The 144,179-nt window shown below is 40.7% G+C and overlaps 1 long non-coding RNA gene, 1 other non-coding gene and 3 pseudogenes across 2 annotated transcripts; 3 read left to right on the top strand and 2 right to left on the bottom strand.

Annotated features, from left to right (window-relative positions):
- Positions 1-4,406: 4,406 nt before the first annotated feature.
- On the bottom strand, positions 4,407-5,421 carry LOC107969415 (uncharacterized). The gene is made up of 3 exons (XR_001711177.4): positions 5,296-5,421; positions 4,732-4,854; positions 4,407-4,482 (listed from the first exon to the last, which is right to left on the bottom strand). It is a non-coding gene; the product is annotated as an uncharacterized LOC107969415 (long non-coding RNA).
- Positions 5,422-42,292: 36,871 nt separating this feature from the next.
- On the top strand, positions 42,293-90,810 carry LOC104004280 (putative ankyrin repeat domain-containing protein 20A2; annotated as a pseudogene).
- Positions 55,121-55,223, top strand: LOC112206359 (U6 spliceosomal RNA). Its single transcript, XR_002940580.1, has one exon. It is a non-coding gene; the product is annotated as a U6 spliceosomal RNA (small nuclear RNA).
- On the bottom strand, positions 86,648-89,575 carry LOC134808685 (collagen, type I, alpha 1a-like; annotated as a pseudogene).
- Positions 90,811-97,146: 6,336 nt separating the features above from the next.
- Positions 97,147-115,052, top strand: LOC101057753 (ankyrin repeat domain-containing protein 18B-like; annotated as a pseudogene).
- Positions 115,053-144,179: the final 29,127 nt, after the last annotated feature.

Genomic DNA, 144,179 nt, shown 5'->3' with positions numbered 1-144,179 from the left:
TAAACACAGCCACGCCCATTCATTCACATATTGTCTGTGGCCACTTTCATGCTTCAGAGGCAGAACTGAATGGTTATGACAGAAACTGTATGACCCGCAAAGCCTAAAATATTTACTATCTGGCCTTAAGAGAAAAGTTTCCTGATCCCTACTCTAGAGCTGCAGTGTCTAACATGGTAGCCACTGGGCAGCCACACATGGCTATTGAGGACTTTAAGTGTGGCTTGTTCAAATTGAGATGTGCTGCAAGTATAAAAGACACACCAAAATTTGAAGACTTTATTTAAAAAAGACAATGAAATATGTCATTAATAACTTTTATATTGATTACATGTTGAAATTATATTACAGATAATATACACTGGGTTAAATAAAATATTAATACAATTAACTTTACCTGCTTCTTTTTACTCTTTAAGGTAGGAAACTTTAACATATGGGGTTCTAATTATATTACTATTGGAGAGCATTGCTCTAGAGTAAGGTTTAATTCAGCTGCCACGTAACTTAGCACACCCATTCCTATAAGATAATGGCAAACTTGAGGTTTACACATTTCCATTTTCCTCAGTGTGGTGACTTTATGCTCATGAAAATGTAATGACTTATATAATCTAGGAAGTAGACCACAAAACTCTGTATATATTTTTGTCTTCTAAGCAGTTGTCCCTGATTAATTCATTCATCAAAAGCATTCGTATTACAGAAAGTTTGTGAAAGATCACACAGCTTAAAAAACTGAAAAAACAATATTTTTAGAAAATTTTATCATTCTAGGCTTAAAACTGTGAAAATCTATTAAAATCACAGTAGTAACCACACTGAAATCTGAAAAAGGGAATATACCAAACAACAGTACTTATGTTTGGGTGACAAAATTTGGCACTATTCTTAAAACTTATTTTCTAAATTGCTGTGACACTTTTTTTATAGTTAAAACAAGAAATTCTAATAATTTGAAGTCAGAAAAATACAAAATCATAAAACCTTTGGAAGTATAAGTTTTACAATATACTAAATACTATAGAGTTAATATTTCAAGACAAAAAATACAAAATAAAATTTAAAAGTTGAATTAAAAAAATAAAAGTACATATACCTAATCTCCCAAAATGTTTCTCCAGGAGCATCAGGATTCCACAAATCAATGCTATCTAACTGACGAAGAACCAGCAGAGCCGGAATTTTTTTTAAAAAGAGAAAGGCAAAGAGAAGACTCACTCAAACATGTTTGGTAAACATAACGCTGGAGTACTTATTGTATAAATGCTAAGAAATTGAGCTATTTCATTTGTAGTTTCAATACATAGTAAAAGGTAAAAAGAGATAAACTCTGGTGAACACAAACCTCTAGGGAATAATATAGACAGAATGATATCATTTTATTCCCATCATTCTTACTCTAACTGGCATAACCATATAAACCTAAATGATGAATTCAGAACAATATACAACTGTAAAAATTCCTTTAAGAAACAAACAAAATAATTTCAACAGATATTAAAGAACTCTGTGAAACAAAAAGTTAATCCCCAAGTAAGAAGGGCTTGCCAAAATTAATACACACAGTAAAAGATAAGTAAAAATTGTCTCACTTGCCACAAAGTCTCTTGTAACAGAAAAGAGCAACTATTTTTCAAAATCAAGAGAGAGGAAGCAAAATGGATTTTGTATTTCATAACAGATTATCCATTCTAAAGTATTTCAATGGACCATAGAACTGAAATTGGAATTTGGTTCAGAGAACATTAACAGGAATTAAATAATTCACTTACAATATATAACATATAGATTATTACATAAATTAAAACCATCAAAGATATAAAGAATAAAAGGTAAACTCTTCCTTCAAACTTATCCTATCTTAACTCCAATTCTACAATCCCAACTCACACTCCTCCCACCCCCCCTCCACCCCCAACCCAGCAGACACTGTGAAGCTCTGGACATTCCTTTCAGTCCTTGGTCAACTTATCAACGTATAAAGGCCAGACCCATATTATCTCATTTCAAACATTGTTATTGTAATTACTTTGAGATATTTAATGAAAATTGCAATTAATTGTGAGAATCTCAAAAAACTATTAATTTAAAGCTCTCCTATAAAAAAAAAAACAACACAAATTAAAAATCAAATTTGCTACTATTGTACCAAAACTTGGTACAATTTACTGGCAGTAGCTTTTTCAAGTGACAAATTCTCTATATTTTTGTTTGATAAAACTTTAAAAATATATATTGAAAGAAAACGTGTTAGCCTTTTCCCTGCTTTGATTTTTTCATGTTCCCTTTTTTTTTGTATTTTCCACGTTTTAACAAAGCCATAAACACAGTATACTCACTTGACGTATCATGTTTTTCCATATTGCTATGTGATCTATATAGGTTTTTGTTGTTGTTGTTGTTGCTATTGTTTTTTGAGACAGACTCTTGCTCTGTCACCCAGGATAGAGTGCAGTGGCGCGATCTCGGCTCACTGCAACTTCCGCCTCCCGGGTTCACGCCATTCTCCTGCCTCAGCCTCCCGAGTAGCTGGGACTACAGGCGCCCGCCACCGCGCCCGCCATCACGCCCAGCTAATTTTTTGTATTTTTAGTAGAGACGGGGTTTCACCATGTTAGCCAGGATAGTCTTGATCTCCTGACCTCGTGATTAGCCCGCCTTGGCCTCCCAAAGTACTGGGATTACAGGCATGAGCCACCATGCCCCGCAGATCTATATAGGGTTTTTTTTGTTTTTTTTTTTTCTTTGAGACGTGGCTTCGTTCTGTGGCCCAGGCTGGAGTGCAGTGATGTGATCTCGGGTCACTGCATCCTCCGCCCCCCAGGTTTAAGCAATTCTCTGCCTCAGCCTCCCAAGTAGCTGGGATTACAGGGGTCCACCGCCACACCCAGCTAATTTTTTTTTTGTATTTTTAGTAGAGACGGGTTTCACCATCTTGGCCAGGCTGATCTTGAACTTCTGACCTTATGATCCACCCACCTCAGCCTCCCAAAGTGCTGGGATTACAGGCGAGACCCACTGCGCCCGGCCCTATATAGGTTTTAATGAATGTTTATCAGCTCACCAAGTTAAAATACCATTCTCATTATTGAATATTAACCCATTCTCCTCCTAGTAAAGTTCTAATATTCTCCTGTTGTAATCAAGAGTAATAAGTACCTATGTGTGCAGCTTTTTCCTTTTGAGTTATATTCATAACATTTTTAAAGTCATAGAAATTGAATTATTTGTACAAAAAAAAAAAATGAAATGTTTGTATAGCTCCTGCCAAATAGCGTTCCAAAAAGCCTGCAAGAAATGTATCAGTTTATGGGACCGATAGCAATGTACACAAATATGGAAGCAATGACTAAGTAATAAGTGCTAAACCATTTCTTTTTTTTTTTTTGAGATGAAGTCACACTCTTGTCTCCCAGGCTGGAGTGCAATGGCGTTATATCAGCTCACTGCAACCTCCGCCTCCCAGGTTCAGGTAATTCTCCTGCCTCAGCCTCCCGAGTAGCTGGGATTACAGGCGCCTGCCACCGCACCCGGCTAATTTTTTGTATTTTTAGTAGAAATGGGGTTTCACCATCTTGGCCAGGCTTGAACTCCTGACCTCGTGATCTACCCACCTTGGCCTCCCAAAGTGCTGGGATTACAGGCATCAGCCACTGCGCCTGGCCAACACCTGAGAACTTTCAAAACTGGGTTGTTCATAATTAGAGTTTAAAAAATCCACAGTCCAAATCTGATAAAGTTTTGCTCTCTATTTAATGTCACCATATCAGAGTTGAAGGTTTCCCAAGTACCTTTTAATGATTTCACTTATTTTGTTTGATATGCTTTTGTATCTTGTGAATACCTCTTTTAAAGTATGTTAATATTTTATTTTAAGAAAAATGAAATTTTACAATATGAATAAATTTAAGATCAAAAGGTTTTAAAGTACCATCAAATATAGTCCCATCATTTTGTCAGTGTGCTTTACTGGACTACAACATAAATACTACTACTTTTAACTTAAATGGTAAGGTGGCAAGTCAACGTATCAAATGCTGTGAAAGGGCTAAGAGTATTCAAATAATATGTTTGAAAAGCTTTGGGATGAAAATTTTATATTATATTTTCAGTGCCATTTTTCTCTAGGGCTTTTGATCTGAATAAAATGCTTTAGATTTATCTTTCCAAAGCATCTTATTAACTCCATCTTCCTTAATATGGGCCCTTCGGTCAAGGCTTACTATGAAAAATACAAGTATTTATCAATTATCAAATATAATCACCGTGGAGAAATTTTCCTATTCCGTACATCTAAATTCAGAACCTTTTTGAAAACCAAGAGTGCGTTTCGTAAAAAGAAATATGCAAAGAAAATAATGAAATTTTTTTTTTTAGTAGTTTAGCAATGCCTATTGGACTTACATTGGTGATGATTTGATGGAGTGAATTTACCAGCACATAGTGAAATGTAGAATGTGAATTCTGCACCAGGCAGATCTATAGAAAAAGAAAAAAAAAAGCAGATTATTTCTATGAGAAAAATACTCAGTAATACAAATGAAGTCAAAAAGAACAGCAAATAGAAAGTTTTTTTAAAAACACTACGTTTTTAAGGTCTTGAAATGAGCATCAATACGTAATAGTGAGAAATGCCGATAGAGGTGAACCTGTTATCCCTCTAGTCTTTCCGTTTATAAAGGATAACGGCATCAGTAAACATAGTTAGATAAAAACCAATGCCCTCACCTTAAACTGTTGGTTGTTGTGAGGGCTTACACGAAGGCAAGAAACAAGGCAGTCAATCATAAGATCCACATCTGCAGGCTGACTGCCCCTTGAGACTGGCTTACTTGGATTAAAAAGCAGGTTCTATAAAAACCCCAACAGAAAACAAAAGCCTTTAAATAACCATGCAGTATTTCTTTACTAATATGTAATAACATCAACACATTATCCACATAGATGGCAGTAAAATTCAGTTGCCAGAAGCAGCACAAAGCACCAATACTGTGGTTCATCCATCTGATACAATTCTTCCCGTACCATATATAGGTTCCTTTCAGGCCCTGATTGCCACATTATTTTAAACCCAAGTCAGTATATTTATGCTCATTTAAGAAAACAGTGTTTTCTTCATATTCTCAGTCCATTTATACTGATGAACGCAGTAACAACAAAAGCAAGTCCTATGAACTTATCAAAGAAGAATCAGAACTTTAATGTTAGCAATTCTCTTTGACATAATACTTATGCTAGAAAATTAATTTAATTTTCTTAAACTTTGTAGTAGAGAAAGAATAAGCATATTACCTTAAGATCAACCACCATGGACTGAACAAGTAGGAAAATGACAGCGTTATCTTCCCAATTGATGTAAGTACTTGCTTTACACAGTTTGGCACAGGCAATTGCAGAACTTTCTGTCAGCTGCCTACTTCCTCCGTGGCCAGCAAGAGCTTTCCATAGACTGTCCAGAAACAACTTCTACAGAATTCAAATATAGCGATAAGATAATATATGAAGTTTCTTCTATTCCAGATTTACCTAATATGATAGCAAATTAACAACCTCTAAAACTCATACTATAAAGAGTGCATAATTTATATTTCTGGTTTTCAATTTCATAATTTAAGTAGTGGTCATCATTTAAATGTTCCTCAAATTAAAAAAAACATCTTTTTTCTATTTTCTTTATTGAATTTTTAAGGCTATATCAAAAACAGTCCTTCCCAAACAAGGGAGCTGTTTTCTGAACTTTTTTTTTTTTTTTTTTCTGAGATGGAGTCTTCCTCTGTCACCCAGGCTGGAGTGCAGAGGCACCATCTCAGCTCTTTGCAACCTCTGCCTCCTGGGGTCAAGCGATTCTCCCGCCTCAGCCTCCAGAGTAGCTGGGATCGCAGGCACCTGCCACCAGGCCTGGCTAATTTTTGTATTTTTAGTAGAGACAGGGTTTCGCCATGTTAGCCAGCCTGGTCTTGAACCCCTGGGCTCAAGTGATCCTTCTGCCTCACCCTCCCAAAGTGCTGGGATTACAGGCATGAGCCACCATGCCTAGGCTTCAACTTTGAATTCAGCTGATCATAACTTCTTTTTGATATTTAAAATCTAAATATTATACTCTCTTGGCTCTGGTCTATGATAAACTGTTCCATCCTTTTCTAACACTCCAGGCTATATTCAAACTTCAGCCTTCTAAATAAGAATATATTCAAGGCTGTTCTGTCACTCTAAATTTGTTTCTCAAAAAAAAAATTACATATTCTTGTGAATGTCAACCCCTCTTTACAGTTCATTAACAAATTTCTTCCCTTGGCTTTTCTCCTAAATGAATATCTCACATCTCCACCTACATGTATGCTCAAATGTAACATGTCAACACCTAAACTCACCCAACATCAGCACAATATATTCTTCTCAAGTGTACATGGAACATTCTCCAAAACAGACCATATATTAGGCTACAAAGTAAGTCTTAATACATTTAAAGAAATTGAGATCTTACAAAGTATGTTTTCTGATCATAATGGAAATGAAAAACCAACAGCAGATGAAAAACTAACAAATTCACAAATATGGGAAAATTTGTGAATCATAACCAATAGATCAAAGGAAAAAATCATGAAGGAAATTAGAAACCGTCTTGAGACAAATGAAAATGAAAACACAATACACTAAAACTTACAGGATGCAGTGAATGCAGGGCTAAAAGAAAAAATTAAAGCTGTAAACCTTTACATTAAAAAAACAAGAAAATTCTCAACTCAATAACCTAACCATACACCTCAAAGAACCAGAAAAAGAGTAAACTACACCAAAGCTAGCAGAAGGAAGAAAATAGTAAAGATTAGAGTGAGAACAAACAGAGAACAGAAAAACATGGAGACAAATTACAAAACCAGAAGCTGATTCTTTGAAAAAGTTGAGAAAACTCTAGCTAGTTTGATTAACCAAAAAATAAATAAAGAGAGACAGAGAGAAAGAACACCAAATTAGTAAATATAGGAAAGTGGTGACACAGCCAGGTGCAGTGGCTCATGCCTGTAATCCACCACTTTGGGAAGCTGAGGCAGGTGAATTTCTTGAGGTCAGGATTTTAAGACCAGCCTGACCAATGTGGTAAAGCCCCTGTCTCTACCAAGAAGACAAAAATTACACAGGCATGGTGGTGCACGCCTGTAGTCCCAGCTACTAGGGAGGCTGAGGCAGGAGTATTGCTTGAACCCAGGAGGTGGAGGGTGCAGTAAGCCAAGATGGTGTCACTGCACTCCAGCCTGGATGAAAGAACAAGACTCCATAAAAAAAAAAAAAAAGTGGTGACACTACTTATTTACAAAACTAAAAAGGATGATGAGATGATACCATGTAAAACTGTATGCCAACAATTTGAATAATCTGGACAAAATGGACAAATCCCTACAAACACACAATCTATCAAAACTAACTCATAAGGAAATAGAAAATCTAAATAGAACTATAACTAGTAAAGGGATCAAATCAGTAATCAAAAAGCTCCCAAAGGAAAGGTCAGGACCAGATAGCTTTCACGGGTTGATTCTACCCAAAATTTAAAGAAGAAAGTTTCTCAAACACTTCCAAAATATTAAGGAGAAGGGAACACTTCTCCCCCTTAGTTCTATGAGTCCAACATTACTCTGATACCAAAGCCAGACAAAAATACTACAAGAAAACTACAGGCCAATATACCTTAGGAATAATGATGAAAAACTCAACAAAATCAGCAGCCTATTAAAAGGATGACACACCATGACCAAGTGAAACTTACTCCAGGAGCACAAGATGCTTCAACAACAACAAAAAATCAATGTAATACACCACATTAATAGAATGAAGAAGAAACTCCACATGATCATCTGAATCGATACAGAAAAACCACTTGACAAATTTCAACACATTTCATGATTAAAAAAAAAACCTCAAGCTAGGAATAGAAGGAAATTTCCTCAACATAATAAAAGCCATATATTAAAAACCAATAGCTAGCAACATACTCAATAGTGAAAGACTGAAAGTTCTCCCCCTAATATCAGGAACAGGATGAGGATACCCACTTTTTCTACTTCTATTTGGCATAATACTAGAAATTCTAGACAGGGCAATTAGGCAAGAAAAAGATGGAAAAGTCATCCAAGTTGGACAGAAAGAAGCAAAATTATGTCTATTCACAGATGATATATATGTAGAAATCCCTAAAGATAACACATACACACCAAAAACAAACTGATAGAGCTAATAAATTCAAAGTCATAGAATACAAAGTCAGCACACAAAAATCAGGTGGATTTCTATACATTCACAACGAAAAATACAAAAAGGAAATTAAGAAAACAATTCCACTTATGATAGCATCAAAAAGAAAATATTTAGGAATTAATCAATGAGGTGAAAAACTTATACAATAAAAAACTACAAACATTGTTGAAAGAAATTAAACATAAATAAATGGAAAGATATCCCATGTTCCTAGATTGTTAAAGTAACAATATTACCCAAAGCAATATACAGATTCAATGCAACCCCTTTCAAAATCCCAATGGTCTTTTTTGCAAAAAGAAAGAGAAAAATCCATCCTAAAATTCATATGAATCTCAAAGAACCACATAATAGTCAGAAGTATCTTGAGAAAGAATAAAGTTGGAGAACTCACACTTTCTTATTTGAAAACTTACTACAAAGCTACAGTAATCAAAACAATGTGGTACTAGCATAAGCACAGTCATATAGACCAATGGAATAGAGAGCCTAGAAAGAAACCTCACACATATGACCAAACAATTTTTGAAAAAAGTAGTAAGACCATTCAATGGAGAAAGAACAGTCTTTTCAACAAATGATGCTAGGAAAACTGATTATCCAGATGCAAAAGAATGAAGATGGACCCTTCCCTTACATCATATACAAAAATTAAATCAAAATAGATCAAAGACCAAAACTTAACAGTAAAGCTATAAAACTCCTAGGAGAAAACATAGGAAAGAAATGTTTCCAGCATTGGATTTGGCAAAGATGTCTGGTATATGATGCCAAAAGAGCACAGACAACAAAAGAAAAAACAGATAAAGTGGACTTCATCAAAATAAAAACTTGTGTCTATCAAGGACACTATCAAGAAGATGAAACAGCAATCCACAGAGTGGGAGAAAATACTTGCAAATAATATATCTCATAAGGGATTAATAACCAGAATATATTAAAAATTCCTGTAATTAAAAAAATAAAATTTAGAGCCTTACACTATACAGCTTTTTTTAAAAAAAACTGAAAATAGATGAACCAAGCCATTGCCTGAAGAAATAACAATATAAATAAAATGAAAGCTAAAATTAATGAAACAGAAAAATTTAAATGCTAGGAAACGGCCAGGCGTGGTGGCTCATGCCTGTAATCCCAGCACTTTGGGAGGCTGAGGTGGGTGGATCACAAGGTCAGGAGTTTGAGACCAGCCTGACCAACGTAGCGAAACCCCATCTCTATTAAAAATACAAAAATTAGCTGCGCATGGTGTCCGGCACCTGTAATCCCAGCTACTCAGGATGCTGAGGCAGGAGAATTACTTGAACCTGGGAGGCAGAGGTTGCAGTGAGCTGAGATCACACCACTCCACTCCAGCCTGGGTGATAGAGCAAGACTCTGTCTCAAAAACAACAACAACAAAAAAAAGCAAAGTCTAGGTTTTAAAGACCAATAAAATAGTAAACATGAAAGAGGAAAAAGAGAAATGAGGAAACAGTTACAAACGTGGATACTGAAGATAATTATATGAGAATATAGAAATATAATACAACTTTTATATAATTGTACAAGTAAAATATATAAATATTATATACAACTCTGCACTGATAAAATTGAAAATATATTTTCTGGCAAAGAACAAACCATCAAAAGTGACTTAAAAAAAGAAATTATTCAAAAAATTAAAAATAGAATAAAGATATGATCCAGCAATTCCACTTCTGGATATATATTCAGAATAATTAAAAGCAGGGCTTTGAAGTTATTTGTACTCCCATGTTCACAGTAGCATTATTTATAATAGCCAAAAGGTGGAAACTGAAAAATCCATTGGCAGATAAATTTAGATAAATAGAATGTTGGTATATACATACAATGGAATATCATTCAGCCTTAAAGAGGAAGAGAATCTGACATGCTACAACATGGATGAATACTATTTCAGCCATAAAGAAATAATGAAATCCTGTCTTTCAAGGCAATGTGAATGGAACTGGAGGACATTATGCTAAGTAAAATAAGCCCATGTCAAAAAGGCAAATACTGTATGATTCCACTTATGTGAGGTATTCAAATTCAGACAGACAGAAAGTAGAAGGATGGTTGCAGGAGTTGCGGGTAGGGAAGAATTGAGAGCTGTTGAATAGATACAGAATTTGTTTTGCACGATGAAAAGGTTTTGGAGATTGGTTGCACAACAATGTGAAAGATGGTGCTACTAAACTGTACACTGAAAAATGGTTAAGATGGTAAATTTTATGTTATGTGTATTCTACCACATAAAAAATTTTAAAAAGAGACAGAAAAACTACATAGATCCATAAGGCAGCTCAAATAAAAGGTGAATAATGAGTTATTTTAAATAGACAACAGATAGATAGGCTAGTTCTAGAAATAGCATAAGAAACCAGTAGTAGTACTTGACTTAGGAAGAAAAGTATAAACTGAAGGTCAAGAGGGAATAGGAAGCTTACTTTTCCACTGAATTCCCTTCCTGAGGTATAGTGAAAATTTCCATTATGTCAATTTTTTTTTCTTTAAAACTAATGATAAGTGGTAAAGTGGAAGATGGCCAAATAGGAACAGCTCCAGTCTACAGCTCCCAGCATGAGTAACGCAGAAGATGGGTGATTTCTGCATTTCCAACTGAGGTATTGGGTTCATCTCGCTGGGGCTTGTTGGACAGTGGGTGCAGGACAGTGGGTGCAGCGCATCGAGCATGAGCCGAAGCAGGTCAAGGCATCACCTCACCCCGGAAGTGCAAGGGGTCAGGGAATTCCCTTTCATAGCCAAGCAAAGCTGTGACAGAAGGCACCTGGAAAATTGGGTCACTCCCACCCTAATACTGCGCTTTTCCAGTGGTCTTAGCAAATGGCACAATTATATCCCGTGCCTGGCTTGGAGGGTCCCATGCCCATGGATCCTTACTCATTGCTAGCACAGCAGTCTGAGATCGAACTGCAAGGTGGCAGCGAGGCTGGGGGAGGGGTGCCCGCCTTTGCTGAGGCTTGAGTAGGTAAACAAAGTGGCCGGGAAGCTCGAGCTGGGTGGAGCCCACCGCAGCTCAAGGAGGGCTGCCTGCCTCTGTAGACTCCACCTCTGGGGGCAGGACCTAGCTGAACAAAAGGCAGAAGAAACCTCTGCAGACTTAAATGTCCCTGTCTAACAGCTTTGAAGAGAGTAGTGGTTCTCCCAGCACAGAGTTTGAGATCTGAGAACGGACAGACTGTCTCCTCAAGTGGGTCCCTGAACCCGAGTAGCCTAACTGGGAGGCACCCCTGAGTAGGGGCAGACTGACACCTCACACGGCCGGGTACCCCTCTGTGATGAAACTTCCAGAGGAACGATCAGGCAGCAACATTTGCTGTTCAGCAATATTCGCTGTTCTGCAGCCTCTGCTTCTGATACCCAGGCAAACAGCGTCTGGAGTGGACCTCCAGCAAACTCCAACAGACCTGCAGTTGAGGGTCCTGACTGTTAGAAGGAAAACTGACAAACAGAAAGGACATCCACACCAAAACCCCGTCTGTACATCACCATGATCAAAGACCAAAGGCAGATAAAGCCACAAAGATGAGGAGAAACCGGAGCAGAAAAGCTGAAAATTCTGAAAATCAGAGTGCCTCTTCTCCTCCAAAGGAACACAGCTCCTCACCAGCAACAGAACAAAGCTGGACGGAGAATGACTTTGATGAGTTGAGAGAAGAAGGCTTCAGACGATCAGTAATAACAAACTTCTCTGAGCTAAAGGAGGATGTTCGAACCCATCGCAAAGAAGCTAAAAACCTCGATAAAAGATTAGACGAATTTCTAACTGAATAACCAGTGTAGAGAAGTCCTTAAATGACCTGATGGAGCTGAAAACCATGGCACAAGAACTATGTGACACATGCACAAGCTTCGGTAGCTGATTTGATCAAGTGGAAGAAAGGGTATCAGTGATTGAAGACCAAATGAATGAAATGAAGTGAGAAGAGAAGCTTAGAGAAAAAAGAGTAAAAAGAAATGAACAAAGCCTCCAAGAAATATGGGACTATGTGAAAAGACCAAATCTATGTCTGATTGGTGTACTGGAAAGTGATGGGGAGAATGGAACCAAGTTGGAAAACACTCTGCAGGATATTATCCAGGAGAACTTCCCCAACTTAGGGAGGCAAGTTAACATTCAAATTGAGGAAATACAGAGAATGCCACAAAGATACTCCTCAAGAAGAGCAACTCCAAGACATGTAATTGTCAGATTCACCAAAGCTGAAATGAAAGAAAAAAATGTTAAGGGCAGCTAGAGAGAAAGGTCGGGTTACCCACAAAGGGAAGCCCATCGGACTAACAGCAGATCTCTCAGCAGAAACTCTACAAGCCAGAAGAGAGTGGGGGCCAATATTCAACATTCTTAAAGAAAAGAATTTGCAACCCAGAATTTCATATCCAGCCAAACTAAGCTTCATAAGTGAAGGAGAAATAAAATACTTTACAGACAAACAAATGCTGAGAGATTTTGTCACCACCAGACCTGCCCTACAAGAGTTCCTGAAGGAAGCACTAAATATGGAAAGGAACAACCACCGGTAGCAGCCACTGCAAAAACATCCCAAATTGTAAAGACCATCGAGGCTAGGAAGAAACTGCATCAACTAATGAGCAAAATAACCAGCTAACATCATAATGACAGGATCAAATTCACACATAACAATATTAACCTTAAATGTAAATGGGCTAAATGCTCCAATTAAAAGACACAGACTGGAAATTGGATAAAGAGTCAAGACCCATCAGTGCACTGTATTCAGGAGACCCATCTCATGTGCAGAGACACACATGGGCTCAAAATAAAGGGATGGAGAAAGATCTACCAAGCAAATGGAAAACAAAAAAATGCAGGGATTGCAATCCTAGTCTCTGATAAAACAGACTTTAAACCAACAAAGGTCAGAAGAGACAAAGAAGGCCATTACATAATGGTAAAGGGATCAATTCAACAAGAAGAGCTAACTATCCTAAATATATATGCACCCAATACAGGAGCACCCAGATTCATAAAGCAAGTCCTTAGAGACCTACAAAGAGACTCAGACTCCCACATAATAATAATGGGAGACTTTAACACCCCACTGTCAACATTAGACAGATCCACGAGACAGAAAGCTAACAAGGATATCCAGGAATTGAACTCAGCTCTGCACCAAGTGGACCTAATAGACATCTACAGAACTCTCCACCCCAAATCAACAGAATATACATTTTTTTCAGCACCACACCACGCCTATTCCAAAATTGACCACATAGTTGGAAGTAAAGCACTCCTCAGCAAATGTAAAAGAACAGAAATTATAACAAACTATCTCTCAGACCACAGTGCAACCAAACTAGAACTCAGGATTAAGAAACTCACTCAAAACCACTCAACTACATGGAAACTGAACAACCTGCTCCTGAATGACTACTGGCTACATAAGGAAATGAATACAGAAATAAAGATGTTCTTTGAAACCAATGAGAACAAATACACAACATACCAGAATCTGTGGGACACATTTAAAGCAGTGTGTAGAGGGAAATTTATAGCACTAAATGCCCACAACAGAAAGCAGGAAAGATCGAAAACTGACACCCTAACAACACAATTAAAAGAACTAGAGAAGCAAGAGCAAACACATTCAAAAGCTAGCAGAAGGCAAGAAATAACTAAGATCAGAGCAGAACTGAAGGAGACAGAGACACAAAAAACCCTTCAAAAAATCAATGAATCCAGGAGATGGTTTTGGAAAAGATCAACAAAATTGATAGACTGCTAGCAAGACTAATAAAGAAGAGAGAAGAATCAAATAGATGCAATAAAAAATGATAAAGGGGATATCACCACCAATCCCACAGAAATACAAACTACCATCAGAGAATAGTATAAACACCTCTATGCAAATAAACTAGAAAATCTCGAAGAAATGGATAAATTCCTGGACACATAACACCCTGCCAAGACAAAACCAGGAAGAAGTTGAATCCCTGAATAGACCATAATAGGTTCTGAAATTGAGGCAATAATTAATAGCCTACCAACCAAAAAGAGTCCAGGACCAGATGGATTCACAGCCAAATTCTACCAGAGGTACAAAGAGGAGCTGGTACCATTCCTTCTGAAACTATTCCAATCAATAGAAAAAGAGGAAATCCTCCCTAATTCATTTTATGAGGCCAACATCATCCTGATACCAAAGCCTGGCACAGACACAACAAAAAGAGAATTTTAGACCAATATCCCTGATGAACATCAATGCCAAAATCCTCAATAAAATCCTGGCAAACCAAATCCAGCAGCATATCAAAAAGCTTATCCACCACGATCAATTTGGCTTTGTCCCTGGGATGCAAGGCTGGTTCAACATACACAAATCAATAAATGTAATCCAGCATATAAACAGAACAAATGACAAAAACCACATGATTATCTCAATAGATGCAGAAAAGGCCTTTGACAAAATTCAACAACGCTTCATGCTAAAAACTCTCAATAAACTAAGTATTGATGGGATGTATCTCAAAATAATAAGAGCTATTTATGACAAACCCACAACTAATATCATTCTGAATGGGCAAAAACTGGAAGCATTCCCTTTGAAAACTGGCACAAGACAGGGATGCCCTCTCTCACCACTCCTATTCAACATAGTGTTGGAAGTTCTGGCCAGGGCAATCAGGCAAGTGAAAGAAATAAATGGTATTCAACTAGGGAAAGAGGAAGTCAAATTGTCCCTGTTTGCAGATGACATGATTGTATATTTAGAAAATCCCATCATCTCAGTCCAAAATCTCCTTTAGCTGATAAGCAACTTCAGCAAAATCTCAGGATACAACATCAATGTGCAAAAATCACAAGCATTCCTATACACCAATAACAGACAAACAGAGAGCCAAATCTTGAGTGAACTCCCATTCACAATTGCTTCAAAGAAAATAAAATACCTAGGAATCCAACTTACAAGGGATGTGAAGGACCTCTTCAAGGAGAACTACAAACCACTGCTCAATGAAATAAAAGAGGATACAAACAAATGGAAGAACATTCCGTGCTCATGGATAGGAAGAATCAATATTGTGAAAATGGCCATACTGCCCAAGGTAATTTATAGATTCAGTGCTATCCCCATCAAGCTACCAATGACTTTCTTCGCAGAATTGGAAAAAACTACTTTAAAGATCATATAGAACCACAAAAGAGCCTGCATTGCCAAGACTATCCTAAGCCAAAAGAACAAAGCTGGAGGCATCACACTACCTGACTTCAAACTATACTACAACTCTGCAGTAACCAAAACAGCATGGTACTGGTACCAAAACAGAGATACCGACCAATGGAACAGAATAGAGTCCTAGGAAATAATACCACACATCTACAACCATCTGATCTTTGACAAACCTGACAAAAACAAGAAATGAGGAAAGGATTCCCTATTTAATAAATGGTGCTGGGAAACCTACCTAGCCATATGTAGAAAGCTGATACTGGATCCCTTCCTTACACCTTATATAAAAATTAATTCAAGATGGATTAAAGACTTAAATGTTAGGCCTAAAACCATAAAAACCCTAGAAGAAAACCTAGGCAATACTATTCAGGACATAGGCATGGGCAAGGACTTCATGACTAAAACACCCAAAGCAATGGCAACAAAAGCCAAAATTGACAAACGGGATCTAATTAAACTAAAGAGCTTCTGCACAGCAAAAGAAACTACCATCGGAGTGAACAGGCAACCTACAGGGTGGGAGAGAATTTTTACAATCTACCCATCTGACAAAGGGCTAATATCCAGAATTTACAAAGAACTGAAACAAATTTACAAGAAAAAATCAAACAACGCCATCCAAAAGTGGGCAAAGGATATGAACAGACACATTTATGCAGGCAAAAGACACATGAAAAAATGCTCATCATCACTGGCCATCAGAGAAATGCAAATCAAAACCACAAGGAGATTAAATATGAATTATTAGCTTTAAGGTATAATTAACATATAATGAGCATCAGCAATTTGAAGTGTACAACTTAACGAACTTTCAGAATAGTCATGTAACCACAACCATGATCATGACATAGAACATTTCAAACGTCACCACAATCAGTCACCTACTGTTCCTTTGCAATAAATTTCCTCCCTTAACTCCTACTCCTGGCATCCACTGATCTGCTTTCTGTCCTGAATTTTGTCTTCTCTAGAAATTTTAAAAGAAATCACATAGTATGTCATCTCTCTTTCACTTAGCATAATATTTTTGAGATTGACGAATATTGCCGAGTCAGTAGTTAGTTCCTTTTTATTGCTGAATAGTATTCCATTCTTTCAAGGTATCACTGTTGGTTTATTCATTCACAAGTTAATGGACATTTGGGGCTGTTTACAAATTTAGGTTATTATAAATAATATGTACACTCGAGTATGCATCCTTGAGTGAAGGTATATGCCTTTGTGTGATTTTTTATTTTCATATTATAGGTACACAACATAATTTTCATTTTCTTCACAATTGTAACTTGCCTTCAAGATCTGTGTATATTGATTAATATTCACAGATATAAATGTTAAAATCTATACACACGTATTCTTGTTCCTAATCTTATGTTATCATTCTATGCTTGAAAATTTATAACATATTTTTAATGCTAGTATCTACTGTTTGATTCCTTTCTGAATGACTTTTTTTCAGGTTTATTGAGGTATGATTGAAAAATAAAAATTGTATATATTTAAGGTGTACAAAACATGATGTTCTGATAAACTTATACATTCTAAAATGAGTACCACAATCAAGGTAATTAACATATCCATTACATCATACAGTTTACCTCTGAAAGAGAAGGTAAGAATACTTGAGATAAGATACTTTCTTACCTTATTAGTGGGGCAAAAAATTGTAAAGATTGCAAAACAGCTAATCCTGATAAAAATGCAGGAAAATAGGCATTTCAGTGGGGATGAAGCTGTGACCTGCTGCAACTACTGGGGAACATAAATCTAGTAATAACTATTACAAATTTTAAATGCAAATGTTCGTGACACAGAAACCCCAGATTTGGGATTCTAGTCTGTAGAATTAACAGCATCAGTTAAGAAGAATGCATGAACAAGATATTTATTAAGACTTAGCTATGGTGTCAAAAAACTGAAAACATCTGAATATCCACCCATTCAGTGAAATGGTCGAGTAAATGAGGCTCATTAGTGTAACAGAATGTTACCTAATATTGAAAGGTATGTGTTAGATCTCTATCAACTATTTTAAGGAGCAGCTAAAATATTTTCTTAAATAAAGCAAGATGCAAAGTAATGAGCATAAAATAATTTCATTTTAAAATACAACCACCGCCATCCTATGTATGTATGTGTATTTTGCATTTGAATGTACGAGTAAGTAAATGTGAGTGGAAGGATACACACCAGCCAATAGCACTAATTAGCTCAGAGGGAATGTGAGTAGAAAAGGGTGAGAATACTATTTTATTTTATTATTTTATTTTTTGTTTTTTGAGATGGACTCTCGCTCTGTCGCCCAGGCTGGAGTGCAGTGGCATGATCTCAGCTCACTGCAACCTCTACCTCCCAGGTTCAAGCAATTCTCCCTGCCTCAGCCTCCTGAGTAGCTGGGATCACAGGCACCTGCCACTACATCCAGTTAATTTTTTTTTGTAATACACTTTTAAAAATACATTTTTTTAGCCAGGCGCGGTGGCTCACACTTGTAATCCCAGCACTTTCAGAGGCTGAGGCAGGTGGATCACCTGAGGGTGGGAGTTTGAGACCAGCTTGACCAACATGGAGAAATCCCATCTCTACTATAAATACAAAATTAGCCGGGCATGGTGGCACATGCCTGTAATCCCAGCTACTTGGGAGGCTGAGGCAGGAGAATTGCTTGAACCCGGAAGGCAGTGGTTGCAGTCAGCCAAGATTGTGCCATTGCACTCCAACCTGGGCAACAAGAGCAAAACTCCATCTCAAAAAAAAAAAAAAATTAAATCCAGAAAGATTTAAAAATCTAAACTTTAAAATATAGAAAATATCAGAGAAAAATTAAAAAGTACACTTCAAAAATCTTGGCACATGCCAGACAAAAAGGTCACATGCTGAATGATTCCATTTATATCAAATGTCTAGTTTAGAATAAGTAAATCCATAGAGACAAAAAACTAGAATAGTGGTTGCCAAGGGCCATGAGGGGAGAGGGACAGGGAGTGATTACTGATGGGTTTCTTTCTGGGAAGATGAAAATGTTCTGCACTGAAACAGTGGTGATTGATGACTGTACAACTTTGTTAATCCAGGGCCTGTGCCAGGGAAGGGCCAATGCAAGGGCAGGGCAGGGACAGGGTGGAACGGGGCCAAGACAGGGCCAGGGTGGGGCCAGGGCAGGGCAGGGCCGGGACAGGCCAGGTAATGGTAGGGCAGGTCCAGGGCAGGGGCAGGGCAGGGCCAGGTCAAATGCTAAGGCCATGCCCAGAGCAGGGCCAAGGCAGAGGCAGGGCCACAATACGGCAGGGCCAGGGTAGCACAGGGCCAGGGTAGCACAGGGCCGAGGAAAGGCCAGGGCAGGTAGGAGCCAGGGCAGGGCCAAGGCCAAGGCAGTGCCAGGGCCAGGACAGGGCCAGAAGCAGGGCAGAGCCACAGCTAGGTCAGGACCAGGGCCAAGTCAGGGTCAGGGCTATCGTAGGACCAGTGGCAGGGTAAGGGCCACGACAGGACCAGGGGCAGGGCCATGGGCATGGCCAAGGCAGGGCTCCAGCCTGGGCAGTGTTGGGCTGGGCAGGGCCAGGGTAGTACAGTGCCCAGTCAGGGCTGGTCCAGGGCAGGACCAGAACCAGGGCAGGGCCAGAGCCAGGGTAGAACCGGGCAGGGTCACAGCCAGGGACATGACAGGACCAAGGCCAGGGCCAGAAGCAGGGCAGAACCAGGGCCAGGGCAGGGACATGGCAGGGCCAGGGCTTAAGACAGGGCCAGGTCAGGGCCAGGGCCATGGCAGGACCAGGGCCAGTGGAAGGCCAGGGCAGGGTGAGGGTAGCACAGAGCCAAGGCAGGGCAGGGTCAGTGTAGAGCAAGGACCAGGCCAGGGTATGGCAGGGCACAGCCAGGGAAGTCTAGGGCCAGAGCCAGGTCCGGGGCATGGACAGGGCAGGGCCAGAAACATGGCAGGACCAGAAAGGGGCCAGGGCAAGGGCAGGCCAGGGAAGGACCAGGGAAAAAGCATGGCCAGGGAGGGGCCAGGGCAAGGGGAGGGCCAGGGCAGAACCAGGGCCAGGGCAGGCCAAATGCAGGGCCAGGGTAGGGTGAGGGTAGGGCCAGGGCGAGGTCAGGGCCAGGGCAGGACTAAGATAGCACAGGGCCAAGGCCAAAGCCAGGGCAGGGGCAGGAGCAGGCCTGCATGAGGGCAGGACCAGGGCCAGGGATATGGCAGGACCAGGGGCAGGGCCAGGGCCAGGGCTGTGCCAGGACAGAACAAGAGCAGAGCAGGGCAGTACCAGAGCCAGGCCATAGAGAGGGTAGGGCAAATGCCAAGGCAAGGCCAGGGTAGTGCCAGGGCTGAGGCAAGGTCAGGGAAGGTCCAGGGCTGAGTCAGGGCTAGACCCAAGACAGGGGCAAAGGCCGGGGCAGATCTAGGGCACAAGCAGGGCAGGCTAGGGCAGGGCAATAGCAAGACCAGGCCATGGCAGGGCCAGCCCAGGATAGAACAGGGCACAGGCAGGGCGGGGCCAGGGACATGGCTGGGACAGGACAAGGACCAGGGCAAGGGTATGGCCAGGGCAGAGGTAGGGCCAGAGCCAGGGTCTGGGCAGGGACCAAGGCAGGTCCATTGCAGGGCCAGAGTTCAGACCAGGGCCAGAGCAGGGCCGGGGCAGGGCCAGGGCCAGGACCAGGAAAGGGCAATGTCAGGACCAGGGCCATGGCAGGACCAGCAACAGGACTAGGGCAAGGACAGGGACAGGGACAGGGACAGGGACAGGGTCAGGGCTAGGGCCAGAATAGCATGCCAGGGTAGGGCCAGGGCAAATCAGGGCCAGGACAGGGTCAGGCCCAGGGCTAGGCCAGGTATGGCCTTAAGCAGCGAAGGCCAGGGCCAAGGTCCCTGCCAGGGCCAGGGCAGAGCCAAGACAGTGGCAGCTCCAGGGCAGGGCCAGGGTTAGGACCATGGACATGTCCAAGGCCAGTGCCAGGGAAAGGGCAAGGGTAGGGGGCAGGGTCAGGGTCATCTAAAAATGAGGGACAAAGCTAGGCCCAGAGCAGGGCCAGGACAGGTACCTGGCAGGGCCAGGGTCAGGGACAGGGCCATGGCAGGGACAGGGCCACAGCCAGGTCTGTGCTATAGCCAGGTACAAGACAGGGCTCAGGCAAGGCTAGGGTGAAGGCCAAGGTAGGGCCAGGGCAGGGTCAAAGCCAGGCTAGGGCCAAGGCAGGGCCAGGGCAGGCAGGACAGGTCCAGGAAAGCATAGGGCCAAGGCAGGGCAGGGCCAGGCCAGTGCCAAGACCAGGGCAGGGACAGGGCCATGGCCATGGCCTGGGCAGGACCAGGTTCGGGGCAGGAGCAAAAGAAGGGCAAGGACAGTTCAGGTTCTTGGCACAGCCGGGGTCCAGGACAGGGTCAGGGTAGGGCCAAGGCAGGGTCTGGGCCATCGTAAGACCAGCGACAGGGCTGGGGCTAGGATAGTGACAGGGCCAGAGTCAGGGCAAGGACCAGAGCAGTGCAAGGCCAGGGTAGGGCCAGTATTTCAGGGTCAGGACAGGGTCAGGGCCAGGGCAGAACCAGGGTAAGTTCTCAAGCCAGGAAGGGCCAGGGCCAGGAGAGGTCCAGGGTCTGTGTTAGGGCATGAGCAGGGCCAGACCAGGGTAAGGGTCAGGGCCAGGGCCAGGGTAGGGACAGGGCAAGAAACACGGCAGGACCAGGGGCAACACCAGGGCCAGAGCTGAGCCAGGGCTGAGTCAGGGCTGAGTCAGGGCAAGGCATGGTATGGCCAGTGTAGGACAGGACCAGAGCCGGTCCATAGAGAGAGCAGGGCCGATGCCAAGGCAGAGCCAGGCTGGTGCCAAAGCTGAGGCATTGTCAGGGCATGTCCAGGGCGGGGCCAGGGCCAGGGCCAGAACCGAGCCAGGGCACGGCCAAGGCAGGGTAAGGCAGAGCAATGGCATGGCCAGGTCAGTGCCAGGACAAGGCAGAACAGGACAAGGCAATGGTAGGGGCAGAGCAGGGACAGGCCAAAAGAGGGTCAAGTCACTTCAGGGCCAGGGCACGGCCAGGGCCAGGGATATGGCAGGACAAAGACCAGGGTCAGGGTCAGGGCCAGGTCTGGGCTAGGGCCAGGTCCAGAGCAGGCCCTAGCCAAGACTAGGGTGAGAGCCAAGGTAGGGCCAGGGCAGGGTCAAAGCCAGAGTAGGGTGAGGGCAGGGCCAGGGCAGGGTGATGACACAGCCAGAGCACGGCAGGGCAAGGTGGTGGCAAGACCAGGGCAGACTACTGCCAGCTCAGGGCTAGGGAAAGGCCAGGGCCAGGACAGAACCAGGAAAGGGTCTGGGTCAGGGCCAGGAGCAAGGCAAAGCAGGGCCAGGGCCATGGCAGAGTCAGCAGGTCCTTGGCAGGATCAGGTTCCAGGCCAGGGCCAGGGCACAGGCAGGGGCAGGGCCTGGATAAGGGCAGAGCCAGGGATATGGCAGGACCAGGGTCAGGGCCAGGGCCAGGGCCCAGGCTGGGCCAGGACAGGGCCAGAGCCAGGCCATAGTGAGGGCAGGGCAAAAGCCACGGCAAGGTCAGGGCAGGTCCAGGGAGCAGCCAGCGTCAGGCAGGTCCAGGGCACAACCAGGGCAGGGTAAGGCAGGGCAATGGCACCACTGGGCCATGACAGGGCAAGGTCAGTGCCAGGAGAGGGCAGAACAGGCAGGGCCATGGTGGGGCCAGGGCAGGGACAGGCCAAGGCAGGGCTGGGACAAATCAGGGCCAGGACATGTCCAAGGCCAGGTCAGGGCCAGAACAGGACCAGGACCATGACCATTGGCAGGGCCAGGGTCAGGACAGGGGGCAGGGCCAGAGCCAAAGCTGGGTCAGCACAGATTCAGGGACGGTCCATGGCAGAGGTGGGGCCAGGGCCTGAGCCAGGGAAGGGCCAGTGCAAGGGCAGGACCAGAGCAGGGACAGGGCAGCACAGGGCCAAGACAGGGCCAGGGTGGGACCAGAGCAGGGCAGGGCTGAGACAGTCCAGGTAATGGTAGGGCAGGTCCAGGGCAAGGCAGGGCAGGGCAGTACAGGGCCAGGTCCACAGCATGGGCAGGGCATAGCCAGGCCCATTGTGAATGCATCGGCCCTCCCTACAAGGCTCCTACCACCTGGCCACTGCCGCAGCCTGGCCACTGCTGTAGGCCTGCTCCCACCCTGGCCGCAGCCGCCTGCCCTCCTACTGCTCCAGCATGCTGCAGTCTGCATTGCCACCACCAGCCCACAGAGAAGCGAGCTGTGGTGTTGCAGGCTCCAGGTGTCTCCTCCTCCTCCTGGCACGGAGCAGCTGGGAGGGCAAAGCCAGAAAATCCTAGAGGAAGATGCAAGGGGTGGTAGCGTCAGAGCCTCACTTTGTCATGCCAGCCACTGGGTGGCAGGGGCCAGTTTCAGTGAAGGCACTCACACCCACCCTTCAAAGTCCTTTTGGCCCAAGCTGGCCAGAAACTGGGGCCTGGGGTGGGTGCTGGAGACACCATAGTGCCTGGCTCCCAACTCCACAGGAACTGCTGGGCCCACTTGGGCTGCACTCCTCAGGGAGCAGGAGCAGCAGAAACTCAGACCCAGCCAACCCTCTGCACCCAGGTGCCACTTCCTGTTCCGGATGCCTCCATGTACAGGCCCCTGTCCCCAGTGGTGTCTGCTACTCCATACTGGGGGGTGCCAGGCAGTCTCTGTGGCACAGACCCAGAGTGCATGGGCCCAGGAACTACGGTGGGTGTAGGGGCTCTGCCATGCTCAGGATTTCCACAGAAACACTGTGTCTGCCGCGCTCCAGTATGAGCAAGAGTAGGTTGCCCTCTGGAGTGTGGGGTCCAGGGAGAGGAGAACCGCTCCTTCCTTGGATGCCACCACTGTCGCTGCCAACTCTGCTGACCGTCGCCAGCAGTGCAGCCCCCAACAGTACCCAACTTGCCCCCCTCCATGGCTAGTCCTGCCCTCAATAGCGCCCCCCACCTCCACCCCCCAAAACGCCACCAGCAGCGTATACCCGCTGCCCTCAATAGCGCCCCCCACCTCCACCCCCCAAAATGCCACCAGCAGCGTATACAACCAAAAGAAATGAATTTTTGCAACAACGTCAATAAGTTTGTAACTGGATTTCTCTCTGGAGCCAGTGGATGAGGACTTAACTTGGCCAATATCTTGATTTTAGTCTTCTCTTACTTTGAGCAGAGAACTCAGCCATGCCATGCCAGACTTCTGACCTCCAGAACTGTGAACTAATAAATGAGTATTGTTTCAAGCTGTTAAATTTGTAGACATTTATATGCAGCAATAGGAAACTAATATAACTTGAATGAATATGGCAGCTGGAATATGGAATTTGAGTATTTGGAGTTACATGAGATCTAATCATTTGGAATGAACAAAATAGTTGATGTAGGAGAGAGAGGAGAGAGCCTTTGGAGGAATATTCAGCTCAGTGAAGAAGAAAAAGTTCATTGTTGAATTTTATCAAAGGCCTTTTCTATGTATATTAAAATAATCATGTGGTTTTTGTCTTTAGTTCTGTTTATGTAATGAATCACATTTATTGATTTTTGTAGCTTGAATCAACCTTGCCTCCCAAGGATGAGGCCAACTTGATCATGGATAAGCTTTTTGATGTGCTACTGGATTCGGTTTGCCAGTAGTTTATTGAGGATTTTGGCATTGATGTTCATCAGGGATATTGGCCTGAAGTTTACTTTTTTTGTTGTATCTCTGCCATGTTTTGGTATCAGGATGATGCTGGCCTCATAAAACAAGTTAGGGAAGAGTCCCTTCTATTCATTTTTTTTGAATAGTTTCAGTAGAAATAGAACCAGCTGTTCTTTGTACATCTGGTAGAATTCAGCTGTAAATCTGTCTGGTTCTGGGCTCTTTTTGGTTGGTAGGCTACCTATTACTGCCTCAATTTCAGAACTTGTTATTGGTTTATTCAAGAATTCAATTTCTTACTGGTTCACCTTTAATCTGTTCTCCATTTTTAAACCTTCTTTTTGGCTGCTTTGTGTGTGTGTGTGACGCTACCCCAGCAGTAGAAGGGGGCACTGCCTTGTGACTAACAGATGGGGTAAAGGTCAGCCTCCTCTGACACCAAGGTAGGGTGCTCTGTATCTCTACTGTGTGGGGGTGAGAGTTCCAGCACCCCACTAGGCCTCCACTGACACCGCCACGCTCAGCTAAATTTTGAATTTTTAGTAGAAATGGGGTTTTGTCATGTTACCCAGGCTGGTCTCAAACTCCAGGGCTCAGGTGATCTACTGACCTTGGCATCCCATAGTGCTGGGACTATAGGCATGAGCCACAGTATCAATATCCTGACTGTGATATTGTACTATATATAGTTTTACAATACAATATTGTATTATTATATTATATTGCATTATATTATAAAATGGTATTGTAATAATATAATGTAATATAATATAATATAATATAATTAATATAGTATTTCATGCCCAGCCGAGAACCCAGAAATATTTTTTTAACTTCATTTACATATATGTACATTTTTTATAGAGACAAGGTCTCACTATATTGCCCAGACTGGTCATGAACTCATGGGCTCAAGGTATCTTCTCGTCTCAGCCTGCCAAAGTGCTAGGATTACAAGTGTGAGCCACCGCGTCTTGCTGAGAACCCAAAAATAGAGCCACACAAATATCCCCAACACATATTTTACAAAAGTGCAAAAACAATTCAATGAAGGAAAGCTAGCCTTTTGAACAAATGGTCCTGGAATATTTGGACACCCATAGGCACAAACACTAACAATAATAAACTTGGACCTAAATCTCACACCTTATAAAGAATTAACCCGGACTGGTGCAGTGGCTCACGCCTGTAATCCCAACACTTTGGGAGGCCGAGGCGGGTGGATCACTTGAGTTCAGGAGTTCAAGACCAGCCTGACCAATATGATGTAACTCCGTCTCTACTAAAAATACAAACATTAGCCAGGTGTGGTGGCATGTGCCTGTAATTAAAATATCATATTTTCTTTAAAATTGGCAACTCAATAAAGAAAGTATTATTTGGAATCTAAGTCAATTCTAAGAAAAATTCACTTAGATTCCAAATAATTCTTTATTGAGTTGCCAATTTTAAAGAAAATATGATATTTTAATTCTATACATAATTTTTAACATATGTAACATGATATAAAGAATATGATATTGGGTAGATATAAATGATTCCATGTAACATTTTGTTGTTGCTGTTGGATAAATCAATATGGCTAATTTCAAAGAGGCAAAGATGTTTCATCCTGGCTACTCCAGTTAAAGAACAGTGACCTTGGTCACGCTGTATTCTTTCTCTGTGTTATTTTTGATATCTCTGAAATAATAACATACATGTGACAATATATAAATTACTACAATAAAAGAGTCTTTCTTTTATCCACCAAAAATTATTCTGGCTGGAATCATTTTAAGTATTTCTCCTCCCCTGATCTTTAATTTTCATTAACTAGAAAACCATTTCTTCTGTACTTGCGAAGCTTAATCAAACTAAAAGGGGAGTGAAAAGATTGAGAAAAAAAAAAGAGCTGGACAGCCCTTTCAGAGATAGGCAAGGGTGTAACTTGAAAAGAGATGTTTCGGGGGAAGCACATAGATGATTTAAGAAAGAAAACAGTAAGATTTTAAAAAGTATTACTTGCAGATTACGTATTTCCTTCATAATTTCCAAGAGCTGAAAGTAAACAATTAGAATATTTTAACATTTCTCTGTGATTTAAACACGTGGGTCACAGTTTTACACACTTCATTTACCCCTTGGTTAAAATGTGATGAGGAAGAGAGGAAACAATGTGTGAAAGCCTTCAGCACTTTGTCCTGCACAAAGCCCAAGTTAAAAACAACGCTGTCTATTACATTTTATTTTTCTTTGATTTTTTTTCTCTCTTATAATCTTGTTTCAAGTATAGGCCTCCTACATTTTTCCCACAACATTAAAATAATAGGAGTTTTGTTGCTGTTTTATTTTACAATTTATTGGTTTCACTTCAATGAGCATAACTGGCAACCTAAAACTATGTGTGATTATCTTCTTTCAGCCAGTGTTTGTGAATATTTTCTCGGGAATCGTTCACCTATGACAGCCCACCCTGCCTCCCTCTAATCCCCTGTTCATGCTGCCGCTTAAGCACTTGTGTAGAGGCACAGACCTGAAATTTAATTTTGACATTTCTTTGTGCACCTACACTGAGAGGTGTTGCAGTGCAATTTTGCCAATATTAATTATTCTGAACTTATCCTTGTAATTTGTATTTTTACATCTGCTATATCCTTTTGATTTATTGCTTTGATCTTATTTTAGGTTCAGCAATAAATTTTGGTTGAGGTCCTGATCACTCCAGTTAATTTAGTGAACTACAAGATATAAAATTATTTTAAGTAAAATCTCCTCACATTTTCACCGTGGTAGGAGTCAGGGAGAGTTCTTACATGAAATATTTAAGAAACATCTGACTATAACCCAACCAGCATGTGGGGAAATTACATTATTTCTTAGACTATTTTAACATCAAAGCTCTGAAGTGAAGGATAGTCATTAAAAGCCGAATTACTGAAAGTATATCTGGTTAGTGCACTTAAACACATTTCGGCAGACTAAAATAATTTAAAATCTGGAGTGACGTGTGATCCAGAATCACATATGTCAATTACTATGTTGTCTGTGGTATTAAAAATGCATGCAGCTGGAAGCTTCAATTATATGAGATTTCTGACTTAGAGATGCTTTGGCTTTTACTTTTTGAAAAAGTCACCTTTTCAGAAATCCAAGGGAAAACATTTGTAAAATGCATAGTGCCTTTTCCAATTACCTCTTATTGAAAGACAGAACAACACTAGAGAGTTATAAAAGTGAACTGAAAATATGATTTTGTATGAAATTTGATTAGTGTTTGTTGAAACCTTATCTAGGAAAAGTAAATCTTTGTGCCAGACTTTTCTTCCTCAAGTCCCGATCTCATTAAAACAAATGTGATCCAGTATTTTTTGTATTCTCTCATTATAATAAATTTAGAGTTTAAAATTATATTTTTCAAGTAAATTTTGGACTTATATCTCACAAATAGGTAATATTTATTTTCTTCCCATTAAAACAAAGGCACGCAAAATTAAAATATGATATATATCATATATAAATATAAATATTATAGGCTTTTTATTGTGCATTTCCTGTATGTCACCAGATCCTTTTTTTTAAATTATCTTATATAAAGCTACATGAGTTGCTTCTAAATATGTGACTAATAGTTACATTATTAGAGGGATGGCACTAAAACATGGACTGCTATGGTTTAAATATGTCCCTAAATTCAGATGTTGAATCTTAGTGGACAGCTGGGTATGGTGGCTCATGCCTCCAAGATGGAGAGAAGAATATTTGCCTCCTAGAGTTACTGTGACCGTTAGATGAGATAACATGTATCAGACAATTGACACAGTGTCTGGCACAGAGCAAGGATTAATAAATTTACATTTCCAGTTCCCTATGTTGAAGGCAAAGCGTAATCTCCATGAATACTTTGCTTTGGCTATCATAGCATTTGAATGAAAGGGTTTTATCAAGAGCTCAATCACACCCTTTGAAGGCAGTGAAAAGCATGACTGAGTTGTAGATAATAGGCAAAATGGAGAAATAATGCATCTTTGTTTGATGCTGTTAGTCACAGTCCAGGTACCTTCCAATTTCCAACAGATTGTGTTCCAAAACTTAATGTGTGAGTCACTTTCTGGAAACAATTTTATAGATGGTGGTTAGATTCTCAAGCCACCTCGGAAGAGTACATTCAACCCATAATAGGGTTGACTGAAGCATTTTAACTCTGGGTTCCAGAAGCAGAGCCTCATGTGGTAGAAGAGACAGGCAAATGAAGACCAGGAGAAGAGGTGTTGTGGAAAAAAGACAAAAACAGAACTGGATGAGTACAACAATCCAACAGCTATGGTGCATTCTTTAGGGTCCAGGCATTGAACTATGTGCATAATTGTTTTATTATACAATTCTTACAGCATCTCTGAAACAGGCATTTCCTTCATTTTCCCAATGAAAACAAACAATAACAATAACAACCTAGAAGCTCTAAAAGGTTAATTAATTGGTCCAAAGTCACATAACAAGCAATACCAAAAGTAGAAGAGGATTTTGAATTAAATAAGTCAGTGACCCAATCAAGAAGTGCTCAGAAAACAAAATTTCCACTAATATAGACTTCAAAGTGATACCTTCCTTATAGTGGAGAGGAGCCCTTCAGGTTATTTAGCTAAGGGATACTTTATAAAAGTGTGTGTGTGTGTGTGTATATGTGTGTACATGCAAGCAGAAAGCAGGGGTGTGTGTGTATATGCATGTATTTGTGTGTATGTGTATATACAAACATATACACATACGCACGACATATTTAAATATATATTTTTTAATATATTTAACTTTAATTAAGTGAAATCCAGGAAAATGGCATAACATTTTTCAAATAGTATAGGAAGGTGTAAAATGAAAGCTAAACATCTCACACTGCCTATAATTTTGTCTGTATTTTTTAGTAAAATACATATGACTATTACATATACTCCCAGAGGATTACACACACACACACACACACACACACACACCCGTGCACGCGTGGTTTGTATTTCACTTAATACATCTTAGAACTCTTTCTACATCAGCACCAACAGCTAACCCATTCTTTTCACAGATGCAGAGTATTTTGTTCAATACATTAAAACTTAATTTCCCTACAGTTTCCTGTTGAAAGGAACTGTTTTGTTTTCCAGTTGTTTGCTATTACAAGGTATACCTGGTTCAAATATCTTAGAAAACTTTTGCAAGTGTGTTACTGGGGTAAATCCTGAGCTGTGAGGTTGTTGGGTTAGGCAAAGAAGTCAATCTTAACAAGCAAAAAACATTTTTGGGGCCAGGTGAAGGGAAGAATAGGTTGACAGGTGAACTATTAGAGGGTCTTCCCTCCAAGTTCAAGTTCAATGTTAACTGGGTTGGAAGGTATAGGGACTACGAAATCATGAGAGGCTCAAATGGCTGAACTGGGAGCTTTAAAGGAATCAAGAACACTTGGATTATTACAGTTTGTGGGGAGCATGGTTAAGAATCAACAAGAAGGGACACCACAGCTTCTTTTACAGTGAAAACTGCATCTCCCAGGTTTGCAAACTGTTCACTGGAATGAAGTCTCTTTCCTCCAAATTCCTTTTCAGGGAACTTTCTATTTTCTTTTTTTCACTCTATCGCCAGGCTGGAGTGCAGTGGCGCGATCTCGGCTCACTTCAACCTCCGCCTCCCGGGTTCAAGTGATTCTCCTGCCTCAGCCTCCCGAGTAGCTGGGACTACAGGCGCACGTCACCACACCCAGCTAATTTTTGTATTTTTAGTAGAGACAGGGTTTCACCATGTTGGCCAGGATGGTCTCGATCTCTTGACCTTGTGATCTGCCCGCCTCGGCCTCCCAAAGTGCTGGGATTGCAGGCGTGAGCCACCGTGCCTGGCCTGAAAACTTTCTTTCACAATAGCAATGAGCAAAACTGACAAAGTCTGCACCTTTGGTGCTTACATGCTAATGGAGAAGAAAGATGATACCAAAATATATATATAGGCATTTTACAAAATAGCTGACCAGTACTCCTCAAAAAAAACCCATAAAACAAAACAAAATCCAAAAAACAGTATGCTGCATACCATCCACAGCCTTTTAGCTCAATTTATAGTACTTGCTTTGCACAAGTTATGCAGCACATTTAATTGGGAATGTGGATGAGACTTTTTTTTTCTATTAATAACATGGAAATAACAATGACAACTTTAATTAGGAGAATACATGCTTTAATTGATTTGTTATTTTCATGGGAATTTCTGTATCTTGTACCCTAACAAAAGAAATCTTGCAATGCTGTCAAAGCTTATATGGGTTTTGGGATTTTTTAAAATTTGGTTTAGATGGCCCTGAGAAATGTTTCTTTATTTTATGTCTCTCTCCTCTTTTAAGTAAAATTGTTGGTTCATGGGAAAGAGCTATTCTCTAGAGTTAAAGCAGCTGGTGTATCAATATCCATATTTTTAAGCTGAAATAGCATAGTGAGATCATTGTGGATAGAAAAGAAGGAAATAAATCAGCTTGTGAGATATTATCATTCACTTTACATCATGAAAAACAAATACAGCTGTCATAGTCTAACATTCACCAAAGATAAATTGAAAATGTATATCATTATTTAACATAGTGAAAAAAGAGAGAGTTTCTATGACTAAAAGATGTACAATATTTTGGTAATATGTTTTATTAAAGCAAAGTAAATTGGCTACTAGGTGGTAAAATTGCAGAGAGCTTATGTGCTGAATCAGAGACTCAATATATAGAAAAAATCATAACCATTTAGGAGCAAACCATACATTGGGGTTTATTAATCTCTAGAATAACCTATAACATTGTGTGGCATTTGCAAAATATAATAAAATATTGAAGTACCTTTTTGTTTTCTCTGCACCTCTCATCTCTTTTGGGAAAAGGACTCGGTTTCCCCCATGCTACTGTTCTTGCATTGGTGAGGGAGTTCTCACGAGATCTGATGGTTTAAAAATGACAGTTTCCACTGTGTGCACTCTCTCTCCCGCCACCTTGTAAAGAAGGTGCCTGCTTCCTCTTTGCCTATGGCCATGATTGTAAGTTTCCTGAGGCCTCCCTAGCCATGCGGAACTGTGGGTCAATTAAACCTTCTTTGTTTATAAATTTCCCAATAAAATTTACAGAACATTTTATTCCTAAAATTAATTAATTGTTTAATGAGTCAGAACAGCAGATATCTATTATGTTTCCTCTATATAATTGTTTGACTTCTTATCTGTCTACTAAACATTTATTATGCTTTTACTTTGAGCCCATTCAGCTTCTATGGGCTATCTGAAGTAAATTTAAGAGAGTATACATTTTCTGTGCCTAAGCATCTTTCCAAATTTTTTGGAGAGGTAAGAGGCATGTAAAATTCAGGCCATATGCAAGAAAATTTGACTGTAAGTCGATGTAGTTGAGAAAAATCTGCTGTAGTTTTGCTGAAATCTTATTCTGTTCTAATAATTTATAGGCTTTAAGAGTTTGTACTGTATTAATAAGAAACTCTTGCTTAACATTCAACTAAACTGAAATATTGTCTCTTGGGCTCACAGTGTTTTCAAGTTAATTGAATATTATCACTTAAATAATTCGTTACATTTGCATGTTTCATTGCTATCATTCTAATTCAAAGAAAATATACCCATCTATCAAAAGTAGCTCGTTAGTTAAACAGATGCTTGAAGGCAGCATACTCGTTAAGAGTCATCACCACTCCCTAATCTCAAGTACCCAGGGACACAAACACAGCGGAAGGCGGCAGGGCCCTCTGCCTAGGAAAACCAGAGACCTTTGTTCACATGTTTATCTGCTGACCTTCCTGCCACTATTGTGCTATGACCCTGCCAAATCCCCCTCTCCGAGAAACACCCAAGAATGATCAATAAATACTAAAAAAATTATAAAAAAAGTAGCTCATTAAACATTAAAAGAAGTGATAAAAATGGCAATATAAATACTGTGACCCAAAATAAAGCTGGAAGTATGAATAGGGAGAAGTGCTCTAGTGTGAATGTAAAATGCAGATCTGTATGTGCAAAAGCAAATAAATCTAAACATGTAATGATTTTGCACAAGCAGCCAAAAAAGAAAAGCGTGATTAAGTCCAATGATGAATATATGATAAACAAACTTTATTGGAAAATTGATCCACTGCCACCAGCCCCAGTACATTATCTGTTAGAATACTTGTCTATAGCAACATACAGCTCTAGAGGACTTCAGGCATAGTGACTGTTCGTGTAAAATCAATCAGTTTTTACGAAACTGTGCAGAATTATGGTATTCAATAAATGATTGGTTTTTTTCTGATGACATATAAATGACCAAACTACCAACTGATATTTAATCAAATTTATATACCTATTACACTTTATTGCTATGAAGGTTTTTAAAACCATAAAAAAGTAAACGCCTTTTGTTATACTGGGGAGAAAGCAGAATACTTTTGAAGAATAATATGTCCAAACAACATGTCGTAGAATATATCAACGTACTTACCTTTCCACTTAATATTACACCATGACCATTTCATACACACTGGTCTTCAAAACCATGAATTTTAATGGCAGTAGTTTAATTGTTAGATACACACTCATTTAACCATTCTCCTCTGGTTAACATTCAAGTTGTTTCTAATTTCTTAATCATATAATAATAAGTATATTTGCATATCAAATATTTATTTTCATTTGTGTTTTCTCAGAATAAATTCCTGGAAATAAAATGACTGGTTTCATATTTCCAGGCTCTTCAGATACTGAATTGCCTTGGGAAATACTGTGTCCAGTTAGAGTCTAACCCACAACTGATGAGAATTATCTGACAATTTCCACAAAACCAACAAAACAAACTAAAAAAATCTCATACTTACTGTCTTCAAGTAAATCTGTTATATTTAATTCCAGAGAAGGAAAAAATTTTTTAAATAGTTTAAAGTCTTTTCCAAATCGAGGCATCTGAATAATCAGACATGATGGTGCCTATAAAAAAGACAGATATTTTTAGAATCAAAGTGTTAAAAAAAAAAACTTTTCCCTATGAAACCAAAATAGTCATGGCTGTCAAACAAAACAGTGAGTTCTGCCTTAATATTGGTGTCCTATGAAACAGGATCCACACGTGACCATGGGCTGTGGACAGAGGACACCAACAAGCCACAAGTCTTCAAGTGGCTCATGATCGCAGGGGCACACCAGCACCTAGAGGTCACGGAGTTCAATAATCTTGAGTCTCAAATAAAATCATAAAGAACATGCCTCAACATAATAAAAGCCATATACGACAGACCCACAGCTGGTATCAAACTGAATGTGAAAAATCTGAAAGCCTTTACTCTAAGATCTGGAACATGACAAAGATGCCCACTGTCACTACTTTTACTCAACATAGTACTAGAAGTCCTAGCTAGAGTAATCAGACAAGAGAAAGATGTAAAGGGCATCCAAATGGAAAAGAAAAAGTCAAATTACATGTATTAGCAAATGACATGATCTTATACTTGTCAATACCTAAAGACTCTGTGAAATAAACTATTAGAACTGACAAACAAATTTAGTAAAGTCACAGAATACAAAATCAACATACAAAAATCAATAGCATTTCTATATGCCAACCGTGAAACATCTGGAGAAGAAATAAAAACATAATCCCAGTTACAATAGCCACACATAAAACTAAACACCTAGAAATTAACCAAAGAGGTGAAAGATCTCTATAATGCAAACTATAAAGCACTGATAGAAGAAATTGATGTAACACCAAAAAATGAAAAAATATTTCATGTTCATGAGTTGGAAGAATCAATGTCATTAATATATCCATACTACCCAAAGCAATCTACAGATTCAACGCAATCCCTATTAAAATACCAATGACGTTCTTAACAGAAATAGAAAAAAAATCCTAAAATTAATATAAAACCACAAAAGACTCAGAATAGCCAAAGTTATCCAGAGCAAAAAGAACAAAACCAGAGGAATCACTTTACTTAATTTCAAATTTACAAAGCTATAGTAACAAAACAGCATGTTATTAACATAAAAACAGACACATAGACCAATGGAACAGAATAAAGAAACTAAAAGCAAATTTGTACACCTACAGTGAACTCATATTTGACAAAGGTGTCAAGAACATACACTGGGGAAAGGACAGTCTTTATGAAGTAAATGTCTTTTCATTTTTAAAAAGAGATAAATATCAGTTTTTTAATATTTGAAAGAGGCTTTAAAATACTCTTTAGAAGATTTCAAACAGGTCAAAGCAATTATTGCAATTTGTTAATATTTTCTTTAATAAAGTGCTTTGAAGCTTTAAGCTCTTATGTCTTTATGCTCTTTATGTCTTTATGATCTTTAAGTTCTTATGTCTCCATATTTTGATTATTTATTTACATATCTTTTCCTATTAAACTATGAGTTCTTTGAGTGCAAGAAATGGGCCTTAAATGTACCTTTCTGTCTTCTGTGTAAGCTCTCAATAATAGCTGGCTAAGTGAGAAAAGAAGAACATGATTCCTGATCTCAAGTAGAATTTAGTCTGATAGGGAACGTGAGTCAGGCACCTTGAAAAGTTAAATAATATTAAAGAAGTTAATACAATGTCAAAATATGAGTTGTCTACAGTGGTGTTGTCCAACAGAAACATAACTGAAAGTTTACATGTGGTTTTTTTAAGTTCCTTACTTATGGTTTACTAGGCTTTTAAATCTATGGATTAACACCTTTCACAATTTTGGGATATCCTCAGCTAGAATCTCTTCAAATCATTATTCTGCTCCTTTCTCTTTGTTTTCTACTTCTGGGACCTCAGTTAAATTTTCTTACTGCATTAGACTTTCCCACTGCATCAACTCTGCTTCTATTTCTATTCTTTTTTTTCCATGATTTTGTTTCTATCTGCTTCATTCTGAATATTTTCTTCTGGTCTATGATGCAGTTTCCATGTTTTGTCTTCAGCTATGTTTAATCCTGCTATTAAGCCTGTATTTTGAGTTCTTGATTTCTGTTAATGTATTTTTTATTTTAGATTTTTATATAGAAATTATCTGTTGAAGTTTTAATATTGCCTCTATCCCCTGAACATAGTAAGCTGACTTATTTTAATGTCTGTGTCTGATAATTCTTATATCCCTAGACGGTCCTTGTTTAATTCTATTGTTTATTATTTCTACTGGCTTCTCTTGATGTTGTACCTGGTTTTGTGTATGTGTGTGTGTGTGTGTGTGTGTGTGTTTGCGTGCCACATGTTGCATTTCATAATTAGTTCTGGAGAATGATTTGTGGCCTAGGAGGATGCTACCTTCCTCCAGAAAGTAGAAAGTAGTACCTGGTACCTGTGGATGCTAACAATCCACAAAATCCACAATCATTTTGAATCAATTTCAAAAAATTTACATTTTTTTTCTGGAATTCCAGATGACCCAAATATAGAATGTAGCTTTTGTGAGAATTAATGTACTGTATCTTTATTATTAGTCTGACGTTCTTCTGGGTCCCAGTCCAAAGAGCAGGGCAGTTGCTGGTATCCTTACTCCTGGCAGTCCCTAGTCTCCAACTGTTGCCCTTCTCCCTGGGAAGCTATAAAAAGCATAACTTTGCCTCTCGGTGGTCTCTTTAAAAAGGGTTAATTCTCTCAAGGAAAAAGTAGCCCCAAATGCAATGCTCACTTTCCTGAATTTCTATCTTCTCCTGGATCTCAGGCCAGTCATCCTTCACTAACCTGTTAGCTCTTTGAAGCTCTCAGATATTTTCTTTTATTTTTTTTGTCTTTTTTCTTTTTTTTTTATTATTATACTTTAAGTTTAAGGGTACATGTGCACAATGTGCAGGTTAGTTACATATGTATACATGTGCCATGCTGGTGCGCTGCACCCACTAACTCGTCATCTCGCATTAGGTATATCTTCCAATGCCATCCCTCCCCCCTCCCTCCACGCCACAACAGTCCCCAGAGTGTGATGTTCCCCTTCCTGTGTCCATGTGATCTCATTGTTCAATTCCCACCTATGAGTGAGAATATGCAGTGTTTGGTTTTTTGTTCTTGCGATAGTTTACTGAGAATGATGATTTCCAATTTCATCCATGTCCCTACAAAGGACATGAACTCATCATTTTTTATGGCTGCATAGTATTCCATGGTGTATATGTGCCACATTTTCTTAATCCAGTCTATCATTGTTGGACATTTGGGTTGGTTCCAAATCTTTGCTATGGTGAATAGTGCTGCAATAAACATACGTGTGCATGTGTCTTTATAGCAGCATGATTTATAGTCCTTTGGGTATATACCCAGTAATGGGATGGCTGGGTCAAATGGTATTTCTAGTTCTAGATCCATCTACTAGCTTTGGAGTTTGTTTGTTCTTCTTTCTCTAGCTCCTCTGAGTGTGATATTAGCTTGTTAATTTGAGATCTTTCTAACTTTTTGATGTGGGCATTTAACACTATAACATTTCTTCTTAACATTACTTCAGCTATGTCCCAGAGATTCTGGTATATTGTATCTTTGTTCCCATTAGTTTCAAAGAGTTTCTTAATTTCTGCCTTAATTTTATTTTATTGTTTACCCAGAAGTCATTCAGGAGCACATTGTTTAATTTCCATGTTGTGTGATTTTGAGCAATTTTATTAGTATTGATTTCTATTTTTATTGTGTTTTGGTCCAAGAGTGTGTTTGGTATGATTTTAATTTTCTGAATTTGCTGAGCATTGTTTTATGGTTAATTTTGTGATTGATTTTAGAATATGTGCCATGTGAAGATTAGAAGAATGCATATTCTGTTCTTTTGGGGTGGAGAGTTCTGTAGATGTCTCTTAGGTCCATTGGTCAAGTGTCAAGTTCAGGTCCTGAATATCTTTGTTAGTTTTTTGCCAAGGAAAATAGTACAGTTTTTGTGTGTTTCTTCATAAAAAGTTTGAACGACAAGAGATCAAATAATTACATTGTGGTAGATATTAAGTAGGTCTAACAACACAAATTTTGGGGTTTCTACTTTGTGCATTTTACCTTATAATGAGCAACCTGATATGTTCTTGAGGTGTATAAGCCAGAGGGAAAACAGAAAAGCTCATATAAAATAGAAAAGAAATAATTAGGAGAAAAACAGGAAGGGGAAGAGAAATTATACATGGAAAAAGTTAAAGAAAGGATGCATTTTGAAAATCTATTCTCTGAAGCATCTAAAAGTGCAATAAAATCATCAAAACTGAGACTAAAAAGAAATATGAGGCCAGGCACGGTGGGTCAGGCCTGTAATCCCAGCACTTTGGGAGGCCGAGGCAGGCAGATTGCGAGGTCAGGTGATCAAGACCATCCTGGCTAACACAGTGAAACCCTGTCTCTACTAACAATACAAAAAAAATTAGCCAGGCATGATGGCACGTGCCCGTAGTCCCAGCTACTCGGGAGGCTGAGGCAGGAGAATCGCTTGAATCTGGGAGGCAGAGGTTGCAGCGAGCTGAGATCGCACCACTGCACACCAGCCTGGGTGACAGAGTGAGACTCCATCTCAAAAAAAAAAAAAAAAAAAAAAAAAGAAATGTGGGATGTTTGAAGTCTGCACAATCAAAATGAGAATTAAGATTCATTGAACATATATGCATAATGCCAAGTGAATCTTGTATTATCACTTTCTATGTGCCATGTAATATGCTAGGAACATTCAAATACATACTTAACTAGCACTTAGAACCCCAAGAAATATGAATTATAACTGTGTCTCAGAGAATTTACACGAATTTCTCAAGTACTCAGGTGGTAAGGAGTAGAAGCAAGGTAGAAGAGCAGATCTCTTTATCTCTAGAGTTGATGCTTCTTCTGCTATATCCTGTTGTCTTTTAGTGATATACCCCTCATGCCAAGTACAACCCAAGCCAATTTGAACTGTCAGTCAGTTCCTAAGCTTTAACTTGTGCCAGACCCAGTGGTCATCAGGTAAACTGATAAATTTGACCACACAGTCAGTATCTCTGTACACCCCTCATCTAAAATATTCACCTAAAAGTCATATACACTCCCATCAACCAGTGCCTCTGGATAAGGAAACTTCAAAGGGGTGGTAGCAGGGTGAAGGTAAGAGGAATAACCTAAGCTAATGTAATACATATTCTGAGCAAATTATTCAAGAAGAAAAAAACATACTAATAAGTGATTATAAAAAACATGTTGGCTTAAATGATTACATGAGTTTTAGTCCCTCTAAATCCTTAATATGGTTAGTGCCCTAACCTGTCCTCCTCTATGGGCACTGCAGTCCCAGAGAGCACCCATAACACGCCCCCCACCATGGGCAGTGCAGCCCCATATAATGCTACCAACCAGTACCCCCAGTGCAGGCAGTGACACCCTAGATAGTGCCCCCAACCCACCCCACACTGTGAAAAGTGCAGCCCTGATGGCCCCTATACTATCACTCTGGTCATGCTGCAGTCTCTGTCACCACCACCACCAACCACAGTGAGGCAAGCCACTGGGCCATAGGCTCTAGCCTCCAGCAGCCGGGCACGGAGCAGCTCTTGCTGATGGCTGCCTGCTACCACTCCGACCACACTGCTGTCTCCATGGCCATCTTCTTTGACTACAAACGAATAAAACTAGGTATCAATAAGAATAATAATTTTGGAAACCATACAGTCACATGGAAGTTAAATAATACGCTCCTGAATGAATGACTAGTGGGTCAATGAAGATACTAAGATGGAAATTGAAAAATTTCATGAAACAAATGGTAATGAAGACACAATATACCAAAACTTATGATATGCCAATAACAGTACAAAGGCAGAGATTCATAGCTATAAGTGCCTACCATCCAAACAGAAGAAAAACTTCAAATAAACAATACATCTTAAAGAACTAGTAAAGTAAGAACAAACTAAACCCAAAATAAGAAAAGAAATAATAAAGATCGTAGCAGAAATAAAGTTGAAATTAAAAAAATACACAAGATCAAACAAAAAGTTGGTTTTCTGGAAAGCTACACAAAACTGACAAACTTTTAGCCAGGCTGACTAAGAAAAAAGAGAGAAGATTCAATTAAAATCAAAAAATAATATAGGAGACATTACAACTGATACTTCAGAAATTCAAAGGATCTTAACTGGCTATTATATGCCAATAAATTAGAAAGCCTAGTAGAAATCCTAGATGCATATAACCTACCTAGGTTGAACAGTGAAAACATCCAAGACCAGAACAGATCGGTAACAAGTAATGAGATCGAAGCCATCAGAAAAAGTATCCCAGTAAAGAAAAGCCCAGGAACCAATGGCTTCACTGCTGATGGCTTCACACCACACATTTACAGACCTAGTACCAATCCTACTCAAACTATTTTGAAAAACAGCAGGGAATATTTCCAAACTTATTCCGTGGGGCCATTATTACCCTCATACCAAAATCAGACAAAGACATCAAAGAAGGAAACTACAGGCCAGTATCTCTAATATTGATGCAAATATCCTCAACAAAATACCAGCAAATCAAATTGAGCAATACATTAAAAAGATAATTCATCAGGATCAAGTGGGATGTGTCCCTGGGATGCAAGGGTCATTCAACACTCAATGTGATACATCATATCAACCAAATAAACGACAAAACAGTATGATTATGTCAACTGAAACTGAAAAAGCATTTGATGAAATTCAGCATTCCTTCATGTTATAAATCCTCAAAAAACCAGGTACAGAAGAAACATACTGCAACATAATAAAAACCACATGAGAGAGACTCATAGCTAGAATCATATGGAATGGGGGAAAATGGAAAGCTTTTCCTCTAAGATCTGGAACATGATAAGGATGCCCACTGTCACCACTGTTACTTAACATAGTACTGGAAATCCTAGCTAAAGCAATCAGTGCAGCCCCTGATACGGTCCCCAACCAACCCTGCCCCCTGCCACCAGCAGTGTAGCCCCCCCCCGATAGCGCACCCAACACACCCAAACTGCCCCCTCTCCCTGCACCGTGGGCATTGCAGCACCCCATAGCGCCCTCAACCCGAACCCCCCCCACCCGCACCCCCGAGCAGTGCAGCCCTGGATAGCACCCTTAACCCACCTCACTGCTGCCGGCAATACAGTCTGGGATAGTGCCCCCAACTAGCAGGCCTAGCGGTTTTCTCTCATCCAATCAGAACATGAAGTCCAGGAACCTGGCTTGCATAACCTCAGTATATAAAACATGCTAAGGGGGAATTGCGCCATTGCAGGCTGTTGTGCCTCAGCGTTCCCAACCCCTCCGTTCGCACCTTAAAGAAGGCGAAAGCGGAGTCCCCCGCCACACGCTGAGGGCTGGAGGCTGGATCCTGTGGCACCAGGGCTTGGCTCTGCATAGTGTGTGGCGGCGATGGAGACAGGCGGCTGGCAGCGAGAGCTGCTCCTTGCCTGGATACAGGAAGGGAAAGAGGAGGCACCTACCACAGGCTGGAGGCTAGAGTCTGTGGGACTGCGGCTGGCCTCGCTGGCTCGCCTCGCTGCGGTGGGTGGCAGCAGCGGACACTGCAGCCGGCCAGAGCGTAGAAAGGCGATTGGGTATGTGCGCTATCCGGGGCTATACTGCTCGCGGCCGGGGGCCGGTAGGGGTGTTATTCCGGGCGTCACTACTTTACGTGTGCTACGCCTGGCTGCGCTGCCCGCAGCAGCGGGGGGGGGGGGGGGGCGGGTTGGGGGCACTATCCTGGGCTGTATTGCCAGCAGCAGTAGGGCTGGTTGGGGGCCCTATTGGGTGCTACACTGCCCGACACAGGGGACGGGTTAGGGCCGCTACTGTGGTTACACTGCCGGCAGCGCCGGGGTGGGGGGACTGGTCGGGGTGCTGACTGGGGTGGGGGGTGGTTTGGGGGCTGCACCGCCCGCGGCGGGGGGCTTGTTGGGGGCGCTATCTGGGGCTGCAATGCCCCCCGCAGGGGATAGGTTAGGGGCAGTATCCGGTGGTACACTGCAGTTGGGGGGGGGGCGGGAAAGGGGGAGTACAGGGAGGTGATTGGAGGGGGTGGTTTCGGGCGCTATCGCGGGCCGGACTGCTCATGATAGAGGGGGGCGTTGGGTGCGCTATTGGGGGCTACACTGCCAGCGGCAAGGGGCAGTTTGGGGGCGATACCCCACCGGTGGCAGGTGGGGAGGTGTGGTGGGTTGTGGGCATCATTAGGGGGCTGTACTGTGGTCAGTGGGAGCGAGTTAGGGGAGCTATCAGCTGCTGCACTGCCTGTGGCGGGGGTCAGGTTTGGTGCGCTATCGGGACCATATTCTCGGTAGTGGCATACGGGTTAGGGGAGCTGTCGGGGGCTAAGCTGTCCACGGGGGGGTGCGGGTTGGGTGCGCTATCCAGGGCATCATACCCCGCGGCTGGGGGATGGTTGGGGGTGCTATCCGCTATCTGGGACGGCACTGCCCATCGTGGGGAGCGGGTTGGGGGCCTTAAGGATCCGTGGCTGCACTATTCACGCCGGGGATCAGGTTGCAGCGCTTTCTGGGGCGTCACTGCCCGCGGCGGGGGGGTTGGTTGGGGGTCCAATCCGTGGCTGCATGGCCCACGGCAGGGGGCAGGTTGGGGGAGTTATCTGGTGCTGCAACGTCTGAGGCGGGGACGGGTTGGGGGCGCTATTGGGTTTCTACACTGCAGCTGTGAGGGGTGGGTGTTAGGGGCGCTATCCCGGGTCCAACAGCTGGCGGCGGGTTAGGTGCGCTATCAGGGTGTGCCCTGCAGGTGGCGGCAGAGGTTTCAGCAACACCAGTGGCCTACAAAGAAGGAGCCTTCCTCCTCTCCCCAGACTCCAGACTCTAGAGGGCGACCTCCTCCTGCTCCTGCTCCTGGAGCGCAGCCAGCGCACAGCGTTTCCGCAGGAATCCTGAGAATGGCAAGGCCCCCATACCCGCGGTGGTTCCCAGGCCCGCCCCCTCTCGCAGCTGCAGCCCCACCTGCCAGCGCGTGCCGCCTCCGAGCGACTTCCGGGAGCCGGGCGGCCACCGCGGTGCAGGCGCGCGCCCAACGGCTTTGCGAGGCTCACTCGGTCTGAGAGGTCGGAGGCTGCGAGTGTAGCTGCTGAAGGCTGTGGTGGACCGGGCTGGATCGCGGATTTTGGATTAGATAATAGATTTGGGATCGCGGATTGGGGGTTGGATCGCGGATTTGGGGTTGGATAGGGGATTTCGGGCTGGGTTGGCGGGGGCGGGGCGGGAGGTGAAAAGGTGACAGGGAGCTGCCCCCTCTCAAGAGCCGGTGGTTGGGAGTCTGAGAAGTCACCACCATGAAGTTGTTCGGCTTCAGGAGCCGCAGGGGCCAGACGGTCCTGGGCACCACAGACCACCTCTACACGGGTTCCGGGTACCGAATCCGGTACTCGGAACTGCAGAAGATCCACAAGGCAGCTGTCAAGGGCGACGCCGCGGAGATGGAGCGCTGTCTGGCGCGCAGGAGCGGAGACCTGGACGCCCTGGACAAGCAGCACAGGTAGCGGGGGCTCAGCCCGGGGTGGAAGGGGGTCCCCAGGTCCGGCTTTCTGGCAGCCCCTGGGACGGGGGCCTTGGAGGTCCTCGGGCACCCTCTGAGCGGCGGAGCCAAACGGACCCTCAGCTGTTTTCCATCCCTCATAATTCCCTGGCTGGAGCAGTTGGTGGAGAATTTGAGTGATTTAACTCACAAAGTTAAGCATATACGGTGTTGTTAATTTTAACGTACACGTTTAAAACATGGTTTATATACATTATAGGAGGTGCCTAATGAGAGAACTCATTCCCCTATCAAAAATACCGTGAGTTATTTTCAGTAGGCGAAAAGTTCTCAGATAAAACTGTCCGTTTTACATCCGCATCCCCCTGTGTAGGTAGGTTCTTTACTGAAGGTTCTTAGAGAGAAACTTGGAAATGGGAGGTGGGTTCTGTGTTCTTGAATGGGAAGGCACATTTTCCTCTAAATGTGAGCTCTTTCTGTGTTTATCAATTTTACATAGACCGAATGAAAATATCAAGGTTTTAACATTTTTGTATGACACCTGCTGTCTTTCACTATTGTGATGACATTTAAAAAAATTTCATAATGGAGTGAAAAAACACTTGCTCCTCTAGATATCAAAATGTGCTATTAATTTCTACAATTAATTGTTTACTAACAGCTGAAAAGACAAATGCATAGAACAGAATAGACAACCCAGAAACACTGAAATTATGTAAGATATACGTAAGGATTAATGAGTAGGAAAGGATGAATTATTAATGAAAAAATGTCTGCTGTTTGAAGAAAACTAATGAAATTTTATGTCACAAACATGAGTTCCTGATGGAATACAGATTGAAATTTTTACATATGAAAATGAGTAAAGTACCGGAAGAAAACACAAACGCTTATTTTACAGGTACACTTTATGTTGACAAAAGCCTTCCTAAGAATGACCTCATAAGCAGACATTCTGAAGGTTGATTTAGCAAACTAAAAATTAAAACTGCCTGTGTTTCAGAAAAAAAATAACAAAAGAGAGCTTACTTGAAAAATATTAACTATATTATATATATATATATTCAGATGAAAAGTGTGTTTTCATTTTAGAGGGAATTCATTATATTCTTTTTCTTTCTTTTTTTTTTTTATGAGTCAGAGTCTCACTTCTTTGCCCAGGCTGGTGTCCAATGGCACAATCTTGGCTCACTGCAACCTCTGCCTCCCGGGTTCAAGCAATTCTCCTCACTCAGCCTCCCAAGTAGCTGGGGTTACAGGCAGGTGCCAGCCTGCCTGGCTAATTTTTCTATTTTTAGTAGCGAGGGGTTTCACCATGTTGGCCAGGCTGGTCTCGAAGTCCTGAGCTCAAGTGATCTGCCTGCCTCGGCCTCCCAAAGTGCTTGGATTACAGACATGAGCTACCGTGCCCAGCCTATATTGTTTATTATATATCATATGATATATATATAGGTGATACATATACCATATATATTATTACAGAGATAATCTGTTATATATATATCAGTTATATATACACATTAGATGAAAAGTTGTATGTATATATACACATTAGATGAAAAGTACATTTTCATTTTATAGGGAATTCTTTCAAATCAAATCATCAAAAACTCTAAAATTGGGCAAAGTACTTTTTTCCAGATCTGCAAGTTATTTGTGTACATAGCAAAAAGTCCTTCGCATTTCTGGTATAAGAATTTAAATTAAAGGAGGAATGAAAGTTTTCTATCCACAATATTTGTGAGGATGTTTTATACTCCTGCTTAAAGTTTAAGTTGCTGATTACTTTTCAAATAGATAATTTGGTGGTAAGTACTACATTTAAAAAATATGTATGCTCTTTACCCATCAATTCCATTATACTAAAACACCCTTAGGAAATAAAGATACATGCACTTTATTTTTCACAGCACTTATTTTAAAAAGAACCCATAGAATGGATCCTATAAATAAATTTCAGTTGCATCCATAGGATGGGATAATATGTGACCATTGAAGGTGGCAATAGATACAGAAGTATATTGATGTGTGAAGATGTATTTTGTTATAGCTAGTGAGGAAAAAATCAATTAAATTATACATACACACAAACATACTATGGTCTTGTTTTAGCAAAAAATATGTACAAAATATAAAATTTGTAATTTCTGAGCATTTGTATTTTAAGTAAAGTTCCTTCTTCTTACCTGTGATTGCTGCAGTGAGCATGTACAAAACTTCTAGTAAAGTTTATTAATAAAGGAATAATCCTCGGGAAGAGAGGAATATGAATCTTACAATATTAAAAATAATTTCTCACTTTCTATTTTTTATCATTATTGTGTGTATTGTTATCTTCTTTGAACTTTTAGCCTCTTCAGAAGTAAAAAGGGTATGTTTTTATCTGTTTCCAGATTTTATTATCTATATATTTTATTATGTACATGTTTTTCTTATATATTCATTCAATTTATGCAAACAATGATAGATTAATCATTTCAATTGTATTCTTTAAGAATAAAAATAACATATAAATAATTACTATTGCAAAAATATTGCTTTATAGGAGTTATTTAAAAATATCGATCTCCCCAACTGTATTTATCCATTCTTTCATTCCATTTATTCATCAGACATAACCTGAGTACCTGTTATGTAGCAGACATATTCTACTATCTCTCAGGAGCCTTCTATCCTTAAAAACTTCATGTTTACCTGCCCCGCCTGCACAAGCTGAGAGATTTAAAATAGGAATATTGGGACTTAATCTCCTTGAAACTTTGTCTCCCACCTTTCAAACAAAAGCATTTCTGAAGTTAGAAAATAGTAGAAGATAACCTTTAACTGCCCATTCAAAAGTTTATCAGTCTTAAATACTAATATTAATCATTGGAAAGTCTTATTTGCATATATTCTGTAAGTATAAATATTGAATAAAATGAGCCATATGTATTCATTTGAATCATGAGTTTCCTTTGGCTTCAGTTTGTTTGAAAATCAAGGAATTAATTTGTTTAAAAAATGCTTTATTGTTATTTCAGTGCTCTATCCCCATAGTACCTTTAAGAACTAAAATGTATTTACATGCCAGTTATATGCCTAGAACTGCCCTAGACCTGCTGAGTATACCATATTCTATTTAATGTAAGGTCTCATGGATTGTGTGATGCCCCACTATTTTATATATCAATAAGATAATTTTTAAAATGCTACCAATTATAGTTATAATAATATAAGTGGCATTCCAATGTCAGAAGTATTAAAATGTGACCTACTCTTTAAGCCATCCTGCAAAGTAGATATAATTGTGTCTTTTACCTAATTAAAATGTTTTTGTTAAGTAGTAGTAATAGTAACAATTGTAATATCTGGCTGGATGCAGTGGCTCACACCTGTAATTCCAGAACTTTGGGAGGCTGAGGTGAGAGGATTGCTTGATGCCAGGAGTTTGAGACCATCCTGGGCAACAAAGTGAGATTCTTACTCTACAAAAATTTTTAAATAAATAGCTGGGCATGCTGGTGCACATCTGTAGTCCCAGCTACTCAGGAGGCTGGGGATGGAAGATCGCTTGAGCCTAGGAGTTCCAGGCTGCATTGAGCTATAGTTACATCATTGCACTCCAGCCTGGGCAAAAGAGTGAGACTTAGTCTCAAAAAACAAAAATCTTACAATTATTGAGTTGTTGTAGGAACTATTTAAATACATAGCTTCTCATTTAAGCATCACGATGGTGTCCTATGAGATAGCTACTATTGTCATCTTTATTAATGAGGAAGTTGAGACACAGAAAGGCTAAGCAATAGTTGGTAAGTGACAGGGTCTGAAGAAGGACTCAAGCCCTAGTTGAACTGAATCCAAAGACTGAGCTCTTTCTATTCAAATAGGCTGCTGTTTTCATTGAGGCAGTGAGCAATACGAGCTAGTAAATATTGTACTTTCTTCAAAAAAATTAAGTGTTTGTTTTGAAGGCAGAGGAAAAACATGCTGTTCAGTTTTTAATTACATGAATGATTGTTTGTTTTGAAGGCAGAGGAAAAACATGCTGTTCAGTTTTTAATTACATGAATGATTGTATGTTTTGAGATGTTGCACTACAGTTTCCTAAAATGTCCTGTTACTCTCGTAGAACTGCTCTACATTTGGCCTGTGCCAGTGGTCACTCTCCTGGTTAGCAGAAAATGCCAGATTGATATCTATGACAAAGAAAATAGAACGCCTTTGATACAGGTATATTAGAGCCAACTCTTTTAGCATGACATGGATTTGATTTGCATATATAGAATTAAAATAAATTGATCTCATTTAAATATAACTAGTTGGTGAAACCTGTGGAATGTGTATTTTGAATTCTTGGAATTTACATTCTGTTTCTTGGTCTAACACGGACAGGCTGTCCATTGCCAGGAAGAGGCTTGTGCCGTTATTCTGCTGGAACATGGTGCCAAACCAAACCTTAAGGATATCTACGGCAACACTGCTCTCCATTATGCTGTGTATAGTGAGAGCACCTCACTGGCAGAAAAACTGCTTTTCCATGGTGCAAATATTGAAGCACTGGACAAGGTATAGATCAATCAACTTTCTTTCCAAAATATTTGTTTTAACATTAATATAGGTAAGGGTCAATTTTTTATATGTGGAAGCTCAACCATTCCCTGAATGCAAATGCAGATTATTTTGAAATAATTGTCTAAGATTTTATTTTAAATATTGATACTTTTAAAGGAGCATTAAAGGGTACAGCTTTATAAAATGCACTTTGGAAAATATTTGTGAATTTGTTAAAGGTGAAACCTTTTCAACTTGTTTTCTATGCAGGGTTATTCTTTCCTTTTCCCCACCCCAATTAGTGTAAAACAACACAGGAAAGAAAATACGCCCTGGAAATAGGCTTTATCTTAAAACTCAAACAAAACTAAAGCAACTTACAATAAGTGGACATGTTGCTGCTGCTGATAATTTTCTGAAAAACTGATGTATCATCTCTCAGTGGCAAGGCTTAAGAGGGAAAAATGGGAAGGGAAAAGGAGAGCAATCAGAAATATGCAGGTCACTTGGAAATTAGGTAATGAGGGAAAATGCCAAGAAGAGTTTTTTTTTTTCTCTTAGTTTGTTGTTCTTCCAGTTTATGTGTTGAGGCAAGGCGCTCCTTAGCTTTGGGTCTAATAATTTTTGGCTTGAAAATGACAGTGAGTTGAAACTTGCCTAGAGATTAATTTTAGGAGGACTCTGAGGAAACCAGATTGGCAGTGAATATGCGATGATGAAGTGAGAAACACTTCAGCAGAAGGTGGAACAAATTATTAACTGACTTATTGTCCATCCTGGCAGAAACAGCCACTTAGATAAGAGTCTAAAGACTCCTCTCAAACCTAGAAAGTCTTGGTGGGAAGGTGGGAGATAAGGAACTTGTAAATAGCAAAATCAAGTGGGATTTTGAGTTTACTTGTCTGTGTTCTACCCATACCCAGGAAACTTAACTGGAGCTTTAATAAATGACACTATCTCTTACTCTTTTCTCTTTTTGGCCACATGTCCAACTGATAAAGGGAATTAGCCATGCGGGTGAGAGATGAGACTGAAGTGATTGCTGCACTAATTCTCAGAATTGTGCATTACAGTGACCTGAGGATATTTTGTTAAAAATCTACAATTGTAGGCTTTCCCCTGAGGATTTTGATGTAATAGACCTAATAAGGCCTGAACATTTTAAAAAATGTTTTCTTGAAGCTGGGCACAGTGACATGTTCCTGTAGTCCCAGCTTGAGCCTGAGTTTAAGTTCAGCTTGAGCAACATAGTGAGACTCTTGCCTCTAACAACAATAACAGCAAAAAAACAAAAACAAAAACAAAAAACCCTCAAGTTTCAGATACACTCCTGATTAAGAACCCCAGAACAGAAAAGTGCAGCATATAAATTTCTGTATCTCAAAAATGTAAGAAATCTCTAGAAGAATTGGCATTTGATAGGTGCTACTTCCTTCAAAGTTCTCCTTTTCAGTAATATTAGCCTGACTTATCTGTCTTTCTCTACAACTGTGACTGGGAAGTGAAAGGAAATATTACTGGCAATATCTCTCAGCTTACATAATAACACCTTTCCTTCCCACCATTAATCATTCACTGACATTCAGAGAGTTTTTAGAAATTTGCTTATGGGTAATCTTTCAATAGGTAGAGGCTGACCCTTCGTCATTTGATGTCCCTTTGTCACCATGCACATGATTACGTGTCAACAAATGTTCATTACAAGTTGGGCTTTCTCAATTAGAATAGTAGCAAATCCTAAACTATTTTTTTAGTTGAAGTTGTATTATGAATGAGCTCAGTATGTTTGTTAAGTTTATAGAGCTTTAGCATAACCAAAATGTCAGTTTTAAACACTGAAGTCCATGGAGTTAATAAAAATACAGATATGAATTCTTTTAATAATTTACTTTTACCAGTCCTATGAACCAATTATCTATTTGGTTAACAATCTGGGAAAATTATATACAAATATATTTTAAATGAATAAATGTTGGAAAAATTCTTGAAGCAGGTATTATGAGTCTTTTTAAGCAATTTTTATTATATATGAGAGCCTGAGTTTTTGATAAAACATATGATACTAGAGAAAGAAAATATTTTACATGCAAATACTTGGATTATACACAACCATTTAGTAACACATTAATAGCGAATATAAAAACACAAGGGCTCTATTCTAATGTGGTACACAGATTTGTTTGTTTGCCTCTATAAGTTGAATCAACATGTAAAATTTAGAAGACTGGTGTAGAAATCTGGACTTCAGGCTTATTCTAAAAAATCAAATCTGGTGTCCCCTGAGTTTCAATCACTGTTTGGTCTGCTGTGCAGAGGTTGCCCCTTTAGAGAAGGCATGTATTCTCCAGTTTGCTGCTGTGCCCACCTTAGTACTTCCTTTACTCAGGCAACCTTCTTTTGTCCTTGTAAGTATTTGAGTTTACAACTCCTATCTTATAGTATATTTTGATAAAGATTTCAAGGTTTTTAAGTCAGTGCGTATTTGTTATAATATATAGTCTATAGAGTATATAAATCCCTCAGTTATGGAGTTGAATTTTAGAATTTAGAAGTTTTTGAAACTCTTTTCTTTATATATACCACAAATAATTATCTGCCCATAAGAATGCCTAGAAGCCTTTTTAGATTATTCATGGTTATAGTCGGATAATTTCTGAATATTGCAGACATTACATCTTTCTCCTCAGTGCTCTTCCTTAGAAATGCAAGTGACTTACTGGCTTTTATTATGCCAGAAATAATTCATATGGATCAGTATGAGAACTTTTATTGATAGGCCATTATGTTTTTATTTCTGATTTATATTTTGTCTAAAATAAAACATAATTTTAAGTAGCCCTTTAAGTGGAAGCCAATAAAAATGGATTTAAAAAGTAGAGCTGCCCTGGGGTCCCGGGATTACCATTATAATTGAGAATAGTATTTCTTACTGAGCTTTGGTTTTTAAAATATTTGTTCTTAAGTTTTTTAAACCTATTTCCCTTACACAGAACATACTGAGCTTTCTAACAGTAAAGATAAAAATCTATTCTCTTGTATTAGGGAAAAAACCCATGGACTATTTAATAATAAGGAAAATAAGTGCATTTGAAGCCAATCTCTCTTAATTCAGAGCTCATTTCCATAGTGACCCATTTGGAGCAGGAGTGCCTGACATTGGCATCTGGGATCCTGACACCACTGATAGAAGTGAATCAAGCAAGTTTGTACCACCCAGAAGAAACCTCCACCTGCATTGGGAAGCTCTGGCAACTGTACCCCTAAAACTCTTAATTCCTCAAATGTTAATGTTTGCCACAAATAGTATTGTCAAATGGGGATTAGGTAGAATTCAAGAGATTTCTTGTAGTATAGTTTGAAGTCAGGTAGTGTGATGCCTCCAGCTTTGTTCTTTTGGCTTAGGATTGACTTGGCGATGCGGGCTCTTTTTTGGTTCCATATGAACTTTAAAGTAGTTTTTTCCAATTCTGTGAAGAAAGTCATTGGTAGCTTGATGGGGATGGCATTAAATCTGTAAATTACCTTGGGCAGTATGGCCATTTTCACGATATTGATTCTTCCTACCCATGAGCATGGAATGTTCTTCCATTTGTTTGTATCCTCTTTTATTTCCTTGAGCAGTGGTTTGTAGTTCTCCTTGAAGAGGTCCTTCACATCCCTTGTAAGTTGGATTCCTAGGTGTTTTATTCTCTTTGAAGCAATTGTGAATGGGAGTTCACTCATGATTTGGCTCTCTGTTTGTCTGTTGTTGGTGTATAGGAATGCTTGCGATTTTTGCACATTGATTTTGTATCCTGAGACTTTGCTGAAGTTGCTTATCAGCTTAAGGAGATTTTGGGCTGAGACAATGGGGTTTCATCTGACAAAGGGCTAATATCCAGAATCTACAATGAACTCAAACAAATTTACAAGAAAAAAACAAACAACCCCATCAAAAAGTGGGTGAAGGACATGAACAGACACTTCTCAAAAGAAGACATTTATGCAGCCAAAAAACACATGAAAAAATGCTCACCATCACTGGCCATCAGAGAAATGCAAACCAAAACCACAATGAGATACCATCTCACACCAGTTAGAATGGCAATCATTAAAAAGTCAGGAAACAACAGGTGCTGGAGAGGATGTGGAGAAATAGGAACACTTTTACACTGTTGGTGAGACTGTAAACTAGTTCAACCATTGTGGAAGTCATTGTGGCGATTCCTCAGGGATCTAGAACTAGAAATACCATTAGACCCAGCCATCCCATTACTGGGTATATACCCAAAGGACTATAAATCATGCTGCTATAAAGACACATGCACACGTATGTTTATTGCGGCATTATTCACAATAGCAAAGACTTGGAACCAACCCAAATGTCCAACAATGATAGACTGGATTAAGAAAATGTGGCACATATACACCATGGAATACTAAGCAGCCATAAAAAATGATGAGTTCATGTCCTTTGTAGGGACATGGATGAAATTGGAAACCATCATTCTCAGTAAACTATCGCAAGAACAAAAAACCATACACTGCATATTCTCACTCATAGGTGGGAATTGAAGAATGAGATCACATGGACACAGGAAGGGAAACATCACACTCTGGGGACTGTTGTGGGATGGGGGGAGGGGGGAGGGATAGCACTGGGAGATATACCTAATGCTAGATGATGAGTTAGTGGGTGCAGCACACCAGCATGGCACATGTATACATATGTAACTAACCTGCATAATGTGCACGTGTACCCTAAAACTTAAAGTATAATAATAAAAAAAAAGAGATTTCTTGATTATTGGACATAACATACAGTTTTATAATACTTCTCAAATGCAGATGGTCATGGAGTCTTTCTCTTGGGGTATAATATTTCTGGTAAAGCAAATATTCTTTGGAATATATTTTAAGAAACACTGCTTTAGTGAGAATAATTTAGATCACTAATTTATGTAAAAAACTTAAAATGTTTGCTACTGTGTTTTAGGGTTTTGGGGCTATAGAGACAAAAGATACAGCCCTTGCCTCAAGAAGCTCTTGGTTTCAGTGGGAAACAGTGAAATGATTACAATGTACCATGCTAAGTGCTGTGATCAAAGCAAGGATTCTTGGGACTGGTAAATGTTTAAAGTGAGTTTTGGCAATGACCACAGTTAATCCGGGGAGACAGAGGAGGGTGGTTTGCAAGGCAAAGAGCAGCACATCAGAAAGCACAGAGGAGTGAGAAGGAAGGGACTGCTTTTCATTTACTTCCTTTCTATATTGTATGTTGAAGTTCAAAGCACCTTAGAGAAGATTTTCAGTTCAGTTGAGAAATATGTAATTTTGTGAATTATAAATTTTTTCTGCTGTTTTATAGGACAATGATACCCCACTTTTATTTGCTATAATTTGCAAGAAAGAGAAAATGGTGGAATTTTTATTGAAAAACAAAGCAAGTACACATGCCGTTGATAGCCTGAGATGGTACAGTAGTTCTTTTTAAATAAAACCTGAGTATTCTGGAGTGGTAACAGTCACTCAAGTCAGAAATATTAATAAGAAGATTAATGTAATTATTGGCTATAGTGAAAAATATCACCATGAATAATCAGATAGATCAGCAAATATTTGAACTGAGTAACATAAAGAACAGTATATAGTAGGATTCATCTTCTCCTATAATATAGAGTGTTTGTTATTTATAACTGGATGTTTTTGGTACCGTAATCTTTTATTAGCTGAAGGGTTTTGTATTAGCTTTATTAAGTCTTTTTTGAGATGCAATCTGGCTCTGTTGCCAGGCTGGAGTACAGTGGTGTGATCTTGGCTCACTGCAACCTCCACCTCTCAGGCTCAAGCAATTCTCCCGCCTCAGCCTTCCAAGTAGCTGGGACTACAGGCACGTGCCACCATGCCCAGCTAATTTTTATATTTTTAGTAGAGATGGGATTTCACCATGTTGGCCAGGATGGTCTTGATCTCTTGACCTTGTGATCTGCTCTCCTTGGCTCCTCAAAGTGCTGGGATTACAGGAATGAGCCACTGCACCTGGCCAGTTTTATTAATTTTTAAAGTGTGGACTTTTAGTTTATGACTACTAGTATTGTCATCATCATTATTGTTGTTGTTTTCAGTCTGCAGATAGCTCTTATCTGACCCCTAGCTGATATAAATTACAATATATCAGACTAGGAAAGCAATGGGGGAATCTTCATCTAAATCTTTACCTACTTTAGATAAGTGACCTCAGCACAGTTTCTTGGCCATCAAAGGACTATGAGTTAGCAACTTGTATTATGTCATACCCCAGTGTGACAAGAGGCTTCCTTGTTGTCCTTTTCTTTTAGCCTTGGTGACAATTTACAAAGATGAACACTTGAGTACTCTAGATGCTTATAGACCCAAGCTAGTACATGCAAAATGTTATGTCTACACTGACAGGTGGATATTAAATTGGTAAAGTGTATCAAACTAGCTGTTTAAAAAAGTCTTTATTAAAGTTCTTGAGTGGAGTGATTTCTTTGTTATTTTAGAACATCCCTCATGCTTGCTGTGCGCTATGACTCACTGGGTATTGTCAACATCCTTCTTAAGCAAAATATTAATGTCTTTACTCAAGACGTGTGGACGAGATGCAGAAGATTACGCTATTTCTCGCCGTTTGACAAAGTAAGTGTTTATGTTAAAAGGCCAGTTACTGTTGAATTGAAGTTTAAAATAATTGCAACTATTCCATCTTATACATTAGGTGAGAGTTCCTAGTTTGGTTCAGATGGTTTGAAATAGCAACGAGTTAGTCTACCTTTTAGCCAGAAATCAAGCAGAAGTCTAGATTAGTTAGAAGTAGAGTGCAAGATGTTTTCAGGATTTTTAAGACCTTTATCCCTAGGGATCTCAATGTTGTTCATTTTATTCTAATTATAATCCCCATGCATGGGATAAAAAGAACCACATTTTTTACTTCTTTTCCTTTCTTTTCTTTTCTTTTCTTCTTCTTTTTTTTTTTCTTGAAACAAGGTCTCACTCTGTTGCCCTGGCTGGTCTTGAACTCCTGAGCTCAAGTAATCCTCCTGCCTCGGCCTCTCACAGTGCTAGCCACCATGCCTGGCCTGACTTTTCTAATTAGTTATTGGGTCTTGAAATGTCCAATTTAGCAGAAAATCTTGTATTTTCCCCTAGGGCTATCTCCTGTGTCTTCCTTCTTTGAATTTTCCAATAACCTAAGGGGTTTCCTAAGTCCAAGGAAGGCAATCTTTCTTTACAAATCAGAAGAAGGGGTAAAAAGGCCATTCTGATCATTCTGTTGTTTCAGTGGACTCACTTCCTGTATTGTTGCCTTTGTAACCAGTCCTGCAATCTGATAATGATTGACCTTTGCCACCAGGATGCCTTCACTCATTCAGACCCCTCAGTTTTTGTGGTGATTCATACATAGAGTTCAAAGCTACGGTGTTTATTAATTTATGTACTTATGCTCAGTCATTGTTCCCAGCACCCTGATCTGGCAGCTAGGCCTCCTAGCTTTACCCACACAAATATTGAGCAAGTTGATCTTCACCCTACACTAAAAACCTTATTTGGAGCCCACATCTTAGCTAGACTTAGCCTAGGCATTCATGGTAAGTTATCCTTTGAGACCCGTGTTTGCCTGTTCTTTAACCAATATTAGTTGGGATTGCTCTCAACAGTCAGGGATGTTCAAATAATGTTGCAGGAAGAGATTAGGGTTCCCTTTCCCTTTTGCTATCAGATCTGTACCTTGAGGCTTTTTTACATCCTGTGGAGCAGCTTTGGTTAGATAGCAGAAGGTTCCATGTTATCTTTCCACCGAGTAGTGGGGACCAACTTGCAATTGGCCCCTCAAGTAATATGTCTCTATGATAATGAAAATCTGGGCTAATCGCAACTCTTCCAGGAGTTTTAAATATATTTTAAAATTCTACCTCACAGGAAGCCATTCAATAAAATTCTCTAAATCTAAAGTCGGTGAGTTGGATTTAACAGAGCTAAGCCTCATCCATAACTCATGAGTATCCATGTATCAAACAGGGCTTTGTACTTGTTTCAGCAACACATATTTAAAAATTGGATCAATACAAAGCAGATAAGCATGGCTGCTGCCTAGGGATGGCACACAGATTCAGAAAGCATTCCATATTTTGCATAGTCCCGGGAAGGTCATTTGACTATTTGTTGAGTAGCTCCAAGGAAGCAGTGTGAGTGAAACCAAAACAGAAGACACCCAATATTGAAATTGTGATTATCACTATACAACTATTGATGTAAGGTGATCTCTGAAATGAGAACAGAGCTGAGTAATAAGGGGATGTTACTTGTTGCTAGTACATGTCTTGGAAATGACAAAATGTCGACTTGCATTTCCTTCATAGAACTGAAAAACAATAAAAGCAGGGTTTTGTCTTGTCTGTTAGTTGGAGAGGACCATGGAGATCCAGCGTCCTAGCACAGATCTGCTGGCTCAGAGTTTGAGGAGGTAGAGAAGGAGTGGTAGTTGTCCAAGCCCAGGTTTTGACACCTATTAGTTTTCTGCCTTTGGTGTGATTGATGAGCTCAGTGATGGGAGACAATTAGGTAATCTATTTTAATCAGATTAGTTATGAATTAGGTAAAATGCCCTGAATTACAAGCCACAAAGAATACAACTAATAACCAAAATTAGCACTTAATAACATTTTCTGAAAACTGCAACAATTGAATATTAGAACTTATAGAAAAACACACACCAAGCAATAAAGTTCAAGAATAAATCATTCCATTACTTTACTATTTCCTGAACATTTAAACATGTAATCTTATTACATCTTCCTAACAACCTATTGAAGTAAGGTAGCAAAATCCTTATTTTTTAGAAGAAACCATGGAGCCTAAGAGAAGCAACTTGTCTGAAAACAAAATATCTATTAGTTACAGAGTGAGGACTTATTCTGAGTGCAGGACATGTTACATGATGTCCAGATAACTAGAGTTCATTTACTGAGCTATGCTTCCTCCATTTATGAGTACTTCACTTTTTTTCTTCTTTAATTATAAGCTTAATAATCTTGTAAGGTTAAAAAATTTGAAGTGTATGGGACATTAAAATTCTGTTATTAGGTCTGATATTGCCTGCAATGGTTTTAGAATTTAATATGTTTGGTAAATATTTTTATTTCAGTATTAAAATAGCAATTTTATTTATTACTTTTGTATACATAGAATTCAACAACAAATTTTGGAACATAAAAAGATGATACTTAAAAATGACAAACCAGGTAAGACTTCTGATAGTGAATTTCTTATTTCTCTTGGTGGTCCTACTCTTGATAAGAAAGTAAAAAGTAAGATGTAAGATTAAGGTAGTGTTAATAAAAAAAGACCAGTTTAAAAATATATGTAAATTAAATGTGCATATATGTATATACATATGTAAATTAATTTTTAAAATTTAACTTCTTTAGTTGGAAATTCAGATTTATTTAAGAAGGTAGTTGTAGCTAACTTATAATCTCAAACATTATTGTCAAAAAAATTCCTTTATTTAATTATGATCCCTAAAATGCTATATAATATTTTTGCATAAATAAGAAAAAAAAATTTTAAGTTAGTATGTTGTATGTTTCCTCTATAGTCACATTATAACAAATTGGATTTGTTGTACAAATGGATCTTCTATTTCATTTTTATAATAAATTGTTTATATTTAGTAAACAAATAATTACAGTTGACCCATGAATAATGTAGGGGTGAGGGACTCTGATCCCTGTGCAGTTGAAAATCTGAGTATAACTTTTGATTTCTTCACCTTAGCTACTAATAGCCCATCACTGACTGGGAGCCTTCCTGATAACACAAACAGTTGATGGACACCTATTTTGTTTGTGCTGCATTATTATATACTGTGTTCTTGCAATAAAGTAAGCTAGAGAAATGAAGCTGTTAGAAAGAAAATCATCAGGAATGATATATTGACTTTTCATAAAGCATAAGTAGATCCTGACAAAGGTCTTCAAGATCTTCAGGTTGATTAGGCTGAGGAGGAAGAGGAGAGGTGGATCTTGCTGTCTCTGGGTTGCAGAGGCAGAAGAACATCTGCATATAAGTGAATCGCTGCAGTTGAAACCCTTGCTGTTGAAGGGTGAACTGTATTACATATTGATTTGTGTCACTAAGAAAGTAACTATCTTTAGAACCAGGAACTCAGCAATCCCTTTCTGGTACCATAAATAAATGACAATAAGAACTGTAAAACTGAACCAGCATGCACCCACACAAATAAGAGATTATTTTTTGAGGATAGCTACTGAGCACAGAAGACAGAAAAGCAATTCCTTCATGAGAAGCACAAGTTATATTACATATTCTTACACAAGCAAAATGGTTTTATCTGTCATAGTTTATACACATACACATACACACATGCACATATACACACACATATGTGTGCACGCATGTGCACACAGACACCAAGTTAAAAGTCCTGCTGATTCTTAATGACCAAATCCAACTGTTCGTGGGGAGTGGTAGATAACACATCCTACAGTTTGGATGCAATTCTTTTGACTTTTTGACTTGTTCTGTAATGAACTGCCTTTAATGGGTGAATCATGTTTTTAGTTTTATAAGAAACAAAAAGATGAGAAGCAAGTAAACAGGAACTCTATGATCAGTAGTAGACTATTATAGTATATTCAATAGTCATACGTTTTTCTCCATTTATGCAATTTACTTGAATGATGCACAATTAATCAATTATTATTATTATAGGAGATGGGGTCTCTCTATGTTTCCTAGGCTAGAATAAAGTGTCTATTCATTGGTGCAAACATAGCTCACTGTAGCCTTGAACTCCTGGGCTCAAGCAGTCCTCCTACCTCATCTTCCTGAGTAGCTGGGACTACAGTTTTGTATGGTTATATCTGGCCTGATACACAATTGTTTGTTTATTTATTTTTGATACAGTGTTTCCCTCTCTTCCCTCTGTTCCCTCTGTTGCTCTGCACTGGAGTGCAGTGGTGCCATCTTGGCTCACTGCAACTTCTGCTTCCTGGTCTTAAATGATCCTTTCACCTTTCACCTTAGCCTCCCAAGTAGCTGGGACTCCAGGCATGCACCACCACACTCGGCTAATTTTCTTTTTAAGGTTTTTTTGTTTTTTCTTTTGTTTAATAGATGAGATCTCACTATATTGCCCAGGCTGGTCTGGAACTTCTGGGCTCAAGTGATCCTCCTGCCTCAGCCTCCCAAAATGCTGGGATTTACAAGTGTGAGCCACTGCACCTGACCTGCACAATTATTATAAAAAGGAATTAAGCCCAGTTGAGTTGCAGAAAATTGACCACCTTTTCATTATTTTTTCTAGAAACATTCATATTGTAGAACATATTGTCAATCACCCAGATTCTCTATTTTTTATTCGGTTAAAATAGGATTGCTGCTTATTCCACATTATTTTCTGACATTATTGTGTCATTTATTCCTTTTATGGCTTTATTCATGTGGATAGATATAGAAATACAAGAATCTCCTAGTCAAATATCAAGGGCAAAAAAGAAAAGAAAAACAGTTTAGGGAAAATTATTCTGTGAAATAGCCATCTGATTACAGTTACATATATCATATCAACTTAATACAAATCTTACACAATGTATTTGTGTCAAGGTTTCCCAAGACCACCCCAGGTTTGGTGGTTCACTAGAAGGACTCACAGGACTCAGCAAATAGTCATACTCAGATCTTTAATTGATAACAAGAAAGGGGACAAGCAAAATTAGTAGAGGAATAAGGTGCTTGTGGTCAATTCTGGAGGAAACCAGGCACAAGCCTCCAGGAGTTCTCTCCTGTGGAGTGCCCGGGATCTGCTTAATTCTCCCAGGCTCACATTTTGACAACATATGTGCAGTGATGTCTACCAGTACCAGATTCTCATTAGAGATGAAGTATCCAAATTTTTCTGTGGAAATTACTCTCCCTTACATGTACCCAAATTCCAGACTCTTACAAGGAAAGCAGATGTTCAGAGTAACCACACTGTTTCTATAAACACTTTAGACACAGTGAGCCACTCTTCTCAGGGAATGGTGGAAACCCTCCCAATTCCAATTTCCTTAACACCAGCCAAGGGCCAGCCTTGCATGCAGGCCTTTCTAAGGACGGCAGTCTCTTGCCTGCTATATGAAATCTTTTCTGCACAACGCTTATAGCCCCAATTTAATTTTTAGTGTTTTAAAATTTTATTTTAATAACACATAATATTATAAGATAAGGTAACTTGGTACTAATTTCTGTTGTATGATCCATCTTAAGTTGCAATGCTGGTTACTTTTTGACTTTTGGTGACTAACAGGTATTTGTATATAAGTTACCATAGCAATGTTAGGTAATTATAATCTGTCCTTTTTATCTCATTAAGCTTTTAGTAAAATTGTTAAATTAAATAAGCATAATAATTTCTGAGTTAAAATTAGAATAAAAATTGTATTTTATTTTGATTACATGAATAATCTAGTTTTCATATTGTGCTAAATCTCTGTTTAGAATTATGAAATAAGATAAAATATTCAATCATTTTTATCAATATTTTCTTACCTAAGCATGCAATTAAATTTATTTATTTTATATATTTCATATACTTCAATTTGAGAAATATAATGACCACATGCTGTTACTTTGGTCTTCAATGATCTCTAATTTTTAGGGTCACTGTGTCTTGCTTAAATATATCATCATAACAGGTTCAGTGAATATCTTTATTTTTTATTTATTTATTAATTTTTTGAGACAGAGTTTTGCCCTGTTGCCCAGGCTGCAGTGCAATGACAGAATCTCGGCTGACTGCCACCTCCACCTCCCGGGTTCAAGCAATTATCCTGCCTCAGCCTCCCAAGTACCTGGGACTACAGGCATGCACCACCATGCCTGGCTAATCTTTTGTATTTAGTAGAGACGGGATTTCACCATGTTGGTCAGGCTGGTCTGGAACTCCTGACCTCAGGTGATCCACCCACCTCGGCCTCCCAAAGTGCTAGGATTACAGGCATGAGCCACTGCACCCGGCCATATTTTATTATTATTATTATTTTAATTATTGTTCTGGAGATCCTGGGATGCATAAACAGTGAATATCTTTTTTTTTTTTTCTTTGAGATGGAGTTTCACTGTCTCCCAGACTGGAGTGCAGTGGTGTGATTTTGGTTAACCACAATCTCTGCCTTCTAGGCTCAAGTGATTCTCCTGCCTCAGCCTCCCAAGTAGCTGAAATTACAGGTGCCTGCCACCTTGCCCAGCTAATTTTTGTATTTAGTAGAGTTGAGGTTTTGCCATGTTGGCCAGGCTGGTCTTGAACTGCCGACCTCAGGTGATCCACCCGCCTATGCCTCCTAAAGTGCTGAGGTTATGGGCATGAGCCACTGAGCCCAGCTGTGAATATCTTTTTTAAATCAATAACTTTATTTCTTAGAGCAGTTTTAGGTTCACAGCAAAATTGAGAGGAAGGTACAGAGATTTCTCATATATCCCATGCCTCCAACACACGCATAGCCTCCCCCATTATTAGTATTTTCCACCAGAGTGTGGTACATTTGTTACAACTGATGAACTTACATTGACACATTATAATCACTCAAAGTTCATAGTTTACATCAGGCTTCACTCTTGATGCTGTACATTCTGTGAATTTGGACAAATGTATAATGACATGACATGTATCTATTACTGTTATATTATTGACAGAACAGTTTCCCTGCCCTAAAAATTCTCTATGCTATGCCTGTTCATCTCTCCCTTTCTCCCTAGCAACTTGTGGCAGCCATTGATCTTTACTCTGTCTTCATAGTTTTACTTTTTTCAGAAGAGTCATATAGTTGGGATAATACTGTGGATATCTTTTTGAATAGTTAAAAAAATTAAAGCTCCATGGCAATTGAAGGTAGTCATTTAAGATATTCTTTGTCCTTTTGTCTTTCTTTTGCTTTTTTATCATTGTAAAGAATGATATATGCTGATGAGGTATGCTTTACATACTTAGAAAACATGATTTGTATAGGTATTTGGCACATAATGGAAAGGGTTGAGGAAAAGGACACCACGCCGTACCACACAGCACAAACTGGAGCATCTTGCTCTGTGAGGTGGGTCCAGATACAGTGTCTAGCAATGGAAGGGGACAAGCGCAAGGGGTTGTACTTTATAAAACTGGAATCACAAAGTCTTTCATACTTACCTTCGGTTGGAAATAAGACCAGGCAGTGAATGCTATAGGTAAATATATATGTTCCTCACTGATCCTCTTCCTTTGAGGATGAGGTTGAAAACAGCCTGTATTATGATGACACGACTCACCTACAACTAGATTCTGTTATGAGGGATGGCAAGGGAGTTTTGCTTTATGTGAGGTGAAAAAGAATTTTTTTCTCCTACTAGGGAGAATGGCAAGCATTGGAACATTCTGATAGTAAAAGGGCATTGATAGTTTTCTTTCTATATATTTTTCACATGAGATAATACTGCCCGGCAGCCTGCCACACCTCCCCAGTGTTTCTTCAGCTTATCTCCGAATGTGGATAAGCTCTTAAAGGAGTGATCTTTCCAGCGGTTCTTTCTGTGGCAGGTAAAATGGCAGGTGCACATGGGCCTTGTTATATGTAGGGCAGAGCAAATAGCTACAACTAAGGAAACCACCCAGCACCTTCCCCAGAAGAGTATTAGCCAGAGTAACACAGTGATCTCTCTTGAGCTCTTCTCCACTGGCAGCTGGAAAGTTTTTGCAAGGATTCCTGTTTCTGGTCTGATTCCTATGTTTTGCTGGCTTCTGGTGATAGGGTGTTTTATCCTAAACTGAACAGTTTGAAATGAAGAGCTAGAGAGGCTGTGTTGTGTTATAACAAAATAAGTGCAGTAGTTCCCCCTTAATTGTGGGAGATACATTCCAAGACCCCCAGTGGATGCAAGAAACCACGAATAGTACTGAATCACAAACTGTTTTTTCCTATACATACATATCTATGATAAAGTTTAATTTATAAATTAAATCTGATGTAATCTGAAGATAGGGTGGGAGAATTGAATTGTGCCATCAGCAGGAATGATTGCTTGCTTGTTGGTGGGGAAAAACTCTCCACACATTTGGTCACAGAAGCCTTCTTTGTTGATGATTGTTGCTGTGGCGTGAGAGCAGAGAAAAACATGTCAAGTATGTCTTTCCGCACATATAGTGGATAAGGGGTACTACTGTATCCTCTAACTGCTCCTCATATTTTGGTCCAGAAATCATGCTCTTTGACACTGTTGACTCATCACACCTGTTCTGCTAACAATAACATTTTTACTCAATCTCATAGGGTTTGGCTAGGATGACTTGTATACTGCAGTTCACTTGTAGATACCAAATTTTAATAAATTTATTCTTCTTTGCATCTAATAAATACAAAGGGAAGAGTTCTTACTGCATTAATTACCTACCAATAGGTAAAATTAATGTTAATTCTAATAAGGTCCCAGGCATTCTCCCAAAGGAATTCTTTGTAACAAAGCCTCAGTCTTATGCTTTTAAAAAACAAACCAAAACAAAACCACCACCACCACCAACAACAACAAAAACAGGACCTAAAACATACACACAAGTGTGCACAATTTTTTTTATGAAGGTAGTGTCTTACTATGTTTCCCAAGCTGGTCTCAAACTTCTAGATTCCTCAAGTGATCCTCCTGCCTCATCCTCCCAAGTAGTTTGGATTGCAGGCATGCATCACTGTGCATTCTTATGCTTTTAATATTCTGTACATTTATTATTGATTTAAAATGCATTCTACCTTTTTCTTTAATAGATGTTGGAAGTTCTGATGAATCTGCAGTCAGGTAGGACTTTATAGATTTAAAAAATTATGTTAACTAAGAAAATATAGATGGAAGAAACTAATATCTGTTGAGTGTTGTATTCTGGGCTAGACATCCTAATATGTTCTATGCATTTATCATCTCATAAAGCCATCACAACAGTGTTCCTACAACCTACTGTTTATTAAATAAACAACTATGGATTAGAGCAGTTGATTAATTGCCTTATAATCTCATAATTAACAAAGTAGCTGGCCTACAGTTTGACCGTCAGCCTGCCTGGCTTCCAAATCCCTTCTCTTGCTCCTCAGCATAGATTGATAGACATCCGTGCAGCACTTGGATCAAGGTATAGGTCTGAATCAGATTAATCAGATTCGTTAATTTAATTAATGTCTAAATTAATGAGAGTTTAAATACCTTAAATACCTTAAACTCTCATTTAAGGTTATTGTTAGAATGTGGTTAGTCGAAGAGTTTGTCCTAATAAATTTGACAATTTCAGTGGTAACCAGTATCTTATTTTTACCATCAAAGCTTTAGGGCAGATCTGACTTAGCTTTGGCTATAGGGCTGTAAGTTTTACAAAAGCAAGTTTAGGCAAGTCTTAGAGAGAAATTATTTGACTTCCCAGTTTGGTTTTCCATTTAGGCAAGTATTTCTGCCTACTTCCATAATACTTTTTTTAGTCTTGTTTCTTTTTCCATGACTTTTCTGTAATCTTGTCTTGATTTTTTAGAACTTTCTTCTCTGCTTTTCTTGCTGTTTCTTTTGTTCTATTATTTTTTCAAATTCTGCTGGGTATGTATTCCCAGTTTTCCTACAGACAGAATCAAGAGGACATAGAATTACAGAATTTTAAGGAATCTTAGAATGAATTAAAATACTTTCTAGTATTTTTACCTGTATTGAACATTCTGGTCAAGTGATTCTCTAGATAGAGAATGTGAGGCTCAAAGAGATTAGGATGCTTCTTTTTTTAGACATAGGAATTGGCAGAAATGAGATTTGAACTCATTTTAAGGCCCAGTACTCTTCCTTCTTTTTATATCCTATTTGCATGTGCTTTAATAATACAAATGGGAGTGAGTCCGGTGCACCCAGTGGATAGTATGAGAATGGAATTAGCTGGTGAACCCAATGGAAGTAGATAAGAATGGAATGAGCAGGGAAAGGCCAAGTTTGAAGAGAAACAACACTGGATTGGATAGGAGTATGGACTCTTCAATAAGAGATCAAAATATTGGGGTTTATGACAAGTTTGATAAAGAGTTCAAGGGAGCTCTAAAAAGTTTGCTCCTTTTTTTTAAATCAAGGACTGACAAACCTGAAGAATTTTACTGAAAGATGCTAAAACATTTTGAGACAGTGGGAGGAGTGTCTACAGCAGATAGAAATGTAGTGTCATCTACTTCCATCCTGACTTTCAGAGGGGTGGCTTAGAGCCCTTGGAGTACTAAGGGGCTGGAGATTGCTGGACTACATAGATGTGTGGCCCAGGACAGGTGGCCTCTTCACCTCTGCCTCTGTTCCTGATTCACTGATGTCATTCCCATGTCCATGTAGGCTGGGTCAGGGGCATGATTGGCTGGCAAATCAGTCATGGAGTTCAGTTGGGTAGTTGGTAGTATGTCTATGCTGGGTGCAGGTGATGGAGACTCCAGTTAGCTTGTTTTTCAGGAGCAGGGATATAGAGGGCTCCTACTCCTGGTCATTTGAGGCCATCCTTTCAGGAATCTGTGCTTTCATAGGCTGAAGATTTGAAGATTGGAGACTTCTGTGGAGCCCTGCAGAAGTGGAATCTGGAAGTGGGAGCCCATAGGAAGACAGATACTTAGATAGTACTTAGGGAAATAGAGGTACAACTACCAGGACTCTGTTTTTCTGGCAGTCTCTCTCCTTGGGTGTCTGAGTGCCTATGAAAATTTTTAAGGGCTTTCTAGTTTATGTGGACCTGAATAAAGTAGGACTTAATAGAGTGAAAATAATGGGATTTTATAATTGTTGATATTTTAACCTTTCTGGGAAAAGTATTCTCAATAAGAACATACACCTTTGTTATTTGATTCTTGTACATGTAGCTTTCATACCTTTCAAATATTGCATGGGATTTCCTGTACCGATTTAGGGCAAAGGAAAGCAATAGGACATTCCTAAGTGGGTTCCATGTTGAGGAATCAAGACTGCCATTTCAAAGTGATGCAGATTAGTCTTTTAACCAGAGATGGATCATGGAAAAGAGACAGTGGATCTTTCTACCTTGTTTTAGGTCATCAGTTTTCTTCCAGTTTAGGTAACAAAATTTATGTCATCCATTAATTGAGTTTTAAGTTCAGCTTCAGGACAGATAATTTGTGAGGGCAAATTATTGTCAGGCTCTGCCAATATATTGACTGTCACTATTTGTTATGAAGCTGAAGGTTAGTTTTCATTGAATATTTTATAGATTTAGACAGGTGGAGGCAGAAATTGGTAATTAAAATCTATTTTTAGAACAGAGGACATATTTTAATTATATCAAGAATCATAATTTAATATATAGATCACTGACCTTTCCCCAGATTATTCTTTCCTTTTTTGAGGGGAAAGCTGGATATAAACTGGCAGTTAAAAAATTGTAAAGAAATCAACTTGCTCATTTTCATTGTGTATTTTTGCTCTCAAGCATTTTCCATGAACTGTGTGTGGATTCATTGTCTGCATTGGATAACGAACTCTTGAGTGTTGCTGCTAAGGTAAAGTGGTCTCTTGTAAAATTAATTTTCTCACTCTGAATGTAGTTTTGCATAGTACTTACTTTTCAAACTTAGCAGTGGTTTACCTATCATTGTTTTATGGTGGTAATGGAAAGTGGGTCAGAGAAAAACATATATATGGCTAGTTGATTGAAAAAATTTGTTTAACTTTGGTAACTAACAAAGATTGATAAGTACTGTGACAGGGTAGGAGCTGAAAAAAATGAACTGGAAAATAAGTAGTGAGAGGAAAATCACATTAGGAAATGCTTTCTCCAGTAGAGGAAATATGAAATTTGATTAAGCTTTATTTGGATAAATACTAATACTTTGACTTTTAAATCATATGAGTGTGACTTTCATAATATTTATGCCTGTATAACTCTTCAGTGGATCAAATTATTTGTAGTAATCATGGAATTCTCCTGGTAACTTTTAGTTGCAAAAAGGTTCAGCACATAGCATACAGCTTTTGTTCTTGGAAACTTATTATTTTGGTATCACATAGTTTTTAGGAGAGATTGTTTCTCTACTTATATTATTGGTTCTGTAGTGAGACTAAAATAATATTAAAAATTGTAGAAAAATAGCTGAGTGTGGTGGTGTACACCTGTAGTCCCTGCTACTTGGGAGTTTGATGCAGGAAGATTGCTTGAGCCCAGGAATTTGAGAACAGCCTGGGCAACATAACAAGACTGTATCTGATTTAAAAATATAAATTGTGGAAACGTAGACATTTAAATTTATGTTCTCAAAATTTGTATTGCAAAGGGATTTTTGTGTGTTTTATGAGTTGTCCATGAAGAGTTTATATAAAACACTTCATCTAATTGAATAACATGTATTTTGCTGCAAATAACCAGTTCTAGAAGCAGAGACTCTTAATACCAATATGGTAAGACTTTATCATCATAATTTTGTCATTGTAGTTTATTTAAAATATTTACTTGGCTGGGTGTGGTGGCTCACACCTGTAATCCCAGCACTTTTGGAGGCTGAGGTGGGTAGATCACCTGAGGTCAGGAGTTCAAGATCAGCCTGGCCAACGTGGTGAAACCCTGTCTCTAAAAAAAAAAAAAAAAAAAGCACAAAAATTAACCAGGTGTGATGGTGCATGCCTGTAATCCCAGCTGCTCAGGAGGCCACGGTGGGAGAATTGCTTGAACCTGGGAGGCAGAGGTTGCAGTGAGCCAAGATCGCACCATTGCACTCCAGCCTGGGTGACAGAGCAAGACTACATCTTAAAAAATAAAATAACCACTCAAAGTCCTTATATCCTATTCTGAAATTTTGAATGTCAGAAGGTTTTCTATTTAGTTGTTTAAATAATCATTGGAAGCTCCTGCATACTACAGGCTACTGGAGGTCAGTAAACATATTTGTGTGTATCCTGGAGTACCTAGAATACAGTCTTCCATGTAAAAAGCATTTTACTTGTTGTTTTTTGTGATGGGGTTTCACTCTGTCACCCAGGCTGGAGAGCACTGGTGAAATCTTGGCTCACTCTGATCTCCATTTCCTGGGCTCAGGAGATCCTCACACTTCAGCCATCCAAGTAGTTGAAACAATAGAGGTATGTCACCATAGACCTGTGTCACCATGCTCGGCTGAGTTTTGTAGAGACGGGGTTTTGCCTTGTTGCCGAGGCTGGTCTTTAACTGTTGGGCTCAAGTGTTCTGCCCGCCTCAGCCTCTCATAGTGCTGGGGTTACAGGCATGAGACATTCAGCCTTAATAGTTGTTTAATCTGAATAAATAGACAAATGAATTTTTATATAATGGAATGTTATAAGTAATATAATATACCTAATGTATCTAACAATTAAATATTGTATTTAAAATATTGCTTACATTTGTATTATTTTTTAATATTTAAGGGTGTATAAGTTTTGATGTATTATGTTGATAAATTGTGCCATAATTAAAAAGGAAATAAATTAGAAATAGGTCATCAGTAGCAAAGAGGGTTACAATATATTTTCTAGTATCATTGAACAGGAATCTTAACATTGAGATTTTAGATTAACATTTCTTAAGCTTTTTATTAGTCCCAACTCAGGTTCTATTAAATATACCTTTTCAAGCCATACATTACCCTTTATTATTATTATTATGTTTTAAGTTCTCGGGTACATGTGCACAACGTGCAGGTTTGTTACATATGTATACATGTGCCATGTTGGTGTGCTGCACCCATTAACTCATCATTTACATTAGACATATCTCCTAATGCTATCCCTTCCCCCTCCCTCCACCCCACAACAGGCCCCGGTGTGTGATGTTCCCCTTCCTGTGTCTAAGTGTTCTCATTGTTCAGTTCCCACCTATGAGTGAGAACATGTGGTGTTTGGTTTTCTGTCCTTGCTCCGAATGATGGTTTCCAGCTTCATCCATGTCCCTACAAAGGACTGAACTCATCCTTTTTTATGGCTGCATAGTATTCCACAATGTATATGTGCCACATTTTCTTAATCCAGTCTATCATTGTTGGACATTTGGGTTGGTTCCAAGTCTTTGCTATTGTGAATAGTGCTGCAATAAACATACGTGTACATGTGTCTTTATAGCAGCATGATTTATAATCGTTTGGGTATATACCCAATAATGGGATGACTGGGTCAAATGGCATTTCTAGTTCTAGATCCTTGAGGAATTGCCACACTGTCTTCCACAATGGTTGAACTAGTTTACAGTCCCACCAACAGTGTAAAAGTGTTCCTATTTCTCCACATCCTTTCCAGCACCTGTTGTTTCCTGACTTTTTAATGATCGCCATTCTAACTGGTGTGAGATGGTATCTCATTGTGGTTTTGATTTGCATTTCTCTGATGGCAAGTGATGATGAGCATTTTTTCATGTGTCTGCCATACATTACTCTTTAGAATTCTGGTGACCAATTCTTTTTCTGGGTGGAACGTTGATGGAAAGTTCCAGTTTTCTCTCTCTGTTATAATAATGTTCTTTCAGGTAGTGGTAGATGACCATATTTAGCTAATTGAATGTCTTATAGTAATAAACTCTATCACAGAAGTACTTACAAAAAACTAATTGTAGCATAAATATTAATTAGTATTATCAGGGATATGAAAGACCAAAAGGCTCTGTTATAGATCTATTTCCCCATGTACTTTATTGTACTTCATGTTGTTTCTTTTCTTTCTTGGCTTAAGCTCATATTTCATTGACCAATTAGGCTTCTTTTTTGTTTGTATGTCTCTTCATTCTCACATTTTAAATTGATATTTTTGGGGAGTCAGGGTCTTGCTCTGTTGCCCAGGCTGCAGTGTAGTGGCATGATCTTGGCACACTACAGTCTCCACCTCTCAGGCTCAAGTGATCCTCCCACATCAGCTTCCCAAGCAGCTGGGACTACAGGCACTCACCATCATGCCTGACTCCTTTTGGTATTTTTTGTGTAGAGATGTGTTCTCATTATGTTGCCCAGGCAGGTCTCAAACTCCTGAACTCAAGCAATCCACCCACCTTGGCCTTGCAAAGGGCTGAGATTACAGTTGTGAGCCACCATGCCTGGGCAACATTGAGATTGATTTAAAGAAATTGATTAGGGCTGGGTGTGGTGGTGCACACTGCTTATCTCAACACTTTGGGAGGCAGAAGTCGAAGATTTACTCAAGCCTAGGAGTTTGAGACCAGCCTGGGCAGTATAATGAGGCCTTGTTTCTACAAAGATAACAATAAAAACATTAGCATGGCATGATGGTATGCACCTGTAGTTCCAGCTATTCAGGAAGTTGAGGTGGGAAGATTGCTTGAGGTCAGGAGTTTGAGACCACAGTGAGCCATAATCAGGCCCCTGCATTCTAGCCCTGGGTTGACAGAGTGAGACCCAGTTTCATAAAAAGAGATTGATAAGAAAGTCTTGATGCAACTCATTATAATTTTAAAATGGAAACTAATTCTTGATATTACCTTAGCAGTGTGTCCCCGAGAAAGTGTCAGAGCCTTTACGTGGACCTTCCCATGGAAAAGGAAACAGAATAGTCAATGGAAAAGGAGAAGGTGAGAACCGTATTTTATTTAAAAAGTTATTTGTTGGAGGCTGGGTGCGGTGGCTCACGCCTGTAATCCCAGCACTTTGGGAGGCTGAGGTGGGCAGATCATGAGGTCAGGAGATCGAGACAATCCTGGCTAACATGGTGAAACCCCATCCCTACTAAAAATGCAAAAACTTCACCAGGTGTGATGGTGGGCCCCTGTAGTCCCAGCTACTTGGGAGGCTGAGGCAGGAGGATAGTGTGAACCTGGGAGGTGGAGCTTGCAGTAAACGGAGATCGCTCCACTGCACTCCAGCCTGGGTGTCAGAGTGAGACTCTGTCTCAAAAAAAAAAAAAAAAAGTCATTTGATGGAACGTTTCTTTGAAAATATGAGCACTAATAGAGTCTAATAGCTAAAGAAAATGTCCTATTAGCTGTATAATAAGTAAAGGAGAAGTGAAATAGTGATAAGTTGTGTCTCTAACCAAGGGTCAGCAGTTGATTCTATTGGGAGTACCACTAAAGGAGCTGAGTTGTGAGTTCCATTTTAAGATACTCTAAGACCTAAGGCAAGTCAGGAGAGAGGGAAGAGGAAATGAATAAAAGAGAAAGAAAGATGAGGAGGGCAGAGTGTACATGGAATAAATAAAAACACATATGCAGATATATGTAATAGAGGGTAGTAAAGTCAAATTGATCTGTAGAAAAAGGAAGAACAGGGTGTTAGAAATAGGAAGGAAGATAAAGTGAGCTTCCAGTACCAACATGTGTCAGAGAATTAGAGTAACATTTTCCTACTCTTGCTGTCATCCTCACTACTGGGGAGGCATTAAGGATTGAGGTATTTTACCACACAGACCTGTGTTTTATCTACCATAGATGAACATCACCATAAATGGTCAGCCATGTATGGCTATAATTTTGTTTTAAAGAAAATGTTGTAACCTCATAGGATACTATCATATAGGCTAAATTAACATAATTGAAAAGAATAGTGTTGGGTGATGTATGGAAAGAAATTAATTAGAGAAGGTATTACCTGATTAAAAGTTCATTAGAAACATTATGGCTTATAATGTAGTATTAAATTCAGAGACATAATAGGGAAGAAATTGAGGCTAGGCCAAAAAGGGCAATTAGGGTAAACTAATATGGAATCACATAAAGTGTAGAACAGGGCATTCAGATCGTCATGAATTAGTTGAGGAGCTTCTGGAAACTGCACATTCTGATTTAGCGGGTATGGGAGTCTGCGTTTCTCATGAGTACTCAGGTGATGTTGTTGCTGGTCCTTGGACACAGCTCTGAATAGCAAGGGAATAGCTTTCCTTTAGAGAAATCTGGAAAAAGAACCACTGGAGAGCAATTTGAATAATAACAGAATCCAGGGAAAGCATTAATTTTCTTTTATTTCTGAGCATCATTCTAGCTACAGGGGAAGGAAAATGAGATGAAAAAAGAGAGATTACAGGTGTATACTACTGCTGAATACAGATGAAAAAAGTGGTCACAATTATCCATGAAAAGCAGTTAGGAAGGGAAGCATCAGGATGACAGATCTAAAAATCCCTTTTTCAAAGGAAGAGGGATTGTGAAAGGACACAGAGGGAAGAAAGAAAGACATTTGCTGGGGTCTTGGGAGTTAAAGCCAAGTAAACTTGAGACAACTCACTTCCAGTTGCTTCAGCATATGCCCAGTCTCACAAAAGAGGTTATTGCTGTGGAGAGTACTGGAGGCAGGAGGGAGTGCTAGAATTGGGGTAAACCACAGCAGCTCATTTCACTTCATAATTGTCAGGCCTCAGAGAGAGAAGTTTCATTGACATGAGTGAATAAGATGTGATTAAGTTGCATATAGATGCTTTGGCTAATTTTTTTTGGGATAGCCAGTTCTTTGATATGATAGCTGCTTTATAAAAGTCCTTTACAGTGTAAGATGATATACCAAATTTAGTTAATTTTAGAAGCAATTGTGTTATAAAATTCATTCTGTGAATACCAAAATTCTCATTTTCAATAGATACTGCACTGATTTTGAAATATAAATGTGTATTCGTATCTAGCAAGTCTGTGGTAATTCAGTGTTTTCTTTTTTGATAAATATTTTGATATTGGAAGCTTATTCGACATGGTTTATTTGATGTGTTTTATGGACCACCTCACACAAGTGGATCAAGGAGCTCTAACTCAAGGCCACATGAGGGGATAGGAGAAATGTTGGTGCTGCAGTAGCCCATGTGATCATGGGAAAAATGAGTAGTTTGATTAGCTGTTATTTCATAAGTGTGTATCCTAGCTGATCAATGTAGAACACTTTCTTTGATGAGAGGTGAATCACACATTCACCTGAACTGTCATCCCAACTGTATATTTCCTAAGTGACAAGACAAGGGGAATTTGTTTGTGCTGTGCTGGCAGCAATGCCTCTGATGTGTTGAGTTAAAATACTCTGTACATTCACCATCAGCTTGGACATCGATTCCCTCAGGTTTGATTTGCTCGTCTGTTTAGTGGTCCCTTTTCTTCTCATCAGCCCACATGTTCACGGTGATATCCATGCTTTTCTATTTTAGGTATAGGCATTTGAAACATAATCTCACTACTGAAATGTAGGCTGTGCATTTTAGGAATCCTATATTCCTATTTTCCTCATTAGGTTTCTGTCATGTTGCTGTCCTAGGCAATGAAAAGAAGAAGCCAAGAAGAACCCTCAAAACCTTAAGTAATTATTTTTGTAGCCAGGCCTGAGAATTCAGCTCGACAGTAACACTGCATGAATGTTTGGTTGGCCCTGTCATACTTACATATAATTGATGACATATCCCTTTTGCTTTGTAGGGCCTCCTGCAAAACATCCTTCCTTGAAGGTAATTAATTATGTATATTTTTTGAATCACTAACTCCACATTGTATAAAATATATATGATTTATGAATCATTTTCTTTTAAAACCCATTCAGCCTAGCACTGAAATGGAAGATCCTGCTGTGAAAGGAGCAGTACAAAAAAGAATGTACAGACATTGAGAGCAGGTACATATTCAATACAAATGGAATGCTGGAAATAAGTACATTAAATGATTGGAAGTACTCACATTATTCTTACCCCTAATTCTGTTTGTTCAAAATTGAATGGAAGGCATTGACATAAATGTTATTGTTGGTATCCATATTCGAATAAAAATAAATTTAGAAGCATAAAAAAGATTTTAAAAATGTAAGCTTTAACTCAGATGTTTCTCTTTTAATGTTTTGAATAGCATGAAGTTTTCAGTATAAAATTTTCATACTTGTCAGGGATTCAAAGCACTGAATTTTGAGACTCCAAGATATTTCCATTGATTTATGTGCTAGTTGGAGTTCTGATCTTTATGTAGAGGAAAGCTTTACTTATTAACGTGTCAGTTTCTGTTTTAACTTTAGAGGCTTGCTACTAGTGTTATTACACTGATGATCTGAAGCCAATCAGACGTTCTAGTGAGCAAGACTGTGTGTGCATGTGTATGTATAGGTGTGTGTATGTGTGTGTATGTGTGTTTGTGGCATCTTTGACTATTAAAAATGAGGAAAGTAATTATTCATTTATAACTGTTAGACACAGTCTTTTAAAACGGTGATTTTGAGACTTTTTGGTGTTAAGGTTTTTAAAACATGATTGCATAGTGGCTACCAACATCATAAGTTGGTTGTTTTTCATTTCAATGCCCTTTTGAAATCTTTAACTATATTGTGATGCTCAGAAATAATATGCAGAATTTTTTGTGTCCTAAAATGGTATGTGAGTGGTTATACACTTTACATACTATTCTGCCACTTTCTTTGGTGTATTTTGTATTATATTTTCCAGATGTATCCACATTGACATGATTATCTCTGGTTTAATTCATTTTACACTTTTCATTGTATTCCCTTATACCACTTTACCACATTTCATTAGACTCTCCTGTTGCTGATAAATGAATAAAGAAAGAAAAATAAAAATAATGTCAGATTAAGAGGGCTTTTCTTTAATCAGTTTGTATCTATTAATATTTAGTATATGAGAGTTTAAAGTTGAAAAGTTCAGAATACAAGCATGCACCACCATGTTTGATAAATGTCCTTAGAACTATGACTCGTGAGCCTTTAGCCTATGAAGTTAGGACAATTCTTTTCTCTGAAGAAGTTTGCTGTGCTATTCTCAGAAAAGAAAACTGAAAATAGCAAATGATATTGTCTTAGTTGACCTCTTGGACATCCTTGAATGAAACTGAAACTCCAGGGATACTCGGATCAAAATTCAGAACTAATGTTTTGAACAATATAGTTTGTGAATGTCCAGTGATCATGAGCCCTTGATGGGGAAATGACCTTTCAAGTTTCACTTTTGCATTTTTTGCTCTTTTCCTTGACTTGTCTTAAAAGCTTAAATTCAACCGTTTTATTTTTACAGAAACCAGGAATATAACTTTTAAAATATATGTCTGTCCTGTCTCACGGTGTTGTGTACTCTTCAGATCTTTTGTGAACATAGACTTATATGGGAATGATTATGTTTTTTGTTTGTTTGTTTGTGTTTTTGAGACAGAGTCTTGCTCTGTCACCAAAGCTGGAGTGCAGTGGCTCAGTCTTGGCTCATTACCACCTCTGCCTCTCAGGTTCAAGCAATTCTCCTGCCTCAGCCCCTTGAGTAGCCAATACTACCTGCACATGCTACCATACCCTGCTAATTTTTCTATTTTTAGTAGAGATGGGGTTTCAGCATGTTGGCCAGGCTGCTCTCAAACTCCTGACCTCAGGTGATCTGCCCACCTCGGCTTGCCAATGTGCTGGGATTACAGGCAGGAGCCACTGTGCCAGCTACAAATAAGATTTTTAAGGCTATTATATTTTATACAATTCTCTGGTCTGTGTGAATTCTGAAGGTATTCATGCATTGAGGGAAGATTATATCAGTTTAATGAAAGCAGTTTTTAATTTAATGTATATTCATTAAAATTTTTTTTGAAGTTTTTGTCTCTAGTACACAGAAACACACAATAATGTCATGGGTATTTGACCTTAATGTGTTTATGCACAAACTTAGTTATTCAAATATTTTCTTATCCCTGAAGTATCTTAATTACTAATAAACAAATTTCTCATGGAAAACAACATATATAATAGAGATCGTTGAGTGATTAAAAGTAAATTATAGTAAATAACAGAAGCTTAGAACAAGTTAAGTAAACTTGTCTGAGTTAATAGCAATTACAGGACTTTTAAAATACGTTAGACCATGAGGGAGTGGTGTGTTTGTGGGGTAGAGGACAACGTGGTACTGCTTCAGTGAAGAAAGAACGTTTACAACTTATTACAATTTGTATTACTGTTTACATTCTAATAAATATAAACTTTATTTTCAGATATTTTAGATTATGTTTCTACTAGTTGAACCATCAATAGTAAGACTTTTCAAAGATTTGGGAAGTTGTGAGTTAACGATAAATATCTGTATCACCATCCGTGATCAAAAATCAGACAGCAACTACAGACTTTGGACACGTGAACCTCATAGTTAAAGAAAGGATTAATTTTGGAGCTGTGTTTCTATCAGGGAATTATACTCTTCATTACCTGCATGAATCGCAGTTATTAGAGTAGAGAGAGAGCAAAGAAGGGAAAGAAGCATAGAAAATTTTATTCTAGATTACCTCGGTTGGCTTCATGCTACCATAGTTCTGACTTTTAAAAAGTCATTTTGTGGTCAAATGGACTTTGTGTTTACTCCCCTTATGCAGCCTACCACCAAACAGAATGCTTCTTAGCAAGGCATTTGTATTCTTCCCTTAAGGAAAGCAATATATAAATAACAAAGAGAATGAGGAGAAAGAGTAATTTCATTGAGGTTGTTATTTAACATAAATTTGAGTGTGGGTACCATGATTATATTTAGAATTTTGGGACTGGATGGGAAAACCAGCTACACATCTACAGATTCCCTACTCAAACACAATGTGCCTTTGTTTCATTTTTACATCTCTAATTTTGCAATTATTCAGTACAACTGTATGCAATGTCACTAAAAATACCTTCCAAAACCAAATATTAAATAATGCCTATGGCTTTCTGTTTTATAGTGTTGATTTTCCCAATATTAATGGGAACCATTGAGCATTTGCCTTGTGGTGTCTCCTCAGCTGTATTCACACATTCCATCACCTTGTCTTAATGGATAATCATGCACTGTGAGTACGGGTTTTCAGAAGAGCTGTGTCATTTAAAGATAACACAGGAGCATCAAATTTAATTCTGCTAGAACACCTGGTCTACTGATTAACTGCAGCTAATATGGGGTCTACTTCACATACAAGTTAAATGCAGTGCCCTTAATCAGTCATATGATGAGGTCAACAGTAATAAATTATGCAATATTTTCCCCCCACCCCTACAGTTTTAATTTCTTTTTCCCCTTATGTCTAGAATTAGCACTTTGTTTTATAAAACATGATGATAATCTTCTAGAGTAGTGATGACAAGCTAGAAATCCAAAGTTTCTTACCTATGCAAATGACTTGTTTGCTTCTATTTTCTCATGAGCTTGGTAGATCCAGGAAACATAACTTTTAAAACAAAATCCCCATATGTGGCTGGGCGCGGTGGCTCGTGCCTGTAATCCCAGCACTTTGGGAGGCTGAGGTGGGTGGATAACCTGAGATTGGGAGTTTGAGACCAGCCTGACCAACATGGAAAAACCCATCTCTACTAAAAACACAAAATTAGCTGTTCATGGTGGCAAATACCTGTAATTCCAGCTACTTGGGAGGCTGAGGCAGGAGAATCGCTTGAACCTGGGAAGCAGAGGTTGTGGTGAGCTGAGATCATACCACTGTACTTCAGCCTGGGCAGGAAGAGTGAAATTCCATCTCAAAAAACAACAACAGTGACAACAACAACAACCACCACAAAACCCAAATGCATTTCCTTGGCACAGTAAAACTGAAACAGAAAAAGTGTAAAGTAAATACAAGTAACTGAGACAGCTTATTTATATTATCTTACTTCTCATTTGACAAAATTTGTAAAGTAATGAGCAGAGTGTATTTCTCCAGGGACCTGGATATATACATTTATTCATTCAATAAAAATTCATTCTTATAATGGCCACTGATACTTGTATCCTAAATATTTCTGAAAACATCTCCCCAGGCCTGCATCATCTTTGCAACATTGCCTTATATTTTATCTTTGTTCATTTATTTATATGTCTCAGAATTTTATGCTCCTCACAGTATTTAGAGTTAATTATCTCTAATGTAAATAGATCCATGAACCACTCCTGAATACCTAATGTCCAAGCATCTTAAAGCTTTATATAAGGATTTCAGAAACTGACTTCTGGGTTGGGCAAGGTGGCTCACGTCTGTGATCCCAGCACTTTGTGAGGCTGAGGCAGGTGGATCATTTGAGGTCAGGAGTTCAAGACCAGCCTGGCCAACAAGGTGAAACCCCATCTCTAATAAAATACAAAAAATAGCAAGTGGTGGTGGCACGCACCTGTAATCTCAGCTACTTGGGAGGCTGAGGCAGGAGAATTACTTGAACCCAGGAGACCGGGTTGCAGTGAGCCAAGGTCATGCCACTGTGCTCCAGTCTGGGAGACAGAGTAAGACCTTGTCCCAAAAAAAGAAAAGAAAAGGAAACTGATTTCTGCCCAAATCTCCATCCGTAGCCCTTTCCCCATCTGCCTTTTTCTCTGGAATTACTCAGCTGCTGGTAATTGCCCCCTCACCATTCCTCTTTTGTAGAGAAATACGTACTCTCTTGGAGGCTTCTCTCCCTCTCTTGTTGCTGCCTGGCACGTGCTCACCCTTTCCTGCCCTCTGCCTCACTTAATCTGGCTAACCTCACTCTCTAAGTCTCAGCTCATGCATGATCTTTAGGAAAGCCATCCCTGACAGCTTTTATGTTCCTTCCTTATACCCCAGTGCCTAACACCTAGCAGGAACTCAATAACTAATTATTTAGCAAAATTAAGACTGTTTATACAAAGATGATTCAAAAGATTGTCCTCACAGTCTAGCAGCAAAGGGGATCAACATGTAAAGACATGATGTGCAGTTCAGGTGGTAAAGTGACACTAGAAAAATTGACAAAGTACTAAGGGACTGCAATGAAACAGACACCTGTGTGTGTGGAGAAAGATAGCTAGAATCAAGGAAGACTTCACACAGCATTCTGAGCCTTTTTTTTTCTTTTTCTGTTGTTGGAGACAAGTTCTTACTCTATCACCCAGGGTGGAGTGCAATGGCGTGATCGAGACTCACTGCAACCTCAAACTCCTGGGCTCGAGGGATCTTCTCACCTAAACTTCTTGAGTAGCTGGGACTACAGGCACATATCACCATACCTGCCAAATTTTTTGTAGAGTCAAGGTTATCTATGGTTCCCAGGCTGGTCTTACACTCTTGGCCTCGAGCAATTCTCCCATTTTGGCCTTCCAAAGTGCTGGGATTACAGATGTGAGCTATTATGTCCAGCCTACTTTCTGAGTCTTAAAAGATGAATATAAATTTTTCAGAATAGCAGGGAAAACATTTGTGATGTAAAAAATGGGGTGTACACTAATTAAGATATAAACAACAATAATTTTGCAAATTATTAGTAACTGCCAACTCAATTAGTGTCTTGTTAAAAAGATACTGTTATGTACATTGTATATTTTGACTGTATTTCAAAATTTTGTTTTGTTTCCAACAGTTTTGTTGATTTATGTTGGGTGGAACAATTTGTGAGTGACCCTGAGATTTTGTATGGCTTGAACCTGGTGATATCTAGTGTCTCCCCAAGTGGTTTGTTGAAGTTTTGGATAATTAGAAGTATTTCTTAAAGAAGTAAATATTTCAGTAAACATTAAGCTTCATTTAAACCCTCAAAATATAAAATACAAAGAAATGTTATTTTCTATTTATTTTTATAAAGATTATAGTCTTTATCTAACTGTTCTTAGTTCATTTGAACTAAACCAATGAATTTGTCAACAGAACAAGCCTTACCAGTGGCTTCAGAGGAAGAACAACAAAGGCGTGAAAGAAGTGAAAAGAAGCAACCACAGGTATATGAAAATTTAAGTTTCTTGTTTAATATTAGGTTTTTTTTTTTGCTTTAGTAACAAAGTGTAGTCCAAATGACATGACCTTTTAGACTATACCTTTAGAATCCAATAGTTCATAATTTTATATTTAATTTTTAAAACATTTTAACCAGTTATGAAACTTAAGATATTCTTACTATCTCTAGTAACTATTTGTTATTCTAGTAATTCTTACTATCTCTAGTAACTCATAGCTGTTTTTATCCTTGGAATTGAGGCAAGAATTTTTCGCAATTATCTTGCTCTTTTATTTGTATAACCTTACTCATAATACAGAAGGTAACATGAAATATTGGGTCATATTACTAAGGAATAGAAATTATGAACAATTTAATAAAGATGGCCACTGAGTTAAACTAGTGTTAAAAGAGTCATCATTGCCAGTGGTTCAAATGTTGCAGTTTTATATTGCTGGTCACCAGTGCCGAGTTTAAAGATTTATTCTCTTTCATGGTCACCAGTTGACTTCTGTGTCTGTGTTCAGGGAGTGAATGGGGTCATAAAAGTCAGCCCAGTTGCCTTTTAAGAGAATCCTACCTTGCAGAATGGGACCTTTGGTATCAGGGTACAAACAATAACTTCATTTCAACATAAATACATAGTAAATATTACTAAAATTTAAAAAATCCAAACACTGTCAGTACTGGAACTTAAAATATATTAGAAGTGGATATGAGCAGAAATTCTATCTAGATAAATAACACTATCATAGTATATCATTTGAATTAGAATTTAAAATTTTGCTTCTCTTTCTTATTGGTGTTCAGTTTGGCTCTTAATAATTTAGTGTTTGCCTAGTCTCTAGTTAATCTTCAGAAATATACATGCACTGTAGGGGCTCACTCTTTCTGGCATGCTGAGGTAAAGTCTTTGTAAGAGAGGAAGCTTTTATAATACTACCTATCATCTTTGAATTCATTTCTGGTAGACTTTACACATAATGCATTAAGTTTAGTCCAAACAAACACAGAGTTCAGCTTGCCGGTTTATGTTTCTGTCCTATGTTAAGCCAAGGCAAATTATTTTTCACTTTTTAGTTACAATCCCATAATTTAAGAGTGGCAACACACAGATTAAGTTTCACAGTTAAATTTTAATTATTTTCTAATATTTCTTTGTTTATACTTGATTAAAGCTAATTTTAGAACATGCATTCTGACAGAAAAGACATCTGAGAAACAAAACAAGCAAATTTGTTTTCCATTTTGCACCTGCCAAAAAACAAAACAAAAAAAGTCTCAAGAACCAGAACTGGGTGAGAATTGTGAAAAAGGGAATCTATCTGTATATTCACGACTTTCTTTAAAATTCATTACAAACAAGTTCAAGCTGAATATTGGTTAAAGTTTTGAAAACTCCAAAATTACTGCTTGCCCTGAGGAAGAGCTTCTACATAGTAACTCTAATGAGGGACAAAGGAAAAAGGAGTGCCCTCTAATCTGATGAATCATATCCCTGATTGTGAGGAGAAAAATGCATCTGGAGGGTCTAACTCTGTTGCATTCCAGGCAGCGCCTGAACAGAGGAATCCATGTCAAATGTCTTTTTATTCCATTCACACTCCAGGTCCCTGAAATACACTTATCAGTCATCTTCTAAGCTTCATTTAAATGAAAATAAATCAGACTATAAAAATGATAACAAACCAGACACATAGCTTGTTTCTAACACAGGTGATGAAAATTTTTGTAATGATACAGAAACTGAAACATTAAGGAACCCAGTAATTATGATTGAAATGAAAGATTATTAAGAGTTTCACATGCAAATGGCAAAAAATATAAACCCAAATACCACTAATTGGAAATTAGACATTAGGCACTGGCCTCAGTCTAGAGATCCAGAAAGTCTTTTTGATTTGTGGTTTACCCACCTCAAAGAAATGAAGCATATGATTCAGATAGAAAGCCACAGTATTTCTGCTGCTACAGACACTTATAAAAACAGAAAACCAATACAGTGCTTACTCCAGAAGCCACTATATGACAATCCCAGTGCTAATAACTACAAAAGCATGAATCTTGAATTATAAAATGTGGGTTTATTCTTTGCCACATAGTGAGAGAACATCAAAAATATAGCTAGAAGACACAGCAAGATATTCCAAGGTCACCAACATGGCACATGTATACATATGTAACAAACCTGCATGTTGTGCACATGTACCAGAACTTAAAGTATAATAATAGTAAAAAAGAATGAGGTAGCATGTACCAGTAGAGTTCCTAGCTTTGGAGTAAGAAAGTCCAACTTCAAAAAGACAGAGGTTCACTTGCTGCTGCTTTTTTCTCTTTATCAATTATTTGATTCAGTCAGATTTTCTATTCAAGAAAATCTCGTGTACAGTTACAGTGGGATTATCTAAATGTGTAATTATGTGTCAAAGTAGATTAGTTTTGCTATCTAAATAATGGTTCTGGAGAATGTTCTCATAATGTTTGTTCATTAATCAACCTAAGTCTTCCTATCAGTCTTCCAAGTGGCATATGAGCTGGGAAACTAATTCAGCCATATACCATGTGACCTTCTGAACCAGATCAACATAAAGAAATTGCTAAAGAAATAAGCTCTGGATTCTAGATTGTTTTTTCTGTATTCATTTAGAGATGAATTACATTTGTTTAATGATAGAATGGTAATACAATGGGAGGGAAGCAATGACTGCGACGAGCCACAAAAACACGTCTAGCCTTGAGAGTTGCAGTGGATATTCCCAGCCAAATGAGTCTGTTTAATGTGTTTTCATGCATGCAAGTTTATCTGCTTAGCTCAAACTGTTTGAACTTATAGTCCCATCATGGTTATTTCCAATATTTTGAAAACAAATATATACTTCCACATATTTTAAAAAATCCCACTCTCCAATATTTCTGTTGAATCAGACCTTACATTATGTTGTTTAATAAAGTATGGTAAGTTTTGGCATGTATGATTTTTATCATGTAAGAAGCATAATTTCCTAGCCAAAAATTTAGCCTTTGACTCTTCAGTAGAAAGTTGAGTTCTGTACATTGTGTTCTAAAGATAGACAAAAACCTAGAGATTTTCTTCTTTCAAAGTAAAAGCAGATGAGGCCTTTTTCCACCCTCTGAGGCATTAAATTGCTTTGCTTAAGTTAGACTTTTAATATATCTGACTAATTTGATAAATTTATCTGGTAATTTATGTAATTCAGCAATATGGAATTGTATCATGTTATTTGGTGCCACGAAATGCTAGGGAATGCCACCTCAAGAGCTCTGGATGAAACATTTAATATGTCTTGGTTGGTTTGACTCCCATTATCAGTAGATAGTGGGGCTAAAGTAGGTAACTGTATCATATGTTTTCCACCTATAAACTTTTGTGGTAATAGAATGTGAAATCTGGGAAGCATCTCGTTTTCCAGAATTCTGCACTAGAAACTCAGCAGTTTCACTCTGCTTCTTGTGTTGCGGCAAACTTTGGTTCCCATAGTTCAGGGAGAACCTTTACTTTTTTGATATCCCAGGATTCAAAAAAAAAAAAAAAAAAGAGAGAGAGAGAGATAAGGCACTGGGGAAAAGAATAGCTTAGTGCAGAAAAGGGAAAACTTCTTTACTGTTCCTGAAGCCCTACAAAGTCACATCCTCTTAATCAGGCTATTTCATGTAAAATCCAGGTGGTAAAGACAGAAGACATATGTTATGCCTGTGTCTTTTTATTTCTCTGTTTCTGCCAGTCAGATAGCATAAACATTTATGTCAGATAGCAAAGAGTGGATGGGAATAAAAGCACAAAATGGAGAAGCGGCCTTTTTAAAATTTTGGAAAATTCTTCCATTCACTCAGACAGAAATGAGCAGACTTGACAAAAATTTCAATGATAAAATGATGAGTACCTTATAATTATAATAATTATGTATAATGATAAAATTAAACTAAGCACAAAATACTTTTATCATTAAAATGGTGATAGTTAACCTGAATCAAGTGAAAAAATCAGGGAAAATGTTCTTTTTATTGAATAAAATAATAATTATTATTCATATTACTTTTATTAAAGGTCAAAGAAGGAAATAATACATACAAAAGTGAAAAAATACAACTATCAGAAAATATATGTCATAGTACATCTTCTGCTGCTGCTGACAGATTAACCCAACAAAGAAAGATTGGGAAAACATATCCTCAGCAATTTCCCAAGAAACTGAAGAAAGAGCATGATAGGTAAGTAAGCCTATAGCAGTGTGTTTGTTTTGTTTTGTTTTGTTTTGTTTGGGTTTTTTTTTTTTTTTGAGATGGAGTTTCTCTCTTGTTGCCCAAGCTGGAGTGCAATGGTGTGTTCTCGCCTCACTGCAACCTCTGCCTACTGGGTTCAAGTGATTCTCCTGACTCAGCCTCCCTAGTAGCTGAGATTACAGGCATGTACCACCATGCCTGGCTAATATTTTGCATTTTTAGCAGAAATGAGGTTTCACCGTGTTAACCAGGCTGGTCTGGAACTCCTGACCTCAGGTGTTCTGCCAATCTCAGCCTCCCGAAGTGCTGGGTTTACAGGAGTGAGCCACTGTGCCTGGCCACCTATAGCAGTATTTCACAGGAGATAATTGTCATTGTGCTATAAACTAATTCAAAATTGGACTAATATTCCTTATGATTAACAAGTTTTATATTTTTACCAGAGATATTTAGCCCTGCCTGGTAATCAGAAAAATGTAAATTAACATAAAATAAGATATATTTTGTAAAGTCATGCTGATATTTAAAAAGTAATTACTCGTGTTGGCAAATGTGAGGAAAAAGGCATTCTCATACACTGTTGGTATATGAAATTGGTAAATTGGTTCTGAAGGGTAACTTAGTGCTGTGTATCAAAATTTCAAATAACCTGACATCCCTTTAACTCAACAACTCCACTTCTGGGACTAGATTTCCCAGGAAAACATAACTTGTGCAAACATACACACACTTATTAAGGGCATTAATCATATATTACACATAATGAACAATAGGCTAATAAATATATAAAATATATGTAATAAGAAGGTGAATTGAAAGTATTAAGGAATAATTATAAAAAGTGTGGGGTAACAGATGTTAGACTCTTTAGCCTAGTTTTGGATGACAGTCATTTGCAGATATAGTTTTTGTGAGAGACATCTTACTCTGTAAATCATTTGGAGAGACACCCGCAATATTTCATAAAGATGAAAATTTATTTCTAGTGAACTTATATACTTGTCAATAAATAGTAACTTTAAAATTTTAGTTGATTGTAAATGACCTTTTCTGATTAGGGAGTAATTATGACTGTGTGATTTGAAAAGGTAATTTTGAACTTGTAACTTTACTGAATTATCTCCAGTATCCTTTTTTATAATATATACTAGAGTGACTAGTAATAAAACCTTTAGCAGAATATTCTTTCCTTACTACTTTTCAAGTATATGCATTATTTTGAAGATGTTGAAGTGAGAAATTAAATATCTGAGAACTGCAAAGGAAAAATAATCCAGAACATAGAAATTTTATTAGGATAATAAACAACATCTGCAGAGGTAGATAACAGGATGAACTCTTTATTTTTTAACAAAATGAATTTTAAGATAAATGTCTTTATCTGCAGATGCACCTTAAAACAAGAAAATGAAGAAAAAACAAATGTTAATATGCTGTACAAAAAAAACAGAGAAGATTAGAAAGGAAAGAGAAACAATATAAGAAAGAAGTTGAAGCAAAACAACTTGAACCAACTGTTCAATCACTAGAGATGAAACCAAAGACTGCAAGAAATACTCCAAATCAGGTAAATCAATCTTCGGTAAAAATTCTATATTTTAAACTTTATTTTATCAATGTTACTTATAATATCCACTTGATTTAATATATATTATTTAGGTAAAAAACAAACCAGAAATGTTATCTCATTTTTAAAAATGAGTGATGACACTTACTGGTACAATTATTAATATTTATTATAAATCTTGGCATCCACATAGGATATTATTTTATTACAAAGAGCTTTTGAAAACAATAATATGCCATAATATATACTTAGTGATAACCTATTGATAAAGATTTTGTTCCCAGTAAAATTGTTCCTTGTACTTTCCCCTATTTCATATTGATTACTGTACCTAATATTATAAAGAGGAAACAGAAATTATTGCAATCACAAATAACTCATGATATTCTTAGAAGAGCTCTATAAATTTTATCTTATTTACCACTGGTGTTTTGAAATAAAAGTTTTCTTTCATATGGATATATTTACACCACAGAAGTATCTGTGATCTGTTGGAGAACTAGAAGTAGAGTCAGAAGTCCTGGGGAAAATCCTGTAGCTTGCTTATATTTTTAACCTTTCTTTCTCAAAATTATGGTAACTAGATGAGTTCATCAATGAATGTATATAGGAGTGACTAGTATAATGTCTAGATTTATGATTTAGTAAATGTAATTCTTATAACTGACTATAAAAGTGTTAAAAGAGTCAAATTGAAATAGAATGTTATCAGTGAAACAGAACTGTAATAACTCTGGGAAATTTTATCTGTCCAAATACGTGTGAACTAAGGTTCTTACTATAGGGTGGTGTATGGGTTAGATATCAAAGTGTAAATGCAATTTTTTGATATATTTTAATTTAGTCAAATTTGTTAATGCTTTAATTTATACTTTTGAGTTTGTTGTAATTCAAGGAAAGGCTTTTCCAATTCTGAAATTCTTAAAAATTCTCTGGTGTGCATGTGTGTGTGTGTGTTTACTTTTATAAATTCATTGACTTTAAATAAATTTCTGAACTTTTTGGAATTTATGCTCTATAAGGTTCAAAATTTTGCTTCAACTTTTTCTCCAGTTTGATATCCACTTACAGTAACCTTTTTAGTGCATGGATGTGCAGGTTATTCTTTAACTTCAGAGGTAATCATGATATGTTATTTTATTGAGTACTAGCTAAACTTTCTTTTGTTTTATTTAGGATTTTCATAATCATGAAGAAGTGAAAGATCTGATGGATGAAAATTGCATTTTGAAGACAGATATTGCTATACTCAGACAGGAAATATGCACAATGAAAAATGACAACCTGGAAAAAGAAAATAAATATCTTAAGGACATTAAAATTGCTAAAGAAACAAATGCTGCCCTTGAAAAGTGTATAAAACTCAATGAGGAAATGATAACAAAAACAGCATTCCGGTATCAACAAGAGCTTTAATGATCTCAAAGCTGAGATACAAGGCTCAATTCTGAACTGTTGAAGGAAAAAGAAAGCAAGAAAAAACTGGAAGCTGAAATTGAATCTTATCAGTCTAGACTGGCTGCTGCTATATAAGTAAACACAGTGAAAATGTGAAAACAGAAAGAAACCTAAAACTTGCTTTAGGGAGAACACAAGATGTTTCTGAACAAGTAAAAATGAGTTCTGATATTTCCGAAGTAGAAGATAAGAATTAGTTTCTTACTGAACAACTTTCTAAAATGCAAATTAAATTCAATACCTTAAAAGATAAGTTCCGGCCGCTGCCGCTGCAGCCTGCTGGGCCGGAGGAAGCGGAGCTGGTGCGGTCCCGGCTCTCTTGCTGGGAAGCAACTGAGGGGGCGGCGCGGCAGGCCCCGGCAGCCAAAGAGGCTGGCAGGTGGCGCCGTGGGGTGGGTGCTCCTGGTGAGAGGAGTCCACTCCATGCGTGCGGGCGGAGGCCGGCCCCCGAGAGCCACCGACATGAAGAAAGACGTGCAGATCCTGGTGGTGGGAGAACCTAGAGTTGGGAAGACATCATTGATTATGTCTCTGGTCAGTGAAGAATTTCCAGAAGAGGTTCCTCCCTGGGCAGAAGAAATCACCATTCCAGCTGATGTCACCCCAGAGAGAGTTCCAACACACATTGTAGATTACTCAGAAGCAGAACAGAGTAACGAACAACTTCATCAATAAATATCTCAGGCTAATGTCATCTGTATAGTGTATGCTGTTAACAACAAGCATTCTATTGATAAGGTAACAAGTCGATGGATTCCTCTCATAAATGAAAGAACAGACAAAGACAGCAGGCTGGAGTGCAGTGGCAGGATCTCGGCTCACTACAACCTTCACCTCCCAGCTGCCTGCCTTGGCCTCCCAAAGTGCTAAGATTACAGCCTCTGCCCGCCCGCCACCCCGTCTAGGAAGTGAGCAGCGTCTCTGCCTGGCCGCCCCGTCTGGGAAGTGAGGAGTTCCTCTGCCCACCCGCCACCCCGTCTGGGATGTGAGGAATGCCTTTGCCCAGCCGCCCCATCTGGGAAGTGAGGAGCGCCTCTGCCCAGCCGCCACCCCGTCTAGGAAGTGAGGAGCGTCTCTGCCTGGCCGCCCATTGTCTGGGATGTGAGGAGCCCCTCTGCCCAGCCACCCTGAATGGGAAGTGAGGAGTGCCTCTGCCTGACCGCCCATCCTCTGGGATGTGAGCAGCACCTCTGCCTGGCTGCTCCGTCTGGGATGTGAGGAGCGCCTCTGCCCTGCTGCCCATCGTCTGGGAAGTGAGGAGTGCCTCTGCCTGGCCGCCCCATCTGGGAGGTGAGGAGCGCCTCTGCCTGGCCGCCCCGTTTCTGGGAGGAAGTGAGGAGTGCCTCTGCCTGGCTGCCCCGAATGGGAAGTGAGGAGCGCCTCTGCCCGGCTGCCCCATCTGGGATGTGGGGAGCGCCTCTGCCAGGCTGCCCCGTCTGGGAAGTGGGGAGCGCCTCTGTCCAGCCGCCCCATCTGGGAAGTGAGGAGCACCTCTGCCCAGCCACCACCCCATCTAGGAAGTGAGGAGCGCCTCTGCCCGGCCACCCTGTCTGGGATGTGGGGAGCGCCTCTGCCCAGCCGCCCTGTCTGGGAAGTGAGGAGTGCCTCTGCCCGGCCGCCACCCTGTCTAGGAAGTGAGGAGCGCCTCTGCCCAGCCGCCCCATCTGAGATGTGGGGAGCGCCTCTGCCAGGCCGCCCCGTCTGGGAGGTGAGGAGCGCCTCTGCCTGGCCTCCCCGTCTGGGAGGTGAGGAGCGCCTCTGCCCAGCTGCCCTTCATCTGGGAGGTGAGGAGCGTCTTTGCCCGGCCACCCCATCTGGGAGGTGAGGAGCACCTCTGCCCGACTGCCCCATCTGGGAATTAAGGAGCGCCTCTGCCCAGCCGCCCATCATCTGGGAAGTGAGGAGCACCTCTGCCTGGCCGCCCCATCTGGGAGGTGAGGAGCGCCTCTGCTTGGCAGCCCCATCTGGGAACTGAGGAGCGCCTCTGCCCGGCTGCCACCCCTTCTGGGAAGTGGGGAGCACCTCTGCCCGGCCGCCCTGTCTGGGAAGTGGGGAGCGCTTCTGCCTGGGCACCCTGTCTGGGATGTGAGGAGTGTTTGTGCCCGGCCACCCTGTCTGGGATATGAGGAGCATCTCTGCCCAGCCGCCACCCCATCTGGGAAGTGGGGAGCACCTCTGCCTGGCCGCCCCATCTGGGAAGTGGGGAGCGCCTCTGCCCAGCCACCCCATCTGGGAAGTGAGGAGCGCCTCTGCCCAGCCACCCCATCTGGGAAGTGAGGAGCGCCTCTGCCCAGCCGCCCCGTCTGGGAAGTGAGGAGCACCTCTGCCTGGCCGCCCTGTCTGGGAGGAAGTGAGGAGTGCCTCTGCCCGGCCACCCCATCTGGGAGGTGAGGAGTGTCTCTGCCCGGCTGCCCCATCTGGGAATTGAGGAGCACCTCTGCCCAACTGCCCATTGTCTGGGAAGTGAGGAGCACCTCTGCCCAGCTGCCTGGTCTGGGATGTGAGGAGCGCCTCTGCCCAGCCGCCACCCCATCTGGGAAGTGGGGAGCGCCTCTGCCCGGCCACCACCGCGCCTGGGAGGTGAGGAGTGCCTCTGCCTGGCTGCCCCGTCTGGGAAGTGAGGAGAGCTTCTGCCTGGCTGCCCCATCTGGGAGGAAGTGAGGAGTGCCTCTGCCCAGCCACCCCATCTGGAAGTGAGGAGCACCTCTGCCCGGCCGCCCCGTCTGGGAGGTGAGGAGCGCCTCTGCCCGGCCACCCTGTCTGGGAGGTGAGGAGCGCCTCTGCCCGGCCGCCCCATCTGGGATGTGGGGAGCACCTCTGCCTGGCTGCCCATCATCTGGGAAGTGGGGAGCACCTCTGCCCGGCCGCCCCATCTGGGAAGTGAGGAGTGCCTCTCCCTGGCCACCCTATCTGGGAAGTGGGGAGCGCCTCTGCCCGGCCACCCCGTCTGGGAAGTGAGGAGCACCTCTGCCCGGCCGCCCCGTCTGGGAAGTGAGGAGCGCCTCTGCCCGGCCGCCCCGTCTGGGAAGTGGGGAGCGCCTCTGCCCGGCCACCCCATCTGGGAAGTGAGGAGCGCCTCTGCCCGGCTGCCCCACCTGGGAAGTGGGGAGCACCTCTGCCCGGCCGCCCCATCTGGGAAGTGAGGAGCATCTCTGCCCGGCCACCCATCGTCTGGGATGTGAGGAGCGCCTCTGCCCCGCCGCCCTGTCTGGGAAGCGAGGAGCGCCTCTGCCCGGCCGCCCTGTCTGGGAAGTGAGGAGCACCTCTGCCCGGCCGCCCCATCTGGGAAGTGAGGAGCATCTCTGCCCGGCCACCCATCGTCTGGGATGTGAGGAGCGCCTCTGCCCCGCCGCCCTGTCTGGGAAGCGAGGAGCGCCTCTGCCCGGCCACCCCATCTGGGATGTGGGGAGTGCCTCTGCCCAGCCGCCCCGTCTGGGAGGTGAGGAGTGCCTCTCCCTGGCTACCCTGTCTGGGAAGTGGGGAGCGCCTCTGCCTGGCCGCCCCATCTGGGAAGTGAGGAGCGCCTCTGCCCAGCCGCCCCATCTGGGATGTGAGGAGCGCCTCTGCCTGGCCACCCATAGTCTGGGAAGTGGGGAGTGCCTCTGCCCGGCCACCCCATCTGGGAAGTGGGGAGCGCCTCTGTCCAGCCACCCATAGTCTGGGAAGTGGGGAGCGCCTCTGCCCTGCCACCCCATCTGGGAAGTGAGGAGTGCCTGTGCCCGGCCACCCCATCTGGGAAGTGGGAAGCGCCTCTGCCTGGCCGCCCCGTCTGGGAAGTGAGGAGTACCTCTGCCCGGCTGCCCCGTCTGGGAAGTGGGGAGCGTCTCTGCCTGGCCACCCTGTCTGGGAAGCAAGGAGCGCCTCTACCCAGCCTCCCCATCTTGGAGGTGTACCCAACATCTCCGAAGAGACAGCGACCATCGAGAATGGGCCATGATGATGATGGTGGTTTTGTTGCAAAGAAAAGGGGGAAATGTGGGGAAAAGAAAGAGAGATCAGACTGTTACTGTGTCTGTGTAGAAAGAAGTAGACATAGGAGACTCCATTTTGTTCTGTACTTAGAAAAATTCTTCTGCCTTGGGATGCTGTTAATCTATAACCTTACCCCCAACCATGTGCTCTCTGAAACATGTGCTGTGTCAACTCAGGGTTAAATGGATTAAGGGCGGTGCAAGATGTGCTTTGTTAAACAGATGCTTGAAGGCAGCATGCTCATTAGGAGTCATCACCACTCCCTAATCTCAAGTACCCAGGGACACAAACACTGCCTAGGAAAACCAGAGACCTTTGTTCACGTGTTTATCTGCTGACCTTCTCTCCACTATTAGCCTATGACCCTGCCACATCCCCCCCTCCGAGAAACACCCAAGAATGATCAATAAACATAAAAAAAAAGGTACAAGAAAAAAAAGATAAGTTCCGTAAGACAAGAGATACTCTCAGAAAAAAGTCATTGGCTTTAGAAACTGTACAAAACGACCTAAGCCAAACACAGCAGCAAATAAAGGAAATGAAAGAGATGTATCAAAGTGCAGAAGCTAAAGTCAGTAAATCCACTGGAAAGTGGAACTGTGTGGAAGAGAGGATATGTCAACTCCAACGTGAAAATCCATGGCTTGAACAGCAACTAGTTGATGTTCATCAGAAAGAGGATCATAAAGAGATAGTAATTAATATCCAAAGAGGCTTTATTGAGAGTAGAAAGACCTCATGCTAGAAGAGAAAAATAAGAAGCTAATGAATGAATATGATCATTTAAAAGAAAGTCTCTTTCAATATAAGAGACAGAAAGCAGAAACAGTAGTAAGTATCAAGGAAGATAAATATTTTCAAACTTCTAGAAAGAAAATTTAAACATTTGGTTCTGGATACATGTTGAACCTAGTTGAATATAAAAATCAGTAGATAAAAAGTGTGTTTACTATACTGTATAATTCCATTTACATGAAGCATCCAGAAAAGAGAAATGTATAGGTACAAAAAGTAGATTAATGTTTGCGAAGGGCTGGGGCTGGAAGCTGGTAGTGACTGCTAATGGGCGTGAGGGATCTTGCAGTGACGGAAATGCTCTAAAGTTGGATTGTAGACATCGCTGCACAGCTCAGAAAATGTACTAAAAATCTTTTAACTTTATGTTAAAACAGATACATTCTATAGTATGTAAATTATATTTCAACAAAGCTTTTTGATTTAAAAAAAAAGGAAAAATGTGTTCACTACATCAGCTTAGAAACATACCTTGTTTCCATAGAGGTGAGAGATGATTTACTTTGAGAGAAGACATTGTGTCACCTATGACATTTTATTAGGCACAGATTCATATTTTAAGGTAGATAGTCCTGTAGTGCTGAAATAATAATTTTAATGTCTTTATGTTGCCACATGTTAAGACCATGATGAAGGTATAAATGGAAATGTTTACACCTGAAATGAGTATTTTCAAATTAAAATTTAATTAAGTGATTTGCTTCAACACTTAATTCTAGATTTCCCAGATGAACTGAAGTGTATTGCTGTGTCTTGTAATATCTTGCTTTAAGTAGTTTTTTATATATTTTAGTTGGTATAGCTTTATTATTATTCATATTAATTTAACTTAAATCTGAAAATGTCAGTCTCAAATTACATATTTTAATGACCATGTAATGTTTTAAAGGCACCTACTTGTTATAAAATTATAATTTAGGGTAAATGTGGTAAATTTTAGCAAAACTATATTTGATTTAGTCTTCCCACTGGTATTCATAATTTACTGTGAATATTTTTATTAATAATTAGCTCATAATTTTTATTTCAAGGCTCAATGACTATCATTTGAACATAACTTTGTCCAGTACAAAGATACTGTAGCTGCCTGTGATTTATGAGTTAGGCATTAGATCCACCTTTTCAGACTAAAGCGGGGTGGCAGGCTTCACGTACAGTGGGAATGGAGTAATTACAGGAGGGAGTTGTAGGAGCTTGAAGTCAGAGAGGGAGGTAGAGGCCTGTTTACCTAGGACCTCAAAGGCCATTGGACTTTTACTTTTATTCTGAGACAGGAATCTGTTGGAAAGATTTGAACAGTTGATTGAATATGTTAGGAACTTTGAGGTTGAGTTGAGCTTCTAAGATGATTGAATGGTGGGATGAATCTGTTGTATTAAGAGAATACCAATTTGGCAGGAGGATAACACATTCTGCATCCCTCACTGAATTCAGTAATAAATAAAAATGTGTACCTGTGATGAAAAGAAGGTGAATTAATGTATGTGAGATAATTTTCAAAGTAGGTATGTTAGAGTTAAATGTTATTAACATAATTTAATAATAAGGCAATTTATAAAATCAGTAACAAAAATATTTTATCAGGTGGTTATGAGACAACTTCAACAAGAAGTGGCTGATTCCCTTAAAAAATTAACTATGTTAGAGTCTCTACTGGAAGGTACATCATGTTGTCATATTAATTTGGATGAGACACAGGCCTCAAAGAAGAAATTATTTCAAGTGGAAAGTCAAGTACGTATGGAATCTAACATGTCGACAGTTATTCTGTAGCTGGTTGAATTATATAACATGTTTTAGGATACTAATTTTGGCAGAAGCTTGATTTTGTACTTTCATTATAATTAATTATTTCCATTTTACTATCTTTATAATGTACTTTTTTTATATTGTGACTTTTGTTCTACCATTTTGAAAAAGGATTGCATACCTTTTCTCTTACAATATGTACCCTTGGAAAAGTTGATAATTATACATCATTCCTCAGAGAAAATTGACTTTTTTCCTGTTAAACATATTTTCAAGTAATTTTTGTATTGCTATGATGAGGCAGGCCAGATTAAATCAGAGGACAATGTTTAATGGAATGTTCCAGAAAATTGTCTTATTTCTTCACTTTTGTGAAACGACACAGAATCTGTGTCTATTTCACAGATTCTAAGTTAACTTGTATAGAAAGGCCATTATACTATTCTTTGAAATGTACATGTTTTATGTCAATTTACAAACTATTTGAAAAGTTAGGCATTTTCTTGATTTACCTTTTATTTAAAATATACTATAAATGTATAGAAATATTTAGATCTGATATAGTATGTACATCAAAAATTGAGAGCTGAGAAAATTATCTTGATCCTGCCATTGGATTTTAAAAACAGTTTCACTGAGATATAATTCATGTATCAGACAGGTCAACCATTTAAAATGCGCAACTCAGTATCTGTTAGTATATTCACAGCATTTTCATCACCCTGAAAAGCAATGCCACATCTCCTAGGTATGACTGCAACCTTCCTCCATGTCCCTCCACCTACCCCTGTTGTAGGCAAACACCATCTACTTTTGTCTCCATAGGTTTGTCTGTTCTGCATATTTCATATACATAGAGTTAGACAATACATAGTCCTTTGTGACTGGCTTTTTCACTTAGCTTAATGTTTTCAGAATTCATGCATGTTTTAGCACACATTGGTAGTTTATTTCTTGTTATAGTTAAATGATACTCTATTGCATGGCTATGCTGGTTTTCCATTCATTCATCAGTTAATGGACGTTTAGGTTAGTTTCCTCTTCTAGCTATTATGAAAAATGCTGCTGCAAACATTCACTTAGAGGTTATTATGTGGACACGTGTTTTTATTTCCCTGCCATTGGACTTTATCCTCAGAGTTAATTGGGCAGATTTCAGCACTTGTCTTGCTCATGCTATCCTTTCTGCCTTCTCAGTTTCTGTTCATCTAGCCTCATTCATTCAGACCTGGCAGACAATTTTTTTGTTTTTATGAAGCTTTCTCTGACTGTTCTGACTCTCATTGACCTTATGTGTTAGGAATTGTTGTCCAGTCTGTGCAGAAAAACTTAGTCCTTAATTTTACGTGGCTTTTTCTTTTTTATGGAAGATAATTTTGTCTCAGTATAAATTTGCTTAATGGGGGAATAATATATAATATGTATGGCACCTATCCTTGCATAAATTGAAAATATTTTAGCTTAGAAGTTTTTAGCATACAATTAAATATTTTATACCATACCAATTATTTGTTCTTTGAGACCTTGACACAGTAAGGTTTATATTCTAAATGTATTTTTAGCAATTAAATATCAAATCTAAACCAATTAGTCTAATAGAGGGGACTCATTCAATCACATGTTTATGTTTTTCTCTCTATGAAAAAGAATCTAAATTGGCCTTTTTTCACTATGCAGCCATTACTGTATTTCTGGACTGCTCCCAGTTTGTCAGCTGAACAGTTCTGGCTGCAGCTTGTCTGATGACGGATAGCACAGCCCCTCAATCTCAGTGCTCAGCAGAGTGCTTGTGAAGGCAGCATGACAGCAACAGTTGCTCAGAGGGAACAGATTCAGGAGCCTTGGTTTAGCAATAGAGTCAATGGTTTTCAGCTCAGTGTCTTTAGCCTGTCTCTGCTGGTCATGTCAGTTATGTACTATTCCATCCAGGAGGTGCTATTTACATTGTAGTACATATGTAGTCATTGCCTACTGAGTCATACACAGAGAAAAGTAAGTTATAAATTATATGCCCCCCATTTGCTGCAACTCTCAGTGGTGAGAAGAATGATTCAGTGCAGCTATAGGAGACTACTTCCATTGGTATGCCACCTGCCTAACATACACAATTTTGTTAAGATATACAATAAAATTATTATGCTACTAGCAAATATTTTATGTAGCTCACTATGTTCCACGTACTCTTGTAAGTGCTTCATGTTAGTCCCCAGTTAAACATCTGGTTGGGGGAGGTGGCTCATGCAAGTAATCCTAGGATTTTGGAAGGCTGAGGCAGGAGGATCGCTTGAGCCCAGGAGTTTGAGATCAGCCACAGCAATATAATGAGAACCTGTCTTTAAAAAAAAAAATAAATAAATACTTAGAGGCATGGTGGTGCATGCCTGTAGTCCCAGCTACCTTGGGAGTCTGTGGTAGGAGGGTCGCTTGACCTTGGAATATTGAGGCTGCAGTGAGTGTTGATCAAGCCACTACACTCCAGTCTGGGTAACAGAGTGAGACTCTGTCTCATAAATAAAACGTTTTGTATAGATTCCCATAGAAGTGAGTTAGACATCAGGCATAGTGTTATTAGCCACTTTGATGTCTGCCTAGGGAGTAAAACATATAATAAGGGACAGCATTAAACCATCTCAGTCAATAGCCTCTAACTTCTCAAGAAGGTTCTTATCTCCTGAATTTCTAAGCAAGAGACTACCTGGATGAAGACATTTGGTGGACACCGTTTTGAGATGAAGAATCTCAAATGGGAAGAAGGGAGATGTCTACTTGACTGGAGCTTCCCAATGATATATTTGAATGTCCCCCAAAAGAAACTTTAGAAACTTTAGAACAAGACTTTCATCATTCCATATCTCTATGGAAAAGGAAACTCTTTAAAAGAAAACAAAGGCAAACAATTGATAATCTGATTCTCATGGGAAAGTTTTCATTATAAAAGAAAAAAAGGGCTGGGTGTCGTGGCTCATGTCTGTAATCCCAACATTTTGAGAGGCTGAGGTGGGTGGATTACCTGAGGTCAGGAGTTCAAAAACAGCCTGGCCAACATGGTGAAACCATGTCTCTACTGAAAATACAAAAATTAGCCAGGCGTAGTGGTGTGCACCTGTAGTCCCAGCTACTTGGGAGGCCGAGGCAGGAGAATCACTTGAACCCAGGAGGTGGAAGTTGCAGTAAGCCAAGATGGTGCCACTGCACTCCAGCCTGGATGACACAGTGTGACTCCATCTCAAAAAAAAAAAAAAGAAAAAGAAAGGGACAAAGTATACTGGTCCAAAAAAGAAGAAAGAAAGAAAAAAAGGACAAAGTATACTGGTCAATATTATAATGGTGAGACTATTCCCCTTTGAGATTAGAAAATAACGGTATACTCAAAGTAACATCAATAAGAACCAACATAAAATAGACAAGATTCACTATCTACAAAAGTAATCTGCACCGAGTAGCAATGTCTGAGCGTGTGGTTGAGAATATTTTCTATAATATGTGTACTAGAATGAAGAGGCCTCAAGAAAAAGGTCAGAGCTGGAAATGTAGATTAGGGAATCTAGGTCAAAGTTTTGAGATTTTAGGAGTCCTGAGAGAATTATAAAGTGGAATAGCAGCCAGGCGTGGTGGCTCACGCCTGTAATCCCAGCACTTTGGGAGGCCAAGGCAGGCAGATCATGAGGTCAGGAGTTCAAGATGACTCTGGCCAACATAGTGAAACCCCATCTCTACTAAAAATATGAAAAATTAGCTGGGCGTGGTAGCACATGCCTGTAATCCTAGCTACTTGGGAGGGTGAGGCAGGAGAATTGCTTGAACCCAGAAGGTGGAGGTTGCGGTGAGCTGAGATTGTGCCACTGCACTCCAGCCTGGGTGACAGTGGGGGACTCCATCTCAAAAACAAACAAACAAACAGAAAGGGATAGGACTGAAGAACAGAGGTTGCTGCATTTAGAAATGAAGCAGGGTCAGAGGAGCAGAGGGAACATTTGGTCACTGCTCGCAGCTGCTGCTGAGTAAAGCAGGATAAAGTCCTTCATGACCCTTGGACTTTTTTTATTGGAATTATTAAAAATCAGATTTCCATATTAAAAACACAATAAGTGATGAAAAATAGATTTCTGGATGAGACCATGTGTCACAGATTCCAATGGAAGGGGAGAAACAGGATAATAGAAAAACCACAAGAAGTAGACAAAAGTTGTGTTTTTGTTTATTGTAGAAAAAAACTTTATTTAAAGAGAAAGGGTTAAGAGAAAGGGAAAAACTGAAACCTGTGGGTGAATACTTACAGAGAATGACAGTATTTAGCTCAACCTGAAGACAGATGAGGATCAAAACTGTAATGGGAAATAGATAAGAGTTTTCTAAAAATTGTCTTAGTTAGATGTAATTTAAGAAAACTTGGAATATCTTAAACTATTAATGACAGTGTTTCTAGAGCATCTTTAGAAAGTAAAATGTATATATAACTACACACTTTTTACTAACCCTTAGTATTTTATGTGTAAAAACCCTTTTTTGTAACAAACATTTTTGGCAGTTTAAATTTCAGAAAATATAATGAAAGTATGTATCATTTTTAGCAGTTTTAAGAAAAGTGACTATTTCTGAAATCTGCCCTTATTGGCATCAGGCTTATAAAATGCACTTTATACCCCTGCCTAAATACATATTACTCATCAACTTATGAGAAATAATATTTTTAAGATAAAAGAGGGTCTCTAGATTTTACAAAAATAATTTTAAACACTTTTTTTTAAGCCTGAAGAAAAAAATGAAGAATTAAGGAAACTTTTTGTGTTAGTATCATCACTGGAGTATAATGTGAATCAAATAAGAAAGAAAAATCATGAATTAGAAGAAGAGGCAACTGGGTATGGTTTTCATATTGTAGAACATGTTAATCATTTATTAATTGATTTAGCTCTAATTTTACTTGACTAAAACTGAGATACAAATTCATTTTATGTCTCCATTTTCATAATTAAATGAATTCTACTTTAAAATGTATTTCAGAAACTCACAACACAACTTTATAGGCATGTGCATCATGGGGTTGGGAGTCAGCTGAGCTGCTGGGGCAAGGTTGGGATGAAAAAATTTGTATTAAAATATGTATAAAAGAGAAACAACATAATCTGAAAATTTTTTGAATGCCAAAATATTTTATTTATTTATTTATTTTTATTTTTATTTATTATTATTTTTTGAGACAGTGCCTCTGTCTCCCAGGCTGGAGTGCAATGGCGCCATCTTGGCTCACTGCAACCTATGCCTCCAAGCAATTCTCCTGCCTCAGCCTCCTGAGTAGCTGGGATTACAGGCATGTGCAACCACACCCGGCTAATTTTTGTATTTTTTAGTAGAGAGGAGGTTTTGCAAAGTTGGTCAGGCTGGTCTCAAACTCCTGACCTCATGATCTGCCTGACTCAGCCTCCCAAAGTGGCATGAGCCACTGTGCCCGGCCACTTATTCTTTAATGATTTTGAAAACAATGACAAAGGCTTGGACATATAATGTCAAGTCCACTCTTCATTATCTAGTTTGAATTTTTATTTCTGAAGATATTTTTGCTGTCTGTGGTCATCTTTTCTTCCTTTTGTAGTATCCTCTGCTGCATTCAAATTCTTTAAAGAAGACCTATTATGTCATTCTTTAACATCAAAATTTATCTTGATATATAGCTTATATTTTGTTTCTGCTTTTTCTTTTAGATATAAAACATGGAAATTTACTCATTTTACACAGACACCTCCGTTGTATACATGAAGTATACATGTTATTAAACTTCTGTTTTACAGAAATAAATTTCATATATATAAAAATATATGTATAACTTAAAAGTAAAATGAGCATTCATGTTTTGATCACAGACTTTTTTTAAAAAAATGGAATGTGTCTTTGAAGTCCTGAACACAGCTACTTTTCTATTTATTTACTGAGCACTTAAGTTGGTTTTCTGATTCTAATCTACATTTTTCTGTCATTGCCTTTCTCTACATGGTTTTGTATCTCTTTCATTTTGTTGACATTATGTCAGCAAAGATCTCTAGATCTCTTCTTCAAAGTCCTTAAATTGTCACACATCTCTCTGCCCCATTCTTGGTCTTCTCTTTTTCTACATTGAATAATGTCCTTGATGCTTTTTGTGTGCACTTTTTTTCTTCTTATAGACTGTGAATGGGTATCAAAATGTAATTTTTTGTCTTTTTCAAATGTATGTGTTTTACTTTTTTATCTTGGTTACTCATTTCTAGGTTATGGCTTATATTTAGTAATAGGTTATTTTATCTTAGCATACCAACATGGATATGAATAGTTTATTTACAAAAAGTGTATGGTTAGGCCAGGTGTGCTGGCTCACACTTGTAATCACAGTATTTTGGGAGGCCAAGGTGGGTGGATGATTTGAGGTCAGGAGTTCAAGACCAGTCTGACCATTCAAGGCCAGTCTGACCAACATGGTGAAACCCCATCTTTACTAAAAATACAAAATGAGCTAGGTGTGGTGCTACATGTCTGTAATCCCAGCTACTCGGGAGGCTGAGGCAGGAGAATCACTTGAATCCAGGAGGCAGAGGTTGCAGTAAGCCAAGATCACACCATTGCATTTCAGCCCAGGCAACAAGAGTGAAATTCCATCTCAAAACAACAACAACAACAACAACAACAACAACAAAAAACTGTATGGTTGTAATACCACTTTACCTGCCATATATGCCATAAAATTGTTCTTCATATTATTTATCTAAGATTATAATTTCATATAGAGTGCTTCCAAACTATGCTCAGTTGAAACTGAAAGGATCATAGTTTATAGATGTGTTTCTTTGATATGCTATAACATAATATCTTTTAAACAATTATTAAATATTTACTCTTAAAAATATTTGACTTACTAATTCTGTACATTTCTGCAGATATAAGAAACTCCTGGAAATGACAATAAATATGTTAAGTGTATTTGGAAATGAAGACTTCGATTGCCATGGAGACTTAAATACATATCAACTGAAAATGAATATTCTGATTAAGAAGCTAAAACATAAGGTAATTTAAAAAAAAATTATCTTAAGGTCTAGATTACATGTGTGAGATGTGCAGGTTTGTTACATAGGTAAACGTGTGCCATGATGGTTTGCTGCACCTGTCAATCCGTCACCTAGATATTAAGCCCCGCAGGAATTAGCTATTGATCTTGATGCTCTCCCTCTTGACCCCAACAGGCTCCAGTGTTTGTTTTTCCCCTCCCCGAGTCCATGTGTTCTCATCGTTCAGCTCCCACTTATAAGTAAGAAAATGTAGTGTTTGGTTTTTTGTTCCTGCATTAGTTTGCTGAGGATAACAGCTTCGAGTTCATCCATGTCCCTGCAAAGAGCATGATCTCATTCATTTTTATGGCTCCATGGTGTATATATACCACATTTTCTTTATCCCGTCTATCACTGATGGACATCTGGGTTGATTCCATGTCTTTGCTATTGTGAATAGTGCTGCAATGATCATACAAATGCACGTATCTTTATAACAGAATAACTTATATTCCAACATACGGTAATTTTAAATCAGTTTTGGGATTAAAAATCATGTAATTTGGGAATATATTGATAATGGAAAAACCCAAATTCTGCCAAAATATGTTGAGAAAATAGAGGGTAAAAATATCTTTTCAGACTTTAAATGCATCAGCCTCTTAGTTAATCTTCCCCAGATCTGGGAAGACCTAGAAGGGGACAGATTGGGCTACATTAATGAGGGCCATTTCAGTCTCTTGGCCCTGCAGCAGCCATTTCAAAATATGTCAGAAAAATATATTTGGGGGTTAAATATTTTGATTTCCTTCAGCTTCTTCTCTCTGTGATGCTGTACCAGAATCAGGTGAGAAAGGAAGCCACATTATAAGAGTTAATAAAACCCATCTGATGAGATTTAATAGTTTGAAGTGTGTGATTCTCAGACCCTTTAGATAGAAATTGGGGCCAAAGAAAACAAGTTCTTATTCCTCAATATAAATCTCTCAGTGCTTTAAGCAGTGAAAGAAAGATTTTTCATTTAATTTTACAGAATTGATACTAATGAAAAGGATAGTTTTAAAAATATAAACCTTTTTTCTATAAAAAGGACATGCTGTTGATTCTCTTATGTCTTTAACTCTGGCCAGTGATCTGAAACCAAGCAGTACCTGTCTCCAGACCACTAGTACCAAATTAATTTGGGGGGGGGCTGGGTAACAGGTTTATTGAGAAATAATGAACACACCATGCAAGTCACTCATTTAAAATATACGAGTCATTGACTTTAGTATTTTCAGAGAGTTATGCAGTCATCATTACAATCAATTTTAGAATATTTTCATCACCCTGAAAACAAACCCCACATCACTTAGCCATCTTCACTAGTTTTCCCTTCCTCCCCCAGCCGTAGGGAACCACCAACCTCCTTTATATAGATTTGCCTATAAGCCTCTGAAATAAAAAGCAAGTGGTCTACTGTGACTGGCTTATTTCACTTAGCATAATTTTTCATGCTGCATCTGTGCTGTAGCAGGTATTGATGTGGGGTTTTTCTCATTAGTTCAGCTACATCTGGGTTCTTCTCTCATGACCAAGAAAAATTAAGCATGCAGACACATTGAAGGGTGAGGAGGACAGAATTTATTAAGTGAAAGGAAAGCTCTCAGCAAAGAGAGTGGTCCTGCAAACAGGTTTCCACCTCACAATTGAATACCAGGAGCACATGAATTGAAGCAGCCAGGCTCCTCCCCTGCATAAGGCGTGAATTCCTGGTGGCTCCACCCCATCCCCCCAGTGCATGTGGGCCTCTGGTCTGCTGCAGGCATGTCCAGGCAAGACAAGTCCAGGTTCCCTTATCTGCACTTAACATCTGGTGTAAACACTTGTGGGGTGGTTGGAGATTCTCCAGGGACCCTTCCATATCTGCCTAGGCATTTTGCTGTCTCCTCCTAATACAGTATCAGTACTTAATTTCTTCTTATTGCTGAGTGATATTCCATTGTATGGATATATCAAACAGTTTATTTATCCATTCACCAGGTGATGGACCTTTGGGTTCTTTCCCACCCAAAGGTGATGGACGTTCTGGTTCTTTCCACTTTTTGACTCATATTAGTAATGCTGCTGTAAACATTTATGTATGAGTTTTTGTGCTTGCATGATTTTTGTTTTTCTGGAGTATATACTTATGACTGGAATTTCTGGGTCGTATGGTAACTTCATGCTTAACCTTTTGAGGAGCTGCCAGTTTGTTTTCCAAAGCGGCTGCATCACTTTACATCCCCAGCAGCATTGGATAAGGGTTTTAATTTCTTTACATTTTTCCTAACACTTATTTTCTCTTTTTTATTGAACAAAGATTTTATCCTGTGGTGTGAAGTGATACCACATGTGGTTTTGATTTACATTTTCCTAATGACTAATTACATCAAGCATCTATTAATGTGCTCATTATCCATCTTTACATCTTCTTTGCAGATACATCTATTCAAAATCTTTGCCCATTTTTAAAATTGAATTATCTTGTTACTCATGAATTGCAAAGGTTCTTTACATATTCTATGTATGTAAGTCACTTATCAGGTATATGCTTTTCAAATACTTTCTTCTACTTAGTGTCTTGCCTTTTCATTTCTTGATGCTGTCTTCTCAGGCACAGCAGTTTTCAATTTTGAAGTCCATTGAATCCGTTTTTCCTTTGGAGTCATAGCTAAGAAAACACTGCCAAATGCAGTCACAAAGATTTATGCCAGGGTTTTCTTCTGAGAGTTTTATAGTTTTAGCTGTTACAGTTAACTGTTTTATTTTGAGTTAATTTTTTAAAAAGATATTTGGTCCTAATTTATTTATTTTTTGCATATGGATACCCAGTTGTCCCAGCACCATTTGTTGAAAAGACTCTTCTTTTCCCATTTTGTTCTTTTGTTAACTTTATATAAAATCAATTGACTGTAAATGCACAAGTTTATTTTTAGATTATCAATTCTTACTTTGTTTATGTCTATTATTATGCCAAGGCCAAAATGAATTTACTGAGAAGTTTTTTTCAATCACGTTGCATATTACCAGTTGTCTTATGTCATAATAAAAATTAAATTTAGTGGAATATCTTTAATGTCACCTTTTGTGTCTCAAAGGAGTCTGTGGCCAGCTTATACCTTACTTACTCTAAGACATGATGGGAAGCCAGGCCTATAAGACACACTTTATTTCCTTTTTCTCCATTCAAATCTTTAGTCTCTTTTCCATTGCCTCCCACTATAGTTTTGTTTTCAGTAAGTTTTGGTCACAGGATCTGCTGACATAGTCTAATATTTAGTGCATTATGTTTTGCTAACTCATTATAATTCATAGAATCTTCCATAGATGTTTACCATCCAGGAAGGAGAAGTTTAAGTCTGAGCCGCCAGCTTTCCTCAGTGGAAATCAAGTGAAGCCATCATCTTGCAGTTCACAGATCCTCTTTCCACATGGTAGCTGGTTCTCTTGGGTAGCACTGTGGCTAATCCTTTTCTTGGTGCAGATCTTGCATTCTCAGAAACCACAGTTAGCTGTATTGACCGCCTTTTACTGAAACAGAGATGCACAGCTCTGCTTTCTAGCTCAGTAGAGGATTCTTGGAATATAAAGTTTAACTTATTCCAAGAAAAGGTCTTAGGAGTGCAGCACTTCAAAATCAGGTAATGTTCATGCAATTTATCAGAGACACATAGTAGATTAGTATTTTGACTTTCAAAATTTCAGAGCCAAGTTGTGTGCTATAGAGAAGTCTTGTGGTATGGCATAGAGATGAGATGGTCTTAACTTCTCCAAACAAACAAGCTTGAAGTAAGGTAAAGGAGAAATTGCATTTGATTGCTTAACACTGAAAGCACTCTATGTTTATTTTACTTCTGTGAAGACTAAAAATCACTTCATAATGTTCTCCTTATTTCCTCATTGAGAAAAGGAAAATAAAAATTAAATACTAGATTGATTAATAAATACTGAAAGCTTATCTTTTAGAATTTTAGTTAATTCAAATCAGGTAAATGTCTGATTTTGATTGTGTAACCAAGTATTTCTAGTTTTTTTTCATATCATATGTCTTCTTCTTGCTTCCCAGTCTTATTTCCTAACTTGAGGGGAAACCTTAAGGAGACATCCTTGCCTTGTTATCAGAGCTCATAATTGAAGGAGTTTTAGGAAAAGTTGCTCCTCAGCAGCTTATGTCTCTGTCCTGGTTATCTGCTGCTTCTCAATAATGTTTGCCATCAATAAATTAACCTCAACATTTATTAGATCCTACTTTAAAGGAGACTCTTTTCTGCTGCATAAGTTATGTTTCCTGTTGTCTCTTTTTACAACTTATTTTTCTAACAATTACCCAGAGTTTTGTGGCTTAAAAGAAAAATATTTATTTTGTTAATGAACCTGTGGTTTGGAAAAAGCTTGGCCAGGACAGCTAGTCTCTACTCCCCTCAGCTTCCCTAGGAACAGCTATCAGTTGGGGAAATGGAATCCTCTGAAGCGTTGCTCACCCACGTGTTTGATGGTTGATGCTGGCCATTGGCTGGAACCTTGGTTGGGACAGGCAGCATGAACACTGACACTGGCACTGCCAGATTCTCTTTGTGGCCTGAGTGCTCTCACAATCTGGGGGTTGGGTTCCAAGGGAAAACAGTCTGAGATAGGTAAGCCACATGGTATCCCTTTTACTGCATTCTATTCATTAGGAGGAAGTCAGTAAGGTTGGCCCATATTCTGTTTTTTTAAATGGGATCAATGTAACTTCTCTTTTGTTTTAATTGACACATATATACATAATTATGGGTTATAGAGTGATATTCTGATACATGTAAATAGGGTGTAATGATCAAGCTAACTAGCACATTTACTACTTCAACCATTTTTCATTTCTTTGAATTGTGAACATTCACAATCTTCTGGCTTTTTAAAAATATACAATAAATCATAGTTAACCATATTCACCCTACAATGCCGCAGAACACCAGAACTCATTCTTCTTATCTAACTGTAATTCTATATCCATTAACCAACCTACCTTCCCCTACTTCTTTGAGATTTTTGTTGTTGTTAAGAGACAGGGTCTTGCTAGTGTAGTCTGGGCTCTGGGCAACTGTAGTCACCCAGACGGGGGACAGTGGTTTGATCATAGTTCACTGCAGCCCCCAACTCTTGGGCTCATGTGATCCTCACACCTCAGCCTCCTGAGAAGCTAGGATTATGAGCATGCACCATTGTACCCGTCTGATTTTTGACTTTATAGAAATATCTCCCTATGCTGCCCAGATGCTATGGAACTTTTGGCCTCAAGTGACTCTCCTGCCTTTGTCTTTCTAAGTGCTAGGAAATTACAAGCATCAGCCATGTTGCCCAGCCCTCAATTTTTCTTTAGCTTCCACACAGGAGTGAGAATGTGCAGTATTTATCTTTCTGTGTCTGCACTTAACATAACATCCTCCAGACTGATCCACGTGGCCACAATGACAGGATTTAATTCCTTTATATGGTGAATAGTATTCCATTGTGTATGTGTGCCACAGTTTTTTGTCTTTTCATTTGGTGATGGATATGTAGGTTGATTCCATACATTAGCCATTGTGAATAGTGCTACAATAAACATATGAGGACAGGTATCCTTTTGATCTATTGTTTTCTTTTCTATTGCCTGAATACCCAGTAGTGGGCTTGCTGGATCCCTCGGCAGTTCCATTATTAATTTTTTGAGGAAACCTCATGTTGTTTTCTATAGTGGCTGCACTAATTTACCTTCCCACCAACAGCATGTAAGAGTTTACTGTTCTCTGGAACCTCACCGGCATTTTTTTTTTAATCTTTTCAATGATAATAGTTTATTCAAATTGAAGCAAGATTATATCATATTGTAGATTTGATTTGTGTTTCTCTGAGGATTAGTGACCCTGAGCATTGTTAAATTTATTTATTGGCTATTTGTATTTCTTTTTTCTTAAAAAAAAGTATAGTTAGATATTTTGCCCAATTTTGAACTCAGATTTTTTTTTACTGTCAAGTTGTTTGAATTTCTTGTACATTTTGGATATTAGTCCCTTATTAGATTAATAGCTTGACAATATTTTCTCCCATTCTACAAGTTTTCTCTTCACTCAGTTGTTAGCTGGACAGAAGCTTTTTAGCTTAATGTAGTACCATTTGTCTATCATTTGTTTTTTGCCTATGCTTCTGATATCTTACCCATAAAAATCTTTCTGCAGACTGTCCTCAAGAATTTTCCCTATGTTTACTTATAGTAGTTTGATAATTTTGGGCCTTACATTTCAGTCTTCAAGTGATTCTGAGTTTATGTTGTTATATGGTGTTACATAGGAAGCTAGTATCATTCTTCTCCATATGGATATTTAGTTTTCCCAGTGCCATTCATTTGAAGAGGCTGTCCTTTCCCCAGTGTATGTTCTTGGCACGTTCATCCAAAATCACTTGGCTGGAAATAAGCGGATTTATTTCTGGGTGCTGTATTCTATCGCCTTTACCCCAAGAATCATTACTTCTTAAAATGCCACTCAAATTAGCATGAAACATTTGCAGTTTAAGGAAAGGCTTATGGCATCAGAATACTTATTTATAGGATTCATTATTTTGTGTTTTTTTGAGATAGGGTCTTTGTCTGTCATCCAGGAAGAAGGGCAGTGATGTGGTCATAATTCACTGCAGCCCTGAACTCTGGGTACAAGCCATCCTTTTGCCTCAGTCTCCTAAATAGCTGGGTCTACAGACATGAGCCACCATGCCCGGCTAATTAAAAAAAAAAAAATTTGTAAAGATGGGGCCTCACTATGTTACTCTGGCTGATCTCAAATTCCTGGCCTCAAGTAATCTTTCTGCCACAGCTTTTTAAAGTGCTAGGATTACAGGCATGAGCCACCATGCCTAGTATAGAGTGTTATATTATTTTCAAAGTCTTATTCCTAGAGCCATTTATTGACTTTGGCCTAAATGACTCAATGTGATATTTCTGAAACTTTTTTTTGACATATTCTGGGGAATGATAATGAGGGAAGGGGGATAGACACTTTTTACTAAGAGATAGCTTAGTGCCACTTAAGGAGGAACAAAAATAAATTATCAGAAAAATAAAAGTAAGATGAAGTGCAAAAGTTCTGTGGCAAAGATGATGATAGTTAAATAATGTATTTTTGTGACTCATGGTAGCTTTAACTTTGTTCTTAAAATTCTGAGTAATTTAAGGGTTCACATTTGAAGAATCTACTGCACTATACATAACAGTTTATTCCAAGTAAATGCATTTCAAGATTTGCTATTGATTTTGTATTAGATTATTCTCAGCCTACTTCATTATCAAGCTATACTATTTTATTCATGCAGTTTGATGATCTTACAGCAGAGAAGGAAGCTGTATCTTCAAAATGTGTCAATTTGGCTAAAGACAATCAAGTTCTTCAACAGGAGTTATTATCTATGAAAAAAGTACAACAGGAATGTGAAAAACTTGAGGAGGATAAAAAGATGTTGGAAGAAGAAATACTAAATCTTAAGACACATATGGAAAACAATATGGTAGAACTTAGTAAACTACAAGAATATAAATTGGAGCTAGATGAAAGGGCAATGCAGGCAGTAGAAAAATTAGAAGAAATCCATTTACAGGTTAGTTTTTTAAATCAGGTAAGTTTATCTGTAATGTGCTTTCCTTTATTTCACTGCAAACTATATTTTGGATATGTGTATATTGTGTTTCCTCTGCCTCTCTTGTAGCAATTTGCTTTGTAGAGTTTTAGGAAAAAAATGGCATCTGTTTTTTCTTTTAAATATTTAAATTTCCATTATTATTATAACAAAATCAACCTTTCAGAGTAATGATTCTTACTATGGAGTCATTTGATGATTAAGACCAGTTGGCATAAGAAAAAGTTGTGATTTAGAAATTATGTGATACTTTTGAATTGGTCTTAAGCTACATTGTTCGTTGATCACTTTTTAAAATTATGAATGGATTCTATTGCTTTTTATATGACCAGATTACATTAATACTAACATAATTATGATTTCAAATTTTTATGAATCAGACAATTCTGAATTCAGTTATTAGTTTTGATACTGCTGATAAATATTTTAAGCTTCAGCCTCTTTTTTTAACAGATTCAAAATTGCTCTTTGGATCACTGGCTCAAAATGAAAGGCAACAAACATATAATAATTAGGTTATAATTGTTTTAAAAGTATATTCTTTTCATTTGTTTTAGAAACAAGCACAATATGAAAAACAATTAGAGCAGTTAAACAAGGATAATACGGCTTCACTAAATAAGAAGGAACTCACACCTAAAGATGTGGAATGTAAATTCTCCAAAATGAAAACTACTTATGAAGAGGTTACAACCAAATTAGAAGCATATAAAGAAGCCTTTGCAGCAGCATTGAAAGCTAACAATTCCATGTCAAAAAAATTAACGAAGTAAGTCCAAACATACACTCATAGAAAATGAATTCAGCTCATTAATTTGTTTTGAAAGCATAATTTTTAGTGAGATGGCTTCAGGATATTAGTAGGAAGTGAATGCTAATTTGACAATGTAATTTTGGAAAATAATGTTAGTAAGTAATCTTACCTTTAAAATGTTAGTCAAGGATAGTTTCTGTCTCTCCTCTCATTTTTTTTTCTTTTTTGCTTTTGTATGGCTTTTTTCCCCTGAAAAGTCTCTTGTAGTTAATCTGTTAGTTTTTTTACTAAGTATTTTTGAAGCTTTATAATTAATAAAGTGATCTTGTTTTAAATTACTTGTCAGAATTTCCCTAAATAGTAATATTAATGAGTTTATTTTTCAGTAGATCACGACCTAAACCCAAAGTGTCAAGTGGTACTGCTACTCTGGGCACAATCATTTGTGATTGTGATCTTTAGTATTATCACTAGAGGGTGCCTCAAGAAAGACTTTGTGTAACATATTCAAGATGTTATAGAAAGGCATCCTTATGAAATAGGGAACAATTATCACAGGAATTTAAACAAGTGTAATTCACAAAGTGGTTAAAAAAAACACCTTGTTCAGTCTGAAGGGGTGTGTGGAAGGCAAAAAGAACAAGCCCCACCTCCAGTGCCTTGGTCACAGTGCTGGGGGCTAATTGCCTTCAGAGATACTTTAGTTCTTTTTGATCAACCACCAAACAATCTAGTTGTCCCCTAGGAGTTGTTGCTCTGAATTATTCCTCATTACCAAATGTTTAATTGGTCCTAGATAATTGGTGAAATGTACAAGGGTGAAACCTAAAACTGGTTTACTAAACACAAGTATTCCTAGATTTTTTTTGTCCATTTTAGTTTTGTTAACCTACATTAAGGAGTACAACATGATATTTGATATAATTATTTCTAGTGAAGTGGTTCTTATAATCAAGCAAATCAACATATTCCTTTTCCCATGTTGTTACCCTTTAAATACAAGTATTTCAAATGGAATCTTCAGAATCTTACAAGTAGAGCCATTTTAGAAGGCAGCAAGTTTTGCCTGTTGAGCCATACATCACTGGTAGCCATTTCTCTTCCCTGTCTACTTTGTTTGAGCTGCTTGTTCAGTATAAATCACCTTAGAAACACAGGTGCTTCTTTAGAATGATTTTAAAAGTATAATTCCTTACAACAGGTATGCACTCACACATCTTCAGTGTGAAAACACTGTTTAGTGGGTAATTTGGTTTACTCTCAGGGCAAGTTTTTAAAAACTGCAAGTCATTAAGAATCATTTAAGGAAAAATGAAATACTAAGCATTTGTCTTTGCTATCTTTACAGATCTAATAAGAAAATAGCAATGATCAGCACCAAGCTCCTTATGGAGAAAGAGCGGGTGAAATATTTTCTCAGCACTCTTCCTACAAGGCGAGGCCCAGAGTCACCTTGTGTTGAAAATCTTACTAGTATAGGACTCAACAGAAAATATATTCCCCAAATGCCCTTCAGAATTCCTACTTCAAACCCTCAGACTTCAAATAACTGCCAGAACTACTTGACTGAGGTTAGTTATATGACCATTTCTCTTTAGGGTTTCATTTCTCTAGCGTAATTCTTGCTTTTAATTTGGTGAACTACTGAGTTGTTCTGTTGACTTATGCATGTTAAGTAAAGATCATAATTAGCTGTGTTAACACAGAAAGGAAATGGGAACTTTACATTTTTTAATTCCCTGGAGCTCTCATTTTTGAGAGATATCCATTTGCTAACTTTATTCAATAAATGTGACTAAACTGACACGTTTAAAATGTCTTTAGAAGCTGCATTTAAGTTAGGTTTTAGAAATTGCATGTTATTGCCTTATAACTGATGATATATTTTGAGATACTTTGGCTTACTCTCTAATTGATTGTAGTTTAGCTGTGGTTCATACCACATTTTTTTTTCTTTTTTTTGAGGCAGTGTCTCACTCTGTCACCCAGGCTGGAGTGTCGTGGTGCCATCTCCACTCACTGCAACCTCCACCTCCCGGGTTCAAGTGATTCTCCTGCCTCAGCCTCCCAAGTAGCTGAGACTACAAGCACCCACCATTACACCCAGCTAATGTTTGTATTTTTAGTAGAGACAGGGTTTCACCATATTCGCCAGGCTCTTCTTGAACTCCTGACCTTGTGATCTGCCTGCCTCAGCCTCTCAAAATGCTGGGGATTACAGGCATGAGCCACCGCACCCGGCCCATGTCACTTTTAAAGTTTCTTTGCACCAGCCAGGCATGGTGGCTCATGCCTGTAATCCCAGCACTTTGGGAGGCCGAGGCAGGTGTGTCACGAGTTCAGAAGGTCAAGACCAGCCTGGCCAAGATGGTGAAACCCCGTCTCTACTAAAAGTACAAAAAAAAAAAAAAAAAATAGCCGGGTGTGGTGGTGGGCACCTGTAATCCCAGCTACTAGGAAGGCTGAGGCAGAGAATTGCTTGAACCTGGGAGACAGAGGTTATAGGAGCTGAGATCGCACCACTGCACTCCAGCCTGGGTAACAGGGCAAGACTCCATCTTGAAAATAAAAAATTTAAAAAAAGTTTATTTGCATCATCTCAACTCTTCTTACCCATAATCACAACTGAGTGATTGGCATCCAAACACTTTACCACATATGGATGTTTATTATTTAGTAGAATCCCAAATAATTGCATTTTATGAATTAAACCAAACACTAAAATGTTCATTTCCATTTTTATGTTAAAAGCTTTGTGCTTGGCCAAGCACGGTGGCTCACACTTGTAATCCCAAAATTTGGGGAGGCTGAGGCAGGTGAATCACCTGAGGTCAGGAGTTTGAGACCAGCCTGGTCAACATGATGAAACCTGTCTCTAGTAAAAATACAAAAATTAGCAAGGCATGTTGGCAGGCATGTGTAATCTCAGATACTCAGGAGGCTGAGGCAGGAGAATCACTTGAACCCAGGAGACAGAGGTTGCAGTAAGCCAAGATCATACCACTGCACTATAGCCTGGGTGATGGAGACTCCGTCTCAAAAAAAAAAAAAAAAAAAAGAAAGGCTTGTGCTTTTCTTACATAAGAGTACATCTTCTGACTATAAAAATCCTGGAAGAAAACCTAGGAAATACTCTTCTAGACATCATATTTGTCAATTTATGGCTAAGTCCTCAAAAGCAATTGCAAGAATAACAAAAATTGACAAGTGTGATCTAATTTAGCTAAAGAGCTTCTGCACAGCACGAGAAACTATCACGGGATTAAACAGACAGCCTAAAGAATGGAAGAAAATATTCACAAACTATGGGTATAGCAAATGCCTATTATCCTATTATCCAGAATCTATAAGAGACCTAAACAAATCAACAAGCAAAAAATAAATAACACCATTAAAAATGGGCAAAGGACATGAACAGACACTTCTCAAAATAACACATGTAAGTGGCCAACAAACATTAACAAATGCTTACCATTGCTAATCATCAGAAAAATGCCAAACAAAACATCAGTGAGATACCATTTCACACCAGTCAGAATGACTTTTGTTAAAAAGTTAAAAAAAAAAAAAGATGTTGGGGAGGCTGTGGAGAAAAGGGAACACACACCGTTTGTGGCAATGTAAATTAATTCAGCTACTATGGACAGCAGTTTGGAAATTAAGAACTAAGAATGACCATTGGATGCAGCAACCCCATTACTATACTAGGGGTATACTGAAAGGACAATAAATCATCGTAACAAAAAGATGCATACACATGTATGTTCATTGCAGCACTATTCACAATAGCAAAGACATGGAGTCAATCCAAGTGCATCCAAGGTAGATTGAAAATCCAAGGTAGATTGGAAAATTCCATATATACCATGGAATACTAAGCAGCCATAAAAAGAACAAAATCACATCATTTGCAGCAACATGGATACAGCTGGAATCCACTCTCCTAAGCAAACCAATGCAGAAACAGAAACCAAGTATCTCATGTTTTCACTCATGTGGAAGCTACACATTGGGTGCACATTGTCATAAACATGGGAATAATAGACACTAGGAAATAAGAGCAGGGAGGGACAGAGTGGCCCAGGGTTGAAAAACTACTTACTGGGTCCTATGCTCACTACCTGTGTGATGGGCTCAATTGTACTGCAAACCTCAGCATCCCTCAATATGCCTTTGGAAGAATCCTACAGAGGTACCACCTTAATTTAGAATACAAACTAAAAAAGAAAAAAGAAAAGTTTACTATAAGTAGAGAATAGAAATTTCTTTTTACGATAAAATTTATTGAAGTAAAAAATGGATTAAACTTTTATAAAGGGCAGAGTTTTCTAAGAATTTCAAAGCAATGCATTCATTGCAAAAGATGGCTTTAATTACTTAATCTTTTTTTTTTTTTTTTTTTTTTTTGAGACAGGGTCTCACTCTGTCACTAGGCTGGAGTGCAGTGGTGCAGTCTTGGCTCACTGCAACCTCCATCTCCTGGCTTCAAGCAATTCTCCTGCCTTAGCCTCCCAAGTAGCTGGGACTACAGGTTCGCATCACCACGCCCAGCTAATTTTTGTAGTTTTAGTAGAGATGGGGTTTCCCCATGTTGGCCAGGATGGTCACGATCTCCTGACATTGTGATCTGCCTGCTTTGGCCTCCCCAAGTCCTGGGATTACAGGTATGAGCCACCATGCCTGGCCATTGTTTAACCTTTGTACTAATAAGACACTACCTTTCTAAAATCATGTATATGCAATAGATCAATATTAACTGTATTTTTGTCCGATTACTCTAAACAGCATTACACATATACATCCTCTGTTATCTAAACTTAAAATAAGTAGAAATTTTACGTTATTTATGTGATTATTTTTCTATTTAAGCAAACTTCAAGTTATGTCTAGTCACTAAAAATACTAAAGGCCACATTTTGTAAATGATACATTATTTTCATGATAATGTTTCTTGTTTAACTTAAACATTATTATTATTTTTACTTATTTGAGATGGAGCTGGACTGTGTAGAACAAATAATTAGAGAAACAAAGAGAAGTATGTTGCCAAAATTTATTAATTAAATTTAGGTTTATTTTAGAAATAAAGTGTAAATAGCAAATGGCATTCCTTTTCATTCTTGGGTTAGTAGATACTACGTCAAGTATTTTTTTTCTTACACACATCTAATGAAAGATGTGAAAACAAAAACTTTCACAGAGAAGACTGTACTTATGCACCATAAATTCATCATGTTCTGTAGCTTAAAAAATTCCCAAGAAGTCTGTGCATCTCTTTTTCACTGGCTCTACACTTTCTTAAGTTTTGCCATCCTCATGGAACTGTCAGCCAGCACACTGAAAAGATTCTCAGAAAACACAGGCATCATCAAGTTCTCAGGGTTTTGGTAGAAATTGAAGGTCAACAGACCTCAGACTCATTCAGAAATGCTTAGTTGAGCAATAACCCTTCATAAGCAGTCACTTGACAGGTGACATTTTAAATCTCCGGTCACTTACTGTGTCATTGGCTTACACTTGTTCTCAGGAAGCATTCCAGATTTTTCACCATGAAATAAAAACACCCATGTCAATGTAATTCTTGTCAAGTTACTCAGCCTTGTCTCTCACCACTTACTGCACTCTGCCCTTTGCTCTAGCCCAAACTGGATGGAGTGGAACTCTGCAGGGCTCTTCCTCACCTCAGGCTCTTTGCCTTCGCCTCTTCCCTCTATCTGGCAAGCTTTTCCTTGTCCTTCAGGTATCAACCTATGTTATCTCCTCCATCAGAAAGCCCATGATATTGACATAAAAGTGGGTAGGTGTCCCTTCTGTGTGTTCCAGTAGTGCCCTGCTGTATACCTGTCATGGTATCTATGACTCTATATGGACATTACCTGCCTGTCTGTTTTTTTAGGTTATAGCATATGACTGTTGGGAGGTGGACCACACCATCTTCATCTTGTAATTCCAGTGCTGGTTCTAGTACCTTGGCACATGGCTGTTGATTACATGAATGAAGAATGAAAAAGCTCTGATATTTAAACACAATTAGAATTAATGCCATGTGTAAATTATTAAATAGTAATTTTGTATTGTAAATGTACATACATATTTCTCATACTTATTAACTCTGAAAAAGTTCACAACTCTTTAGTTTTTAAACTCACACTTAGTTAACTGAAGTGTTTTAGGTAAAGGACATAATTCTTTATTTTTCTTTCTAGCTGTTGCTGTGTTGGACACTTGCTCCCATCTATTTTCTTCTCTAGAATCCACTGGTAAGCCACATCTAATGAAGAGAATATTTAACCGTAAAGTTTTAAGGAAAAATTGTATGATTTAAAAGATTATAAAACTTTATTACTGGGCTATTTACACATTTTAATTGTTTCTCATAAAATATATAACATTACAATATTTACGGAAGTAGGATATTTTTGTATCATATGTATGATGATAATTTATAGGGTATTTTAAATGATGTTTTTTAGCCTCCTTAAGTTTTAAGTGGATCTTGCAAATGAAAACAAGTATTATTGAGTTTGACATACTCAAATTGCCCAAATATCAGCTGTTTAAACAACCAAGTCATCATTGATACTTTAGTAAAGGTTAGTAAAGGTCATCAAAGGCTTATTTGCAGTTTACAGTTTTTATTACTTAGGAGACTTAAGGAGTACCTGCCAGGTTTGTCCATGCTAATGCTACGATTTTGTTTTTGTAGTTCAACCATATTTTGTATGGAGATACTTTGAGGCTCTGTAAATATCTGGTTGCTCCTCAGAACCCACTAGATTTAGCATTTCATGGATGACTTGTGTTTGAACAATTATTACTATGATGGTTGCCAGATGATTATTTTCTTATTCTCTTCTTTGTTCTACATGGAGAAATAAAACCAATAAATAAGGGAGAAGGAAAGCTCATGATTCTGATGCTCCAATTCCCCAAGATTAGGCCAGTGGTAGACATTCCAAGCTGACTTGATGTGTTTTTGATTTGTCTCCATTACTCTGTCAGCACTTTTTTACTTTCTGGCACAAGATGTTCTAAGCTAATCTTGTATTTTCTCTGCCACAGCCCTGGAATGAGTAATTTTTTTTAGAAGCAGAGATGGAGCCACTGAGGAAGCACAGGTGAGCCCTCCCCAGCATGTACTCACTGGTCCCCAACAGAAGAACAGCTGCCGCATCCACTGAGGTACCAAGAAACTAGCAAAGGGCCTTCTGGCTGTCTGGGGACAGTCCTCATGTGGTCCCTGGCTCGGCCTCAGAGGTTCTGGATTAGTCTTCCTGTAGCCTCTGTGCTGTGTCTTTAGATCGGGGCTCTGTGGGAAGGGCCCTGGGAGACCCAACAGCACATTGTGTCTCATCTGCCAAATGTCCCTCCCTTCCTAACACTCTGACACTCAGGAATAGGGTAGATGGCATGTCCAGGCAGTGCCAGGCCACCTCACTGTCTCCTTTGAGATGGGCCCAGAGGGCCTTTGGGGTGAGTGTGGAGCTGGGAACCTGGAGCCTGAGGCTGACTGTCTCTCCCTGTGTCTTGGAGGAAAGGCCATTTCCCAAAAAAAAAAACACCGCAGGGCCTGACCTCTGGGCACACATGCAGGGAGGGAGGGTCTGTGAGCTGAGGGGGACATTGTAATAAGACTTTGAGCATGACTGCTCAGGGGCCTGGTCAGTGGACCATGGTCAGAAGTGACCTGGTCATCAGGACCTAGTCATTTGGGACCTCATCAGCAGGTGCCTGGTTAGTGGTGGGCTCCTCAGTAAAGGCCTCATCAGTGGGGACCTGGTGACCTAGTCATTGGAAGCCTGGTCAGTGGGGGGACCTAGTCAGTGGTGGCCTTATTAGTGGGGCCTGATTGGTTGGAACATAAACAATGAAAAACTGGTTGGTGGGGCATATACAGTATACCAGGGGCCTGGTCAGTGTGGGGCCTTGGTGGCTTGGAGCCTGGTCAGTGAGGGCCTGGTCAGAGGTGGCTTGGTCAGCTGGGGTCTCATCTATGGAGAATTGTTCAGTGGGGGGTCGGGTGAGCAGCAACCTGGTAAATAGTGGTCTTGTCAGTGGGAACCCGGTCTTGTCAATGGGGACCAGGTCAGTGGAAAATTGGTCAGTGGAGTCTGGCCCATGAGGCCTATTAAGTGCGGGCCTGGTTAGGAAGACATGGTCAGTGGGGACTTGATCAGTGGGACCTGGTCAATGGAGGAGTGGTCATTAGGGGCCTCATCACTGGGAACCTGGTCAGTGGTGGTTGGTCAGTACCTGGCCCGCTGGCCACTGTGTGACCTCAGGTAGGGGGGTTGTCTGTGGAGCCTCATGTCCATCTTCAGGGAAGGTGAGTCAGGGCACCCTGGAGGGTGGCTGGAAAGAGAAGGTGAGAAGATGTGTTGAATCCAATACTGCTTGGCAGACCTACAACTTTACAAATGACCTGTGTTCCACCTAGAGAGGGTGCCAGCCCTCTCAGCATTATGCAGTGCCCCTCCTCTGTCTGCATCCCCAGGACCACCATGGGTGGGGAGGGCAGAGATTGGGGAGCACCTATAGAGGCTCTAATGCTCTAAGGTGACAGTGATGAGGATCTGGGTGCACCCATGAGTGGAGAAGCTAGGCCTGTCCAGAGAAGCAAGACAAACACACACATATGTGCGCGCACACACACACACAGGCACACATGCATACACAAACACATTGCATGCACACATGTCAGTTCAGGGGATAGAGGACACTGACTCTGGGCCCTGTTGACCCAAGCAGGCTTCCATTGTGGTGGGTTGTGTCACCCCACAATGTCACTGTTGCTGAGTCCCCATCGCCTCTGTGTTGTGGAGCAGTTAGAGACACACAGCAGTGTCTGTGAGTGGCTCTGTGTGAAGGACCATTTTCTAGATGAGAGGCACATCTCAACACAGCTCACTGATCAGACTCAGGTGAGTAGGACCTGCTTGCTTCTCTTCCTCCTGGCTTGGGGACAGTCACTGTCAGGTGGGTGGTTTTGGCCTCTGGGCAGCTACTGAGGGTAATCCCTGAACACTCACCGGGTGCCTGTTCTGTGCTGACAGTCATCTCATTCATCCTTGCAGCAATTCCATTCTGCATCTTTTCTGATCACCCCCGTGACCACCCAGGACAACCCCATCAGGGCCCTGTCACCAGGCCCAGTCCAGCTCCATGATAACCAAGACACTGGTCCAGAGACAACCGTCCTGCATCATGCCTGCATCTGAACCCCCTTGGTGGGTAGTGACCAGCATAACATGGAAGAAGCCAGGGCAGCATGCGGCCAGCTGCTCTGCAGCCCCAGATGGCTCCTGGGCCTTGGGAAGTCATTCTTAAAGGGGAAGCTGGTCACTTTGAGGTCCCCGAAGGGAAGGGTGAATGTGCATCCCAACAGCCCTGGCAGCCAGCAGCATGCCATACATCTTCTCACCCAACCTGTGTGACAGAGGCCCCCTCCTGGGGCACAAGTCCCATACCTAAAGCATCCTGTCCCAGTTGGACCTCATCCTGAGCCCTGGGAGGGGAGGGGCATCATAGGCCCCCCTGCAGCAGCCAGGATTACCACCCAGGGGACTTGGCCTTCTGTGGCCCTGGCCAGACTTAGAATTTGGCCCAAGACAAGACAAACTCACTTGGAGCAGCTTGTCAGTACCCGGGACTTATGTATGCCAGGCAAGGCCAAGCTGGCTCAAAGAGCAACCAGCTACCTCTGCAAGGGTGTGCCAGGAGCAGGTGGACCAGCCACCAACCTCCCCCACTCAAAGGAAACAGGGATGGCCAGGTTCCCACAGCCTGAGTGACCACCACCTGACAGCTGATGGAGTGGAGGCCTGAGGAAAAGCAGATGGCGCTGGGGCTCTACCTCCAGGGCAGAATAACTGATTTATCCTGACTGGCAGGGAGTGAGGTTGGTGGCTGGTCCACCAGCTCCTGGCACACCCTTGCAGAGGTGGCTGGTTGCTCTTTGAGTCAGCTTGGCCTTGCCTGGCATGCACAGGCCTCAGTGCAACAAATGTGCTGCAAATGGAGCCACACAGAGGAAATGAGCAGCAGGCTCAGGAGCGGGGTGTGCGCTGCCTTTGGGGCTCCATTCCATGCATCAGGGCTTCTACGGCACTGTGGGCTTCTTGGATGCCAAGAGGCAGACCACAGGCCATCTTGAGAAGGACTCTGGTAAGAGCTTACTTGGGTATGTGGATGATGTCCAGGGTGTTGGCCTGGTGTCCCTGAGACAGCATTAACAGGTCCATGACTGGGTCCAGGTCCTGCCTGGGCTGATTGGCAAAGAGCTCACTGACAATGTGGAAGGCATCTATGGTGAAGTAGTGTCTATGTTCAAGTGCAGAAAGGGCCCAATCTGGTGGATGAACCACACGGCCAGCTTCTGGATGAAGGCACAGTGCCACATTTTTTGTCACTTCTGATGCGCCCCACCAGCACTGAAGAGACAGCCTGGAGACAGGGCAAGAGGAAGGTTGAGAAGGATGAGTTGGTGAGTGCCAGATTCTTCCTGGCCCTGAGCCCACCCCCAGGGCGACACTCAACCTTTAGGAGTGGGAGAGCAAGATTGATGGCTTCAAGTGCTTCACCAAGAAGGTGGACAACAGGACACTCAGCTCAACTTCACAGCCAATGAGTGGTGACAGGCCTTAAGAAAGAGCATCAGAAGGCTGCCAGTTCTTCTTCAGCCTCAGCCAGGCCTTGGAGCTGGACCAGGCCATTCACTTCAGTATAGAGGCCTTCCACACTGTCAGTGAGGTCTTTGCCAATCAGTCCAGGCAGGACCTGGACCCAGCCATGGACCTGTTGGTGCTGTCTCAGGGACACCAGACCAATATCCTGGACATCGTCCACATACACAAGGAAGCTCTTACTAAAGTCACGGAGAGCAGACAACAAGTGGCAGAAGGGAAGATAGAGGTGCAGAGGCTGATGATGTCAGAATCACAGGAACAGGATTTCTTTGGCCACTTTGGCTGAAATTCACCACTTCCATCCAATTCCAGTGAGAGACATGGACTCACAGATGCAGCATTTCTTGCAACAAGAGATACTACTTTTTCAAAAAGTCACCCAGGAATTGATAGTGTTGAATGACTCGATACTCCATCGTGGACTGTTTCCAGTTCAAAGATACTTTCTACAGCAGAATAATAACACTAGCAAAGAGCTAGTACAAGGATGGTTTTGTGCTCAACTGAAATCCAGCTGAATACAGAATTGTATAGGAAACAGTTAATATGGTGATAGAATAGAAACAGTAGCAAATGTGAACTAAATCATGCTATGAATGCCTAAACTACACTGTAACTTTTGGAACAATGATAATACCACTTTATTGCTTTTTGAAGTATGAATATTTTAGTGTATGTACTCTAGACCTCAAACCCTATAAAGAGTCTCAAAGAAGTTGGCTGGATAAAGCCTGCTGTGGACGTCTTAATATTCAAAGACTGATGATGCATTTCGAATATGTGTCCACACCGAATCTCATGTTGAATTATATTTCCTAATGTGAAAGGTGGATCCTGCTATAAGGTGATTGAATTATGAAGGCAAATTTCTCATGAATGGTTCAGCACCATCCCCTTGTACCATCCTCACAATAATGAGTGACTTCTCATGAGATCTGGTCACTGAAAACTCTATGTCACATCCCTACTCTCTGTGTTTTCCCCTTGCCATGTGAGACAACTGATTCTTTCTTTGCCTTCCATGATTATTGAAAGATTTCTGAGGCCTCCTAGAAGCAGAAGCACTGTGCTTAGAACCATGGGACAATTAAACCTCTTTTTCAAAATAAATCATACAGAAAATGGCAAATGAAGACTGGAGCATTGCTATAAAGATACCTGGAAATGTGGAAGCAGTTTTGGAACCAGGTAATGGATGGAGGTTGGAAGAATTTGGAGGGCTCAAAAGAAGATAGATAGATAAGAAAACTTTTGGACCATCCTAGAGACTGGTTCAATGGTTGTGACAAAAATCCTGACAGAAACATGGACAGTGAAGGCCAGGCTGAAGAGGTCTCAGAGAGAAATAAGAAGCTTTCTGGAAAATGTCTTCCTTTTGGATATGGAAATCTTACACAATGCCTGTACCATCATTGTACCTCAGAAGCAGTGAACTTGCTTTTTATTTCAGAGACTCATAGGCAAAAGAGACTGTAGCCTTGACCCAGATGACACTTTGGACTTTGTAACTTTGAGTTAATGCTGAAGTGAGTTAAGACTTTGGGAGACTGCTGGCAAGGCATGACTGTATTTTGCAATGTGAGAAGGATATGAGATTCGTGGGGTCAGGGACAGAATAATATGGTTTTTCTCTATGTCCCTACCAAAACTCATGTGGAATTATATTCTGTAATGTCAGAGGTGGGGCCTAGGTGGAAAAAGATTTAGTCATAAAATGGTGCAGGTAGATACTTCACGAACGATAAAGGACCATCACCTTGATAAAGGACCATCACCTCCTGATAGTGAGTGAGTTCTCATGAGATCTGGTTGTTTAACAGGCTGTGGAACCTCTTTCCTCACTCTGTCTTCCTCCTACTCCTGCTTTAGGAGACATCTCATTGTCCCTTGGCTTTCTGATATAACGAGGAGTCTTCCTGATTCCTCCCAGAAACAGAAGACACAATGCTTCCTTCACAGCTTGCAGAACCATGAGTCAATTACACCTCTTTTATTTACAATAATACAGAAAATTAGAACTGCAGAGAGGAGCTGTGAAATGTCTTCAAGGCCTTTTTCCCTTTGTGTTGGCTATTAGCACAGGGCTTCTTTATATGCAAATTTCTGAAATCTTCTTGAATTTTTCCCCTTAAATGGGATTTTTCTTATTGCTACATAGCCAACCTGCTATATAGATATCTGAAAAAGTAAAAGCAGGCTCAGTAGTGGGTAGCAAACAAAGATTGGAAGGGTTTGGAGGGATAAGAGTATGAGAGGGAGTGGGAGGGAGTGATTTAATCATGGATGGGTGGGGGTGGATGTGGAAGGGAAAAAGGGGTGGTAGGGTGGGAGGGAGTAGACTGGCTGTAGGGTGGTGGGAGGGTGGTGGGTAGTAGGAAGGGGGAGTAGCCTGCTGCAGAGCAGAGCCTCATGGAAAACCCCTACTAGGGCAGTGCACCTGTGGCTTTGCAGGTTTGAGACCCATGGCTGCTCTCATGGACTGGACTAGTGTTGAGTGCCTGTAGATTTTCCACACAGAGAGTGCAAGCTGTTGGTGGGTCTATGAATCTGGGGTCTGGAGGGTGGTAGTCCCCTGTGTGGGGGCTCCAAGTCCATATTTTCCTAAAGCACTGCCCTAGTAGAGGTTTCCCAAGAGCTCTGCGTCTGCAGCAGGCTTCTGCCTGGAAACATTGGGAGGTGGGGGTGGGAGGCAGATCCTTCACCAATGGTTAGGCAGCATCTTCTTGGCGCTGTCCTCATGATAGTGTGTTCTCATGAGATCTGGTTGTATAACAGGGTGTGGCACCTCTTTCCCCTCTCAGTCTTGCTTCTACTCCTGCCATATGAAACATCTCCTTGCCCCTTGGCCTTCTGGTATGATTGGGAGGCTTCCTGATCCTCCCAGAAGCAGAAGCCACTATGCTTCCTTTACAGCCTGCTGAACCATGAGCCAATTAAACTTCTTTTCTTTATGATCATACAGAAAATTAGTGCTGTGAAGTGGAGCCATGAAATGCCTTCAAGGCCCTTTCCCCTTTTTCTTGGCAACCAGCACTCAGCTTCTTTTCATGGAAATATCTGAAGCCTTTGTGAATTTTCCCCCTGAAAATGGACTTTTCTCTTTTACCACATTGCCAGGCTGTGATAAAGATTGCTGACAATGTAGAACCAGGTTCAGAAGTGGGTAAAGGACAGAGGTAGGAAGAGTTGGGAAAGCTTAGAAGACAACAAGATGAGGAAAATATTGGACCACTATAGAGAATTGTTAAATACTTGTGATCAGAAGGCTGAGAAAAGGGTAAACACTGAAGTCCAGACTTAAAATTTCTCAGATGAAAATGAGGAATTTCCTATAAACAGGGGCCAAGATTACATTTGATTGGCCTTAGCAAAGGACGTGGCAGCACAGGGACCCTGCCCTGGAGATCTGTGAAACTATGAACTTGGGGGTGATGATTTAGGATGTATCTGGTGAAATGAACATCTAGGCAGCATAGCACAAGAGGTGTCCTGTCTGCATTGAACAGCCTGTGTTCTTATGTGTGACCTAAGAAATAACTTCAAGTTGGAACTTCAAGTGGAGATCTAAAATTTGGAAAATTTGGAGCCTGGCCAAGTGGTCAAAAAGAAAAGACGATTTTGAGGGGGAAAATTCAAGAAGGCTTAGGTTATTTGCATACAAAGGAACCCAGTGCAAACAGCCAAGACAGTGGGAAACTGGCCTTGAAGGTATTTTAGAGACCTCTGCAGCAGCCCTTGCTGCCACAGACCGTGGGGTCTAGGAGAGAAGAATGGTTTCCTGGGCCAGTCCCATGGTCCTGCTGCTGTGCTCAACCACAGGACACTGCTGCCTGCATCCCTGCAGCTCCAGCACCAGCCATGGCTGAAAGATGCACAGGTACAGCTTGGGTCATTGCTTCAGAGGTGGCTCAAAGCCTTGATGGTTTCCACATAGTGTTAAGCCAGTAGGTGCACAGAGAAAGAGACTAGAGGCTTGGGAGCTCCTGTCTAGACTCCAGAAGATGTACAGAAAATCCTGGATGTCCAGGAAGAAGCTTTTCCAAGAGGCATAACCTCATGGGGAACCTCTACTAGGGGAGCAAAGAAGAGACTCATAGGGTTAAAGCCCCCACAGAGGGAGGCATCGTTCTCCAAACCCCAGATTCATAGACCCACAAACAGCTTGCACCCTCAGTGTGGAAAAGCTATGGGCACTCAACAAGAGCCCTGTCCATGAGAGGCAGCCGCGGAGGCTGAACGCTGCCAAGCCACAGGTCAGATCTGCCCAAGGCCTTGGGAGCTCAGCTCTCACAGCCCTGTGCTATGGATGTGGGACAAGGATTCAAAAACGATGATTTTGGAGCTGTAGGATTGAGTCACTGGCCTGCTGGGTTTTGGACATTTATGTATCCTATGAGTCTCATCTGTGTTTTGGGCTTCTTTCTAGCAATTTTTTTTTCTGATGCCTGGGAATGCTTACCCATTGCCTGTACAATCATTTACCTTGGAAGTAGTAAACGTGCTTTATAATTCAGTGGCTCATGGGCAGAAGGGAGTGTACACTTGTCTCAGATAATACTCTGGGCTTTGGGCATTTGAGTAAATGCTGGAATGAGTTAAGATTTGAGAGACTCTAGGGAAGGCATCATTGCACTTTGCAATGTGAGAAAGACATGAACTTTAGAGGACCAGGGACAGAATAATATGTTTTGGCTCTCTGTCTCTACCAAAGTTCAAGCGGAATGTTAATGGGAAATGTTAAAGGTGGGGGCTGGTAGAAGGTGATTTAAACATGATGGAGAGTGGAGGTTGGATGATTGGGGGCGTGGGGAGGGTTGGGGTGGATTGGGTGGTGGGGAGGGTTGGAGGGCATTGTGGTGGGGTTGGGGGTGTAAGGCAGGGGTGGGGGTGCATCCTTCACAAATGGTTAAACACCATCTCCTTAATGCCGTCCTTCTGATAGTGCGTTCTCTTCATGATTTTGGAGCTGTGAGATTGAGTGAACATGCAGGATTTTGGATGTCCATTGGGCCTGTGGTCCCATTTGTGTTATTTTTCTTAGAAATTTCTTCCCTTTGGATTGAGAAAGCTTACCCAGTACCTGTACCATCATTGTACCTTGAAAGAAACGAACACCGTTTTAACTTCAGGGACTCATAGGCAGAAGAGACTGTAGCCTTGTCTCAGATGAGATTTTGAACTTTTTACATTTGAGTTAATGCGGGAATGAGTTAAGGCTTTTGGAAACTTTGAAAAGGCACGATTGTATTTTCTTCTGTGAGAAGGACATGAGATTTGGGGGGGTCAAGGTCAGCATAATATGATTTGGCTATGTGCCCCTGGAAAAACTCATGTGGAATTGTAATCCTAAATGTTGGAGGTGGGGCCTGGTGGGAGATTATTTAATCATGGATGGGAGGGGTAGGGGTGGAAGAAAAAAGGGGTGGGTAGGGTGGGGAAGAGTAGGCTGGCTGTAGGGTGGTGGGAGGGTGGTGGGTAGTAGGAAGGGGGAGTAGCCTGCTGCATAGGCAGCGGCTCATGGAAAACCTCTACCAGGGCAGTGCGCCTGTGGCTTTGCAGGCTTTAGCCCCCATGGCCACTCTCATGGGCGGGGCTTGTGTTGAGTGCCTATCACTTTTCCATACTGAGGGTGTGAACTGTTGGTAGGTCTATGAATCTGGGATCTAGAGGATAGTGGCCTCCTGCATAGTCACTCAAAGCCCTTATTTTCCTTCTGCACTGCCATAGTACAGGATTTCCAAGAGCCTCTGCCTCTGCAGCAGGTTTCTGTCTGGAACGGTAGGGGGTGGAGCTGTGTTGGGGGGCGGATCCTTCACCAATGGTTAAGCACCATCTTCTTGATGCTGACCTAGTGATAGTGAGTTCTCATGAGATCCGGTTATAGGACGGTGTGGAACCTCTTTGCTCTCTCAGCCTTGATCCTACTCCTGCTGTATGAAATATTTCATTGCTGTTTTCCTACTGGTATGATTGGGAGGCTTCCTGAGTCCTCCCAGAAGCAGAAGCCACTATGCTTTCTTTACAGCCTGGAGAACCATGAGCCAATTAAACCCCTTTTCATTATGATCATACAGAAAATAAAGTACTGCGAAATGGAGCTATGAAATATCTTCAATGACATTTCCCCATCGTCTTGGCTATTAGCACTGGACTTCTTTTTAATGCAAATATCTGAAGGCTTCTTGAAGTTTCCTCCTGAAAATGGACTTCTTTCTCTTCTGCATTGCCAGGCTGCAACAAAGATAGCTGAAAATGTAAAGCAGGTTCAGAAGTGGGTAACAGCCAGAGGTTGGAGAGTTTGGAGATCTTGAAAGAAGACAGGAAGATGAAGGAAAGTTTGGACCATTGTAGGCACTTGTTAAATAGTTGTGATTAAAAGGCTGGCAGAAGGATGGAAGTGAAGGCCAGGCTTACAAGGTCTCAGATGAAAATGAGGAACTTACTGGGAATGGGAGCCAAGGTTACGTTTTGTTTTACTGTAGCAAAGAACATGGCTGAAGGGCGACCTTGCCCTGAAGATCTGTGAAACCTTGAACTCGAGGGTGATGATTTAGTGCATATCTGGTGGAATGAACTTCTAGGTAGCATAGCACAAGGGTGGGGGGCATGTCTGCATCAAACGGCCTGTGCTTTCATGTGTGACTGAGGTTATGTGTGACTGAGGAAATGACCTCAAATTGGAACTTATATTTAAATGACAAGCAGAGTTCAAAAGTTTGGAACATCTGCAGCCTGGCCAAGTGGTCAGTAAGAAAAGCTGATTTTCAAGGGGAAAATTCATGAAGGCTCCAGAAACTTGCATAAAATGGAGGCCAGTGCTAATAGCCAAGACAATGGGTGAAAAAGCCTTGGAGGCATTTCAGAGATGTTTGCAGCAGCCCATGCTCTCAGGCCCTGGGGCATAGGAGAGAAGAATGGTTTCCTGGGCCAGCCCCATGACCCTGCTGCTATGTGCAGCCTCAGGACACTGCTGCCTGCATCCCGGCAGCCCCAGCTCCTGCTCCGACCTTGGCTGAAAGATGCACAGGTACAGATTGCATCACTGCTTCAGGGGATACAGGCTATAAGGCTTCATGTCTTCCACACAGTGTTAAGCCAGCGAGTGCACACAGCACTAGCCCAGAGGCTTCGGAGCCTTCATATGGATTTCGGAAGATGTATGAAAATGCCTGGGTGTCCATACAGAAGGCTGCCAAAAAAGCAGAGCCTCCTGGGAAACCTCTACTAGGGCAGTGCAGAAGGAAAATAAGGGGTTGGAGCCCCCACACTGGAGGCCAGCATCATGCAGACCCCAGATTCATAGACCCACCAAGAACTTTGTACCTTCTGTGGGTAAAAACTACAGACAGTCAACACCAGCACAGCCCATGAGGGCAGCTGTGGGGACTGAACACTGCAAACCCACAGGTAGAGAGCTGCCCAAGACCTTCAGAACCCCGCCCTCATACCCTTGTGCCCTGGGGGTGGGACAAGGATTAAAAAAGGATGACTTTGGAGCTGTAGGTTTGAATAACTGGCCTGCTGGGTTTTGGATTTTCATGGGACCTGCAAGTCCCGTTTGTGTTTTGTTCTTCTCTCTGGCAAAAATCTTCCTTTTGGTTGGGAATTCTTACTCAATGTCTGGACAATCATACCTTGGAAGTAGTTAACTTGCTTTGTATTTCAGAGGCTCAGGAGCAGAAGGGACTGCATCTTTGTCTCAGATGAGACTTTGGGCTTCAGACATTTAAGTAAATGCTGGAATGAGTTAAGGCCTTGGGGATCTTAGCCAAGATGATGGGGAAAAGTCATTGAAGGCATTTCATAGCTTCACTTCACGATACTAATTTTCTGTATGATCATAACAAAAAGGGGTTTGGTTGGCTTTTGTTTCTGCAGGCTGTAAAAAAAAAGCGTAGTGGCTTCGGGAATGGTAAGTAAGGTATCATTGTATTTTGCAAAGTGAGAAGGACATGAGATTTGTGGGGCAGGGACAGAATAATAAGATTTGGCTGTGTGTGCCTATGGAAACTCATGTGGAATTGTAATCAGAAATGTTAAAAGTGGGGCCAGGTGGAAGGTGATTTAATCATGGAGGGCACTGGGTGTTGAAAGGTGGAGATTGGGGAGAATGGGTGGATTATGGTGGGGGTGAGTGGTGAAAAGTGGGGGTGGGGGGAGGATCCTTCACAAATAGTTAAACATCATCTCCTTAATCCTTTCTCATGATGGTGAGTTCTCATGATAATTTTCGAGCCGTGAAATTGAATGGATACTGGCCTCCTGGGTTTTGGACTTGCATTGGCCCTGTGATCCCATTTGTGTTATTTTCCTGGCAAACCTCTCCCCTTTGGATTGAGAAAACTTACCCAATGCCTGTACCATCATTGTACCTTGAAAGAAAAGAACTCCCTTTTAAATTCAGGAACTTATAGGCAAAAGGGACTGTAGCCTTTTCTCAGGTGAGTCGTTGAACTTTTTACATTTGAGTTAATGCTGCAATGACTTAAGACTTTCGGCAACTTTTGAAAAGGCATGATTGCATTTTACTCTGTGAGAAGGATATGATATTCAGGGGATCAGGGTCAGAATAATATGGTTTAGCTGTGTGTCCCTACCTAAACTCACATGTAATTGTAATCCCGAATGTTGCAGGTGGGGCCTGGTGGGAGGTGATTTATTCATGGATGGGAGAGGGGTGGGATTGGAAGTAAAAACAGGTGGGTAAGTTGGGGAGGGGTAAACTGGCTGTAGGGTGTTGTGTAGCAGGAGGGGAGCAGCCTGCCGCAGAGGCAGAGGCTCATGAAAAAACTCTACTAATGCAGTGCACCTGTGGCTTTGCAGGGTTTAGCACCTGTAGCTGCTCTCATGGGCTGGGCTGATGTGGAGTGTCTGTAGCTTTTCCATACTGGGGGTGTGAGCTGTTGGTGGGTCTATGAATCTTGGGTCTGGAGGATGGTGGCATGGGGGTTCCAAGCCCATATTATCCTTCTGCACTACCCTAGTAGAGGTTTTCCAAGAGGATCTGCCCCTGCCTCAGACTTCTGCTTGGAAACAGTGGGTGGTGGATATGAGATAGTGGGCGGATCCTTCACCAACAGTGAAGCACCATCTTCTTGATGCTGATCTCCTGATAGTGAGCTCGAATGAGATCTAGTTGTATAACAGGATGTCGCACCTCTTTCCTCTCTCTGTCTTGCTTCTACGCCTGCCATATGAAACATTTCATTGCTGCATGGCCTTCTGGTATAATTGGGAGGCTTCCTGAGTCCTCCTACAAGCAGAAACCACTGGGCTTTCTTTACAGCCTGAAGAACTGTGAGTCAATTAGACCTCTTTTCTATATGTAGATACAGAAAATTAATGCTGTGAAGTGAAGCTATGAAATGGCTTCTAGGCCTTTCCCCCAATCTCTTGGCTATTAGCACTGAGCTTTTTTCAATGCAGATATTGGAGGCCTTCTTGATGTTTCCCCCTGATAATGGACTTTTCTTCTTTTACCACATTGCCAGGCGGCAACAGAGATTGCTGACCGTGTAGAAGCAGGTTCCAAATTGGGTAATGGCCAGAGATTCGAGAGTTTGGAGAGCTTGGAAGAAGACAGGAAGATGAGGGAAAGTTTGGACCTTGCAGAGACTTGTTAAATAGTTGTGATTAAAAGGCTGACAGAAGGATGGACAGTGAAGGCCAGGATTGAAAGGTCTCAGATGAAAATGAGGAACTTACTGGGAACAGGAGCCAAGGTTTTTTTGTTTTGCCTTAGCAAAGTAATTGGCTACACAGTGACCCTTCCTGGGAGATCTGTGAAACTGAACTTGAGGATGATGATTTAGGGTGTATCCGGTGGAATGAACTTCTAAACAGCAAAGCTCAAGAGTTGTCCTGCCTACATCGAACAGCCTGTGCTCCTATGTGTGATCAAAGAAATGACCATAATTTGGAACTTATATTTAAATGAGAAGCAGAGCTTCAACATTTGGGAAATTTGTAATCTGTTCAAAAAGAAAAGCTGATTTTCAGGGGGAAAATCAAGAAGGCCTTGGATATTTGCATAAAAAGGATCCCAGTGCTAATAATTCAAGACAATGGGAAAAAGGCCTTGAAGGCATTTCAGAAACCTTTGTAGCAGACCTTGCTGTCACGGGCCTTGGGGCTTAGGAGAAAAGAATAGTTTCCTGGCCCAGCCCCATGGCTCCACTGCTGTGTGCAGCCTCAGGACACTGCTGCCTGCATCCCTGCAGCTCCATCTCCAGCTCCAGCCATGGATGAAAGATGCACAGGTACAGCTTGTGTCACTGCTTCAGAGGATGCAAGCTCCAAGCCTTGATGGCTTCCACATAGTGTCAAACCAGCAGGTGCATAAAGCAAGGACTAGAAGCTTCAGAGCCTTCATCTAGACTCCAGAGGATATATTGGATAACCTGAGTGTGCAGCCAGAAGCTTTTCCAAGAGGCAGAGCCTCATGGTAAACCTCTACTGGGGCAGTACAGAAGGAGAATATAGGGTTGGAGTCCCCATACACGGAGGCACCATTTTCCAGACCCCAGTTTCATAGACCCACCAACTGCTTGCACTTTTAGTGTTGAAAAGCTACAGGCACTCAACACCAGCCTAGCCAATGAGGGCAGCTGTGGGGGAAAGATTCTGCAATGCCACAGGTGCAGAGCTGCCCAAAGCCTTGGGATCCCAGCTCTCACACCACCCTGTGCTCTGGATGTGGACATAGATTCCAAAAAGATGATTGGGAGCTATATGATGGAATGACTGGCCTGCTGGGTTTTTGACTTGCAGGGATTTTCTAAGTCCCATCTGTGTTTTGTGCTTCTTTCTGGCAAATTTCTTCTTTTTGGCTGGGAATGCTCACCCAATGCCTGTACAATCATTGCACTTTGGAAGTGGTTAACTTGCTTTGTATTTCAGAGGCTCAGGGCAAAAGATATGGCAGCCTTGTCTCAGAAGAGACTTCGGGCTTTGGACATTTGAGTAAATGCTGGGATGAGTTAAGACTTGGGGGACTCTAGGGAAGGCATCATTGCATTTTGCAATGTGAGAAAGACATGAACTTTGGGGGACCAGGGACAGAATAATATGTTTTGGCTCTGTGTCTCTACCAAAACTCATGTGGAATTTTAATGGGAAATGTTAAAGGTGGGGGCTGGTGGAAGGTGATTTAATCATGGTGGACAGTGGAGGTTGGATGGTTGGGAGGGTGAGGAGGGTTGGGGGGATTGTGGGGTGGGGAGGGTTGGGGGGATTGTGGTGGTGGGGAGGTGGGGGATTGGGGGGTGGTGAGGGTTGGGGGGATTGTGGTGGGGTTGGGGGTGAAAGGCAGGGGTGGGGGCGGATCCTTCACAAATGGACATTTGAGTAAATGCTGGAATGAGTTCAGACATTGGGGGACTGTAGAGAATGCATCATAGTATTTTGCAGTATGAGAAGGACATGAGATTGGGGGGCCAAAGGGAGAATAATATGATTTGGCTCTGTGTCCCTACCAAAACTCATGTGGGATTGTAATGGGGAATGTTAAATGTGGGGCTTGGTAGAAGGTGATTGAATCATGGTAGAGAATGGGGGTTGGAAGGGGGATGTGGGAGAATGCGGGTTCATGGTATGAGTGAGGGTGAATCATGGGGATGGGTGGCAGATCCTTCACAAACGGTTAAATACTATCTCCTTAATGCAGTCTGTGTGATAGTGAGTTCTCATGATAAATGAATGCTGTCCTGCTGGGTTTTGGACTCGGATTGGGCCTGTGTCCCATTTGTGTTATTTTTCTGGGAAAATCTTCCCTGTGGTTTGAGAAAGCTTACCCAGTGCCTGTGCCATCATTGTAACTTGAAAGAAAAGAATTGTCTTTTACATTCAGGAACTCATAGGCAGAAGGGATTGCAGACTTCTCTTCGTTGAGACTTGAACTTACTACATTTGAGTTACTGCTGGAGTGAGTTAAGACTTTTTGAAACTTTTGAAAATGCATGTTTGTATTTTTCTGTGTGAGAAGGACATGAGATGTTGGGGTGTCAGGGTGAGAATAATATGGTTTGGCTGTGTTTCCCTACAAAAACTCATGGGGACTTGTATTCCTGACTGTTGTAGGTGGGGCCTGGTGGAGGTGATTTAACCACAAACGGGAGAGTGGTAGGGGTGGAAGAGAAAACAAGTGGGTAGGGCAGGGAGGAGTAGTCTGGCAGTAGAGTGGTGAGAGGGTGGTGGGCAGTAGAAAGGGGTAGTAGCCTGCTGCAGAGGCAGAGGCTCATGGAAAACTTCTATACCAGAGCAGTGCACCTGTGGCTTTGAAGGCTTTAGCCCCCATGGTTGCTCTCATGGGCTGGGCTGGTGTTGAGTGCCTGTAGCTTTTCCATACTGACAGTGCAAGCTGCTGGTGGGTCTATGAATCTGGGGTCTGGAGGTTGGTAACCTCCTGTGTGGGGCCTCCAAGCCCATATATTTTTTCTGTACTGCCCTAGAAAAGGTTTTCCTAGTGGCTCTGCCTCTGCCTCAGGCTTCTGCCTGGAAACAGTGGGGGGTGGGGATAGTAGGGGACAGATCTTTCACCAATGCTTAAGCAACATCTTCTTGATGCTGACCTTGTGATAGTGAGTTCTCAGGGAATCTGGTTGTATAAGAGGTTTATACAACATGTGGCACCTTTTTCCTCTCTCTGTCTTGTTCTACTTCTGCCATATAAAACATCCCATTGCTGCCTGGTCTTCTGGTATGATTGGGAGGCTTCCTGAGTCCTCCCAGAGGCAGAAGCCTCTAGGATTTATTTAAAGCTTGCAGAATCATGAGCCAGTTCAACCTCTTTTCTTTCTGATTATACGGAAAATTATTGCTATGACGTGGAGCTATGAAATGCCTTCAAGGCCTTTTCCTTATTGTCTTGGTAATCAGCACTCAGCTTCTTTTCACGGAAATGTCTGAAGTCTGCATTCATTTTTCTCCTGAAATGGACTTTTCTTCTTTTACCACATTGCCAGGCTGTGACAAATGTAGCTGAAAATGTAGAAGCAGGTTGAGAAGTGTGTAATGGCCAGAGGTTGGAGAGTTTGGAGGTCTTGGAAGAAGACAGGAAGATGAGGAAAAGTTTGGATCAGTGTAGAGACTTGTCAAATAGTTGTAATTAAAAAGGTGACGGAAGGATGGACAGTGACCACCAGGCTTAGAAGGTCTCACATGAAAATGAGGAGCTTGCTGGGAACAGGAGCCAAGGTCACTTTTGTTTTTTCCTTAGCAAAGAACGTTGCTGCATGATGCCCTTAACCTGGAGACGTGTGAAACTTTGAACATCAGGGTGGAAGGAAATTTTAGGCAGCAAAGCTTAAGAGGTGTCCTGTCTGTGTCAAACAGCCTGTGGTCGTATATGTGACCAGAGAAATGACCTCATGGTGAAACATATTTAAAAGTTTGGAAAATTTGCAGCCTGGCCAAGTGGTCAAAAAGAAAAGCTGATTGTCAGTGAGAAAGTTCAAGAAGTCTTCAGAAATTTGCATAAAATGGAGTTCAGTGCTAATAGCCAATACAGTGTTAAAAAGGCCCTGAAGGCATTTCAGAGACTTTTGTAGCAGCCCTTGCTATCACAGGCCCTGAGGCCTGGGAGAAAAGAATGGTTTCCTTCTCCAGCACCATGGCCCAGCTGCTGTGTCCATCCTCAGGACACTGCTGGCTGGATTCCTGAAGCTCCAGCTCCAGCCATGGCTGAAAGATGCACAGGTACAGCTTGGGTCACAGCTTCAGAGGGTGCAAGCTGCAGGCTTTGGTGGCTTCCACATAGTGTTAAGCCAGTAGGTGTGCAGAGCACAAAACTGGAGGCTGGGGATCCTTTGTCTAGACTCCAGAGTACATATGGAAAAACCTGGGTGTCCAGGTCAAAATTTTCCAAGACGCAGAGCCTCCTTTACTAGGGCAGTACAGAAGGAACATATAGGGTTGGAACTCCCATACAGGGAGGCACCATTCTGCAAATGCCAGATTCAGACTCTCTAACAGCTTGCACCCTCATTGTGGAAAAGCTGCAGGTACTCAACACCAGCCCAGCCCATGAGAACCACTGTGGAGGTTAGACCTTGCAAAGCCACAGGTGCAGAGCTGCCCAAGGCTTTGGGAGCCCAGGCCTCATACCCTTGTGCTCTGGATGTGGGATCTGGATTAAAAAAATGATTTGGAGCAGTAAGATTCAATGACTCTCCTGGTGGGTTTTTGACTTGCATGGTGTCTGTAAGTCTCAAATGTGTTCTGTGCTTCTTTTTGGCAAATTTTTTCCTTTTGGCTGGGAATATTTACCCAATGCCTGTACAATCATTGTACCTTGGAAGTAGTTAATTTGCTTTGTATTTCAGAGGCTCAGGGGCAGAAGGGACTGCAGCCTTGTCTCAGAAGAGACTTTGGGCTTTGGACATTTCAGTAAATGCTGGAATGAGTGAAGACATTGGGAAAGTGTAGAGAAGGCATCATTGTATTTTGTAGTGCGAGAAGATCATGAGATATGGGGGCCAGGGTCAGAATAATATGATTTGGCTCTGCATCCCTACCAAAATCATGTGGAATTATAATGGGGAATGTTAAAAATGGGACCTGGTGGGAGGTGATTTAATCATGGAGAAGCATGGGGGTTGGAGGTAGGGGAGTGGGGAGAATAGGGGAGATTATTTTGTGGGTGGGGGTGAAAGATGAGGGTTGGGGGCAGATCTTTCACAAACGGATAAACACGCTCTCCTTAATGCTGTTCACCTGATAGTGAGTTCTCTTGATGATTTTGGAGCTGAGAGATTGAGTGAATACTGTCCTGCTGGGTTTTGGACTTGCATTGGGCCTGTGGGCCCATTTGTGTTATTTTTCTGGGAAATTTCTTCCCTTTGGACTGAGAAAGCTTGCACAATGTCTCTACCATCATTGTACCTTGAAAGAAAAGAACTCCATTTTAAATTCAGGGACTCATAAACAGAAGGGACTGTGGCCTTGTCTCAGATGAGACTGAATTTTTTACATTTGGAATGAGTTAAGACTTTTGCAAACTTTTGAAAAGTCATGATGGTATTTTGCTCTGTGATAAGGACATGAGATTCTGGAATATCAGGGTCAGAATTATATGATTTGCCTGTGTGTCCCTATGAAACTCATGTGGAATTGTAATCCCTAATGTTGAAGCAGGTGACTTAATTATGGACAGGAGGTTGGTGCTGCTGGAAGGTAAAAGGGATGGGTAGGATTGGGAGGAGTGGGTTGGCAGTAGGGTGGTGGGAGGGTGGGGGGTGGTAGGGAGGGGGAGTAGCCTGCTGCAGAGGCAAAGCCTCGTGGAAAACCTCTACTAGGGAAGTGCACCTGTGGCTTTGCAGGTTTTGGGCCCTCAGCTGTTCTCGTGGGCTGGGCTGGTATTGAGGGCCTGTAGCTTTTCTACACTAAGGGCGTGAGTTGTTGGTGGGTCTATGAATCTGGGAACTGGAGGTTGGTGGTCACTTGTGTGGGGGCTCAAAGCCCATATTTTCTTTCTGCACTTCCATAATAGACGTTTTCCAAGAGGCTCTGCGTCTGAAGGAGGCTTCTGCCTGGAAACAGTGGGAGTCGGGGGTGGGGGGCGGATCCTTCACCAATGTTTAAGCACCATCTTCTAGATGCTGACCCTGTGATAGTGACTTCTCATGAGATCTGCTTGTTTAATGAGGCATGGCACCTGTTTCCTTTCTCTGTCTTGCTCCTACTCTTCCCATATGAGACATCTCCTTGCCCCTTGACATTCTGGTGTGATTGGGAGGCTTCCTGAGTCCTGTCAGATGCAGAAGCCACTATGCTTCCTTACAGCCTGCAGAATCATTAACCTATTAAACCTCTTTTCTTTATGATCATGGAGAAAATTATTACTGCAAAGTGGAACTGTTAAATGTCTTCAAGGCCTTCTCCCTAATGTCTTGGCAATCAGCACTCGGCTTCTTTTTATTCAAGTATCTGAAGCCTCCTTGAATTTTTCCCTGAAAATGGGCTTGTCTTCCTTTACCACATTGCCAGGGTATGACAAAGATAGCTGATAATGTAGAAGGAGGTTCAGAAGGGGGTAGCAGATGGAGTTCAGGAGAGTTTGGAGGACTTCAAAGACAGGGAGATGAGGGAAAGTTTGGATCTTTGTAAAGAATTGTTAAATACTTGTGATCAGAAGGCTCACAGGAAAATAGACAGTAAGGATCAGATTGAGAAGCTCTCAGATGAAAATGAGGAACTTACTGCAAACAGGAGCCAAGGTTACTTTTGTTTTGCTGTAGCAAAGAACGTGGATGCACAGTGACCCTGCCCTGGAGATCTGTGAAACTTTGAACTTGAGGGTGATGACTTACTGCGTATCTGACGGAATGAACTTCTGGGCAGTAAAGCTCAAGGGTTGTATTATCTGTATCAAACAGCCCGTGCCCTTATGTGTGACTGAGGAAATGACATCTGAATGGGTCTTACATTAAATGAGTCCCAACTCTTATATTAAATGAGAAACAGAACTCAAAAATTTGCAGCCTGGCCAAATGGTCAAAAAGAAAATCTTATTTTCAGGGGAAAACTGAGGAAGGCTTCAGAAATTTGCATGAAAGGGAGCCCAGTGCTAATAGCCAAGACAATAGGGAAAAGGCCTTGAAGCCATTTCAGAAACCTTTGCAGCAGCCCTTGCTATCATAGGCCCTGGGGCCTAGGAGAGAATAATGGTTTCCTGGGCCAGTTCCATAACCCCCTCTGTGTGCAGCCTCAGGACGCTGGTGCCTGCATCCCTGCAGATCCAGTTCCAGCCAGGGCTGAAAGACGCACAGGTACAGCTTGCATCACTGCTTCAGGGGTGAAAGCTCCAAGCCTTGGTGGCTTCCCCATAGTGTTAAGCCAGCAGCTGCACATAGGACAAAACTAGAGGCTTGGAAGCCTGCATCTAGACTCCAGAGTATGTACAGAAAAACCTGGGTGTTCAGGCAGAACCTTTTCCAAGAGGCAGAGCCTCATGGGAAACCTTTACTAGGACAGTACAGAAGGAGAATATAAGGCTGGAGTCCCCAAACATGGAGGCACCATTCTCCAGACCTCAGATTCATAGACCCACCAACAGCTGGCACCCATAGTGTGGAAAAGCTACAGGCACTCAACACCAGCCCAGCCCATGAGGGCAGCTGTGGGGGATAGACCCTGCACAGCCACAGGTGCAGTGCTGCCCAAGGCCTTGGGAGCCCAGCCATGACACGACTGTGCTCTGGATGTGAGATGTCCATTCAGAAAAGATGATTTGGAGCTGTAGCATTCAATGACTGACCTGCTGGGTTTTTGACTTGTATGGGGTCTGTAAGTCCTTGGACATTTCAGTAAATGCTGGAATGAGTTAAGTCATTGGGGGACAGTAGAGAAGTCATAATTGTATTTTGCAGTGTGACAAGGATAAAACATTATGATTTGATTCTTTGTATCTACCAATATTCATGTGGAATTGTAGTGGGGAATGTTAAAGGTGGGACCTGGTGGGAGGTGATTTAATCATGGAGAAGAGTGAGTGTTGGAGGTAGGGGTGTGGGGAGAATGAGAGAGATTATTTGGTGGGTGGGAGTGAAAGATGAGGGCGGGAGGGCAGATTCTTCACAAATGGGTAAACGCTATCTCCTTAATGCTGTAGGCATGATAGTGAGTTCTCTTGATGATTTTTGAGCTGTGAGATTGAATGAATACTGTCCTGCAGGATTTTCGACTTGCATTTGGCCTGCGGTCCCATTTGTGTTTTCTGGGAAATTTCTTCCCTTTGGATTGAGAAAGCTTACACAACGCCTGTACCATCATTGTACCTTGAGAGAAAAGAAATCTCTTTTAAATTCAGGAACCGATAGGCAGAAGGGACAGTGGTCTTGTCTCAGATGAGACTTTGAACTTTTTACACTTGGAATGAGTTAAGGCTGTTGGAACTTTTGAAAAGGCATGATTGTATTTTGCTCTGAGTTAAGGACATGAGATTCTGGACTATCAGGGTCAGAATAATATGGTTTGGCTGTGTGTCCCTATAAAAATTCAGGTGGAATTGTAATTCCAAATGTTGAAGGTGGGGCCTGGGGGAGATGACTTAATCATGGATTGGAGGTGGTTGGGGGTGGAAGGAAAAGGGTTGTAACCGAGTGAGTTGCAGAGAAACGCCACACCATGAGACGACTTCAGGAGACCTTTATTGCCGGCAACTGAGAGACGGCCAGTGCTCAAAATTCTCTTGGCCCAGAAGAAGGGGCTAGATTTTCTTTTATACTTTGGTTTAGAAAGGGGAGGCAGAGCCTAGCTGAAGGACTCTCACAGCAGCAAAACAGGCAAAAAAGTTAAAAAGATAAATGGCTACAGGAAAACAAACAGTTCCAAGTGCAGGGGCTTTAAATCCATCCAAAGGTGATAGATGTGGGGGCTTTGGGTGCTATCAACTGGACACAAATGCGGGAGTTTTGGGTACTATCAACCGGGTGAATTCCTGGGAACTGTGGATATAGCTTGCCAGAGTATCTTATCAGTAATTGCATTCTTTGATGTGCTGGGAGTCAGCTTGCACAAATCAAGTCCTTGAGGAAGGGGAGTGGGTAAGGGGCTGCAAGTGAAGGAGCCAAGATGGAGTCTGTCTGGCTCTCTCAGCTAAGGGAGAGTCGACTAGGTTAAAACAAGGTAGGGTATCACAAAAGGGTTGGTTAGGGTGGGATGTAGTAGGCTGGCGGTAGAATGGTGGGAGTGTGGGCGGTAGTAGGAAGGGGGAGTAGCCTGCTGCAGAGGCAATGCCTCATGGAAAACCTCTACTAGGACAGAGCATCTGTGGCTTTGCAGGGTTTAGCCCCTGCAGCTGCTTTCACGGGCTGAGCTGTTGTTGAGTGCCTGTAGCTTTTCCACAGAGGGTGTGAGCTGTTGGTGAGTCTATGAATCTGGGGTCTGGAGGTTGGTGGCCATCTGCATGGGGGCTTGAAGCCCATATTTTCCTTCCACACTTCCCTGGTAGAGGTTTTCCAAGAGGCTCTGCCTGTCCAGCAGGCTTCTGTTTGGAAACAGTGGGAGTTGGGGGTGGGTGGTTTTTCCTTCATCAATGTTTAAGCACCATCTTCATGATGCTGACCTTGTGATACTGAGTTCTCATGAGATCTGGTGTATAATAGGGTGTGGCCCTCTCTCCTCTCTCGGTCTTGTGCCTACTCCTGCCACATGAATCATCTCATTGCCTCTGGACATTCTGGTATGATTGGGAGGCTTCCTGAGTCCTCCCAGATTCAGAAGCCATTATGTTTCCTTATGGCCTGCAGAACCATGAGCCAATTAAACCTCTTTTCTTTATGATCATAGAGAAAATTAGTGGTGCAAAGTGGAACCATTAAATGTCATTGTCTTGGCAATCAGCACTCAGCTTCTTTTCATTCAAGTATGTGATGGCTTCATGAATTTTCCCCCTGAAAATGGACTTGTTTTCCTTTACCACATTGCCAGGCTGTGGCAAAGATAGTGATAATGTAGAAGCAGGTTCAGAAGGGAGTAGCGGACAGAGGTCGGGAGAGTTTGGAGGGCTTCAAAGACAAGAAGATGAACGAAAGTTTGGATCTTTGTAAAGAATTGTTAAACACTTGTGATCAGAAGGCTCACAGGAAAATGGTCAGTGGAAGCCTGACTTAGAAGGTCTCAGATGAAAATGAAGCACTTACTGGGAACAGAAGTCAAAGTTACTTTTGTTTTCTTAGCAAAGAACGTGGCTGCACGGTGACCTCGCCCTGGAGGTCTCTGAAACTTTGAACTTGAGGGTGATGATTTACTGAGTATCTGGTGGAATGAACTGGGCAGCAAAGCTCAAGAGGTGTCCTGTCTGCATCGAACAGCCTGCGCTCTTATGTGTGATGGAGGAAATGACCTCTGGATGAGACTTACAGTAAATGAGTCCCAACTCTTACATTACATGAGAAACAGAACTCAAAAGTTTGGAAAATTTGTAGCCTGGCCATGTGGTCAAAAAGAAAAGCTGATTTTCGGGGGGAAAATTGAGGAAGGCTTCAGAAACTTGCCTGAAAAGGAGCCCAGTGCTCATAGACAAGACAATAGGGAAAAGGCCTTGAAGGCATTTCAGAGAAGTTTGCAGCAGCCCTTGCTGTTAGAGGCCCTGGGGCCTAGGAGAGAAGAATGGTTTCCTGGGCGAGTTCCATGACCCCCCTCTGTGTGCAGCCTCAGGACACTGCTGCCTGCATCCCTGCAGCTTCAGCTCCAGCTCCAGTTCCAGCTCCAGCTCCAGCCATGACTGAAAGATGCACAGGTACAGCTTGGGTCACTGCTACAGAAGGTGCCAGCTAGAAGCCTTGGTAACTTCCTCATAGTGTTAAGCCACTGCTGGACGGAGCATGAGACTAGAGGCTTGGGAACCTCGCTATAGATTTTGGAAGATGTATGGAAATGCCTGGGTGTCCTGGCAAAAGCATCCCAAAAAGGCAGAGCCCTATATGAAACTTCTACTAGGGCAGTGCAGAAGGAAAACATGGGGTTGGAGACTCCACACTGGAGGCCACCACCATGCAGACTCCAGATTCATAGACCCCCAACAACTTGTATCCTTAGTGGTGAAAAGTCACAGGCATTCAACACCAGCCGAGCCCATGAGGGCAGCCGTGGGACATAAGCCCTGCAAAGCCACAGGTGCCAAGCTGCCCAAGGCCTTGGGAGCCCAGCCCTCACACCCCTGTGCCCTGGATGTGGGACAGGGTTTCAAAAAGGGTGATTTTGGAGCTGTAGGATTGGATGACTGGCCTTCTGGGTTTGGAGTCTCATGGGGCCGGTAAGTCCTGTCTGTGTTTTGTTTTTTTTCTGGCAAAATTCTTCCTTTTTGCTGGGAATGCTTACCCAATGCCTGTACAAGCACTGTGCCTTGGAAGTAGTTAACTTGCTTTATATTTCAGAGGTCCATGGGCCTAAGCAACTATAGCCTTGTGCCAGATGAGACTTTAAGCTTTGAACATGTGTATAAATGCTGTAATGATATAAGATTTTAGGAGACTGTAGGGAAGGCATCATTGTATTTTGCAATGTGAGAAGGACATGTGATTTGGGGAGCCAGGGACAGAATAATAAAATTCAGCTCTGTGTCTCCACCAAAACTCATGTGGAATTGTCATCGGAATGTTAAAGGTGGTGCCTGGTGGAAGGTGATTTAATCACGGCGGAGAATGGGGGTTGGAAGATGGGGCATAGGGAGAATGGGGGATTTATGGTGCGGGTGAGGAGTGAAAATTGGGGGTTGGGGGGCGGATCCTTCAAAAATGATTAAACACTCTCCTTATTGCTGTCCCTGTGATAGTCAGTTGTCTTCATGGTTTTGGAGCTGTAAGATTGAATGGATACTGGCCTTCTGGGTTTTGGACTTGTATTGGGCCTGTGGTCCCATTTGTGTTTTCTTCCTGGGAAATTTCTTCCCTTTGGATTGAAAAAGCTTACCCAAAGCCAGTACCATTATTGTACTTTGAAAGAAAAGAACATCCTTTTAAATTCAGGGACTCATAGGCAAAAAGTTCTGTAGACTTTTCTCAGATGAGATGTTGATTTTCTTACATTTGAGTTGATGTTGGAATGATTTAAGACCTTTGGAAACTTTTGAAAAGGCATGAATATATTTTGGTCTGTGAGAAGGACATGAGACTGTGGGGATCAGGGTCAGAATAATATGATTTGGCTGTGTTTCTTTACCAAAACTCATGTGAATTGTAATCCTTAACGTTGGAGGTGAGGCCTGGCTGGAGGTGATTTAATCATGGATGGGAGGGCGCCGGGGGTGGAAGGAAAAGGGGTGGGTAGGTTGTTAGTAGGGTGGTGAGAGGGTGGTGGGTAGCAGGAAGGGGGAGTAGCCTGCTGCAGAGGCAGAGGCTCATGGAAAGTCTCTACTAGGGCAGTGCACCTGTGGCTTTGCAGGGTGTAGCCGCCATGGCTGCTCTCATGGGCTGGGCTGGTGTGGAGTGCCTGTAGCTTTTCCACGCAGAGAGTGCAAGCTGTTGGTGGGTCTATGAATCTGCAGTCTGGAGGATGGTGGCCTCCTGTGTGGGGGCTCCAAGCCCATATTTGCCTTCTGCACTGCACTCGTAGAGGTTCTCCAAGAGATTCTCCCTCTGCAAGAGGCTTCTACCTGGAAACAGTAGGCGGTGGTGTGGGTGGATCCTTCTCCATTGGTTAATCTTCCTGATGCTGATCTCCTGATAGTGAGATCTCATGAGATCTGGTTGTATAACCTGGTGTGGCACCTCTTTCCTCTCTGTGTCTTCTTCCTACTCCTGCCATAGGAAACATCTGATTGTCACTTGGCCTTTTGGTATGACTGGGAAGCTCCCTGAGTCCTCCCAGAAGCAGAAACCACTTGCTGCCTTTACAGCCTGCAAAACCATGAGCCAATTAAACCTCTTTTAAAAATAATATTACAAAAAATTTGTACTGTAGAGTGGAGCTATGAAATGTCCTGGAAGTTTTTTCCTCATTATTTTTTTACTATTAGCATGTGGCTTCTTTTATATGGAAATATCTGAAGCCATCTTGAATTTTCCCCCTGAAAATGGACTTTTCTTCTTTTACCACATTGCCATGCTGCCACAACGGTAGCTGAAAATGTAGAAGCAGGTTCAGAAGTGGGTAACGACTGGACGCTGCACAGTTTGGGGGGCTTGGAAGAAGACAGAAAGATGAGGGATAATTTGGACTCTTGTAGAGACGTGTTAAATTAAAAGGGTGACCATAGAGACTTGTTACATAGCCATAATTAAAAGAGTGACTGAAGGATGGACAGTGAAGTTCAGGCTTAGAAGGTCTCGGATGAAAATGAGCAACTTATCGGGAACAGGAGTCAAGGTTACTTTTGTTTTGCCTTAGCAAAGAACTTGGCTGGATGGTGTCCCTGCCCTGGAGACCTCTGAAACTTTGAACTTGAGGGTGATGATTTAGGGTATATCTGGTGAAATGAAGTAGGCAGCAAAGCGCAAGAGGTGTCTTGTCTGTTTTGAACAGCCTGTGGTCTTCTCTGTGACTGAATAAATGACCTCAAATTGAAAGTTATATTTAAATGAGAAGCAGGGCTTAAAAGTTTGGAAAATTTGCAGCCTGGCCAAGTGGTCAAAAAGAAAAGCTGATTTTCAGTGGGAAAATTCAAGAAGGCTTCAGAAATTTGCATAAAATGAAGCCCAGTGTTAATAGCTAAGACAATGTCTAAAAGGCCTTGAAGTCATTACAGAGACCTTTGCAGCAGAGCTTGCTGTCACAGGTCCCGTGTTCTAGGACTGAAGATTGCTTTCCTGGGTCAGTCCCATGGTCACGCTGCTGTGTCCGTCCTCAGGACACTGCTGTCTGCTTCCCTGCAGCTCCAGCTCCAGCTCCAGCTCCAGCCATGGCTGAAAGATGCACAGGTACAGCTTGCATCACTGCTTCAGGGGTGCAAGCTTCAAACCTTGGTGGCTTCCACATAGTACTAAGCAAGCAGGTGCACAGAGCACAAAACTAGAGGCTTAGGAGTCTTTGTCTAGACTACAGAGTATGTACGGAAAAACCTGGGTGTTGAGGCAGAAGCTTTTCCAAGAGACAGAGCCTCATGGGAAACCTTTACTAGAGAAGTACAGAAGGAACATATAGGGTTGGAGCCCCCACACAGGAATGCACCATTTTCCAGACCCCAGATTCATAGACCCACCAACTGCTGGCACCCTCAGTGTGGAAAAGCCACAGGCACTCAACACCAGCCCAGCCCATGAGGGCACCTGTGGGGGTAGACCCTGCACAGCCACAGATGCTGAGCTGCCCAAGGCTTTGGGAGCCCAGCCATCCACCCCTGTGCTCCAAATGTGGTGTATAGATTCAGAAAAGATGATTAAGGAGCTGTAGGATTCAATGACTGGCATGCTGGGTTTTTGACTTGCATGGGGTCTGTAAGTCCCATCTGTGTTTTGTGCTTCTTTCTGGCAAATTTTTTCCTTTTGGCTGGGAATGCTTAAGCAACTCCTATGTAATCATTGCACCTTGGAAGTAGTAAACTTGCTTTATATATAATTCAGTGGCTCATGGGCAGAAGGGACTGTAGACTTGTCTCAGATAAGACTCTGGGCTTTGGGCGTTTGAGTAAATGCTGGAATGAGTTAAGATTTGAGAGACTCTAAGGAAGGCATCATTGCATTTTGCAATGTGAGAAAGACATGAACTTTGGGGGACCAGGGACAGAATAATATGTTTTGGCTCTCTGTCTCTACCAAAGCTCATGTGGAATGTTAATGGGCAATGTTAAAAGTGTGGGCTGGTGGAAGGTGATTTAATCATGATGGAGAGTGGAGTTTGGATGGTTGGGGGTTGTGGAGGGTTGGGGGGGATTGGGTGGTGAGGAGAGTTGGAGGGGATTGTGGTGGGGTTGGGGATGTAAGGCAGGGGCTGGGGTGCATCCTTCACAAATGGTTAAACACCATCTCCTTAATGCCGTCCTTCTGATAGTGAGTTCGGTTTATGATTTTGGAGCTGTGAGACTGAATGAACACTGACCTTTGGGATTTTGGATGTCTATTGGGTCTGTGGTCCCATTTGTGTTATTTTTCTTGGAAATTTCTTCCCTTTGGATTGAGGAAGCTTACCCAATACCTGTACCATCATTGTACCTTGAAAGAAACTAACACCCTTTTAACTTCAGGGACTCATAGGCAGAAGAGACTGTAGCCTTGTCTCAGATGAGATTTTGAACTTTTTACATTTGAGTTAATGCGGGAATGAGTTAAGGCTTTTGGAAACTTTGAAAATGCACGATTGTATTTTATTCTGTGAGGAGGATATGAGACTTGGGGGTGTCAAGGTCAGCATAATATGATTTGGCTGTGTGCCCCTGGAAAAACTCATGTGGAATTGTAATCCCAAATGTTGGAGCTGGGGCCTGGTTGGAGATTATTTAATCATGGATGGGAGGGGTAGGGGTGGAAGAAAAAAGGGGTGGGTAGGGTGGGGAAGAGTAGGCTGGCTGTAGGGTGGTGGGAGGGTGGTGGGTAGTAGGTAGGGGGAGTAGTCTGCTGCAGAGTCAGCGGCTCATGGAAAACCTCTACCAGGGCAGTGCGCCTGTGGCTTTGCAGGCTTTAGCCCCCATGGCCACTCTCATGGGCTGGGCTGGTGTTGAGTACCTATCACTTTTCCATACTGAGGGTTTGAACTGTTGGTAGGTGTATGAATCTGGGATCTAGAGGATGGTGGCCTCCTGCATAGTCACTCAAAGCCCTTATTTTCCTTCTGCACTGCCATAGTACAGGATTTCCAAGAGCCTCTGCCTCTGCAGCAGGTTTCTGTCTGGAATGGCAGGGGGTGGAGCTGTGTTGGGGGGCGGATCTTTCACCAATGGTTAAGCACCATCTTCTTGATGCTGACCTAGTGATAGTGAGTTCTCATGAGATCTGGTTATAGGACGGCGTGGCACCTCTTTCCTCTCTCAGCCTTGCTCCTACTCCTGCTTAATGAAACATTTCATTGCTGTTTTCCTACTGGTATGACATTTCCCCGTCGTCTTGGCTATTAGCCCTGGACTTCTTTTTAATGCAAATGTCTGAAGGCTTCTTGAAGTTTCCCCCTGAAAATGGACTTCTTTTTCTTCTGCATTGCCAGGCTGCAACA

Source organism: Pan troglodytes, chromosome 17 (assembly GCF_028858775.2).
Source record: "Pan troglodytes isolate AG18354 chromosome 17, NHGRI_mPanTro3-v2.0_pri, whole genome shotgun sequence".
NCBI lineage: Eukaryota > Metazoa > Chordata > Mammalia > Primates > Hominidae > Pan > Pan troglodytes.
This window is presented reverse-complemented; position numbering and strand designations above follow the sequence as displayed.